This window comes from Lolium rigidum, chromosome 6, assembly GCF_022539505.1.
Source record: "Lolium rigidum isolate FL_2022 chromosome 6, APGP_CSIRO_Lrig_0.1, whole genome shotgun sequence".
In the NCBI taxonomy this organism is placed as follows: domain Eukaryota; kingdom Viridiplantae; phylum Streptophyta; class Magnoliopsida; order Poales; family Poaceae; genus Lolium; species Lolium rigidum.
Genome location: NC_061513.1, coordinates 97,070,675 through 97,214,853, shown reverse-complemented (window position 1 = coordinate 97,214,853; position 144,179 = coordinate 97,070,675). Strand labels below are relative to the sequence as shown.

The window sequence follows — 144,179 nt, the reverse complement described above, 5'->3', positions numbered from 1 at the left end:
AAAGTTATGCCCGTTTTAGTTTTGGTGTTTCTGCAGTTTGCTAGGCCGGATTTTCCGGGCCGGATATTTCCAAAATATCCGGCCCCCTCGAAATCGGCTAAGGACCAGAAGAAAAGCAGCTCTGGATAGGGGCCGGACATTTGGCCGGATTTTTACCAGGTTTTGTCCCTGAGGCCGGATTATCCGGGGGGCGGATTATCCGGCCCCAACTTGGGCCGGAATATCCGGCCCTGGTTTTGCCCAACGGCTCGATTTTCTTGGGGGGTATAAATACCCCCTTCTTCCTCCTTGGGCTGTAGCTTCTCTCACTCTCTCTCCTCCATTGTTGAACTAGAGAAGTTTGCTCTATCTCTCAATCCCTCCATGATTCTTGCCCCCATTTGAGGGAAAAGAGAGAGGAGATCTAGATCTACATTTCTACCAATCAAATCCATCTCTTTGTGAGTGGAACTCTCTAGATCTTGATCTTGGTGTTCTTTGTGAATTCCTTTGTTCTTTCTCTCTTATTCCCCCAATAGCTTTTGTAGCTTTGGTGGAATTTGAGAGAGAAGGACTTGAGCATCTTTGTGGTGTTCTAGCCATTGCATTTGGTGCATCGGTTTGAGTTCTCCACGGTGATTCGTGGCGGTGAAAGCAAGAAGGTTGTTACTCTTGGGTTCTTGGAACCCTAGACGGATTCTAGGCCATTGTGGCGGTTTGTTGGGAGCCTCCAATTAAGTTATGGATGTGTGCCCCAATCTTTGTGTAAGGCCCGGTTTCCGCCTCGAAGGAAATCCCTTAGTGGAACCGTGACCTAGGCCTTTGTGGCGAGGGTCACCGGAGATTTAGGTGAGGCGCCTTCGTGGCGTTCGGTGTGTGGTGTGAGTACCGCATCTTGGGGTGAGGCCTTTGTGGCGTTGGTGTGCATCGAGCAACCACACCTCAAGGTGAGCCTCTTGTGGCGTTCGGGAGCACTAAGCCACCGCACCTCTCCAATGGAGATTAGCACTCGCAAGAGTGTGAACTTCGGGATAAATCATCGTCTCCCGCGTGCCTCGGTTATCTCTATACCCGAGTTCTTTACTTATGCACTTTATCTTGTGATAGCCATCGTGCTTGAAGTTATATATATCTTGCTATCACATACTTGCTTGTATTGCTTAGCATAAGTTGTTGGTGCACATAGGTGAACCTTTGCTTAGAATAAGTTGTTGGTGCACATAGGTGAACCATAGTATATAGGCTTTGGGCTTGACAAAATAAACGCTAGATTTATTCCGTATTTGTTAAGCCCATCTCGTAAAAGTTTTAAACCGCCTATTCACCCCCCCTCTAGGCGACATCCGTATCCTTTCACACACAAATTATTCTTATTGTGTAAAGAATACAAAGCTAGATTAGTTTCACATCACGAATAAATCATAGAAGCATGGCATATATATATGATTATTCTTATTGTGCAAGGAGTAGCAGAAGTAGAAATTAACAAATGAGGAGAAAACTATGGAGCTCACAGGAATGCGTAGCACTGAATCCGGTCCTCTGAACACTCCCGAGGCAGAAATGTTGACCGACGTCCACATAGCAAAAACAACCTACAATTTAGCCAAAGAACCAAACACCAAAAGAGCTGGCGGCTGCTTACCCTCACTCGTCGCTACCGTTGTGTAGAAGAAAGGCGCGGCAGATAACCATGCTACTTCAGCTCAGAGCCCGCGGAGAGGAGAAGACAGAGGGTATCACTAACTTCAGCAGTGGCCCGTCCCCCACCTACTAAGCGCGGCGACAACCTCCATTCTTCCCTAGTTCCCTTTGACCACTTTGAGGAGAACAACATGAGTGTCGGCCCTGCTCCATCTCGACAGCAGCTACAGAAATTAAAAGGGATCAGCTGGTCTAAAGTAGTTACTCCTTCAACCTTCTACCAGTGTGTATACTTTAGCAAGAAGACCAATCAAAATATGATCTGCAACATAAAACAAAAGCTAAAAAAAGGAAGATTGTAATACCTAGGACTGGAGGGTACCAGATAGTAGGCTGTAGAGGTTGTTGATCTATACAAGGTTGGGATGTCACCAACGACCATTGCAATACCGCATCTGTGAGCACCACTATGTGTGCCGCTGCTGACACCAGCGCTTTGATATCCGTATCTAAAGCCCCACATTTTATCTCACAACTATTGCACCTGGAATGTTAAAGAGATAAATCAGAATCCATGGCAATACAAATCAGAAGCATGTTGATCTCCTTCAGATATAGTGCACCTCAATCGAGACACTATCGTGATCCGCTGCCACGGGGTATCCAGAAACATGCAATCCTTCACATTACATAGCAAGCATGAACAAAAGTGCACAGACCCACCTGCCTGCATAAATATATTCAAGAAAATTTATAATTGAAGAAGTGGTGTGACATTGCTGCATAATAAACAAAAAAGCCAACATAAAGATAACATATATCAACTAAAACATATTCCTCTGCAAATCTAACAAAAACCACAATTCATTGTTATAATATATGTACTCTGTTTTCTCATGGACCAATGTTTCAAAAAATGAAACATATAATTTGGAAACCACTAAAGCATCAAAAAGAATCCCTTGATTGTGGTTTGGCTGTACAAAGTACATAATATATTTGTTTTGCCAAGGAGGAAAGTCGCATGGCTGTGCAAAGTACATCATATATTTGTTTTGCCAAGGAAGAAAGTCGCAGGGACAAACATGGAAGGGGTAAGCTAATTTGGAAATAGCATAGGCATTAGGATCAACTACCCAAGGAGGGGCACCAGCAGCACGAACAACAACATCAAAAGAGGAACCTTTCAGCGATAGCACGGTCTGCCTACCGTGTATTAACGAAAAAGTACATATGAGTAATAAGGCTGAAGAGTTGGATACCAAATTATTCTAGAGCCGCACAAAGCAGTTCCTGGGAAATATCTAAGCCTTAAGCTCAGTTCAACCATCAGAAGTATGGAAATTATTTACCTACAACCGACCTATCAACCCACACACATTCAGGAGATATGTTGACAAATAAGAAATAATGACAAATGGGAAATGATTTTTTATGCATTGTTTGCCATAAATGTAAATATAGTTCAGCAAAGCTTAGAAGAAGAAAAAAAATTGAGCAGCAAATAGTTTAAGAAACAACAATGCAAGGTCTATACTTAGAAGAAGAAAAAAATTGAGCACCAGATAGTTTTGTTTTCCCATGAAAGCAAGACTCGTCATCATGCTTGAAATCACAACATGGAAAAAGCTAATTTCATAGAAACCAGAAAATGTACTTTCAATTTGAACATGTAGAAAACAAAGCACATGGAAATATTACGAAGAAGGTAAAAGAATATTCAAACAAAGAAATTCTTTCAAATAGCACCATTGGAACAAATCACAACGATGATTGCCTATATAAATAAATCAGGACGTGCATTCTCCTTCATATAACAATAGACCCGCTTCCAGGTTGTTGTAAATCATCACCGAAATTAAAGCTTCACATCATTTTTGGATTGGGTCATACCAATACCCGGAATACAAGTACAGGCTCATGGCAGAGACCACTTATAAAATCCAATTGGGGCATATTATTGTTTCGCTTTGGCACACCTTTCAGCAGGTGGCATTGAACTAATTTCCATGTAAGCAAGCATGATGCCAAAATGTTAAAAAAAACATGAAACTTTTACCTTGCACAATGCAAGAGTTGAAACACTTCCATCACCTTCACGCATGGCGACCCGCTGGTGTCCATCAGATGAATATGTGGCTGCGTCATGGAGAGATGGAAAAGATAGCACAGTCCTTCTAGCAGAAGAAGAAGGTGCTCTTTTTTCCTCACGGGCCTTGAAGCCATTGAACCTAGCCCCTGCGCCGCATACTGCACCTGTAGCAATATTACCTGAGCGGGACATGGTCAAAGCCGACACACGTTATTTAATTATAAGAAGACAATACACAGTATCATTGCAAAAATCAGAATTTGCTATTCCTCATAACAGCAAATCTAAACCTTTGGAAATTGCAGTCCTCTTGCCACCATCATGTCACTGTCTATAGGCTGTGATCTGGAAAGTTGTAACCTGACAACATGCAGTTTTGACAAATACCAAATATAAATAATTTTCTAAGGAATTGCTACTAAACAAGCCAATGTTCTGAATTCATTTTGCCATACATATTAGAAGGAAAAAACTTATCAAGCATACATATAGTACAATGGTGCATCAGGATTTTCAACATGATATCTTAGCTTTGCATTCAGACTATTAATCTCTTAGACGAGCAGATTGCCGATCACAATTATCATTGTCTTCCAAAATTCAGACTGCTAATGAAAGACCACGATAATCTACTCTCATAGACACACGACATGATCTGATAATTTAGGAGTAGCTAATGTCAGATTACACATCATACCATGGATGTAATAGCCTCTGTTAGGCTTGAAACCATGAGCTTCTCAAGCAAAGCTGTCATTAAAATCTGCACCAAATGATCTAATGTTTACACACACTATATAAATGTTGAAATAAAAAAAATCCAAACAACAACCACAACAGACAAACAAGCATCTCTTACTCTCAGATAAGCAAACCACACCACTCGATCTTCTCGGCCTTTCCACTTTTGACACCCACCACAACAATAAGAAATCTGAGAGATAAATGGTTGGAAATAAGTAGTGTATAAAGAAATTGATAAGAGATTTACCAGAGGTGGAGCCATATGAATGTGATGAAATCAACATCTTCCCACTGAGAAATTTCAAGATAAAGTACCAGGTTTAGATAGGGAGGGGCGGGATAGGGACATAGGGTGAAGTGTGGCCACCATGCCTATATCTATGTATAATAAGAATGGACCTAAATACCTGTTTAAATAAATTTGAGGAGATACTCAATCTGCAAAGGAAAACTGCAGCCACACTCCATCCCCTCCAATGGATAATTAGCCCCTTAACCTGCAAAATGTGCAGGAATCACCAAAGAAACCGAATGATGCTAAAGCTCTAAAAGTGAAACTGAATCTTCACTATTAGGATTTAGAGGTAGAGCACATGGAGAAATTCTTCACCTGGTTGAAGTACAAACTGGGCATCATAAAAGGCTCCAATTTTACGATTTATGCGGACCTTGCTAACATGGAAACTGGTCCACCTATAAAATGTAACACATGACTCATGTAGAGAACTATTTTGGGCTAAAGCGATGTATGTATATATTAAGGTGTGCATCTTAATAGGCTGGAAAATACTATGAAAAACTGTTAACAAAAGCTATGAGAAACTCTGAATAGAAGCTATGAAATGATGTTTTGCTATAACGGACCAGAAGCTTTTTTCATCGCTGCAGCTAAACCACTAAATAAAATTTAGCGAATGACCACTCAAAATGATTGAAGAAACGAGACCTATAAAGCACTCCAACTAAGTTTTCTCTAATTCGCCCAACTGGATAGTCGAAATTGATGATCTGTGAGCCTACATATCTAGAAACGGGAATATAGAAACATGTTTACTTGTTTTTATCGCTGCAGCTAAATCGCTGCACCAAATATAGTGAATGAACACTCAAAACGACCGCACGAACGAGATCTACAAATCACTCCAAGTAAGCATTCTCTAATTCAGCCAACTGGGTAGTCGAAACTGACGATCTGTGAACCTGCATGTGTAGAACGTGAACACAAAAACATGTTTCATCTAATTTCCCCTTGATCTTGCTAATCCCCAGCCATATGCACATAGGAACCACCATTGCAGAACCTAGGAGGATCATAGACGGTGGAGAAACTCACCCTTTGTGCTGGATCAAGAGAAATCGGACTGGAAAAGGTGGGGATCTTCTATTCTTCGTTCTTCCTTCTCCAACTCTTGCTCCTCCTCTTGCCACCGCTTCTTCTTCCTCCCGCACCTAGATCAGAAGCACTTCTTGTTGTGTAGAAGGACGATCTAGGGCATGAGAAAGAGTAAAGGGATAGAGGAAGTGGGGTGCCATGGGCCACGAGCTCCAGGTTGGGGATGGAGGAGAGGGAGCCTGGTTGGCTCCCGCGCGCCCTCCCGCGCGCCCGCGAGACCATTAGCAGCGCCATTCTCGCACGCCTCCACCTGTTGCGCTGCTCCGGGGGCGAGCACTGGGAGAGGAGATCAAGGAGAGAGATGGACGTGTTCATGGAGAGAGAGAACCGGGGAGGAAGACCAGCAGCGGGATGGGGATTGGATAGGGTTTGAGAAGCATGGTTGGGAGTGGGGAGAAGCTCGGTAGGGGATTGGGGGAGATGGACGGAGACCGCGAGCGATTGGAGAGGAGGCGCGAGCGAGGGGATTGGGGAGGACGAGCCCGCTCGAGGATTGGCGGGCCGGCGGCTAGGGTTTCTGCCCGCCTGATGTCTCCTTTTATACCTTTGTTACGTGTTGGTGGCCCGAATGAACGGACGAGATTTCAGCTGAGAGCATCCTATGGCTGAGAAGCAAGAAGCGCTGTGAAGCCCCCTATGGGGGGCATCGTTTATACCTTTAGATTAATTGAATTGTATTGTTTATTTTTTTTGTAAATAGTTAGGCGTCATGGGGAAGCATCAATCCGGTCATAAAAACGCCAAAAGAAAGAAAAGGAAGAAGAGTTAATTCAATCTCAAAGAGGGGCCATGGACAGATTTGTTAAAAGGAAGACAGAAGTATCTTCGGATAATCAGTCGGTTAATTCTTCTAACCTTGCACTTGCTATTGTTCCTTACAATGATCCTATAGAAAGTCAGACTGCTGGAAATAATGTTGAGGTAGAGGATGATCATATTGATATTAACATGAATACTTCACCGGATGCAGATGTTGATGATTCTTTTCAGTCTGATATATTTGATCCAAGATATTGGGATTCTCTTGATTCTAAACAAATTGACATTTTAGCACGGAACGGTCCAAAAAGAGACTCAATTAAGAAGGGTCCCAAAGATCGATACTCCAGAAGGTTTGGCTTGTCTATTCTAAGGACCTCGATAGAGTCTTCTGCTTTGGATGTAAAATATTTACAAAAGGGCGTCGAAAAGGTCAGCTGGCAAATGAGGGTTGTAATGACTGGACACATCTCAGCACTAGACTAAAAGAGCATGAGACAAGTGTGGGTCATGTTTTGAATATGACCAGATGGTACGAGTTGCGTGCTAGATTGGAACACATCAAACTATTGATAAATCTGCTCAGCGACAACTTGAGAAAGAAAAGGACCACTGGAGACAGGTTTTGTTCAGAATTGTTTGTGTTGTGAAATTTCTGGCCAAGCATAATCTAGCCTTTCGTGGTAGTAACGGAAAATTGTATGAAGATAACAATGGTAATTTCTTGGGTTTGATAGAGATGTTGGCTGAATTTGACCCTGTTACTCAGGAGCATGTTCGTCGTATTACAAATGAAGAAACTCATGCACATTATCTTGATCATAAGATTCAGAATGAGTTGCTACACTTGCTTGCTTCCTCTACCAGGTATGAAATCATTAAGAAAATAAAGAGTTCAAAGTATTTCTCTGTCATACTTGATTGTACCCCTGATGCAAGTCACCAAGAGCAAATGTCTTTAATTATAAGATATGTGGATACATCTTCAAAGCATGTTTGCATAGAAGAATCCTTTCTCGGATTTTTAGATGTAAATGATACGACTGGACAAGGATTATTTGATGTGCTAGAGAATGAATTAAAGCTTCTTGATCTTGATATCAATGATGTGCGAGGGCAAGGTTATGATAATGGGTCAAATATGAAAGGAAAAAATCAAGGAGTACAACGGAAACTTTTGAATGTAAATCCTAGAGTTTTCTATTCTGCTTGTGGTTGCCATAGTCTTAACTTGACACTTTGTGATATGGCCAAGACACGTGGTAGAGCTAAAGACTTTTTTGGAATCATCCAACGCATCTACTTCAGGTACATTTTTTTTAATTATCATTTAACATTGTATTTTATTTTGGCTTTGACAACATCCAACTATAACATTTATTTCCATTCTTTTATTTCAGGTTTCCGAAACTGATAATGATCCTAAGACAAGCAGTGAGGCTTTAGGTTTGGCAAAAAATGAACTTGGAAACTATGAATTTATAGTGGCAATTGTTATTTGGTTTGAGGTATTGTCTCGCTGTTAACTTAGTAAGCAAAAGCTTGCAAACTAAGGATATGCTTATTGATGTTGCTATTGAGAAAGTGCAAGGTCCGATGTCTTTTTTCGAGGGGCACAGGAAACTGGTTTCTTAGAGGCCTTGGAGAAAGCTAAAGGAATTGCACTTGAGTTGAATATTGATGCAAAATTTCGTGAAAAGCGGGAAATTAAAAGAAAGAAGCAGTTTGATGAGAACCCGGATGACACAAATATTGCCACACGATCGCGGAAGAATCATTTCGAGTCAACTATTTTATACCTCTTGTTGATCAAGCAATTTCCTCACTCAAAACCAGATTTGAACAATATAAGGGCTACCAGAAAATCTTTGGTTTCTTATTTACCTCTGAAAAGTTACAATCACTGGATGATGATACCTTGAAATCTTCTTGTGAGAATCTTCAGGCTGCTCTTACAAAAGATAAAAAATCTGATATTGATGCCAGTGATCTTTATGTTGAGCTGAAGTTTCTTCGAGAGTTCATTAAAGAAAATATGGGGCCAGCTGAAGTTCTGAATTTTTTGAAGAGGCATGATTGTTTTCCTAACGCAAGTATTGCATATAGAGTTTTATTGGCCATTCCTGTGACCGTTTCATCAGCAGAACGGAGCTATTCTAAGCTGAAGTTATTGAAGTCATATATGCGTACTACGATGACACAACAAAGACTCAATGATTTGGCGACAATATCACTTGAGAGTGAAATGTTGGAGAAGATTTCTTATGAGGATATCATTGAAGATTTCATTTCGAAGAATCCCAAAAGAATGATGTTATTTAAATAAATATTATGCAACCAGGAGTTGACTAGGTATGATTCTTAATATATCTAATTTTTATGTAAAATATTATTAAATATGTATTATATTTGTTGAATATTTTAAATTTAGTAGTATGATAGGGCCCCGTTTTAAATTTGTTGAATATTTTAAATTTTGCCGGCCCGGCCCTGGACACTATGTTAAAATGTGGTTCCTTATTTGATACTGCATTTTTTTCCTTCCCTATATGACACCTGGTTAAATTTTTTATTCCTGATATGACACTCTAGTTCATTTTGAGCATTGACGGTGTTAAGTAGTAGCATGAAAAGACACTTTTGCCCTTGTTGCATTATGCGACCAGATTTTGTACACTCCTAAGTAAAATCATGTTACATAAATGACAATCAAGACAATGGGATGCATATGTATTGCATGCCCTACGTATATTTTGGCCATCTCAATATTGCCCCTAGACTCTCTTTACATGCAAAGAGTTGAGCCTATGCGGCAGTGTGATCGAGTCTGGACATACGCGCCAGCCTTTACATGCGACAAGTTAAGCCTATGCGGCTATGTGATCGAATCTGGCACTCTGACCATACGCCCCAGCTTGGTGGCGTGAAAATCTACCAGACGTCCAATCGTACTAGCTTTCCCTCCCAAGCTAAGTACACTCTCCAGACTAGCAACGGCCCAAGAATCATGTACGTGTACGTGTATATAAGCACCGGCCGTTGCTGCAATTTGAGAGGAGTAGAGGATTAGGTGCAAGTGCTGCTATGTGTAGCAATCACAAATCATTTTCCGGTTTTTCCAGTTACTAGGTTCACGTGAGTGTTTTTTTGCCGTGGGTTCCGATCAAACGAGTAGCCCATATGAGCCAGATTTTCATGTACTACATGAATCCATCTATTGACCAAGATGCTTGCTTTCCACATGTGATGGTAGCAGTATCTATCTAGTACTGTGTTCTCATGAAAACCAACATGGACGGTGCACGCCACACAAAAACATAGGGGAACGTGGCCCTTTACACTTACACAGAGATTCAAGGGTAGTATGGTCTCAGCTGACGAAAAAAACTAACGGAACCAACGGTGATGTCATATAAGGGTAAGAGTTTAGACAAGGTGTCAAATAGGGAAGAAAAAAGTTCAGTGTCAAATAAGAAACCATATTTTAAGATAGTGTCATATAAGGAATTCTCCTATTCATATTCATCGACAGTAGTATGAGAGAACGTAAAAGTAATAATAAAAATTACAAACATGCCACATAACGACGATTACAAGCACCTGAACGAGCCGAAGGCGCGCCGTTGTCCTTGATCCTTCCTCACTGGAGCCGAGCAAAACTTGTCGTAGTATAACCTGTTGAAGTAGAACAACGAGAAGTCGTCGTTCGAAGACACCAAAGGACCAGCACACGAGAGAAGCAACCATCGGCGGTGAAGAGAAGCGTAGATCTGAAGGAACACCGACCAAATCCAGTGAGATTCACTGGAAACACACCTCCACACGCCCTCCGGAGATGCTAGACGCACCACCGGGACGGGGCAAGACAGGGAGGACTTTATTCTATCTTCAGGGAGTCACCGTTGTCACGCCTTCCTGAATAGGACACAAATCCTAAACAGATTGAGGAAAACATCAAAAATCGGAGCCCTCCCACCAGCAAGGACCGAGATCGACCACACATCAATTGCCCTAAGGCCACAAGAGGAGAGGTAGATCGGCGGCGGAAAACGAGAGGCAAGGGCCCTAATCGCTTATGTGCTCTCTCGGCAAGGAAGCAACTTTTTTTTAGTGTGGCGACTTCATGACGAATCCAGCCAGCCCGGACCCTGCAAGTTCCCAGCCTTTGGGCCTGCGACCTTCCCCAGAAAGCGCCCTAGGCGGGCCAACACGCAAAGAGCGGGCCTATCTAATGGGTTGGCCCAAGTACTGCAGCATTATTTTTGTCGGCCTGGACCTAAGTGCAGACTGCAGAGGTTGGCATTTTCCTTTTCTGGGGAACATAGTTTGGCGTTATCGTGGGGATTCTTTGCCTCAACGAGCGAGTAAGGCCATCTAAAAAAAAAAAAAAAAAAAAAAAAACGAGCGAGTAAGGCTTGACTGCTTCAGGAGAGTTCTTTTTTTTGCATAACCAAAAAAAATGGAGAGTTTATAGTTCTCTCCTGAACGATGAGTTTTTTTTTTCTGCGCTGAATGTTCTTTAGTCACGACTCACGAGCTCAGCTGACTACCACAGATCTCCTGTAAGTCACATTTTTTGTTCAGTAATTACGTGCGTTGAACAAAATTTGGACCTTGGTTACCGTGTACAACGCTATTGTTGACCTCCGTGGAGCATAGCTGACTTGCGGCGTTCAGTTGTTTTTTGGGCACACGGTTAATTGGAACCTCGGCTAGTTATTAGGCATGGAGGAACTTTGGTCGAAATCCACCTTTCATATCCATGCAAGCAAGTTTACTCGAAAAAATAAATCCATGTGAGCCTAAACTCACACAGATGCAACATGCTAGCCAGATCACCAAATCAACACAGCAGTTTCTGTACCTTTCCAGGGAAACTACGAGCCGCCGCCTCCCAACCCTAGCCTACCGCCGCCGCCTCCCAACCCTCCCGCCGCCGCCGCCGCCGGCAGCGTCGCCGGGGCAAAGATCTCGGGGCGTGGTGGCGGCGGGGGCCTCCCCTCGTGGCGCGTCGGGAACGGCGGCCAATGGAGCCTCTCACGCGGCGGCGGCCCTTCCGCCTCCCGGGGTGGCGGCGGCCGGATGAGGATGTAGGGACAGCGGCGGCCCTCCCGGGGGTCGATCCAGCTGCGGGCTGCGGCCTCCCCGCCTCCCATCGGCGGCATGCCGGCGGTGGTGGCTGGTGGAGGCGGGCGCCTTTCCCTCCGCCTCTCACCGGTGAGGGGTGATGATCTTGGGCTTCTCCCGCGCTACGAGGACGCCCGGGGCAGCAGCCTTGGGTTCAACGGTGGAGGTGACCCTCTGCTTCGCCGGAGAGGATCGGCCTGCGGTTGGTGGTGGTGGATCTATTGATCTATCACCGCGTTCCGGCGACGAGATGGAGGGGCTTGGAAGCCGGCGATGGCGTCGCCGGTGGAGGGTTGGAGTGGCCAGCCCAGGGTGGTCGCCGACGTGGGGGTCCGACCTGAATAAAGGCGGCGGTCCTAGGGCCTCTCGTGCGTGAAGAGGAGGACCTACCGGAGGCCTGGACTCGTGATCTGGCCGGAGTGTTGAGTTCCGGAAGGCTCCGCCGGCGAATGTAACAGTGCTTTTGCCTGGAGTTTGCTGGATCAGTGGTATTCGGTCGTGCGCACCCATGCTTTTATTCCGACCGATTGGTTCTGGAGGGAGCGACGCGAAGCTCTTTTTCTATGTTGACATCAAGTGACTATGGATCCATGATGAAAGTCGAAAGAAGAGAATTTCATGAAGGCCGGAGGGGGGACTAGCTAAGGAAGGTTCAAGTCTCCGCGCTGTTGAGGGACTTGCTTGGTGTTCCGGGCTTCACAGCAGCGGTATGAAAGTGGGGGCGACAATACAGGTGAAGTTCAGAGTCCTACCTTTCAGGGTGAAAATCCAAGGTCTGGCCTTAACTGGTTGTGCCTGGCAATGACCTTGTTGGAGGCATTGTTTTGAGAGCGGGGACTATCTTCAGGGTGAAAACCTAAGATCTTTGATCGGGCGACGACGATGTTAGAGAACTGTTCCCTTCTTGGAGACGTCGTTTTTGGAGAGTCTGTTTTTCAGATGTTGTCTTGGCGGTGGATGTATTGATGTTGTTAGGCCCGAGATACTGTAGCGGGACTTTTGTTTCTTAGTTTTCTTTTCGTTTTTTAGCTGTGTGCATCCGTAATGCCATTAGGGTGGTGCGTTGTTGCAGAGGCTGGGTGTAATTGGTATCTTTTGATATTAATATATTCCCCGTATCGAAAAAGATCATACTCCTGTGCTATGATTGTTGGTCATTTCTGTACCTGACCGGCAAACCTGTGCTAGAACTGTTGCCAAACCATAATGCAGTCTGCATTGTTTGGTTGACCCAATAAGAAAAGTTTGGTCGATCAGTTGCCACTACAAGATGACCATGGATTGCACTGTTACTCCATGTCAGTAGTGCTGTGAAGTTCTTTTTTTTCTTCTCGCGGGAGTTTGAGGAATTAGAACATCCTTTTAGCACACCTAGAAAAAATATTAGGCCACCAAAATTAGGTTTTAGGGTACGGCGTACTAGCAGATGGCGTAAAATAGGAGACCACACGCATATCAATATATCAGATTCAATTTTGCAAGATCACTGCAAACATATATACAATATTAAAAGTTAATTAAACATGCATGATTTTGAAATGAGGAAATAGAGCTTACTTTTCTGAACATTTTGACATATTATTTACTTTTTCCTTCAAAGTTTAAATATTCTTCTGTCAAATCTAGAAAAGATTAAAATTGAGTTAGGTTAATGGTGACGTCCGCACGACCAAATCCTATCATGACGATGCTAAGCGGTGGCGCACGAAGGTGACCGACGCGGGGACGCTACGGAGCTAGTGGGAAACAAAGGAGAGGCCCGTCATATCCTATCGGAGTAAGCTTGGCAGGAACATCTAAAATATAAAATATATGATATTGGAATCATTATAAAATATATATTTCTATTATATGCATTTGATATTGTGAATGTTGATGAATTTTTTCTATATTCTTGGTCAAACTATACAAACTTTAATTTTAACTAAACCCACAATGCGAGGTAAATAAAAATGGAAGGAGTAGGCTAATAGGTCTAAAATCAAAAATATCGTTGGCTTTGTCTTCTTCGGGATTATGGCAACGTTCACGGATCTTAACCAATGGAGATGCGAGACTCTTAGGATGTAGAAGTTATGGATGGCATATGAATCGGTAAAGTTATCTTAGCACATACAACAATTCACCATTCTTTGGGAAGGCCTCTCCGATGTTCACCTTGCCCAAGACGTCCCCGACAACATTTATGGAAATTTACAAATGATGGGAAGTATTCCACACCCACGGCATACAAAATGCAATTTGAAGGCCTTGTCTCAACAACTTTTAATGCCTTGGTTTGGAAAGATTAGACTCCTCACAAGTGCAATTCTTTTTCTTGGTTGTTTATGCAAAATAGGATTTGGACGGTGGACCATTCACAAACTAGGGGATGGCCAAATTCTAAGATTTTTCCTCTATGCAATCAAGTCCAAGAATCGCTGGCACATCTACAAGTATAGATGCGCTACTAGAATTTGGAAGGAAATCCTTTCGTGGTGTGGCATTGAGAACATCAATCCAATATATTTGGGCTATCGAACCATCTGTTGATGATTGGTGGACTAAAGTTGCTCTTGACAAGGGGAAAGAAAAAAGGCATGGCATCGCTCGCCATGGTTGTCTGTTGGAAGATTTGGAACAAGTGCAATGCACAGGTCTTCCGACACCAAACGTCTCCCGTAGCCATTGTCATCGCCAAAATTAAAGATGAGGCAAAAGCATGGAGCCTATCGGCGGTGCGCTTTCTTTATGAGTTATGTAATTCCGGGAGAGATGTCTTTTGGTCTTAAAGTCCTAGCGCTTGTCCTACGCATTTGTCCGAAACAACTTCTTCTCTATTAATTAATAAAAATGGCGAGTCTCTTGCCTTATTTAAAAAAAAGTATCTTAGAATTGCCAGCACATCCCACATTTCACAGTTTCTGTAAAGAACTTTTATGAATAATTTTGAATACAACATATTTCTGTGTGAAACAATGACAGAACAAACCTGCCTGATACCCTTATCTTCTGTGTATCCTACGTGCCTACATCTTCTCTTTACTCCCTGTGTGTTAAGGAAGGGTAACCCATTTTTTGCAGCCATCTGCAACTACGGGGCCTCCAAAGAAATAAACGAATGTGTCTACGCCTATTCTAGAACGATTACAGATTACAAAGTAACAATTTCATCTTGTCATCTCGTTTGCAATTTCTGACATTGGTCTGTCAGAACTGGGAGTTCTGGAAGAACATGTCCTCCCTTGGCTCCTCCTTGGCGCCCGAGGCATGCATCGCGTCGTTTTGCCTCTGCTGCTGCTGGTGCTGGCTCATGTACGACCCTGTCGGGTTGTCGAACCCGGCCGAGAAACCAAAGTTGCCATTGAAGCCGAACGAGCCCTGGTTCTGGCCGCCGAACCCGTCGGGCCTCGGGGCGTACTGCTGTGTCCCGGCCGCGGCGGCGCCGGCTTGGTATGTCATGGCGGACGGCTGCTGGTTAGCCATGTACTGGTGGCTGGTGCTCATGGCGCTGTCCACCGCCCGTGGCGCGGGGCGGTATAGCGCGGCGCTGCCTCTGGCGGCGGGCACGTCGTGGTTGTGCTTGCCCTCGTAGGTGGTGATCACGGCGCGCAGGTCGTGCGACGCGCGCTCGACGTGCTTCCGCACGGGGCACCCCACCGTGGTGCACTTGTAGTAGCTCCGCGGGTTGGGGTTGCCCTTGACCACCTTCTGCCCGTACTTCCTCCACCGGTAGCCGTCGTCGAGGATGTCGATGTCGCTCATGGTCTGGACCACCACCCTCGGCTCCCGCACCGTGCGGTTGCCGGCGATGTTGTTGATCCCCTCGCTGTCGCCGTCTTTCCTCCTACAGATTTGGGCAAATATATAGCAGGTTAATTCACATGTTCCTAAAGAATGCAAATCATAACATTTCGCGCCAAAATTCGAAAACACGGCACTCACCATTTCTTGGAATCCGGCTCATCGTCGTCGAGATCGTCGGCGCCAGCCCGGGGCGAGCCCGCGCCGACCTCGTCGTCCCCGAAGGACGCCGACGAGTTCTCCGGCGTCGAGACGGGCGCGCCCGACATCGCTCCGAAGGAATGCTCGGACGCGTCGCCGCCGCTCTGCAGCACCTGCGCCGCGGCGCCACCGCCGCCGCCGGATCCTCGGCGCGTGTTGACGGGCTTGGCGTGGTTGTGGGTGCCCTTGTAGACGATCTCGGTGATCTGGCCCTCGATCGACGTCTCCACCTTCTTCTTGGTGGGGCAGTTGGGGAAGGTGCACTTGTAGTAGCTGCGCGGGTTCTCGCTGCCCTTGACCTGCTTCTGCCCGTACTTGCGCCAGTTGTACCCGTCGTCCGACGACCGCCTCTGCGAGTGCGTCTGCTGCCTGTACGCGCCGCCGCCGCTCGGCGCCAGCTCCGACGAGGTCGCCTGGACCGGAGCCGGCGCGCTGAAGCTCGCCGGGTTGGCACCCACCTCCATGCCTCCCGCAGGGTAACCCCAAGGCTGCTGCTGCTGCTGCTGACCTCGGTACGTTTCCTCGCCCTGAAGTATGCAAAGGAGAATATTGGATTAGGGAATCGATCTCGTAGTACGCTGTTTGCGTTTTCGCTAATCAATCGCTGTCACGCGACTAGAAATTCTTTGGGAAATCGAAACGAAAAGATCATGATGTGATGCGACAGCACGACAGATGGCCCATTTGTGGTTGCAGAATGAAGAGAAATGGTATACTAGTACTAATATAGTTTATGTTATGTTTGAGTGTTTGACAAAGTCTAGGAGGACAGCGCACGGTTCGTGATCTCACCTGTGGGGCCGGTGGCTGGAAGGTCGTCGCCGTCGTCGTCGTCGTCGTCGTCGTCTGCGTGGCAGCCTCGTTGTTCGCCGGCGCCGCCGTCTGGAAGGAGAAGTCGGAGTACGGCTGCCTCTGCTCTTCCTTGACGCCCTGCTCGGCGGCGCTCGCCGGCGGTGCCTCCGGCCTCCAGTTGAACTGCTGCGACCCGAACGCTCCCGTCGTGGGCGATGGGAAAATCTGAAAACGATCGAGCGCGCGCATTAGCAAACACGAACGAAACGACATGGTTGCTGATGTATTCAGTCGTTGTGGTTTGCTTGCTTACACTGGAGGTGAGGAGCACGGGCGAGTCGAGGAAGTCGGCGAGGTTCATGCCGGCGGGCATGTTGAAGTAGGACGACGGCGACATCAGCGACGGCGAGAGCGGCAGGGAAGGCGGCGTCAGGGACTTGTACCCGGACGCACCGCCGCCGCCGGCCGCAGTGGCGGAGCTCCCCAGCATGTCCGTGAAGCTCGCATTCGCATTCGAGAAGGAGAAGGAGCCGGGCCTGGAATTGGCCGACGTCTCGACGCTCCCTGACGACGAGGTAGTCATCGGAGGAGCTCAAAATTGCGCGCGCGTGCGTGTTACGGCTTAACGGCGGTCGTGCGTCCGGCGTGTACGTACGGCGAGAGGGAGAGGGAGAAGAGGAAGATGAGGCGATCCTTGGGAGGGATTGCTTGGAAGGACCGGGAGAGGAAGACTATATAGAAGCTTTGAAAACTTTGACCGTGGACTGGTCAAAGCTCGTGGCGTTTGACTGGCGGCGCAGCGGTCTGTGGGAGCGCTGATCGAAGGTACCCACCAATCAGGACGAGCTATGCTTCTGTGTGGGGGTGACGTGGCAGGCGTTCTGTGAAGCTTGTGCGGGTACGGGTATGGTTTCCGGTGAACGGAGGAGTTGGTGGTCGCTAATCGTTTCTTTGACCTTTTCAAACGTCCTGCGTGGATTATAATAATGTCCTGAAATCATCTTGCATTTGTTTTGTCTAACATGAGCCAATTTTATTGTCAAATCAGTATTGGGGCGATTAAAATGGTTGAAGCTGACCCGCAAAAAAAAAAAATTGAGGGAGTTCAGAGAGACTTTGTCCTTCTGTGATCTCTATGATATTGGTTTTGTAGGTACTCCTTGGACTTGGGATAATAAACAAAAAGGAGAGCGCAATGTAAAGGTCGGATCACACTCCTCTTCTTTTATCGGTGGAGCAGGCTGAAAATTGCCGGGTGGATAGACCGATACGTCGGTATGAAGTGGCTTGGGAGCGGGAGCCCTCCCTATCAGCGGCAGTAGAGGAAGCATGGTCGCGCAGAGTGCCTTGTCAAGATCTAGGCGACATAAATAGTTCTCTCAAGGAGGTTATGTCTGGTTTGTACAGGTGGAAGGCTGTCCATTTTAAATCGCTGTCAAAGGAAATCAAACAGAAGAGGGACAAACTTGAAGAGTTGCATGGTCGGAACGACGATAGTAGTAGTATGGAGATTCTAAAACTCACAAAAGAGATGGATGAACTCCTGTACAGGGAGGAGATAGCATGGCTACAACGCTCTCGCATTACTTGGCTGCGGGAAGGGGATCAAAATACAAAGTTTTTTCATCGACAAGCATCAAAGAGACAAAAGAAAAACAAGATTCGAAAGTTGAAAAGATCTGATGGCTCATGGACCATGGATACTCGAGAGATGGAAAATATGACTTCTGCCTTCTTCCAAAACCTGTACACAAAAGATGATTCTGTTATTCCAGATGGGGTCACAAATTTAGTTGAGGCAGTGGTTACCGATGCCATGAATGAGGCTCTATGTGCGAACTATACAGAGAAGGAAATTAGTGATGCGCTTTTTCAGATTGGACCCCTGAAGGCTCCGGGACCGGACGGTTTTCCTGCTAGGTTTCTACAACGGAACTGGGGCTTAATCAAAGAGGAGGTTGTCGCAGCCGTGCAGTTGTTTTTTGAAACTGGAGTTATGCCATCGGAAGTTAATGACACGGCTATCGTCATGATCCCAAAAAAGAATGAACCGAAAGAATTGAAGGATTTCAGGCCTATTAGTTTATGCAACGTAACCTACAAAGTGGTGTCGAAGTGCATTGCAAATCGGCTGCGCCTTATTTTAGATGAGATCATTGCGCCGACTCAAAGTGCTTTCATTCCCGGCAGACTTATTACTGACAATGCTTTGATGGCGTTCGAGTGCATCCATTCTATTCAGACGGGGGGTGCTGCTAGATCTAAATTTTGTGCATATAAGTTGGATATGGCCAAAGCTTATGACCGGGTAGATTGGAGTTTCTTGGAAGGAGTTTTAGCGAAATTGGGCTTTCAAAGCAAATGGATACGGTGGGTGATGGCATGTGTGACCTCCGTACGGTACTCAGTTCGCTTTAACGGACATATGTTGGACTCTTTCTCTCCTTCTCGCGGTCTTCGCCAAGGTGATCCACTTTCGCCATATTTATTTTTGTTTGTGGCTGACGGTTTATCCTGCTTGATCAGAAAAGAGATTGAAAATGGAGCACTCCATGAGCTTCAAATATGCAGACGTGCCCCTGGCATATCTCATTTATTCTTCGCGGATGATAGTCTATTATTCTTTGAAGCCTCTATCCAGCAAGCAACGGTGATCAAGTCAATTCTCGACAAGTATGAAAAGAGTACGGGACAGCTTGTTAGTCTAGGAAAGTGTTCAATAATGTACGGCAATCAATGCACTCCGGAGACGCAACATGCGATCAAAGAGATCCTCAACTATGAGACCTCAAGCTTTGAGGAGAAATATCTTGGATTACCCGTTCCTGAGGGTAAAATGAAGAAGGGCAAATTTAAAACATTGAAGGAAAGCTTCCAAAATAGGGCCGGTGACTGGACAGAGAAGTATTTGTCGACTGCCGCAAAAGAAACACTTGTCAAGGCTGTCCTGCAATCCTTGGCGACATATGCTATGGGGGTCTTCAAATTTCCAGTCGGCCTTACTGAAGATCTATCTCACATTATCCGAGACTTTTGGTGGGGAGATGTAGAAAATAGGAAAAATTGACCCGACCAAAATCACAGGGTGGTATCGGTTTTAGGGATCTCAGAATTTTTAACCAAGCTCTCTTGGCCCGTCAAGCGTGGCGATTAATCCAATTCCCTGACAGCTTATGTGCACGGTTATTGAAAGCAAGATACTTCCCATCAGCGCATCTCCTTGATACAGCGTTCATTCAAAACGTGTCGCCGGCATGGGAAGGGGTAATGCACGGACTGGAGCTGCTAAAGAAAGGGGCTATTTGGAGGATTGGGTCTGGGTCGAGTGTGCGGATTTTCCGTGACAATTGGATTCCTCGCTCAGATGCTCTAAAAGTTATGACTAGGAGAGGGAACTCGAGGCGCCGATGGGTTTCAGAACTCATAAACCCCGATACTAGGACATGGGATGAAGAGAGGGTTCGAGAGTGTTGTATACCTATGGATGTAGAAGCGATCCTGGCAATCCAGATTCCGAGCAGACAATGTGATGATTTCGTGGCATGGTTCCCGGAAAGTAACGGTCTGTTTTCCGTTCGGTCAGCTTACCGTCTTGGTCTCCAACCGTGCCTGTCGAGTCTCAGCGGTGGGCAGTCCAGTTCGGAACCAAATGGAGATAGGAAAATCTGGGAGCTAATCTGGAAGGCCAAGGTCCCCCGTAAACTCCGTGTTTTTGCATGGAAGGTGGCCTCATCGACCCTGACTGTTCGGTCCGCCTTACATCGGCGCATAAACTCGGTCGATCCGATTTGCACCATATGTGGGGCTGAAGGAGAAGATTCACATCATGCTCTCATCAGATGCACGTTGGCAAAAGCTTTGCGACATGAGCTTCGTAGCCACTGGGATTTACCTACTGAGGAGGTCTTTAGATTCAATGGAGATGAGTGGTTCTTCCTTCTTTTGTCCAATGTTTCTGAACAAATGAGAACGAAAATCATCTTCATGCTTTGGAGAGTCTGGCATCATCGAAACAACATCGTCCATGGGGATGGGAAAGCGAGGGTCTCTGCCTCGGTTCCCTACCTGTGTAGCTACATCACATCCTATGCGGCTGCTACCGGAGCTGGTTGGGAGGTGAAAGGCAAAACTCCAGCGGAACCGGAGCGCCTAGCAAACACTGATGGCGCACACACTGTCTCGGGTTGGCTTGTTCCGACAGAAGGTGAGCTGAAGGCGAATGTAGACGCAGCCTGGGATTCAACGACCAGAAGAGGTGGAATTGGCGTTGTGGTTCGTGATCATCAAGGTAAACCAGTTCTCACGGACTGGAGGTTTATACCTGGGTGTGCAGGAGCAGAAGATGCTGAAGCGCTAGCATGCTTGGAGGGTTTAAAACATTTGATTGCTCTTAATGGACGATCATCTGTCCTTGAATCGGATTGCTTGCGGGCTGTTCAAGTTCTTACATGCAATGATATGGACAAATCCAACAGTTGGTGCATCTATAGTGAAAGCAGGGAGCTGCTGAAAGTGTTCTCTAGTATTAGAATTGCTAAAGTGGATCGGGTGTGTAATTCAGTAGCTCATAGTTTAGCACAATTAGGCAAGAGTGGTACCTCGGGTTACCTCCTTGGTTCTGCCCCGACATGTGTGTTGGAGGGTATCAAGAAGGATTGTAATTTGGCTCTGCCTGACTAAAGCAGCAAGTTTTTGACGCACTCTTTTCCTTACCAGGGTACCTAAGGGGACTGGAAGGTTTTTAATGAGGCGGCTTGCTTGCTTAATATATTGTGCTTTACTCTCAAAAAAAAAAAAAATTGGTTGAAGCTAGGCGACAGAACACAAAAGTAGTTTAACTGTGCTTCGGATTAACTATTTGGGGGCACGCTCCCAGTTTGTGTTTGGGGTTTGTCGCGTCCATAAATAGTGCTCGCTTTGCTGCCTCTTGTGGTTGTTCTTCAGTTTAAGATAAGAGTTGCACAGTTTCATTCCTATTGTAATCATCGCCGATCGTTGTACTCTAGACCGTCAACTATATATAGTGTCCGCTTTCGAAAACAAAAGAACTATAGGTAACGTCCCATTTTGCAACACGGGAATTTAGAAACAAAAAAACTTAAAAACTTAATAATATGTAAATGTGATTTAATTAATAATAAAGATCACAGCAGAGTACTGCTGTTTCCCCTAAAAATAAACTCGAATTCCCTCTAGCTCACACATTAGTGGCATTGTAGATCTACTCTTTAGTCAGAATTTTAAAAGTTCATTTATAAATATTGTTGAAGACAATGAGGTAGGAAACTTAAAAATCATGTGTATAGATTTGGCTCGAAAAAACATTTTAAGGATTTTACAATCTTGGAATTTATACATATATATAATTTAAAAGAAGTTGGTTCTGAACTGGAGAGAGTATATGGCATGTTTGTTCTTTATTCAGAAGGTACTATAAAAGTAGATCGTAGCCACACAGAATTTCAAAAAAAAAAAAGCTGATCAACTATTCATTTATTCAAGAAAAAACAATTCAAAAAGTTGTATCCTCTACTATAGTCCTGTGTTGTTTTTTCAATTGGGGCCAAAGCCACCCAACCAATATCTTTCTAGATGCATGGATTAAGTAATTCAACTTGCTGACCTCTTTTCTGATTGATCACTAGCTAGTAGTCTCAACTTTTGCCAAAAAAATAAGTAGCAGTATCAACTAGTTGACACTTGACAGGAATGACTGTTGGAAGCTAAGCAATCATGTATAGTGTCTTACTTGGTCAGTTGGTCTGAACGTAGGACTATGTCTGATGTATATTGGCGACCTATTTTTGTAGTTTTTATATCCCATACAAGGAATAGTATTGTTTATTGTGGTGCCCGAAAAAGCGTGTTCTATAATATGTTCGTCAACAAATTTCCTTTTAGGGCCTCTTTATTTCAAAGAAAATATATAGAAATTTTGGAGGACTCTATTCTACAGGATTTTTTACTGAAAATTGATCGGTTTGTAGCATTGTGAGGATTAGAAACCATAATAATTTTTCTATGATCTACTTCACATGTAGTTCCAAAGAAACTATTTCATCGATTCCCAAACCTTATACAAAATTTCTTTGACAGTTATATCATGCACCAAAATACCAAATCCTCCTCAGGGCCACCCACGGTTGACGGTGACTTCGCAGAGTGGTGGTCGATGGAGGTGCAGACTGTCCCTCGCCAACCACGCAAGGGAATCTCGTCTCTCTCTGATCATGCTCACTGCATGGGGGATAGGGAAGCATAGGAACACTGCAATCTTTGACAATGCGCGACCATCGGTGGCTTCCCTGTTCAACGACATCAGGACTGAGGCGCAACAGTGGGCGGATGCGGGGGGCGGGTTGAGTTGTATGGCGTAATGTTGGTCCTTTCTTGAACTTATACATATAACCTTCTTTTTCAATCAATACATCGAAACGCAAGGTTTTTGCGTTTTCGCGAAAAAATGCACCAAAATACCTAATCCTCCTATTATAAATTCTCGCATTTTCAGTTTGTGTAGAATTCAACACGGCATAACTTACAAATCCTCCTATTATAAATTCTCGCTTTTAGGATCCCACGAGCCATAGAGCCCCTTTGATAGAACATTTAGGGCCCTAAGTATGGGCTAGGTGATATGCCTAAAAGGAAAAAAAAAAGAGGTGGCTTCCAAAAAGTTTATTTTAAATCCTATATTATTTTTGTAGTCTTGTGATGTCATTTTGGGTTATAGGAAAGCTGAAGAATTTAGAGGGCCTGTCGAAGTAGGAAAAAAATGCTCATTGTCCGATCGAATCATCTTGTTGCACCAAAAACCAAAGCTAAATTCTAAAGCAAATTACCATTGAGTCTTAAAGTTCTAGCCAAATCTCTAGATGTGCAATATAAATCAGAGTCTCCGGTGGTACCTCTAAAGCTTTGTCCATGGTAGCTCGACTGTGAATAAAGAGTGTCGGGGCAAATCCTAGAATATTTTGGATGTTACTCCGCGGCCGATTTATTACCGTAATCAGAGTCCTGGTGGTGATGCTTGATACGTCTCAAACGTATCTATAATTTCTTATGTTCCATGCTACTTTTATGATGATACTCACATGTTTTATACACATTATATGTCATTATTATGCATTTTCCGGCACTAACCTATTAACGAGATGCCGAAGAGCCGATTCTTTGTTTCTCGCTGTTTTTGGTTTCAGAAATCCTAGTAAGGAAATATTCTCGGAATTGGACGAAATCAAAGCCCAGGTTCCTATTTTCAGACGAAGCTTCCAGAAGTCCGAGGGAGAGACGAAGTGGGGCCACGAGGTGGCCACACACCAGGGCGGCGCGGCCCAGGCCCTGGCCGCGCCGGCCTGTGGTGTGGGCCCCTCGGGCGGCCCCTTGACCTATCTCCTCCGCCTACTTATAGCCCTCGTCGAGAAACCCCCAGTACCGAGAGCCACGATACGAGAAAACATACTGAGACGCCGCCACCGCCAATCCCATCTCGGGGGATTCTGGAGATCACCTCCGGCACCCTGCCGGAGAGGGGAATCATCTCCCGGAGGACTCTACACCGCCATGGTCGCCTCCGGATTGATGAGTGAGTAGTTCACCCCTGGACTATGAGTCCATAGCAGTAGCTAGATGGTTGTCTTCTCCTCATGTGCTTAATTGTCTGATCTTGTGAGCTGCCTATCATGATCAAGATCATCTATCTGTAATGCTACATGTGTGTTTGTTGGGATCCGATGAATAGAGAATACTATGTTATGTTGATTATCAATCTATCTATGTGTTGTTTATGATCTTGCATGCTCTCCGTTGCTAGTAGAGGCTCTGGCCAAGTCATTGCTTGTAACTCCAAGAGGGAGTATTTATGCTCGATAGTGGGTTCATGCCTCCATTAAATCGGGACAGTGACGACAAGTTCTAAGGTTGTGGATGTCTTGTTGCTACTAGGGATAAAACATTGATGCTATGTTCGAGGATATAGTTATTGATTACATTACGCACCATACTTAATGCAATTGTCTGTTTCTTGCAACTTAATACCGGAAGGGGTTCGGATGATAACCTGAAAGTGGACTTTTTAGGCATAGATGCATGCTGGATAGCGGTCTATGTACTTTGTCGTAATGCCCAATTAAATCTCACAATACTCATCATGTCATGTATGTGCATTGTCATGTCCTCTCTATTTGTCAATTGCCCAACTGTAATTTGTTTACCCAATATGCTATTTCTTATGGGAGAGACACCTCTAGTGAACTGTGGACCCCGGTCCATTCTTTTACATCGAATACAATCTACTGCAATACTTGTTTTACTGTTCTCTGCAAACAATCATCATCCACACTATACATCTAATCCTTTGTTACAGCAAGCCGGTGAGATTGACAACCTCACTGTTTCGTTGGGGCAAAGTACTTTGGTTGTGTTGTGCGGGTTCCACGTTGGCGCCGGAATCCCTGGTGTTGCGCCGCACTACATCTCGCCGCCATCAACCTTCAACGTGCTTCTTGGCTCCTACTGGTTCGATAAACCTTGGTTTCTTACTGAGGGAAAACTTGTTGCTGTACGCATCACACCTTCCTCTTGGGGTTCCCAACGGACGCGTGTTGTACGCGTATCAAGCTCTTTTTCTGGCGCCGTTGCCGGGGAGATCAAGACACGCTGCAAGGGGAGTCTTCACATCGCAATCTCTTTACTTTGTTTTTGCCTTGCTTTATTTAATTTACTACTTTGTTTGCTGCATTATAACAAAACACAAAAAAATTAGTTGCTAGTTTTACTTTATTTACTATCTTGTTTGCTATATCAAAAACACAAAAAAATTAGTTACTTGCATTTACTTTATCTAGTTTGCTTTATTTACTACTGCTAAAATGGGTACTCCTGAAAATACTAAGTTGTGTGACTTCACAACCACAAATAATAATGATTTCTTATGCACACCTATTGCTCCACCTGCTACTACAGCAGAATTCTTTGAAATTAAACCTGCTTTACTAAATCTTGTTATGCGAGAGCAATTTTGCAGTGTTAGTTCGATGATGCTGCTGCCCATCTCAATAATTTTGTTGAACTTTGTGAAATGCAAAAGTATAAAGATGTAGATGGTGACATAATAAAATTAAAATTGTTCCCTTCCTCACTAAGAGGAAGAGCTAAAGATTGGTTGCTATCTCTGCCTAAGAATAGTATTGATTCATGGACTAAATGCAAGGATGCTTTTATTGGTAGATATTATCCCCCTACTAAAATTATATCTTTAAGGAGTAGCATAATGAATTTTAAACAATTGGGTAGTGAGCATGTTGCACAAGCATGGGAAAGAATGAAATCTTTGGTTAAAAATTGCCCAACCCATGGACTGACTACTTGGATGATCATCCAAACCTTTTATGCAGGACTGAATTTTTCTTCGCGGAACCTATTGGATTCAGCTGCTGGAGGTACCTTTATGTCCATCACTCTTGGTGAAGCAACAAAGGTTCTTGATAATATGATGATTAATTACTCTGAATGGCACACGGAAAGAGCTCCACAAGGTAAGAAGGTAAATTCTGTCGAAGAAACCTCTTCCTTGAGTGATAAGATTGATGCTATTATGTCTATGCTTGTGAGTGATAGGACTAATGTTGATCCTAATAATGTTCCGTTAGCTTCATTGGTTGCACAAGAAGAACATGTTGATGTAAACTACATTAAAAATAATAATTTCAACAACAATGCTTACCGGAACAATTCTAGTAACAACTATAGACCATATCCTTATAATAATGGCAACGGCTATGGTAATTCTTATGGGAATTCTTACAACAATAATAGGAATACACCCTCTGGTCTTGAAGCCATGCTTAAAGAATTTATTAGTACACAAACTGCTTTTAATAAATCTGTTGAAGAAAAGCTTGGGAAAATTGATATACTTGCTTCTAAGGTTGATAGTCTTGGTGCTGATGTTGATCTTTTAAAATTGAAAGTTATGCCTAATAGGGATAATGAAAATAATTTTTTTACTACAGCAAATGCCATCCAAGTTAGAATTAATGAGAATATAAGATTAATGGCTGAACTGCATGCTAGGTGGGAAAGAGAAGAAAATGAAAAACTAGCTAAAGAGAATAATATAGCTAAAGTTTGGACTATTACCACCACTAGTAATGCTAATGCTACACATGTTGCTGCACCTCCTACTAATAATGGCAAAATAATTGGTGTAGGCAATGGTTCCACTTCTAATGCAAAGAGCGAAAAACTGCCTGAAACTGCTAAAACTGCTGAAACTGCCTGTGATAAAACTGCTGAAATTTTTTCCAACATTGGGGACAATGATCCCATTGCTTTAGATCATAATGGTTTGGATTTTGATGATTGTCATATCTCTGAAGTTATAAAGTTCTTACAAAAACTTGCTAAGAGTCCTAATGCTAGTGCTATAAACTTGGCTTTCACGAAACATATTACAAATGCTCTCATAAAAGCTAGAGAAGAGAAATTAGAACGTGAAACTTTTATTCCTAGGAAGTTAGAAGATGGTTGGGAGCCCATCATTAAGATGAAGGTCAATGACTTTGGTTGTAATGCTTTATGTGATCTTGGTGCAAGTATTTCTGTTATGCCTAAGAAAATTTATGATATGCTTGACTTGCCACCATTGAAAAATTGTTATTTGGATGTTAATCTTGCTGATAACTCTACAAAGAAACCTTTGGGGAGAGTTGATAATGTTCGCATTACCGTTAACAATAACCTTGTCCCCGTTGATTTTGTTGTCTTGGATATTGAATGCAATGCATCTTGTCCTATTATATTGGGAAGACCTTTTCTTTGAACTGTCGGTGCTACCATTGATATGAAGGAAGGTAATATTAAATATCAATTTCCTCTCAAGAAAGGTATGGAACACTTCCCTAGAAAGAGAATGAAGTTACCTTTTTATTCTATTATTAGAACAAATTATGATGTTGATGTTTCATCTCTCGATAATACTTGATACACACTTTCTGCGCCTAGATGAAAGGCGTTAAAGAAAAGCGCTTATGGGAGACAACCCATGTTTTTACTACAGTAATTTTGTTTTATATTTGAGTCTTGGAAGTTGTTTACTACTGTACCAACCTCTCCTTATCTTAGTTTTATTGCATTGTTGTGCCAAGTAAAGTCTCTAATAGAAGTATGATACTAGATTTGGATTACTGCGCAGAAACAGTTTTCTTTGCTCGTCACGAATCTGGGTCTAATTCTCTGTAGGTAACTCAGAAAATTATGCCAATTTACGTGAGTGATCCTCAGATATGTACGCAACTTTCATTAGTTTTAAGTTTTCTCATCTGAGCAAGTCTGGTGCATGTTAAAAATTCGTCTTTACGAACTGTTCTGTTTTGACAGATTATGTCTTTTATTTTGCATTGCCTGTTTTGTCATGCTTGATGGATTTCTTTGTTCCATTGACTTTCAGTAGCTTTGTGCAATGTCCAGAAGTGTAAAGAATGATTGTGTCACCTCTGAATATGTGAATTTTAATTGTGCACTAACCCTCTAATGAGTTGCTTTGAGTTTGGTGTGGAGGAAGTTTTCAAGGATCAAGAGAGGAGGATGATATACACTATGATCAAGGAGAGTGAAAGCTCTAAGCTTGGGGATGCCCCGGTGGTTCACCCCAGCATATATCAATAAGACTCAAGCATCTAAGCTTGGGGATGCCCAAGGCATCCCCTTCTTCATCGACAACATTATCAGGTTCCTCCCCTGAAACTATATTTTTATTCCATCACATCTTATGTACTTTGCTTGGAGCGTCTGTTTGTTTTTGTTTTTGTTTTGTTTGAATAAAATGGATCCTAGCATTCATTGTATGGGAGAGAGACACGCTCCGCTGTTGCATATGGACAAATATGTCCTTAGCTTTACTCATAGTATTCATGGCGAAAGTTTCTTCTTCGTTAAATTGTTATATGGTTGGAATTGGAAAATGATATATGTGGTAATTGGTATAACATCTTGGATAATGTGATACTTGGCAATTGTTGTGCTCATGTTTAAGCTCTTGCATTATATACTTTGCACCTATTAATGAAGAAATACATAGAGCATGCTAAAATCTGATTTGCATGTTTGGTTTCTCTAAGGTCTAGATAATTTCTAGTATTGAGTTTGAACAACAAGGAAGACGGTATAGAGTCTTATAATGTTTACAATATGTCTTTTATGTGAGTTTTGCTGTACCGGTTCATCCTTGTGTTTGTTCCAAATAACCTTGCTAGCCTAAACCTTGTATCGAGAGGGAATACTTCTCATGCATCCAAAATCCTTGAGCCAACCACTATGCCATTTGTGTCCACCATACCTACCTACCACATGGTATTTCTCCGCCATTCCAAAGTATATTGCTTGAGTGCTACCTTTAAAATTTCTATCCTCTACCTTTACAATATATAGCTCATGGGACAAATAGCTTAAAAACTATCGTGGTATTGAATATGTACTTATGCACTTTATCTCTTATTAAATTGCTTGTTGTGCGATAACCATGTTCCTGGGGACGCCATCAACTATTTCTTTGTTGAATATCATGTGAGTTGCTATGCATGTTCGTCTTGTCCGAAGTAAGGGCGATTTACCACTCATTTAATGGTTAGAGCATGCATATTGTTAGAGAAGAACATTGGGCCGCTAACTAAAGCCATGATCCATGGTGGAAGTTTCAGTTTTGGACATATATCCTCAATCTCATATGAGAACATTAATTGTTGTTACATGCTTATGCATAAAAGAGGAGTCCATTATCTGTTGTCTATGTTGTCCCGATATGGATGTCTAAGTTGAGAATAATCAAAAGCGAGAAATCCAATGCGAGCTTTCTCCTTAGACCTTTGTACAGGCGGCATAGAGGTACCCCTTTGTGACACTTGGTTAAAACATGTGTATTGCAATGATAATCCCGGTAATCCAAGCTAATTAGGACAAGGTGCGGGCACTATTAGTATACTATGCATGAGGCTTGCAACTTGTAAGATATAATTTACATAACTCATATGCTTTATTACTACCGTTGACAAAATTGTTTCTTGTTTTCAAAATAAAAGCTCTAGCACAAATATAGCAATCGATGCTTTCCTCTTTGAAGGACCTTTCTTCTACTTTTATTGTTGAGTCAGTTCACCTATTTCTCTCTACCTCAAGAAGCAAACACTTGTGTGAACTGTGCATTGATTCCCACATACTTGCATATTGCACTTGTTATATTACTTTACATTGACAATATCCATGAGATATACATGTTACAAGTTGAAAGCAACCGCTGAAACTTAATCTTCCTGTGTGTTGTTTCAATGCTTTCTACTTTGAACTTATTGCTTTATGAGTTAACTCTTATGCAAGACTTATTGATGCTTGTCTTTAAGTACTATTCATGAAAAGTCTTTGCTTTATGATTCAGTTGTTTACTCATGTCATTTACCATTGTTTTGATCGCTGCATTCATTACATGTGCTTACAATAGTATGATCAAGATTATGTTGGTAGCATTGTCACTTAAGAAATTATCTTTGTTATCGTTTACCTACTCGGGACGAGTAGGAACTAAGCTTGGGGATGCTTGATACGTCTCAAACGTATCTATAATTTCTTATGTTCCATGCTACTTTTATGATGATACTCACATGTTTTATACACATTATATGTCATTATTATGCATTTTCCGGCACTAACCTATTAACGAGATGCCGAAGAGCCGATTCTTGTTTTCTCGCTGTTTTTGGTTTCAGAAATCCTAGTAAGGAAATATTCTCGGAATTGGACGAAATCAAAGCCCGAGGTTCCTATTTTCGGACGAAGCTTCCGGAAGTCCGAGGGAGAGACGAAGTGGGGCCACGAGGTGGCCACACACCAGGGCGGCGCGGCCCAGGCCCTGGCCGCGCCGGCCTGTGGTGTGGGCCCCTCGGGCGGCCCCTTGACCTATCTCCTCCGCCTACTTATAGCCCTCGTCGAGAAACCCCCAGTACCGAGAGCCACGATACGAGAAAACATACTGAGACGCCGCCGCCAATCCCATCTCGGGGGATTCTGGAGATCACCTCCGGCACCCTGCCGGAGAGGGGAATCATCTCCCGGAGGACTCTACACCGCCATGGTCGCCTCCGGATTGATGAGTGAGTAGTTCACCCCTGGACTATGGGTCCATAGCAGTAGCTAGATGGTTGTCTTCTCATCATGTGCTTCATTGTCTGATCTTGTGAGCTGCCTATCATGATGAAAGGATACGGATGTCGCCTAGAGGGGGGGGGGGTGAATAGGCGATTTAAAACTTTTGCGAGATGGGCTTAACAAATGCGGAATAAAACTAGCGTTTACTTTGTCAAGCCCAAAGCCTATATACTATGGTTCACCTATGTGCACCAACAACTTATGCTAAGCAATACAAGCAAGTATGATAGCAAGATATATATAACTTCAAGCACGATGGCTATCACAAGGTAAAGTGCATAAGTAAAGAGCTCGGGTATAGAGATAACCGAGGCACGCGGGAGACGATGATTTATCCCGGAGTTCACACTCTTGCGAGTGCTAATCTCCGGTGGAGAGGTGCGGTTGCTTAGTGATCCCGAACGCCACAAGAGGCTCACCTTGAGGTGTGGTTGCTCGATGCACACCAACGCCACAAAGGCCTCACCCCAAGATGCGGTACTCACACCACACACCGAACGCCACGAAGGCGCCTCACCTAAATCTCCGGTGACCCTCGCCACAAAGGCCTAGGTCACGGTTCCACTAAGGGATTTCCTTCGAGGCGGAAACCGGGCCTTACACAAAGGTTGGGGCACACATCCACAACTTAATTGGAGGCTCCCAACAAATCACCACAAAGGTCTAGAATCCGTCTAGGGTTCCAAGAACCCAAGAGTAACAATCTTCTTGCTTTCACCACCACGAATCACCGTGGAGAACTCAAACCGATGCACCAAATGCAATGGCAAGAACACCACAAAGATGCTCAAGTCCTTCTCTCTCAAATTCCAACAAAGCTACAAAAGCTATTGGGGGAATAAGAGAGGAAGAACAAAAGAAGAACACAAAGTTCTCCAAGATCTAGATCCCAAAGATTCACTCACAAAGAGATGATTTGGTTTGGTCAAAGTGTGGATCTAGATCCCCTCAATCTTTCTCTCAAATAGATGCAAGAATCATTGGTTGGGGAGAAGAGATCAAGCTCACAAAAAGTCAACAACAATGGTGGTGAGCTTGAGAGAGAGGAGAAGGAAGAAGAAGGAGCAAGAGTTAATAAAACAAGAGAGAGAGGGGGCATAAAAGGAGGCTCCAAATTTATGCCTGTTGGAGGCAGCAGCGCGCGCGGGAGGGGGAGGCCGGAGGTATCGGCCAGGTTGGGCCGGTACTACCGGCCATGGTCGATCAGCGCAGGCCAGGAGAGGCCTGGGGCGCGCGGGCCAGGAGGGGAGGCCGGAGCCTCCGGCCGGGGTACCGGCCGAGGTACCGCCGGGGCTCCAACCCCCGGCTAGTATACCGAGCCGCCTCGCCACCACCGGTACCTTGGGCGGTACCATGGCCGGAGCCTCCGGCCGTGGCCAGGCCGGCGGTACCGCCCAAGCCTCCGGCTTCTCTCTTCTTTTCTTCTTTTCTTTTTCTTTTAAACCCAAATATGGAAATGCAAATATCTAGAGTTTGGAAACTCGGATTAAGCGCTTATGGGAGACAACCCATGTTTTTACTACAGTAATTTTGTTTTATATTTGAGTCTTGGAAGTTGTTTACTACTGTACCAACCTCTCCTTATCTTAGTTTTATTGCATTGTTGTGCCAAGTAAAGTCTCTAATAGAAGTATGATACTAGATTTGGATTACTGCGCAGAAACAGTTTTCTTTGCTGTCACGAATCTGGGTCTAATTCTCTGTAGGTAACTCAGAAAATTATGCCAATTTACGTGAGTGATCCTCAGATATGTACGCAACTTTCATTAGTTTTAAGTTTTCTCATCTGAGCAAGTCTGGTGCATGTTAAAAATTCGTCTTTACGAACTGTTCTGTTTTGACAGATTATGTCTTTTATTTTGCATTGCATGTTTTGTCATGCTTGATGGATTTCTTTGTTCCATTGACTTTCAGTAGCTTTGTGCAATGTCCAGAAGTGTAAAGAATGATTGTGTCACCTCTGAATATGTGAATTTTAATTGTGCACTAACCCTCTAATGAGTTGCTTTGAGTTTGGTGTGGAGGAAGTTTTCAAGGATCAAGAGAGGAGGATGATATACACTATGATCAAGGAGAGTGAAAGCTCTAAGCTTGGGGATGCCCCGGTGGTTCACCCCAGCATATATCAATAAGACTCAAGCATCTAAGCTTGGGGATGCCCAAGGCATCCCCTTCTTCATCGACAACATTATCGAGTTCCTCCCCGAAACTATATTTTTATTCCGTCACATCTTATGTACTTTGCTTGGAGCGTCTGTTTGTTTTTGTTTTTGTTTTGTTTGAATAAAATGGATCCTAGCATTCATTGTATGGGAGAGAGACACGCTCCACTGTTGCATATGGACAAATATGTCCTTAGCTTTACTCATAGTATTCATGGCGAAAGTTTCTTCTTCGTTAAATTGTTATATGGTTGGAATTGGAAAATGATATATGTGGTAATTGGTATAACATCTTGGATAATGTGATACTTGGCAATTGTTGTGCTCATGTTTAAGCTCTTGCATTATATACTTTGCACCTATTAATGAAGAAATACATAGAGCATGCTAAAATCTGATTTGCATGTTTGGTTTCTCTAAGGTCTAGATAATTTCTAGTATTGAGTTTGAACAACAAGGAAGACGGTATAGAGTCTTATAATGTTTACAATATGTCTTTTATGTGAGTTTTGCTGTACCGGTTCATCCTTGTGTTTGTTTCAAATAACCTTGCTAGCCTAAACCTTGTATCGAGAGGGAATACTTCTCATGCATCCAAAATCCTTGAGCCAACCACTATGCCATTTGTGTCCACCATACCTACCTACCACATGGTATTTCTCCGCCATTCCAAAGTATATTGCTTGAGTGCTACCTTTAAAATTTCTATCCTCTACCTTTACAATATATAGCTCATGGGACAAATAGCTTAAAAACTATCGTGGTATTGAATATGTACTTATGCACTTTATCTCTTATTAAATTGCTTGTTGTGCGATAACCATGTTCCTGGGGACGCCATCAACTATTTCTTTGTTGAATATCATGTGAGTTGCTATGCATGTTCGTCTTGTCTCGAAGTAAGGGCGATTTACCACTCATTTAATGGTTAGAGCATGCATATTGTTAGAGAAGAACATTGGGCCGCTAACTAAAGCCATGATCCATGGTGGAAGTTTCAGTTTTGGACATATATCCTCAATCTCATATGAGAACATTAATTGTTGTTACATGCTTATGCATAAAAGAGGAGTCCATTATCTCGTTGTCTATGTTGTCCCGATATGGATGTCTAAGTTGAGAATAATCAAAAGCGAGAAATCCAATGCGAGCTTTCTCCTTAGACCTTTGTACAGGCGGCATAGAGGTACCCCTTTGTGACACTTGGTTAAAACATGTGTATTGCAATGATAATCCCGGTAATCCAAGCTAATTAGGACAAGGTGCGGGCACTATTAGTATACTATGCATGAGGCTTGCAACTTGTAAGATATAATTTACATAACTCATATGCTTTATTACTACCGTTGACAAAATTGTTTCTTGTTTTCAAAATAAAAGCTCTAGCACAAATATAGCAATCGATGCTTTCCTCTTTGAAGGACCTTTCTTCTACTTTTATTGTTGAGTCAGTTCACCTATTTCTCTCTACCTCAAGAAGCAAACACTTGTGTGAACTGTGCATTGATTCCCACATACTTGCATATTGCACTTGTTATATTACTTTACATTGACAATATCCATGAGATATACATGTTACAAGTTGAAAGCAACCGCTGAAACTTAATCTTCCCGTGTGTTGTTTCAATGCTTTCTACTTTGAACTTATTGCTTTATGAGTTAACTCTTATGCAAGACTTATTGATGCTTGTCTTTAAGTACTATTCATGAAAAGTCTTTGCTTTATGATTCAGTTGTTTACTCATGTCATTTACCATTGTTTTGATCGCTGCATTCATTACATGTGCTTACAATAGTATGATCAAGATTATGTTGGTAGCATTGTCACTTAAGAAATTATCTTTGTTATCGTTTACCTACTCGGGACGAGTAGGAACTAAGCTTAGGGATGCTTGATACGTCTCAAACGTATCTATAATTTCTTATGTTCCATGCTACTTTTATGATGATACTCACATGTTTTATACACATTATATGTCATTATTATGCATTTTCCGGCACTAACCTATTAACGAGATGCCGAAGAGCCGATTGTTGTTTTCTGCTGTTTTTGGTTTCAGAAATCCTAGTAAGGAAATATTCTCGGAATTGGACGAAATCAAAGCCCGGGTTCCTATTTTCGGACGAAGCTTCCGGAAGTCCGAGGGAGAGACGAAGTGGGGCCACGAGGTGGCCACACACCGGGCGGCGCGGCCCGGGCCCTGGCCGCGCCGGCCGTGGTGTGGGCCCCTCGGGCGGCCCCTTGACCTATCTCCTCCGCCTACTTATAGCCCTCGTCGAGAAACCCCCGATACCGAGAGCCACGATACGAGAAAACATACCGAGACGCCGCCGCCAATCCCATCTCGGGGATTCTGGAGATCACCTCCGGCACCCTGCCGGAGAGGGGAATCATCTCCCGGAGGACTCTACACCGCCATGGTCGCCTCCGGATTGATGAGTGAGTAGTTCACCCCTGGACTATGGGTCCATAGCAGTAGCTAGATGGTTGTCTTCTCATCATGTGCTTCATTGTCCGATCTTGTGAGCTGCCTATCATGATGAAAGGATACGGATGTCGCCTAGAGGGGGGGGTGAATAGGCGATTTAAAACTTTTGCGAGATGGGCTTAACAAATGCGGAATAAAACTAGCGTTTACTTTGTCAAGCCCAAAGCCTATATACTATGGTTCACCTATGTGCACCAACAACTTATGCTAAGCAATACAAGCAAGTATGATAGCAAGATATATATAACTTCAAGCACGATGGCTATCACAAGGTAAAGTGCATAAGTAAAGAGCTCGGGTATAGAGATAACCGAGGCACGCGGGAGACGATGATTTATCCCGGAGTTCACACTCTTGCGAGTGCTAATCTCCGGTGGAGAGGTGCGGTTGCTTAGTGATCCCGAACGCCACAAGAGGCTCACCTTGAGGTGTGGTTGCTCGATGCACACCAACGCCACAAAGGCCTCACCCCAAGATGCGGTACTCACACCACACACCGAACGCCACGAGGCGGAAACCGGGCCTTACACAAAGGTTGGGGCACACATCCACAACTTAATTGGAGGCTCCCAACAAATCACCACAAAGGTCTAGAATCCGTCTAGGGTTCCAAGAACCCAAGAGTAACAATCTTCTTGCTTTCACCACCACGAATCACCGTGGAGAACTCAAACCGATGCACCAAATGCAATGGCAAGAACACCACAAAGATGCTCAAGTCCTTCTCTCTCAAATTCCAACAAAGCTACAAAAGCTATTGGGGGAATAAGAGAGGAAGAACAAAAGAAGAACACAAAGTTCTCCAAGATCTAGATCCCAAAGATTCACTCACAAAGAGATGATTTGGTTTGGTCAAAGTGTGGATCTAGATCCCCTCAATCTTTCTCTCAAATAGATGCAAGAATCATTGGTTGGGGAGAAGAGATCAAGCTCACAAAAAGTCAACAACAATGGTGGTGAGCTTGAGAGAGAGGAGAAGGAAGAAGAAGGAGCAAGAGTTAATAAAACAAGAGAGAGAGGGGGCATAAAAGGAGGCTCCAAATTTCTGCCTGTTGGAGGCAGCAGCGCGCGCGGGAGGGGGAGGCCGGAGGTACCGGCCAGGTTGGGCCGGTACTACCGGCCATGGTCGATCAGCGCAGGCCAGGAGAGGCCTGGGGCGCGCGGGCCAGGAGGGGAGGCCGGAGCCTCCGGCCGGGGTACCGGCCGAGGTACCGCCGGGGCTCCAACCCCCCTGGCTAGTATACTGAGCCGCCTCGCCACCACCGGTACCTTGGGCGGTACCATGGCCGGAGCCTCCGGCCGTGGCCAGGCCGGCGGTACCGCCCAAGCCTCCGGCTTCTCTCTTCTTTTCTTCTTTTCTTTTTCTTTTAAACCCAAATATGGAAATGCAAATATCTAGAGTTTGGAAACTCGGATTAAGCGCTTATGGGAGACAACCCATGTTTTTACTACAGTAATTTTGTTTTATATTTGAGTCTTGGAAGTTGTTTACTACTGTACCAACCTCTCCTTATCTTAGTTTTATTGCATTGTTGTGCCAAGTAAAGTCTCTAATAGAAGTATGATACTAGATTTGGATTACTGCGCAGAAACAGTTTTCTTTGCTGTCACGAATCTGGGTCTAATTCTCTGTAGGTAACTCAGAAAATTATGCCAATTTACGTGAGTGATCCTCAGATATGTACGCAACTTTCATTAGTTTTAAGTTTTCTCATCTGAGCAAGTCTGGTGCATGTTAAAAATTCGTCTTTACTGAACTGTTCTGTTTTGACAGATTATGTCTTTTATTTTGCATTGCATGTTTTGTCATGCTTGATGGATTTCTTTGTTCCATTGACTTTCAGTAGCTTTGTGCAATGTCCAGAAGTGTAAAGAATGATTGTGTCACCTCTGAATATGTGAATTTTAATTGTGCACTAACCCTCTAATGAGTTGCTTTGAGTTTGGTGTGGAGGAAGTTTTCAAGGATCAAGAGAGGAGGATGATATACACTATGATCAAGGAGAGTGAAAGCTCTAAGCTTGGGGATGCCCCGGTGGTTCACCCCAGCATATATCAATAAGACTCAAGCATCTAAGCTTGGGGATGCCCAAGGCATCCCCTTCTTCATCGACAACATTATCGAGTTCCTCCCTCGAAACTATATTTTTATTCCGTCACATCTTATGTACTTTGCTTGGAGCGTCTGTTTGTTTTTGTTTTTGTTTTGTTTGAATAAAATGGATCCTAGCATTCATTGTATGGGAGAGAGACACGCTCCGCTGTTGCATATGGACAAATATGTCCTTAGCTTTACTCATAGTATTCATGGCGAAAGTTTCTTCTTCGTTAAATTGTTATATGGTTGGAATTGGAAAATGATATATGTGGTAATTGGTATAACATCTTGGATAATGTGATACTTGGCAATTGTTGTGCTCATGTTTAAGCTCTTGCATTATATACTTTGCACCTATTAATGAAGAAATACATAGAGCATGCTAAAATCTGATTTGCATGTTTGGTTTCTCTAAGGTCTAGATAATTTCTAGTATTGAGTTTGAACAACAAGGAAGACGGTATAGAGTCTTATAATGTTTACAATATGTCTTTTATGTGAGTTTTGCTGTACTCGGTTCATCCTTGTGTTTGTTTCAAATAACCTTGCTAGCCTAAACCTTGTATCGAGAGGGAATACTTCTCATGCATCCAAAATCCTTGAGCCAACCACTATGCCATTTGTGTCCACCATACCTACCTACCACATGGTATTTCTCCGCCATTCCAAAGTATATTGCTTGAGTGCTACCTTTAAAATTTCTATCCTCTACCTTTACAATATATAGCTCATGGGACAAATAGCTTAAAAACTATCGTGGTATTGAATATGTACTTATGCACTTTATCTCTTATTAAATTGCTTGTTGTGCGATAACCATGTTCCTGGGGACGCCATCAACTATTTCTTTGTTGAATATCATGTGAGTTGCTATGCATGTTCGTCTTGTCTGAAGTAAGGGCGATTTACCACTCATTTAATGGTTAGAGCATGCATATTGTTAGAGAAGAACATTGGGCCGCTAACTAAAGCCATGATCCATGGTGGAAGTTTCAGTTTTGGACATATATCCTCAATCTCATATGAGAACATTAATTGTTGTTACATGCTTATGCATAAAAGAGGAGTCCATTATCTGTTGTCTATGTTGTCCCGATATGGATGTCTAAGTTGAGAATAATCAAAAGCGAGAAATCCAATGCGAGCTTTCTCCTTAGACCTTTGTACAGGCGGCATAGAGGTACCCCTTTGTGACACTTGGTTAAAACATGTGTATTGCAATGATAATCCCGGTAATCCAAGCTAATTAGGACAAGGTGCGGGCACTATTAGTATACTATGCATGAGGCTTGCAACTTGTAAGATATAATTTACATAACTCATATGCTTTATTACTACCGTTGACAAAATTGTTTCTTGTTTTCAAAATAAAAGCTCTAGCACAAATATAGCAATCGATGCTTTCCTCTTTGAAGGACCTTTCTTCTACTTTTATTGTTGAGTCAGTTCACCTATTTCTCTCTACCTCAAGAAGCAAACACTTGTGTGAACTGTGCATTGATTCCCACATACTTGCATATTGCACTTGTTATATTACTTTACATTGACAATATCCATGAGATATACATGTTACAAGTTGAAAGCAACCGCTGAAACTTAATCTTCCTGTGTGTTGTTTCAATGCTTTCTACTTTGAACTTATTGCTTTATGAGTTAACTCTTATGCAAGACTTATTGATGCTTGTCTTTAAGTACTATTCATGAAAAGTCTTTGCTTTATGATTCAGTTGTTTACTCATGTCATTTACCATTGTTTTGATCGCTGCATTCATTACATGTGCTTACAATAGTATGATCAAGATTATGTTGGTAGCATTGTCACTTAAGAAATTATCTTTGTTATCGTTTACCTACTCGGGACGAGTAGGAACTAAGCTTGGGGATGCTTGATACGTCTCAAACGTATCTATAATTTCTTATGTTCCATGCTACTTTTATGATGATACTCACATGTTTTATACACATTATATGTCATTATTATGCATTTTCCGGCACTAACCTATTAACGAGATGCCGAAGAGCCGGTTCTTGTTTTCTGCTGTTTTTGGTTTCAGAAATCCTAGTAAGGAAATATTCTCGGAATTGGACGAAATCAAAGCCCGAGGTTCCTATTTTCGGACGAAGCTTCCAGAAGTCCGAGGGAGAGACGAAGTGGGGCCACGAGGTGGCCACACACCAGGGCGGCGCGGCCCAGGCCCTGGCCGCGCCGGCCTGTGGTGTGGGCCCCTCGGGCGGCCCCTTGACCTATCTCCTCCGCCTACTTATAGCCCTCGTCGAGAAACCCCGATGCGAGAGCCACGATACGAGAAAACATACCGAGACGCCGCCGCCAATCCCATCTCGGGGATTACGGAGATCACCTCCGGCACCCTGCCGGAGGGGAATCATCTCCCGGAGGACTCTACACCGCCATGGTCGCCTCCGGATTGATGAGTGAGTAGTTCACCCCTGGACTATGGGTCCATAGCAGTAGCTAGATGGTTGTCTTCTCATCATGTGCTTCATTGTCTGATCTTGTGAGCTGCCTATCATGATGAAAGGATACGGATGTCGCCTAGAGGGGGGGGTGAATAGGCGATTTAAAACTTTTGCGAGATGGGCTTAACAAATGCGGAATAAAACTAGCGTTTACTTTGTCAAGCCCAAAGCCTATATACTATGGTTCACCTATGTGCACCAACAACTTATGCTAAGCAATACAAGCAAGTATGATAGCAAGATATATATAACTTCAAGCACGATGGCTATCACAAGGTAAAGTGCATAAGTAAAGAGCTCGGGTATAGAGATAACCGAGGCACGCGGGAGACGATGATTTATCCCGGAGTTCACACTCTTGCGAGTGCTAATCTCCGGTGGAGAGGTGCGGTTGCTTAGTGATCCCGAACGCCACAAGAGGCTCACCTTGAGGTGTGGTTGCTCGATGCACACCAACGCCACAAAGGCCTCACCCCAAGATGCGGTACTCACACCACACACCGAACGCCACGAGGCGGAAACCGGGCCTTACACAAAGGTTGGGGCACACATCCACAACTTAATTGGAGGCTCCCAACAAATCACCACAAAGGTCTAGAATCCGTCTAGGGTTCCAAGAACCCAAGAGTAACAATCTTCTTGCTTTCACCACCACGAATCACCGTGGAGAACTCAAACCGATGCACCAAATGCAATGGCAAGAACACCACAAAGATGCTCAAGTCCTTCTCTCTCAAATTCCAACAAAGCTACAAAAGCTATTGGGGAATAAGAGAGGAAGAACAAAAGAAGAACACAAAGTTCTCCAAGATCTAGATCCCAAAGATTCACTCACAAAGAGATGATTTGGTTTGGTCAAAGTGTGGATCTAGATCCCCTCAATCTTTCTCTCAAATAGATGCAAGAATCATTGGTTGGGGAGAAGAGATCAAGCTCACAAAAAGTCAACAACAATGGTGGTGAGCTTGAGAGAGAGGAGAAGGAAGAAGAAGGAGCAAGAGTTAATAAAACAAGAGAGAGGGGCATAAAGGAGGCTCCAAATTTCTGCACGTTGGAGGCAGCAGCGCGCGCGGAGGGGGAGGCCGGAGGTACCGGCCAGGTTGGGCCGGTACTACCGGCCATGGTCGATCAGCGCAGGCCGGAGAGGCTGGGGCGCGCGGGCCGGGAGGGAGGCCGGAGCCTCCGGCCGGGGTACCGGCCGAGGTACCGCCGGGGCTCCAACCCCCGGCTAGTATACTGAGCCGCCTCGCCACCACCGGTACCTTGGGCGGTACCATGGCCGGAGCCTCCGGCCGTGGCCAGGCCGGCGGTACCGCCCAAGCCTCCGGCTTCTCTCTTCTTTTCTTCTTTTCTTTTTCTTTTAAACCCAAATATGGAAATGCAAATATCTAGAGTTTGGAAACTCGGATTAAGACGAAACCAATTTTGTTGGAAAGAGGACGACAAGAGCTACCCAACAAAAAGTGGAAATATGGAAATCAGTGGGGGGTGATTTTCTATGATTTTTAGAGGTGCAATACCTCAACATGAGAAACCGAGAAAATCACCAAACTCGAAAACGCGACAAGCGATCTATGCAAAATCCGTTTTCGATGAACTAGAGCTTGTCATGAGAGTAAGCACAAGCTCTAAAACATCACATGGATAATATCCAAATAACAACCAAGAAAGATGATGCAAGGATGCAAAGGTTTGAGCTCTCTCCGAACAATACGATCGAGTTACTCACTCGAGAGCCCTCTTGATAGTACGGCAACTAAACTATACACCGGTCTCCAACTACACCATGAGACCGGTGAGAAAGAAACCCTACCAAGAGCAAACCTTAACCTTGCGCATTCCACTTGAGCTCGATGATGACGATCTTGACCACAACAAGATGGAACGCCTTTCTTGCTTGTGCTTGCTTGACGAAGTCTTGTAGATTGTTCCCCCATAAACCACCATGAGAGAGCTTATCCTTCGGCGCAACTCCACATATCCATGATCACCATAAGGATGGCAAGACTCAAGCAAAGGATCTCTTCAAGATGGCTCATCTTGAACTTGCACTTCATTTCTTCATTCTTCATCATGTTGATGTCTTGAGATAACTTGAGGGCTCACTTCATCTTCATCTTCAAGGCAAACTTGACACTTGATATCCTTCATCAATTTCTTCTTATTGCAACCTTGAAGCCAACATATGGTTCAAGAATTGCCTATGGACAACTCCTACACATATAACTCAATGCAAACATTAGTCCATAGGGATTGTCATTAATTACCAAAACCACACATGAGGGCTCCATGCACTTTCACATGATAAAGATCATCTATCTGTAATGCTACATGTGTGTTTGTTGGGATCCAATGAATAGAGAATACTATGTTATGTTGATTATCAATCTATCTATGTGTTGTTTATGATCTTGCATGCTCTCCGTTGCTAGTAGAGGCTCTGGCCAAGTCATTGCTTGTAACTCCAAGAGGGAGTATTTATGCTCGATAGTGGGTTCATGCCTCCATTAAATCTGGGACAGTGACAGAAAGTTCTAAGGTTGTGGATGTGCTGTTGCTACTAGGGATAAAACATTGATGCTATGTTTGAGGATATAGTTATTGATTACATTACGCACCATACTTAATGCAATTGTCTGTTGCTTGCAACTTAATACCGGAAGGGGTTCGGATGATAACCTGAAAGTGGACTTTTTAGGCATAGATGCATGCTTGGATAGCGGTCTATGTACTTTGTCGTAATGCCCAATTAAATCTCACAATACTCATCATGTCATGTATGTGCATTGTCATGCCCTCTCTATTTGTCAATTGCCCAACTGTAATTTGTTTACCCAATATGCTATTTCTTATGGGAGATACACCTCTAGTGAACTGTGAACCCCGGTCCATTCTTTTACATCGAATACAATCTCTGCAATCATCTGTTTCTACTGTTCTCTGCAAACAATGATCATCCACACTATACATCTAATCCTTTGTTACAGCAAGCCGGTGAGATTTACAACCTCACTGTTTCGTTGGGGCAAAGTACTTTGGTTGTGTTGTGCAGGTTCCACGTTGGCGCCGGAATCCCTGGTGTTGCGCCGCACTACATCTCGCCGCCATCAACCTTCAACGTGCTTCTTGGCTCCTACTGGTTCGATAAACCTTGGTTTCTTACTGAGGGAAAACTTGCTGCTGTACGCATCACACCTTCCTCTTGGGGTTCCCAACGGACGCGTGCTGTACGCATATCAATGCCTAGAGTATCCAAGGGGTAGAGTCTCTAGGGCTGAAAACTCGAGTCTTGGGGCTCACCAATAGCTTCCCAGTTGTGGATTTGCATGGCAGTTTGTGAAGGCGAGAGATCCCTTATCGCTTAAAGATCTATCCTTCGTGGTTGTGCTTGAAGTTTGAGGTCAAAGCTCAAGTACAAGAAGGGTGGACCTATATGATCATGGGAGCGGTGTCCAAGTGTGTGCAACTAAGGTTAGTATCCCCCATGAAATTAAACATAGGATAAGTCATCTTCATCTTCGTGCCCCTTTGGTTATTTCTATTATTTGATCTTTAACTTGCTTAGTGTAACCTTGACTTGTTAACCTTACTTGTTGTCATTGTTGCTACGTTGCCACATAGATTGTAGCACATTTGCATATCTATAAATCATAGAATCAAGTAACCGGTTAAAGTTTATAGTTGCTATTCACCACGTGAAGTTGATATCTTGATGTTTCACCCTTAGTATAGAAATCTATATGTTACTAGTTCATATACATCACTATTGTTAAACGGTCATTACTTTGTTGAGTGGCAAAGCATGGCCGTAAAATTTGATGTTTAAGGAAACACATGTTTCTTGTGAGCATGTAACCCTCTATCCTCCAAATGTATATATGTCCCGGCCAACTTATTACATGTGTTTATTAGAATCCTCAAGACTTAAATTAGGTTTAGTCTACCAAATAGACGGTACGTCAAACATTGGAAAACTCTATCTCGTGAGCAACCTATTAGATGAATGCCATCCAAACCACATGATACCTCTATGTTTCCTGATGATATCTTGTGTACATAGATGTTTAATGTGGATCGAATGATTACGCCTTCTAGTTGTAGTTTTTTTGTAGTCATTCCTCCTAGCATCATGTTATGTGGGTGTTGTTGGATTTCTTTGTTGCCGACACCTTCTATTTTCTGTTGGGTTCTTCTAACAAACAACTTGGTGGCCATCAAGTTAATGAAAGTTCTAAAAGGGATATGATATGCACTCTTTTATTGGTATGTGCACATAGTTCAAATGGCAAATTATAAAATCGAAAGATGTATAAATATTTGATATTAAATCTATCAAATACATTCAGAAACTAAGAGTTATGTTGCATTTTTCTATGATGTGCCTTCTAAATATAACTATCTTCAAATATATGATCATGTGATCGATTAAAAGTTTCTTTTTATATACACATCTACCAATGAAAGCAAATTTATACTTGCTATTTCCTATGACTATACTAATTTGTAATAATACATGAAGATAATATACGCGCCCACCACCTCGAACAACTCCCGTAGCTGGTATGGAGCTTCATCTAATTTCATACATGCCATTATTTTGTTAATTTTTTATACTAGACTTTTTTACTTCTTTATATGTATTACTATTCTCTCGACATATATCTTAACCATTGCAGTTTAAAATTATACTTAACCAGTGATATAGCAGATAAAATACTCAATATTCTATTATACAATTTAACATTGACAGTGGAAGATGCTGGCACACTAAAGTTAAATCATATATATTGCGAGGAAGTGATGTTAGATGTCTCATTTCGAGATATTATCTAGTTATTAAATCTTTGGTTAAATCAAAGTCACTCTAGATTATAGAAAAAAATAAAAATAAATCACATATCTTCCGAGAATAATTTGAGCTACTTAGAATAATTGGGGATATAAGTTGGTAATCTTGTATGTATTTTAGTTTTCTTGAATACCATGGCAGAGAGCTCTAAAGCTGATGGTGGTTTCTAGAGGGCATGTGTATCTATAGGAGATGCAAGTAAATAGAAGGGATAACTAAAAATGAAAACTCTGGAATGTAGAAAGTATAATCTGAGGGGTTTGTACTTGAATAATTGGATCTTTGTTTATTTTTGTGGCCAATATTCTTTATGTCACTGAATTCAACATTCAAAATATCATGCACACTTTCAACATGGTATTGAAAGAATCATCTGCGGGGATTCACGCATGCATATCTTCATTCTATGTGCGCAAGTAAACTTTCGCGAAAAGAAATGTAAACTTCGGTGCTCTATGTAAGAAAGGCAAAGAAAAAATGGCTCATGCAAATCCTTCGTTTAGCATCAAATTTTGTCATTTTCGCACAGGCCACCTTAAAAGGTTGGTTTTTCTTGAAACAACTTGGTTTGCACATAGGTTGTGAACATGTCCGCATGGCATATATTTTAATTTTTTTGATATTTCAAAATGAGTTTAAAATACATTTTAAATGAAGGGTGCATATGCACCCCCAAAGCCAACGCTGTTCCCACCAGGTCAAAAAAAAAGTTCACCAAGTCTATAGGAAAATGCGATGATACCTTCAACATCTAATGGGACGAACCTAGTGGAACTAATTTTGGTGCTGGAGAAGTTGATGTATCTCTTGAATATCTGTCAATCATAACGAAGATTGAGTTGGCACAAAGCTAGAACTTCGAATCTTCGATTAATTTTGAACGGCTAGAGCACAATATATATCTAGTAAAAAAACAAAGTAGAAAGATTTTAAAAAGTAGTAACTGCTAATCAGCAAAATGTTTCTCCATAAATCGGCGTTGACCGTCGAGGCGTAAGAGCATCTCCACTCGTTTGGCCTCCCCACGCCGAAATCCGGGGATAATTTCATCCGGATTGGACGAAAAAATGGCGTGGAGAGGGCCAGTTTCCCAGCCGCGATCCCAGTCATAGCCGTTGATTTAATTTTGAAAAACGTAATCTTGAAGAAATACGGCAAAAAACGACTGAATTTAGACTAACTTTAATGATATTTACTATATAGAGGGCGAAGTTCATACATAGAGGCCGAATTCGACTATATTTCGAATTCGGCTAGGGGAATACAACTCTAAATTTTAAAACACGGCGCTCTACATGCCCAAATGGCGGCTTCGAGGTAGCGTCCCTGGGGCGGCGGCGGGATTGGCACGCCGCCCGCACTTAGCCGCCACCCGCCGCCGGGAGGCCTCGTGTCCGGCGGGCAGGGGTACCCCGCCTGGTGGAGGAGGTGCCCCTCCCACGCGTGGAGCGACCGGCGAGGGAAGCCGTTGTTGGCAGCGCCGTCTTCGTCGTTGTAGGCCATGGAACTCGTCGAGGTCGAGGGAAGGAAGAGGAAGAGGAAGAGGAAGAGTGGTGCGACGCGTCGCGGCGAGCGGGGTATTTAGGCGAGCCAGGAGCCGGCGATTTATTGCCACGTGGATGCTACGCGTCCGCGACGAGCTGACAGGCGGCAGCCTTTACTCCGCGCGGAAGACGATGCGTCTGTCGCTGACCGGCCGTGTCCATCTCTCGCGCGGAAGCCGAAGCGAAAGTGCGGGAGAGAAATCTCGGCGTTTCGCGCGCTTTCGCTTCGTCCGGAGTCCCCGAGCGCGCCTCGGGGGACCGGGGATGGCGTGAACTCGCTGGATGTATTTAGACCCAAATCCGGAGAAAAACGAGGAATCGGGGGCGCGACTGGGCCGAAATTCGCCGTCCGGATGAGAAAATCGGCGTCGAAGGCCAAGTCCGGGAGCACTTCTGCTCCGGTGCTCCTCCCCTGAAAAAAATCTGGGGGCATTAAAGTTTCATACGTGTTGGTAAGTAGGGGCAAGATCATAATTTCAGTGTAGGTCCGCCGTCCGTATAGCCCGTATGGTCCTTTTGTTGTACAACTTTTTTTCGTACGTAACTACGGTTTTAAAATAAGGCATACACACGACGTGGGACGGTACTTAGGCGGATGAGATCGTTAACTGGTCATGCGATGTTTTTTCTTCTTCTAAACGCAAAGTACACGTACAATCAGGTATACATGGGCTGGATATGCGTTTTAGCGGGACCCAACAAATGAAAAAAAAACCAATTATAACTCTTCAACTTAATTTAAGGGGAGCACCGGAGTAGCCCTTGTCCGGGAGACGAGCGAGGATGCTCTAAGAACTAGACAATATAGGTCCACGTACTGACGTTCCAGACGGTGCTCAGTTATTAGCATCCTCGCCTCCTTTGTGCGGTCCTGCCTAGCGGTCCTCGGTGAACCATATACACCTCCATGAGATTGCTAGCCGCTACCGGCTTCTCCTTCCGGAAGTCTTTTCCACCCCGGCCGCCTCCTTCCTAGAAGGGAGCATCATCGCCTCCGGTCCCCAGCTTTCTTGGAAGGCGCTCCGATCAACGATAGCAGTATCATGGTTTTGACCGACCGATGTACTCTACATCCTGCCCACATGTTTCTAGCTAATGAATTGTTTCCTCGCTCGCCAGGAACCTGAGCAATGCTTGTCGCAGCCGTTGCTTTCAGTCCACTGTGTACGGGCGTACACGGATGCAGACGCACGCACGAGGCGGTGCCGTGGCAGCCGTGCCATGGCTCCAAACCGCCATGTACGCACACGACGAAGTCCTGACGTGTTCTCTCCTATATGCCAGCGCACGTTCCCTCGGCAGGACGTAATCGCGCGAGGAGCTTTCTCGGCAGAAAGAACAAGGAGAACAGCGGGACGCAACGCAACTGCATCTGAACTCGGCCTGATGCAAAGAGAGAGCTAGCTGGGTACGGACGGACGCGCGTGCATACACCGGTGCAGATTTTTCTCCGCGGTGGCGCCGGTGGTGCGGAGAAAAATCGTTCTGGGGGAAGATACATGCATGATGCAGGGCCCAGGCCGTTGCCTCCACCGGAGAGATAGCAATGCTGCATATGCCGCTGCCAGCCTGCCGAGATGTATCTACGCGGATACACGCTCTGCAGAGAAGAAAATTCAGAGCAAACGAACGGATGAACTCATGGCGTTTTCCTGTGAGAATCGCTGGTTTGAACTCTGAACCACGAACAGGTCTTCGTCGTGGCGTGGATCCACACATCGATCCGTCCATCTCAGGTCGTCTGTTGTCACCTTCACCGCGGTGCACCGGAAGGTGTTTTGGCGCTAATTCATGGCTTCTTGTCTCCGTGCAAGGTGCTCCTGTTACCATATATGTCCTCACCGTACCTGGATCCGACCACTGGTTCCTTTACTAGCCAAAGCAACCAAAAGTTTCAACGGATGAAATTGAAAAATGGCCATACAGGTTAACAGGTTACAAATGGATTTGATCTCCACCAGGCCATGTTCGGGTTATCCACTTTTAAAGTGGATTGGAGTGGTTTGAAAAGTATTAGGAGCAGGAGGGATTTTGGCTTGTATGGGATTTGATTCCCCTCAAAACTCAAACCCGTTCGATCCGCCTTTCTTTGACTCGGATAGCTGGATCGATGTGGGAGGTGCTGGAAGGGCCAACGTTGCTGCTACCATGCAACTTGCTGAATAGATAAGGAGTGGCATGGTTCGAGGCAGCCACCAAAGAGATACTAGTATCAATCAACCAGCAGTATGTATATATTGTAAAGATGAGAACTGAAACAGTCCCAACAAGTGACAGGATAACACAGTCACCCTCGTGTAGCTGTGTCCTGAATCCGGACGACAGATACATCGTACTTCATACCCATTATTAATTTCCCCTCAAAAACGTGCGAAAGCTGGGTTCATGATGTTCCCATCGATTCAACAAGCACTATGGGGCAGCTAACCCATTTCACAGAAACTCACCAAAAATTACTCGATATGGGGTGCGTGTAAGTAGCTTCTGAATCTCATGGTAACACACGAGCTAATACTGTAATACCTAGCTAACTATCATGCGCTCTGCTCTTCACCACCAGCATGTCACCGTCTTCATGTTTTGCAATCGCCTTCACCACTTCCCCTGTGCTCTAGTCTTCACTCTTCACCCCAGTAGGATACCGTCTTCCCGATCTTCTGCAGAGCCTTGACCACTTCCTCTGGGGTAATGTTTCCTGTCACTGTGACCTTGTTCGTCTCCTTCTCGAGTTGGGAACTCTCCATATCTGCACGTAAGCCATAAGCCTCGTTAATTATATATATGCAGGTGTGGAAAGTGACTGTTTGTATCGACTATTGAGTGGATCAAAGGCCTCCCTACCATCGATCGTCTTGATCGCCTTCTTGATCGACTTGATGCATCTGTCGCAGTGCATCCCAACCTTCAACTCCACTACCTGCAGTTGCCATGTGAATACACTTTCAGGCTCAAGCTGTAGAGAAGGATACGGATGATCTGCTTCTAGTTGTACAACAATTCAGAACTTCAGATACAAATATACTGTTGCATGAACAGAAGAACTGAGTAGTAGTAACTTACAGCCATGGCTTCCGAGCGAGTAGAACAGGACCCTACTAGGTACTGTGCAGGTGCAGCCACCACTTCTCAGGCAGCTCTGAAGTAGAGATGGCTATGTCTCTGTATCCTGAAGCTTATATACTACAACTGTACCTTTCACTTTTCTGCAAGCAACGGCAACTTTTGTTCTCCACCGTGAATGATAAAGCACATAGTATTGGTTCACTTTAAAGCTGTCTTCAAAGAGGCAGGCATTTCACACTTGGAAAGGGCCACAGATTGCCGAAGTCTACCAGATACATGAGTAAGAATCTCCTTTTGAACTGGTTCCAGCTAATTCCTTCTGAAGTTACTGGTATACACGGCCTAACCTAGTGCACTATTCTTCAGTCGGAGGCTTAAACACGACACTAGTCAGTTCTTACTTTCTGGCATCAACATGGTGATTTAATATTTCATAATTATCATAGTAAGAGCCTCATAGTAATCATACGAGGCTTTTTTTTCTCTTATAAAAAGGAACACGAAAAGATGAGTAGATGATACCTGTTAGTGTTCCAGTAGCTGACCTGATCAGAAATGGACTAACTAATGACTAACGACCTACAGTCCTAAAAGAGAACATGACAAACCAAGAGCATAAGAATGTCAAATGATGACATCAATCCCAAAAAAGGAAGATCTATTCGTCAGCTTCCGCATACTATACAACATCAGTCACCATCCAACAGCTGTGGGTCAACTTTTTAGCTGGCTGCTACCATTTGCCACAATTTCTTCATCACCAGCTTGCCTCTGCCGTCCACACTCTACCACCGGTTGGACGGGTGGTATCATTTTGCCTTCCATCGCCAGTTTGACAACAACGTGGTTCCCCTCTCGCACTCCAAACGAGACCGGCACTTCTGGCGCAACCATCGATGCCGGTCCACTCTCTGGATCACCACCGTCCACCAGTTTCGCGTAGAAACTACCATCCTCCACGTTGTACAGGTTCGCCGTGCGGACCTCCTGCGCGAGCGCGCATGGCCAGCAGAACAGCCACTGCACATAGTCCGTCAGTGACGCTGAGCCGCAGCACCACCTGCTTCTGGGCAGCCCGAGCTTCTTCCTCATCTGGATCCTCCAGAAACCCCCGTACAGAAGCCCAAAGAAGCACAGGACGATCCCTGCAGCACCGAAGGCGTCGCTGAGCACGTAGTCGTGAATGTTGAGTGCCGTGATGTTGAACACCCAGAACGGCGCGACGCACAGTAGCAGGAACATGACGGTGTGCACGTACATGTTGCCCAGCCCAAGCCGCTCCATGTTCCAGCCGAACACGCAGAATGTGCACAAGAACGATAGGTAGCACGCCGTGGGATCCTCGCTGCAGTCGAGCAGCTCCCCTGCCCACATCGGGTTGCCGACCACTGTTCTTGCTTCGGCATATTCGACTTCTGTTGTGTAAGGATGCTTGGTTTCTTCACAGGAGGCAGCATCGTCGACATCTCTGCCTAGAGGGCTGTACACGGTGTACACTCCCGCAACAACAGGCGCAGCGACTCCGAGGATGAAGAAGAAGTTATCGGCGAACTCGGAACGCGATCTGCTGGGGAAGCCCCAGTACAGGCTACAGTCAACGTACTGAGAGATGCAAGTGATGTGGAGGAGGGCCACCACGAAGGATATGTGTGCTCGCTCATTAGGCCGCTGGGTGCCATTCTTGCAGTAAACCTTTCTAAGGTCGGCGACGTCCTCTGGCCTCCACCGGCAGAGGAGAACCAGGTGGTGGATGAAGCTGGGATGCTGGTATATGCTCATGAGAGTGAAGAGGGCGTTGAGGATTTGGTTGTCGATCTCTATCCAGTGGTCTCTCAAGGCCTTGGAAGGAAATGCCTCGTTCAACAATCCTAGCAGGAGCAGTCCTAACATGGCACCGGCAGCGGCAACACAGAGCAGCCAGATGAGAAGAGCAATGTTCAGAGGATGCTTGAGATGGTTCTTGCAAATGGTGAAGAGTGAGCTCAACTCGATTCTTCTGACGAAGTGAACATGGAGATAGCGGTGGATGCCTATCGATGGTAGCTTAAAATTTTCCAGTGGCGCATAAAGGTTGATTTCCTTTAACCATTGCACTGAAGGAGTTGCTTTGAGGAAATCAAGAAGCCGTCTCTCATGATGATCTTCCCTTTGCATTAGTCCGTCATGTAGAGCAGGAACCGTGATGTGATATTCAGTCAAAATTGGTGAATTTGCATCTGAACATGGTACGTATTCTATATCATCCTTGGTAATATTGTGACTCATTTTGTTATGTGTGACTGAACTTTGTATTTTTGGCTGCCTAAGGACAGAGGATGATGATCTTCAAGCTGTGGCTCAAAGGAATTGCAGCATTCTGCTATCAAATTGAAAACAAAAGAGGGTTACAATTGAATCATGGATTTCAGACTTTAAGTAGGACGAGTGCATACTAGTGGAACCACAAATATGCTTATGAATTTTTTTAGCAAGTATATGCTTATGAATTAGGATATGAAAATTTTGATATAAACGCAATAACATGTATCAAGTTCTCCAAAACTATAGTTGCACCACACAGATTGTTCAGGTGTCACATCTCAAATGTTAACCAGAAGGCATGTACTAGTATGTATATCATCATGTCCACTGGCCACTAGGCTTCTTTCATTTAAGTCAATTAAACCTAGTATGATCGAGAAGTGCGAAAGAAATATCCTGATTATGAGGAAACCATATTCAATTTAATTTGTGTTCTGCAATAATATAGGAAAATAGCCAACATGTATGAGATCACTTGATCAAAACAGATATTTCCTCTTGTGAAACTTGAAGGGCGAGCCTGGTGCAGCGGTAGAGCCTCACCGCCTGTGACCGAGAGGTCCCAGGTTCGAGTCGCGGTCTCCTCACATTGCACTTTGTGATGGTAAGGCTTGCCACTAACACCTTCCCCAGACCCCGCACAGTGCGGGAGCTCTCAGCACTGTGTCAGAACTGAACATACCTCTCAGATGGAGAGGAGACACCAATCGAAGAAAATCTCGAGCCCGCAGGAACTGGACAAAAAACTGCTCACTTGATCAACCGAATTCAGAGCACACCAGGCTCCGACAACCCTGGGTACAATTTAATGAAGGGGGAAACCACTGGCTTCTGAAATTGTGATGAACTACAGAACTAGTGCTGCAGAGGAGATGAAATAGGGGAAAGCGGCAGCCGGCCGGCCGGCAGGCAGGTAGCTAAACAGGACCCCGGATCTTGACGAACGGCACCAACTACCTGGTGTGGTATTTGACTCAAACAACTGGAACAAAATCTTTCCTTGTGAGCGAAGGACTTGGGGTTCGCCGGAACATCGCTGTAACCTTCTACTCGAGCAGTCAGTCTTGACTATTGACACATCACTAGTGCATCACTCCGACAGGACTTGAACAATTGCTTGCTCAATCTCGAAAAGAAAAGTGCTTGTTGCGCCGGCCCGATGGAACAAGTCAGCCGGTCAAGCTTGGGGGCATGGCGTCATGGCGATACATTACATGCCTAGTTAGTGTGGGGTCTAATCCTACGTCATGGATGGAACTTCAAAGTCCCAGGCCGAGTCATCCTCACCGTGCCTGCGCTCCGTGAGAGAGATCGACTGCACTGGGGTTGACGGCGGCACCATAAGAATAAGATTGACTGCCGGGGAAGAGAGCACGCGTCTCCAAGATGAGCAGGGGGGTGGACTTACTAGGGGAAGATCGTGGAGAAGAGCTGGAAGTGGTGGGCTGCACGCGCGCGCACCACCGGGGCTCCGACACTCCGCCGCCGGAATCTTTGCTGACCTCTCCTCCTCGAAGACCGATGTGTCTGTCATGGTCGCGCCTCCATGGTTCCAGGTTGACCGACCGGCGAGACCGAGAACGGTTTTTTTTTTTTCCACAAAGCTCATGGGCAGCCCGGCCCGGCCTGAAAACACCAGCCTTGGGACTGAAATATTGGCCCGACAGCCGGGGCTGGCCTGACCTAGATCTAAAATACTCCGTATCATTTTTTTTTACAATCAATCTCTACTACTTAAAAAGAAGGAACGTGTTCCCCCTTCTCCCCCTACTTTGGTCGTCGGTCGTCACCCCTTTCCAGCGGCGGCCAACATGGGCCGAACCAAAATGGGCCGCGCTCGTTTTCCCCTCCCGCACCATCTCTCTCTCCTATCACGCCGCCCTCGTTCCCAGCCGCTCACCCCGCCCTCCCCTTCCCAGCCGCTCGCGCCGCCCCGAAATCTCACGCGCGTGCCAAGGTCTCCGAGCGCCACCAATGAAGAGACGAAGAGTTATCGCGAACGTCAACGACCAGCGGCGGCGGCGGCACGACTAGCGGTAGCACGCGGAGGGAGGCGACGCGAACAAAATGGCATGGCACAGCGCAACAACAGAAGCTCCCACGCGATGGACCCGCTGCCCGTGATTGGATCAGCCTCTCCTGACGAGATCCACCTTCCATGAGGCAGGTACTCAACTCAATCTTCTATTGGAGCCTCTCTTGAATCGCGTTAGAAACCCTAACCCCCACCGAGCTATCTCTCTCTGTTCATTCTTGCCAAGAACTGGATCGCGGGCCGCCACTGTCGTTGCCTAATCGACGGTACCCCGGAGGAGGGATCCTCACGAGGGGGAGAAGAAGTAGGGGCCATAGGGCGGAGTGCACACGGGACGGTGGTACGCGAGTTACCCGGCCTTCGGAACACCCGCACGATGACAGGGCCTACCGCCGCTTGTCCGGAATTATCCGGGCGCTTTCGCGTTGTTACAATGAGTTGTGGTTGTTCCGAACGTGCACGTGAACGTGAACGTGAACGTGCCTCTAGGGCTCCCGGGATCCGGCTTATAAAGGCGCACGGATCTAGGGTTTACATGGAGAGTCCTAGCCGGATTACGAGTCGCCTAACTACGGTACAAGGCCTTGCCGTGTACGTCAAGGATCCGCCTTCCTCCCTACGTCGTACCTGGATCCGGGTTCCACATGGGCCTCCATGGATCCGGGTTACTCCGGGCCTCCATGGATCCGGGTTACTCCTGGGCCTCCATGGATCCGGGTTACTCCTGGGCCTCCATGGATCCGGGTTCCACATGGACCTTCACGGATCCGACTTCCTCCGATGGTCGGTTGGGATCCGGCTTCCCTATCCTGGGCTGGACTTCATCCTTTAGGATCAACAAGCAATCGGGGTGCCCGGTGGGCCATAAGCCATCACCACCATCTCGTGGGCCACCCGGGCTTGCCGGAATCGGACCATGTCGACGGTATACCTATGAAGTATATCCACAACAAGTAGCTCCCGGAGTTCTCCAAGATTCACCGTTCTTCCATCCAGCTCGGCTTGCGCATGTATCTTCATCCTTTGGCCGGAACGAATAATAGAGAATCTTGAAGGACTCCAAACTTCGTATCTCCAACCAAGTATTGGTCGGAAACTTCATGATCCAATGGTCGGATTCTTCGGAGACACCATCCAACGTAATCTTCGGTATGGATCCGACTAGCCAAATGTAGGTTCGGATCTGACTAGCCAAAATATAGGTGTGGATCCGACTACCCAAAATATAGGTGCGGATCCGACTAACAAAAGATTAGGTGCGGATCCGGCTACCGAAAATTGAGGTGCGGATCCGACTACCAAAAATTAGGTGCGGATCCGGCTACCAAAAAATTGAGGTGCGGATCCGACTACCAAAAATTAGGTGCGGATCCGGCTACCAAAAAATGAGGTGCGGATCCGACTACCAAAAAATAGGTGCGGATCCGACTACCAAAAAATTAGGTGCGGATCCGACTAGTTAGCCAGATTTTCGCCATCTTTGAAATTTTTCTTGACATAACCATATGTATGTAGCCCCCGAGCGTTGAGTCGGCTTGCTCCAAGGAGACTCGATGCTCGAAACTTAGCCCCCAAGCGTCAAGGTGGAAAATTTCCGGCCTGTTGCTCCAAAGAGAACTTCATCGGTGTAGCCCCCGAGCGCCAAGGTGAATTTACGTGAAAATCCGGCTTGGTGCTCTTAGAGTAGCTTTATCTTTATATGTGACTTAGGAATAGCGTAAATCCCAAGCATCTAGGCGGAAATTTCCAGCACTGATACCCGAAAGGAAACATACTTTTCACCTAAGATCAAACCGCAGCCCCCGAGGGTTGGTTCCGGCTAAGCATAGCGGAATCAAGACTCAAGTTGCTTTTCCAGCTGTGCACGCCATGGATCCGCCTAACCTCGGGAGATTGTTGTACGTCCAAGTGTCATGTACCCGATACATAAACATAAAAACATATTTGTATTAAATTGTTTCTTTGATCATGCTCAACGAACAAATGTAAGGCGGAACAAAAACGGCCTTTGAACAAATGTTTTAAAGCTGAAACTATGCAGCAGTTGAACAACATAAAACTCGTCAAGGCGGAAAAAACTCGACTATCTTGAACAGTTAATGTAATTTATATGTTTTAAGCAAGTGCTGGTTTATCCGTTCTTCCGGTTTATATGCTTGACTTTTCGCGAGACGGCAAACTTTAAACACGGAACATCCGTCGAGGCGATAGCGCTTAATAGCGAAACAATCAAGAACCTCGAAACAGAGGCCGGCTTTAAGTACCGAGATGTCACTACTAAGGAATCCACACATAAAACAACAGAAAACGTGTAGGCCGAAAACTCAAGCTAACGCCCGAAGGCGGAAATTTTGCAGCAGTACTTGGAGCCTTAAGCGGCAAAAACAGTACAAAGTTTTTCACGAGCGCGAGGCAAATCGTGGGAAAGATATGACCAACAGTGAAAGCGGTAAAAGACTCAGGATATGAGTGAACCAATCTTAATCTCATGATCATAAAATTTTAAAATATGAAATATAAATAGGGACTTAGCTGTTTGGAGCGGAGTCAACGTCGGTCGTGGCGGTTTTTCTTCGGCGTTCCGACGAGCCGGTGCGAGATTGATTGTCGCAGTGGTCCCGTAGGTGCGGATCCACCTACCAAAATTTAGGTGTGGATCCGACTTCCAAAAATTTAGGTGCGGATCCACCTACAAAAATTTTGGCATGGATCCGGCTACAAAAAATAGGTGCGGATCCACCTACCAAAATTTAGGTGTGGATCCGACTTCCAAAAATTTAGGTGCGGATCCACCTACCAAAATTTTGGCATGGATCCGGCTACAAAAAATAGGTGCGGATCCACCTACCAAAATTTTGGTATGGATCCGGCTACAAAAAATAGGTGCGGATCCGACTACCAAAAACGTAGGCGCGGATCCGACTACCAAAAACGTAGGCGCGAATCCGGCAACCAAAAACATAGGTGCGGATCCGACTACCAAAAACGTAGGCGCGGATCCGGCAACCAAAAACATAGGTGCGGGTCCGACTACCAAAAACGTAGGCGCGGATCCGGCTACCAAAACCAGAATTTGAAATTTCCGGGTCTAAGGCGGATTCTTCTGTGGAAAGCTCCAGCGACTCGGATCGGATCTTTGCAGCTGCGTCCTGCTCGGCGGCGGTCGTAGCTACATTACTTACCAGTGCGTTTCCGTCGAAATCAACGGTTTCGCCGATGAAGATGTGTATGCCGCCAATTGGGACGATGGAGAGCTTGACGGGGTTTGCCCTAGCCGGAATCCAACACTCATCCGGAGGGACGATCGGCAGATTTCCGGCGTAGAGGACGCGCCCCACAGCGATGGTGTCGTCGTAGCTTCCCATGGCGGAACCCTCCCGGTTCCGGCCTCCAGACGCCACAGGCCCCACGGTGGGCGCCAACTGTCGTTGCCTAATCGACGGTACCTCGGAGGAGGGATCCTCACGAGGGGGAGAAGAAGTAGGGGCCATAGGGCGGAGTGCACACGGGACGGTGGTACGCGAGTTACCCGGCTTCGGAACACCCGCACGATGACAGGGGCCTACCGCTGCTTGTCCGGAATTATCCGGGCGCTTTCGCGTTGTTACAATGAGTTGTGGTTGTTCCGAACGTGCACGTGAACGTGAACGTGAACGTGCCTCTAGGGCTCCCAGGATCCGGCTTATAAAGGCGCACGGATCTAGGGTTTACATGGAGAGTCCTAGCCGGATTACAGGTCGCCTAACTACGGTACAAGGCCTTGCCGTGTACGTCAAGGATCTGCCTTCCTCCCTACGTCGTACTGGATCCGGGTTCCACATGGGCCTCCATGGATCCGGGTTACTTCTGGGCCTCCATGGATCCGGGTTACTCCTGGGCCTCCATGGATCCGGGTTACTCCTGGGCCTCCATGGATCCGGGTTCCACATGGACCTTCACGGATCCGACTTCCTCCGATGGTCGGTTGGGATCCGGCTTCCCTATCCTGGGCTGGACTTCATCCTTTAGGATCAACAGCAACTGGGGTGCCCGGTGGGCCATAAGCCATCACCACCATCTGTGGGCCACCCGGGCTTGCCGGAATCGGACCATGTCGACGGTATACCTATGAAGTATATCCACAACAGCCACCGCTCGGATTCGTGCCGCCCCCGTCCTGAATCGCGCCTCCGTCGCCTGCAATCGAGCCTCCGCCGCCTGGACTCACCTCTCCCCATCAGGATTCAGCTCGCCCCGCCCAGATTCACCAGCAAGGTAACTTTTCCCGCCGTTCTTGCTTTTCTGTTTCTCATTTCTGGTTGGTCCCGTTTTGCTTGCTGCTACACTTCTTGGTGCCCTGCCTTTCTGATGGCCTGATGCGGCTGCTGTGTATTCATTGCTACAAACTGAAATCAGCAACATCATATCCAGTAACCTGATTTGTGTCTCTGATATGCAAAGGAGTAGGAAAGTCAATAGACATTTTGATATTTTTTGGGTACATGTGTCGGCTGTCATACATGTACTCATTACTTACATGTACTCATTACTGGCCGTGTGTTTAGTGAATTTTATAGGAAACTCATCAGGTGTGGCTGAAACGGAAATTCATCATACTCTATAAGCTGGTTGTCTGATAGTGTTGGTGTTACTACACTGTGTATACCGCACGGATCCGGCTTCATCACCGCCTCCGCGGATTGGTGGCATCTTTGTCAACAGCTACGACGTCTTTGTCGTGCCCTTTGGTCGCCCCAACGGTGACATCACCATCTACATCGGCGACCAACAAGGGCCAAGCCATGGCCGTCTACGACCGTTGCCGCCGTAGTACCCGAACGGCGCAGACTTGGTGTCGGTCAGCATGTTAGAGGAGCCCCCCTCGCCTTGTATGAGGCCGTGCTGCTGCCGAGTACGGTGGCGTGGCGTGCATCAGGTATTTGTGCTGGCAGCGCTGTTGTATTTCCTCAGAATATAACTTTGCACCAGATATTATTCTAATAACAGATAACATATTTGTTTTGTATAACTTCACACCAGAAGCATAGGAGCATTTGCATCTGATTCTTTGGCTATCATATCAATTTGTCTACACTCGAACTCATGGAGCTCTCACACTCATAGCTGTAGCAAATTTATTCTTACTATAATTCTGTCATCAGGATTAAGGTGAACTGGAGTAGCTGTAGCAAATTTAATCCTTCCTATGAGATTAGGGGTGAATTTAATTATTCTTACTATGATTTTTTACATGTTCTGTAACAGATTATATAAGAAATGTTTATCATGCAAGCACGTTCTATCTACAAATTTAGAGGAGCTCCCCTTGTCTTGTATGAGGTCGTGCTGCTTCCGAGTACGGTGATGTGCATCAGGTATATGTGCTAGGAGCGCTGCTGTATCATGCAAGCATTGTTTTGTTTTGAACGATGTGTTTATAAGTGAAGCATGTAATTTCTTCATTTCTAGATCTTGCTCATTCTTTTGTTATATGAAACATGCTATTTCTTCTTTTCAGATGGGAAAGGGTAATAAATATGTAGGCATCGATGCCTTGACTGCACCGACCCAGGATGTGCTGGACTGCTTGTGACCGAATAGCCATGGCCTTCGGTTTGCCCGAAGAGCTGGCGTGGTGCTTCCGGCGCACAGGTTCGAGCAGCTCGACGTGGCACGGAATATCACCTCCATCATGCTAGCATCCCGCGCCGCGCATCCCACATCGGGCGGCTCAAGGCTGAGGCCGCGGGGATGCACACAACTCTCCTAGAGCACCACCGCTGTTGGGCACCTCCTCAAGCGCGGACCCGCTCACCATTGACCGCCTCAGCCGCGCCGACGACGAGAAAGTAAGTTTCCATTGCAATTGTGAAGTAATTAATACCCTAATGTATACTAACTAATAAGATGCGATGAGGGTGCTTATGTATATTTTTTGCTTAGTTTTTTGAACAGAATTGTTGCTTAATTAGGGGATTTCAACATGAAAATAATGAATACATTGAAAGAAATTAATTTCATGATATGTTTTTGCAAATTTCCTACTAGGTACAATGCACATAGAAATTATGCTTGATTGACTGGTGATAGCAGCATTTCTAATGAACTAATGGTTGGGATTGAATTACTTGAGTTGAAAACTAATTGGTTTCTAGCCATGAATAAAGTATTAGGGAACGGAGGGAGTAGGATTCTTGTTTTTTTTCTACAGTGAGATGGTGATGGTTAGGTTGGGTGGTTAACAAAATAAGAAAATATTCTTTCAGTTTAGGAGAACCCATTGATATTGGCACATTTTTTTTTTGCAAGTGAGGTTCAGGAAGATGATATATCAGGGGAGTGATGTACACAGAGGCGGTATGATAATTTTAGTTTTGTTCAAAGTATTAACTTTCGCAGTAAAAAACCCATCAGAAATAGTGCGTGCAATAGTATTTAGGGGCAGGCTGATGAAGATGAACAATTTACTAAGTAGATTTATGCATCCGCATGCATATAATAACTATACATCACTGATGCTAGATCCGTATTACGCTGTTGTATTTCACAGATAGAGCCATGGATTGCATCAATAAAAAGCTGCTTTTGCCTTACAAACAAGATAATGATATATATATGGGCCCCTCTTAGATGCAGATGCAAGCGGGTACACATTAGAACTAGCTTTACTTACATAATTGTCTCCTAGGTAGAAAGCACACCAACCTTCACTCTTTAGCATCAGCTATCTGCTTTCACAACCATTATATGACAGGGAAGTGGCAGCCAGATGACTCCTCACACATGGCTGACGGCACGGACTATGCATGTTCGCCTCTCCAACACTTTCACAGAGGCTGCCCAATATGATCTGGCAGTCCGGGAGACCAGAACAAAGCAATGTGATCTGAGTGGCCCCATGGTTGACTGTCTAGGGCACGAGGGCTTGTGTTGTGGTTGGCCCATTCGTTGGCGGTGCTGACGTGTGGAGATGTGCATTTGTTGGCTGGCCGCTATGTGCGGCGAGATGATACATGAACATTGTGAGAGAGCCTTTGAGGGGAAGAGAGTGATAAATTTGTGTGTGCCATGTACTTATTTATTGGCAAATGTGACGCTTAATTTTTTTTTTTTTGGAGCTGGACTACTTTTGTGTGACTAATGAGGATGATGGGGAGAGTATATAAATAAATGATGAATATACTGTCAATTATTTTTGCCTTATATTTCATATTTAATTATTGTGTTTTTCTTTACCTGATGAATACGTGTTTTATTTCATTTCATGTAACTTAGTCTGACTTCCAAGGTTGTGGTTGGCACCTAGAAAATTATGTGTACACGATGATATAAACTTGAGGCATTTACTAATGAGATTATACGGAATGAAATAATGAGATTATACGGAATGAAAGCAAGCTTAACACAGTTAAGCAATCATGTGAACACACATAAATTAGGACACATGTTTTAGTTTATCGTCTATAATAAAAAAATTATCCCGTGGCAACGCACGGGCAATTGTCCTAGTCTTTACTATTATATGTGAGTTGGTACGTCGTTAAAAATGTTTGATGTCAAATACTAGAGACATCTTGACCGTCCAATCTTACTAAACGTCTCCCCTTGATATCTAACCATCTGTGCGATCCACCCTCCTCGACATCTCCTTACCGCTGACCACTTTCCAAAATGAATGCCAAGAGTATTAAACTTGTCATGGCATATAAGGAAGTCAACAGGGAGTATTAATCGCCATATCTCCATAATTATGGGATGGACAAGATCAGGAATCACCACAATCAATCTGGACACAATAATTGGATACATAGAAGTATTTTATGAGTACATGGAAATCAATCAGGATATTCCATGGTGGAGGAAGAGCGGGACTAGGCTGGGTGCACGATGGTATGAGCACCAAGATTTCTCCACCCACCATCCATGGTGCAACCTTTGAGAAATACTGCGTAACGTGCCTCGTTACGACTGCCAAGAAACTCACTGCTGCTTCCTCGGTATGAACCGTCGCGCCAGCGTTTGGAGAAGCGAGGGCTGCTTCCTGGCCTACGCCAACGTCAACAATTCCTCCGCACACGAGGACGGCTTCCATGACGTTGTCTTCACCAATGAAGACCCGGGAGAAGGCCCCCACTGCTTCGACCGGCCAAGGCTCTTCGCACTCGTGCAGTCTGTGGCGCGGCACCGTGAAGTCTTGGGGGGCGCTGGTCGTCATGACCGCCGCCTCTTTGGCGAGGGACACCACCAACAAGAACACAGTGCGCATGTTCCCGAACGTCACCAGGGCAGACCACGGTGCTCTTGATGGCGCAGTGTGTGTGGGACTGCGCGGAGGAGTGCGCACGGTGCCTGGGCGACGTGGCGCGACAGGTGCCGCCGTTCTCCTGGGGCCTCGACGGCGCGCATGTGTGCATGGTCGACATTATCGGGTACATCTTCTTCCTGCGAACCTATATGCTGTTTCCACCGCAGTAGACCGTGACGTCATGGCAGAGTATTTCTTATCTTTCTAATTCTGCCCTGCAAGATCATGGCGATTTCTTAGCAGGCATGACCAGTTCTAATTAGTGAGTGCATGGTCAATGCAAACTTGTCGTTTCGAGTTTATTTCCTTCAGGAGTCAATTTGGCATTGGGCGTTTGCTCCTGGCGTGCTCGACGCTTGGTAAGAATTGCTCTCATGTTAGAACTAAGCAAGAAATTTACCGAAGTAGGCCAACTGAGCGTGTGGCTGACACAGACATCTGTGCCACAAATCCTATTCAAATCTCATCAAATAATTTATGGTTGCCGCGTAATCCAATTTATATTTATACAAATTAGGTGGACATGACCGCAATGTCCAGCGAGTTGTTCATTTACATCTTGAGTGGTGGAGGAGGAGCAGGCTGAGGCATCGGCTCATGAGGACATGAGGGCCATGAGGCAGGCATTGTTGACACCCATCCAAGGCAAACCCTGCATGCGGCTGGAGTTTGCTAATGTACTGATGAATTCTATTGCTGATGAATTCTATTGCTGCCAAATGCTCTCATAGGCAACAATGTCATTATATCTGCATTACAGTTTTGTGGTTGTATAATTGCAGCCTTGAATTTTATCCTTTTAAGTCTGCAAGAATACTTATTCATATTTATATACACAATCTACATTTATTTGACTTATTGATGCCTTCTCTGCATGCTGCAGCTAACATTAGTTCCAATTCTTCCTCAAATCCCTTGTGAGGAGATGCTACTTATAGTTGGGAAGTTAGGATGATGCACTGATATAACAACCTTTTACTAACTCTTCTTTGTTATTCACTTGCTGACTATTGTAGCACATTTTTTTTCGGATGCTGAATAATTGTCATATTGCAGGTTTTCCGCTATGGCATCGGACGGTCATACTAGGTCCTGTTTATGGCATTGGTGCAGGTAGAAGTGGACCGGCTCCAGGTGGTGGCGATCATCGGGTAGGATGCCGGGCAGGGGCGCGCTGAGCCAGACCTGGCGGTGCGGTCTCGCTTAGGTGCAACATCAGTTCTTCCATGCGAGTCACACACAAAAACTTCTCTTTAGTAAGTTTCTTATCTGCTATTGAGAAGATATGTGAAGACCTTTGTCTTAGTTTCTAGCTATACGCACAACCAAAAAATCAGCAGCATAAATAATTGTATTTATTTATCTTTTTCTTATCCTGCTCTTCTAGGGAGACTCACTCATTGGCTTGACATGATCAAGGGAAGGGAATCAGGTATATCAGCTTACCCCCATTTGGGAACTTGAAGATGTTCATAAATAAAACGGGTGGATTCACTTGCCTCAACTAGGATGACAAACACAGCAAGGTATATATACCATATGTGTTGCTTTGAGTTTATTATTAAAAACATTTACATCTTGTTTGCCTGATATACTTACTTATTAGCAAGACCGGTTCAGTCTTATTTAAACAGGATGAATGGCAGTGGAAGAAGTAGCTTAGAACCACTCATTGTATATGTAGCTTTTCAAAAGTTGATAATTTACCCATCTATACTTTTAATGGAGGTTCGATGCAGTAAATAGTACACAACCAAAAAGGTTATCATTGAAGCTCTAACACGGTTAATAAATGTGTTTATTATCCTGAAATGTTGCTAAACTGATGTTGTCACCATAAAACTTTTGATCTGTCAAAGGATAAATGTTTGAGTTTTCTTTATGCCTTTCTTCAAAAATCCCGACACTAAGATAAATAAGACTTTATATTGCGTCCATTTACCTTGGTTGTTGTGCCTGTGACAACAAATTCACCTAGAAACATATGAAGCTGCAATTGTCAACCTACTGTTAGGTGTACCTGTAGTTCCGCGTCTTCCAAATAAACGTGTGACTTTATATGTTGTCATTATATGGTTTTATGTTTGTTCTTGCTATTTCACATTCTCACTTGAAAAAAAATATTTTTGTATTATATATGTGAATTTATGAATGGATTTTAGAACAGCACCGCCTACCCTTTTATAGAAGGCATAAAATTGTTTATGAGAATAGTCCCAACGGCATAAAGAGGGGGCCAAAGAAACTCGAAAAAAAAACAAAAAGGAAAAATGATTACTCTCTCGCTATTATCTAAAACTCCAGCTCTCTCTCTTTTAATGCTTCTCAGCCTGTTGTCTCCTCTAGGATCGAGGTCACAAGGGTGATGGGTAGATTGCAGGTGCACGTGTTGAAACATCTTGCATTCACCCTACATGAATTTACCCTATTCAATTCAAACATATACATATGTACGTGCATCAAAAGATATAGTAAGAGCTGGTAATTTCATTTTGGAAACCATACATGTATGATATGATAGATTAACTTTTCTATTGATTTTTTTTCTAAAGGGATATTGTGCTTCTCCACATGGTGTAGTGAAATGATGTATCTGACACCTATATTTACATGCATTGTGCAATATGGCAAGAGAAACTTGTTTCCTCTCATTCGCCGATAAAGTTCAGGCTGGATCTAGAAGCTAGGGTTTTAACGACATAGTGTTAGCAAGAAATATTTACAATTGTATAGATAGAGTTTGAAAATTTTCATTAGTGCTCGAACTTATTGGGTTGGTATTTCATGTTCCACTAAAGCGCAAAAAAGTGAATGGGCAAAGTAGGTGAATCTGAAGTTTACCTTATTTTTCCTGACATTATTGTAAGATCATATAAAATTTTCTTACAACAACAAATTTTACTGCCATACTTTTAATGAACTTTGATATATGTTTCACTTTTGTAGTTCATGGATGCGAGGGAGGTTAATTTTATGGATGTTTTAAAAAATAACCCACCAACATAGGCCACGAGGAAATGTTTTTGGAAGTAACAGAAACTCAATGACTTTAACACATCATACCTTGAGGGGATATCAAAACTCATTGAAAACTCACTAAGTTTTACACAACCAACATTTGGGAGTTGCACAAGAAGTAGAGCTTATAGTTAATAAGAGATTAGTAGTTGGTCCATTGTTTATAAACATATACTTGAAGAAAAGTGGAATCTCAATTTATTTAAAATACAATGTTGCTATCTTTTCTGTGCACATGGGAAAGTTGAGAGACCGTACCAACGCACGGGCATTCAACTAGTATCATATACATTTACAGTAGCAAATAGTACATGATAGAAATACATGAGTCGTTTCTAGCAATTACAAAATAAATTTTAAAATAAACAAGAAAATCTCTAAGTTCTTCGAACTCTTTCTTCTTTTCTAAAGGCAAACGAAGAAAAAATACCAAACCATAAACTTGACATACCAACGAAGGTTCCCCGTAAGTTTAATTTGAGCCACAATGCCAAGGCTATGTGCACACGTGCAACTACTAATGTCAAACAACATCGATAAGAGTACAAACACCAATATGTTATGGAAAAAACTGAACAACCATGTCGAGGATGCAGCTATCGGGACATATATTTTGAAGATGATCCTGCTCGCGACAACTATGAAACAATATTCATAATCGATCAACGAAGCAATAGATAATTTTACTTCCAACTCAATCATTAACATCGGGAAGAAGATCTTGTCATTGAATGAAAGGCCGGAGATTACATATTGTAGAACATGCCATCTCCATTGAGACGGAGTCCACAAAGAAGGCACCTACCAAAACCTTAACCTAATATCTTGAAAACACTGCTTTCATTAGAAAAACTCCTTGCATAAATCAAATCTCCACCTCTCCCTACATTGGCAAGGCCGCCCGGAGGCGGCGCTAGATTCTTAGGAGTCAAGAGATGTCGTGGTTCTTGAACTATCATCTCTTAGTTGAGAAAAAACTAGCATATTTTTCTATTTCTTTGTCTTTTAAATTCGAAACATCATATGTGACAATTCTAAGATAAGATCCCCGTACATGCCCTATAACCCTAACCATTTTTTCTCCATTCCACCTACCCTATACTAATGGCATTCCACCCTAAGCTTGGGCCCTCACCATTTTTTTGCCCAAAGTTACAAAATCCACTAGAAACTCTCGAATGCCTCTAGTCTTGACCACATTGAAATTTCTTGGAGATATTCTCACTTGAATCCCTTCTTTTTAGCAAATAGAATATCTCTGACCTTATATCCACATAAATTGTCTAAACCCGATGGTTTATTCGATGTTTGCATGTATTAGGAATGTTTACATGTAGTATTAGTCTTTTTTTAGGGTTCAAGCAATATTGGAAGTCCTAGTTATAGGGAAAAGAATCAATGTTTGTTTAGTTTAGGGGGGCATGATTCCTAGTTGATTTTATTGAAATATAAGATATAATATGTATATATATGAAGCATAACAGTGAAATGCAAAATTAAGATTTAGTTGGATGATTGTACAATTAGCAAATTAGGTTTTTGTTCTGTTATGTTTCCTTATGTTTGCTAGAGTAGAATGATATGTGAGCATAAATTAAACGCACTGATGAGGTATACCAAAACGACAGAAGTTATGTATTCTAAGTGTATAATGCAAAGATGTTCTAGTGCCACCAAAGATATCTGATGCCTCTATAATTATCCCATAATATGTTGCTCATGCAATCTATTAACCCTGTTATAACATGTAGTTCGTGATAACGTCATAGGGATGTCGTGTGCTATTCGTAGCATATAATATGATGTACATATCCAATTTCAACTATTGGTAATGAGAGAATTGTAGTTGGTATTTTTGTAAGGGATTGATGTGTGGAGAAACAAGATGTGTATTGAGTAACAGTAAAACATAACCAGGAGCCTCCACAGAGTTTAGGGCCGTTTCGCCGCGAAGTTAGAACGAATAGCTGGTCAGCCCATGTTGCTGGGCCGCTACTCCCATGGTTGACCTGGACGCCTTCAGGTGAATCGGGCCAGCATGTACCATGGGCCGTGCCATATTGAAATGTATTTGTTTTAGCGGGCTGCAAGTCTGCAACTGCTGTCTTCCGCGTGTCCCCCGGTCCGGCGGCGGCGCTTTGTTTGCCTCCCCAACCACGAGCAGAAAGAAGGGGCTGACATCCAAAGATCAATTGGCAGGCTACTCGATCCAAAACCACCACGAACAAGAGAGAGCACACATGTGTTATGCCTACATGTGTTAAGGCCGGCAGTCACAATTGGTTTCAGGTGGTGGACAACTTGGTTGAAGACAGAAACATCGATGGAGATGGTGCGCTCATGTGTTATGTCTACATCTACTTCCTTTACCGGCCGATGTATCACTGTTTTTTGAATCATATTTTCCACCTTTTGTTGTAGATCAGGCTCATGCACCAACCCTATTTGCAGGAGATTAAAGACTTCAGCATGGATTCAGTGCTCAAATATGCGCGGCTTACTACTGGTAAGAGAAAATTAGTTATGACTGTTGATTAGAGTACGTACATACCCATGTGAAATCTTTGAATGTGACTTGCCGTGTTAGCAATGATACATCTGCAATAGCAACAGTATGTGACTCAAATTAATTAAGGTTTACACTTGCAGGACTCCCTTGTTGTTCTGAAGAAAAATAACCCGTAGAGATTCATGCTATCGAGACATATGAGCAAACGACATTTATTCAGTTCCGAGCTCATCCTTCATATAGCACTACCCTTCACATGTACCGATTTCCTTAGCCCATACAGATTTACTAATTAATCAGTGATCAAGTTTGTGCCTTAAGACAATGGTTTTTTCATGGAGAAGTGGCCTTTAGTCAGGTACATGGCAACACATGTTGATAAATTTATCTGCACCCACTCTTAATTCATTTCATGTCCGATCAAATGCCATATCAAATGTATAGGTCCTACAAACAAAGGTTTATTGAATGTCTAGACAGTTTTACTTCAAGGCTATGCTCGATTGAACCGCCACCACCAAGTCGGAATTCACCGGCCTGTCTCAAAACAGCTACTCCCTCCGATCCGTATTATTTGTCGTTAATATGGATGTATCTAAAACTAAAATGTGTTTAGATACATCCATATTGGCGACAAGTAATATAAACCGGAGGGGGTACATATTTCTACTCTCTCATACCATAAATTATTGAATGTATAGATAAAAAAAATTATTAGCTCAAAGGTGCTTCATCAATAATTTCGTGGTGAATATTTAAATTGAACTTAACATGATCATGTAGTATAACTAAGCCTTTTTAGATATGATGAATAATCATTAGAGTATGTGATCTATATAATCGAAGTGAAGTTTTTTATGCAGGATGAGGATGCTCTAATGAAACTGTTGACATTTGAAGCCCGAGAGGATTTGGTGAAGAGGAGGGTAGCGAAGAACTCCATGGTGATCGGCCAAGATGTAAGTTTGGATGGTCAATTCAGTTTCAGAGTTGCCTCTTCATTAATTTATAAGCTCGTTGACGAATAGGGATCCCATTGAACTTGGAGGTTGAGTGCCTTCTAAAAGCTTATTCGCACACTCATGCATGAATAATTTTCCTATGCATGATATCTATCGTTCTTGGAATGTTATGTACTCTCTCCGATCCATATTAATTGTAGCTAATATGGATGTATCATGACATCCATAGATGCGACAAGTAATGTAAATCGGAGAGAGCGCATGATTACAAACTCACAGATTGATGCATGAGTAAGGCTTCTATTGATTAATAAATGCTTAAAGTAGGGGAGGGAGGGGTATTGTGTTTGGTTGGGTTGATATTTGGGCATGCTACCTATTTGCTTCATGATACGTTTCTTGAATGATCATCTTGAATCGTAGCCCACCTTTTTGTTTTGTGAATTTGCACTCTCTACATTCATGAGTATTTTCTAACATCCTAAAATTGCGGTATGTTAAGAATATGCATATTCAGGAGACAGATAGTATGCTGCCATTGGTGAAGGCAAGTGAAGATGCATATTCAAGAGACGAATAGTATGCTGCCATTTGGAGGGAAGAAGCAAGAGAGTACACCGTGAAGCAGATAAGTCACCAATGTCCGAACTCTTCCCTTAGGTGTGTAGATTGTAGGATTTGTTATGTTCCTAAGTGAGATAAATTTCGTATCTATATATGGTTTTCCAAAACCGTAATATTTTGGACAAACTCTCCTAGGATTGAGAAACAATTCGTGAATCCACTTTTTATATTCTTCACTTTCCAACATCTTGCAAATATATAATGAATAGATCAGTGGCCTAATGGAGTGGGAATTTTATGTAGATTATTTCAGTAAAATCATCTATTTTCTGAGAGAAGCTATTAGAGGTACCATTATTCAAATGTGTGCGCGTGTCTGTTTTGGTTGCCTCTCAGAGTCTCAGGCTGTAGATAAATATGGCCCGTTGTTTTTAGCATCTTTTAACAGATATGACACACTGGCGATTCTGTATAGCCACGCCTCCTGTTTCTAGCTATTTGTTAACGTTTCAAGAGAAAAATTGTATTCTTTGTTAAAAGCACAATTATATTATATGAACACCAAAGCAGAATAGAGTTTGAGTAGTTTAATATACCATGATCTTGTAATTGCTAGATTACAAATGTTTAGTTTTTGCAAGGTCTTTAGAGGGCATTAGTTAACAGTAAAATGGATCTACCTAGGAGCCACAGCAGCGTTTTGACAATTTTCACCGTCCGATCGTACTTCTGAACGTCCCAGATCGCATCGTTGCGGCCTTTTCACCGTGTCATCCTCCTGTCTCGTCCGACCCACGGTTACAGGGCTTCTACTCCGAAAATTGACCTGGGCGGCCTCTGGCTAACTGGGCCACTGGGCCTGTCGTGTGGGGTTTGCTTCCTGTATGTGCTCGCCTCTTCGTTTGCTTCCTCGTCTGGCCATACGAGGGGGCGGAGATGGGAAGCAGCTCGGCTCCAAATCGTAGCCGCGCTCGAGAGGAGGTGCCGGTGAAGTGCCTCTCCCTCCCTGCAGGTTAGTTCTGCAGTGCCGCTCCATCGGCGTGTCTCTCCCCGCTTTCACTTTCCCGGCAGCAGGCGGCGGTCGATCTTAGGGTTTGGCGGTCACGATGCCGACCTGAAGGCTGCTACGGTGGCTTCAGCAGCGGTGCATGTGATGGGCTTGTGGCCACGGTGATGGGTCAATCATGCGAAATTTCTGCTCCGCCTCTTTGCCGCTCGCGACCACACGTCATCCATGAGTACTCTTCGTATCCTGGCCGTATTTTTGTCGAGTTGGCACTGACGGTCATGGCATTGCCTCCTCCCCCACAGGCTCAATGGATGGGACGGTGAAGGTGATGTATATATTTGAATTTTAATGTTTCTACACTTGCGTATATGGCGTGATTCATGATTTTTTTCTTTCATTGACATGAGTTACCAGCATCTTTACTGGCAATAGAAAACTTTTGCCAACTGTTATCTTTCCTAAATTTATCTTTCTTCCATTTCCATTAGTAGATAGGACATAGAATGTAATTGTGGGTTCCATGGAAAATATTGAAGTTGTTACATACCTATGAGTTATTCACATTGTATTGTTAACTCTACAGCTTAGGCTCACAGGTACTAAGAGCATGTCTAACATGCCCCTTATTTCTCTGCCCCGTATAACGCGAGTTTTTCGCCCCGTATCCCAAAAGTGCGTCTTGCTGAACCATTCCGTCTAGCAGACCCGTATTTCGCCCTGTATTTTTAAAAATTAAAACCCCGGGAAAATTAAACCATAGTTCATCTTCATTGATCATACACTGGATCATACATATACATAGCGATCTACTGCGATCCTAGCTACTCGAGGATGATGAATGGCACGAAAGGCCCCCAGGCGGCAGCCTCCTCCTCCGCCCTGGCGGCAGCCTCCTTCGCCTGGAATTCCGCCACGGCGGCGATGGCCACCGCCTCCTCCTCTGCCTCCGCCCGAGCTTTCTCGGCGGCATCCGCCTCGGATTCGGCCACCGCACGCCGGAAGGCCGCCTCCTCCTCTGCCGCCTCCTCTTCCTCCTCACCGCCTCCGCTTCCTCCGCCGCTAGTGCTGCCGATGGTCGCCGCCCATGCCGCCTTGGACGCGCGGTCGCGGTGCCACTCGGCGAGCCACTTCTCGAAGGCTCCGCCGCTCATCGGCTTGAGCGGCGGGTCTTCTCGGTACCACCGCCCACCGGCGGCGTACTCCCGGAGCGCATCCGGCACGAACAGCGCGCCGGCGTACCGGCACGCCGCGCGGCGGCTCCCGGCGGCGGACCTCTTGCACTTGAGGCGCCAAGCCTCCTCTACGGTGTCCGGCGAGCGGGATCGCTTCGATCCGCTCGCCGGCGACGCGGTACTGCGGCGGCGGGAATCCATGGCGAAGATCGGGTGGAATGCGGCGCGGGGGAGCGAGTAATTTGTCGCCGGAGCAGGAAGGAGGAGGCGGCGGCGCACGGCGGATCTAGGGTTGCGAGTGAGGGGTTAACACCTGCGCCCACTATAAGTACGGGGCGACGGGGCCGATTTCCTGGGCCCCGTATTCCGCCGAAACGGGCCGGCCCGAATACGGGGCCTGCTAGACGCCCAAAATCGCTCCGGCCCCGTATCCCGCCGGAATTTTACGGGGTGGGCGGGTTATACGGGGCCTGTTAGACATGCTCTAACTATATATTGCTTGCTGAAAGTGCTGATACGAAGTAGCAAATGGCTTCTTGTGTTGCTGATAATTTGCAGTGAAGTTTGTATATAAGATAGCCTTGTTTATGAAATTAATGGTAATTACAACTAATGCCATATATATACTAACGTGGTTGTACTACGGTTTGCAGGTTACTCACAAGGCAGTGTCTTTTACCTTTAGCATATTGCCCCCTGATCATGTTAGACATGTAAGTAAGATATTACAGTATGTGACAATCGAGTGGTGAATTATACCAATTAATCATAGTTAAGAGATTTCCTTGATCATATTAGCCTCCCACCATTTTGTCCTTCAATTGCATACGACTTTGTGTGGCATTACAATGTTTTTATGTTCATCTATTTTTCCCATCTGTTCCAGTAAATTATTGCTCCATTGGATTTGACTGTTCTCCTTGTTCATGCAGAGGATAATCTGTTCTTCAATCTTACACAGCATGTCTATTTATCTACAAAATTCAGATTTGTATAAGGTTGAAGTAGTATATAAACTAGGATTCAATTTTTATTTTCGCCAGAATGTACATTATCATGGTTTGTTGGTGGGTTATTACTCATCTCTTAGATCCTGTCATCATGGGGTATTCAGTTTCCAGATTTAGATAGCCAACCTGATTTAGAAAAAACAATGAGGTAAGTTTTTTAAACAGAAGGCCTCATGGCCCGGCTTTATATATAAAGCCCTCATGGCAAGTCATCAATACACATGTCCAGTCTGATACCCAAACTCAACACACACCCAAATGATCATACAGTTCAGAGACCACATAGTCCACAATCCACACCCAATAGACACTAGACGATACACAGAGCAAGACACAGTAGTAGCGGTATAGGCCCCTAGGAGACCGCCGCCTCCTGTCCTTCCCCTCTTGTCCTTGCATGGAGTCGCCTAACCCCATCCCGCACCTCGTCCAGCACCGCTCTGTCCCTCTGTCTGGCCAGAACCCTCCAACTCTGCATATAGATAGACATTTTATACAATGCATCAGCAGGGCTGGAGATCGTCTTCCCTTCCATAGCTAGCTTGTTACGAATGTTCCAAAGCGACCAACATAACGCCGCAAACATGAACCAAGCTATCCTACGCAAGGGAATCGAGAGCCCCTGGGCGATGGTAATGAAGTCACCGACCCCTGTCGGGTTCCAAGAGCATGGTAGGAGTTCCCTAACTCCAGCCCACAAAAAACGAGCTAGATGGCATCTAAAGAAGATATGGTCGCCATCCTCCAGCTCACCACAGAGAGCGCAACTGCCGTCAGTTGGACCATTCCTTCGGGCCACCTGGTCCGCCGAAGGAAGCCTCCCCCTAATCAGCTGCCACAGAAAGATCCTGATCTTTGGGGGAACTCTGGTTTTCCATACTTCCCTAAAGTATGTGACCGAGGCCCCTTGAGACATCCGAAGGTACATCGAGTGGGTCGAGTACACTCCAGAGGGTTCAAGTGCCCAAGTGATCTGGTCCTCATCAGTATGGATCGGGTGGAGATCAAAGATCCTGCAGAGATTCTCCCACTCCACCGTCTCCTCTAGGCCGAACGTCCTACGAAAGCGGATGTGCCATCCCTCGGCCGACCGCACGGCTGCCACCGTGGCAAAGTGGTTGTCGCAGCAGGCAAACAGCTTAGGAAACTGCTGGTGTAAAGGGCCCCTGCCCGTCCACCAGTCCAACCAAAAGTATGTTCGCCTACCATTCCGAACCTTGTGGTGAGCTCCCAGCTTAAAATGCCACTTCAGCTTCTGAATGGAGTTCCAGAACTGAGATCCCTTAGTTTTAACCAAAGGGGAGAAGAGATCATGATCTCCCAGGTACTTAGCTTTGAGGAGGTCCACCCAAAGTCCCTCCTCATTTTGGTACAGCCTCCATATCCACCGGAGCATTAGGGCAATATTCATCGTCTTTGTATTGAGGATCCCCAGACCCCCGACCTCTTTAGGCCTGCACACCGTGGCCCAATCCACCATGTGGTATTTCCTCTTGTTCCCAGTCCCTTCCCAAAAGAACCGGGATCTAGATTTATCCATTTCCCCATGTGTGGAGTCATAGAGAAGATAGAGTCCCATAGCGAACATCGGAAGGCTAGACAAACAAGAATTAGTCAATTCAAGACGTCCCGCCGATGCCAAGAGCAGCCCCTGCCATGGATCCACCCTGTGGCTGACCTTCTCCGTCAGGAAGATCCAATCCGCCACTGAAAGGCGTTTGTCGCTAACTGGCATCCCCAGGTAACGAAAAGGGTAAGCTCCCAGCTTACAGTTCAAAGCGTCTGCAATCCCCTGCTGCTCCTCAGGCGTGACCCCTGTCACGAGTGCCTCACTCTTAGCGAAATTAATCTTTAGGCCAGACATGTTCTCAAAGCACAGCAGGAGAAGTTTAAGATTGGCAACCCCCACCCTAGTGGGCTCGATCAGAATCATCGTGTCGTCGGCGTACTGAAGATGCGTCACTCCCCCTGGAATTAGATGAGGAACCACCCCTTGAATATGGCCCGCCGCATTCGCCCGCGACAAAATCGCCGCCAGCGAATCAACCATAAAATCAAAGAGGATAGGGGAGAGAGGATCCCCTTGTCGCACTCCCCTAGCATTCCGAAAGAAGGGTCCAACCTCCCCATTCACGTTCACCGCAGTGTGTCCCCTGACACCAGCTGCAAAAGGCGGTGTACCACCAGCGCTGAGAATCCCTTTCTCAGCAGGACTTCCCTCAGGAAATCCCAGCTTACATGGTCATAGGCCTTCTCAAAGTCTAGTTTAAGAAGTAGGCCTTGCAGGTTCTTAGTCCTCAACTCGTGCGAAATCTCATGAAGCGCCAGCACACCCTCGTGCAAGCTTCTGCCTTTAATAAAGGCCGTCTGGCTACGGTCTATCGTCCTATTGGCTATCGGAGCTAATCTAATTGCGTAAGCCTTAGCGACGAACTTGAAAATAACATTGATCAGCGCAATCGGTCTGAACTGCTTGATGCTGTCGGCCCCTTTAACTTTCGGAATGAGGGATATGATCCCGAAATTGAGCCTAGCGATGTCAACCCTCCCTAGGGCAAAGTCGTTCAAAATCTGCAGGATTGGCCCTTTCAAAATGTCCCAGAACTTTTTGAAGAACACAACAGGCAGGCCGTCCGGGCCTGGTGCTGAGTCAGGCTTCATAGATTCCAACACCTCATCCAGCTCCTCTGGGGTGAAGGTGATCTCCAGACCTGTGTTCTCTTCAGCAGAAATCCTGGCAGACTCACCCCATAAATCAGGGGCTAGGGAGAAGACCCTCTCCTCCCCTTCAGCACCCATCAAGGCAGAGTAAAACTGGTAGATATGTCCCATCATCTCTTTCTGATCCGTGATCTCCCCTTCATCTCCACACAGACGAGGGATCAGACATTTCCTACGCCTCCCGTTGGCAATGGCGTGGAAGTAAGCGGTGCAGGAGTCCCCTTTGAGCGTCCAATGTACACGGCTACGTTGCCACCAGTACTCCTCCTGCAGCTCATCCAAATGAATGATTTGGTCCTCAAGGTGGTATCGGAGGGCCCATCCCTCTTCATCCAACCCCGCAGCATCAGCGGTAGCATCCAAGGCCGCCACCTATTGCAGCAGCCCTTGTCGAACCTCCCGCCTTTCTTTCCCAAGATTAGCCCCCCAGCCTTTGAGAAATTTGCGAAGGCCCCTCGCCAAACAGAACCACGTGTCAATGTTGCATCGTTGAGGACCACCCCCAAACATGAGTCCCAACATCTTCGGTTTAAGCATGTCCTCAAAGCCCGCCACCCCGAACCACCATGTCTGGAAGAAGAAGCGTGCCTGCCTCTTAATACCCATCGACCCATCATCCAGCAACAAGGGGTTATGGTCGGACCCAATCCTTGTGATCGCCGACAGCGTGCACATGGGGAACATAGCCTCCCAGGATGGCGAAACAAACACCCGATCTAGCACCGAACGAATCGGGTCCAGTTGGTTGTTCGTCCACGTGAAACGTGCCCCTGCACGGTTCAGTTCCCTAAGTGTCATCGCCGCAATCGCATCATTGAATCTACGAATCCTGGGCCAGTTCACCACCTCATTACTCTTGTCCTGCAGCCGTCTAATGAGGTTAAAGTCACCCCCCACCACCACTGGTAGGGGGGTCGAGGTAACCTCCCTCTCGAGCTCCCCCAGGAAATCCTCCGTCCTGGAATGGTCCGCCGGACCATACACCAGAATGAAACACCATTTGCGGTTGACATTCCGCTGGAGAATGTCTGCACTTATGAAGAATTCCCCTTTCCTCCAAGTGCCAACCTCGAAGGCTTCATCCCTGAAGCCGAGGAGCATCCCACCTGAGTGCCCGTTGGCGGGCAGCCAGTTCCACCCGAATTGGCCCCCAAATTCTAAGCTGCGGAGTTCCGCCACCGAGAAGTCTTGTCTAATGGTCTCTTGTAGCCCTAAAACGTCCACACGCTCCTGCCTCATATAATCCTTGAGCTGGGTACGACGCCCTAGTCGCCCAAAGCCCCTCAAGTTATAAATGAGAGTCCTCATTTGGACGAGGTCTTCTTGGTCCGTCCTAAACGGACGTTCAACTGAGGCCTCCGTCCTTTGACGCAATTGCGAATCGGTCTCCCTGAAGGGGGGGAAGTCTCCTCCCCCTCCGCCGTCAAGGCCGTGGCCTGGCCCGAGCGTGGTTCCCCTGAACCGTCCGCCGCCCCCATGGCGTTGGCCGACGCCGGTACCGAGGGAGACCCTCCGGTCGGTACCAACTCGGCAGGCATGGCAGCCTCCCTGGCCGCCACCCGCGCTTCTTCCTCCAACTCGAACCGCCGTCTGGTCGCCGCAAGCGCTTCTTGAACCTTCTCCTTGGCACGGATAAGGGAGATGGCTTCCGAAGGGGCTCCCACCCTCGGATGGAACAGCAAGCAACTATCCCTAACGACAGACGTAATATGCGAATCAGAAAGGATATCCAAAGCCGAAGAGGTGTTACCTTTAGGCTTGGCCTTGTTCGTCTCCAGGTTCTTTTCCGCCGCCAAACGCTGCGCCAACTCCATGATCGGTGTGCCCGCCGCTGCGCCTTGGTTCCTCCCACTCTTGCGTACCGGCGTGGGAACCACCAGCTTCTTCTTCTTCCTTGTAGAGATGGTCACAGCCAGTGAACGCCGGCCTTGCGCCAGCGGCAGGTCCGCCAGGGATGGCTAAGAATTGGCTAAGAATTGGGTTCCCTGTGTTCAGTGATGTTACTCAGCGAAAAATATTACACTGGACTGGCTGAAGAGAGAACTTGAATGGGGCAGGGACCTCCGACCTCCTTCCAAGAGACTCATGCACAGCCAGGAGCAGATTGGAATTCCAATGTGTCTCTTGACCCTTTCATTGATTCTTTGCCCCTACAAACATTCTTCAGGTCTAATGATGCCACACATGTCCAGAGATAGATTTTTTGTTTGGAGAATTTGAGAAGGATGTTGTCCTATGAGTTATCCCTTTCATCCACTATGTGATATACCTGTATATTTCTGGCAATTTTAGTCAACTCACATGAATATTTTTTGTCATGCAATTGGGTCTGTGATGCGTGACTAACAGTGGCTGACCAAATTTTTTTGCTCCAGGACCAATCCTGATGAAATAGTGCACGGGTTGCACATGGGAAAAACTGCTGCTTTGGAAATTGTCTTCTAAGCTGGCAAGTACTATTCCTATCTAAATGACAGCGTGCACCTATGTTTGTTAATTATGCTATCATCACTTGGTTGTTTATACATATGTTATCAATTTTCTGTCAGCAGTTGAGTATCACTACCTTTCATATTCAGTATCTCTTGGTGAAGATATAAATTGGTATTTTTTTCCTTTTCTCTTACAAAAGATGCTCCTGCTCCCTACCATTTACATACCTCATTTGTGACTAAAAATGATTTTTCTACACTTTGAAGGTCACTTGTATTTTGATCTAGAGATCAAGGCCATGAAAGGTCACTTGTACTTTCTTATTCTGGAGTCATCTCCATTGTTGCTTCCAGCATCTTTGGCTTAGCAACAAAATTACAAATTGGCCAAAAGGTAGTACTGTGTACTGTCATGTGATTTCCAGTGCATGCATATACGCCCCCTATCATCAATGAACCACATATTCTTTCTTATTTGCAATGTTCATTTCAATGCATCTGGTATACCAAAATCCACACTTGTAATGATCACTTATGCCTTCCATGAGCTCCTCAGATCTGGTTTACTTTGCTTTGTTAACTAATTGTATCATGGGTTTATTTTGTGTATTTTCAATTTTTCTTTTTGGTTAGAAAACTACGACAAGGTAAGTCTTCATAGTTCTCTTCTTTTGCATTTCACTTATTTACACACTTCCTCGGTACCTAGCAGTCTTATTTTCATATATTGAAAAGATATCCTGAAACATGGTTTGATTTAAAATGTGATTGATTGGTTGGTCAAAAATAAATTTAATATATGATTGTAATAATGTTTAGCTATTCCTGTTATATTAGGAAGCAATAATTTTTATATACTTTCCTTCACACATAAATAAGTGTTGTGGATGTCATTATAGGAGACTTCACTATTTGGACTGATGAAGTTGGGATCTGGTCTTAGTTCATATGTTGTAGTCTTGTGCTACTTATTAGAAATGGTACATTTTCACTAGAGGATTTCACTTCCATTACCAATGCTAACATTTTGTTAGCATGGTCGTAGATAGCTCGTGCTCATGTATTATAGTATGCAATCAGATATGGTTGTCTTCAAATTTAAAGCAATTTTTTTACAACCGAGCCTTCACCCTGCAGACTTCTAATCCGAATGTTTATCACTTTATAAGTAACAAAAGAAAATTACGTACTTTTCCTTGCTCTTGAATCCTGCTCTCAATAACTGCAAGCTATCGCTTATTTACCTTGCTCCGATTTGAATCTATGATCTATTGGACAGATAGGTGTGGTTCCTGATGAAATGAATGGATATCTTTGCTGCTTACTTGTGAATTCGTACATGTAATCTTCTCTTCATAGGGTAGATAGACATACTTCCTGCTAAGGAAAAAATAGATACCAACTTGTCTGTGAGCAACCTTCGGTTTGAGGTCCTTTCTGAACTGAGTTGACGTTGATGCATGAGAGGTGGTGATGATGTGTATCGGACTGCATCATGACGCAAGGCTGCCCGGAGATTCTTGCTGGATCATTTAGTGTTGTGACAAATCAGTCGAGCACACTAATTTGTGTTTTCGTTTCACTAAACCCTGTAGACAATATGGTGTGTATCTCTCTAAACAGATAATATGGTGTGTTATGTAAATGATTTTCTTCAGATTTAGGGAACACTTTTAAGATCCAATCTGTTCACCATCTGAGTGTGTAAGTTTTAAATTGAACAAGTGCGTTATGTATATTAGTTTGTGGTGTTCATTCAAAATGAAAATGGATGGGCGCATTGGAACCATATGTTTACAGAAATTCCTACTGTTTCATAGTCAAAATAGACGGGCGCAGCAACGCGCGTCATCATGATCTAGTATATCTTATAGCATGACTTATGCGGACATGGATTTAGTGCACATGGACACCAGAGCTCCCCTTCACTTTCAGTTTTTTGAAAATTTCAAAACCTAACACTTTTATGTTTTTCAAAAATATGGCGTTAAATATGAAGATAGATATGTACATGAGAAGTGTATGCAAAAAAGTCTGAGTAAAAAGTACTTTAAATTTTGGGAAATACAAAAAAACAAATTTATGACAAAATGATACACTATTATAATACTATTTTACTACCATTTACTATCAGAAATTTGTCTTTTTATATTATTCAAAATACAAAGTATTTTTAACAGGATGTTTTGACATACACCCCACCCGTATATATCCATCTATACATTTAACGCCATAATTTTTTGAGACTTACAAACGTGAGCTTTTAAATTTTCAAAAATCTAAATGTGAAGAGAGCATTTGTGCCCATGTGTCAAAGACACTTTCCGGCCTTATGCCCATAGGTTATTTCTCGAACTATTCATTAATTATTTCTCTCTATCTACAAAACTCAAATCAAATATAAAGAAGTAATGATATAGTTTGATGCCTTTTTCTATTCCTTTCAAGTCTAATTTATTTAGAATATTCTAGATTTTGCGGTTCATTGCATTCCCTAACTATACACAAAAGTAGCTCCTGTTTTTATTGCACTCCCTTTGTTTTTTTGTAAGAATATACTAGATTATACTCGCAAAAGAACATTTTGAACTTATTTAGGAAGAACAAAAGTAGCTCTGAACTAAGTCCCTTCATTCTACCATTCTTTCAAAAAAAGTTGAAAATATCCAAATATCTCTTTGCTTATCTATGATCTTTTCAAATATGGACGGGCGCAACAAAGCGCGCTTTTATGGTCTAGTACATATATATGATTACAGAGTACAAATGTATACATGTGAGAAGTAAAACACATTGTTTCATGTTGTCCGTCTACCTCCATCTCTACATAATATTTAGAAAGTATGCCAAACAACACCCCAAGCGTCTTCACTTGTTTGGTTTGAGCATTGTACAAATGTGACATATCCTTCACTTTATGCTCCCAACACTTTGAGTCTTGGAAGGTTTTCGACGAGGAATTAACGTTTAAATATACCATATTTATATAAAAATACAAGAAGAGGGAGGCTGGAGAAGAAGTGAAAGCGTCGTTTGAAGGAGGAGATAGAGGTTGACAGAAGAGAAGGGAAATGTAACCCAGTAGAATGAAGGAAAAAGCCAAAAGTCTGAGTAAAGAGAATAGCAAGAAACATATGGAGGATAGCAAGATTTGGTTGGTGAAGGCAATAAGGCATATACCCATCATTTCACAATGTTGTATGTTGAGCTCTTAACGTTGTGTTTTTGTGTTTGTGCATGAAATAGGGGTAGATGTGCCAACATGTCCCCAATGTTATTTTGAAGACCTGTGTCGAAGATGTCAATGGTAGATCACAACCATAGACCACCACAAACTGTACTCCATCAGCCTGGATATATACTTTTTGAACAAGGAGGTCTTGAAGGAACCTGAGTTTGTAAAGATCGAAACAAAGTGAAAATACAACTCATACAAGAACTCGTGTTCTCGGTGACGTAGCTTAAGTGACAAGTACTCAAACACACACACCTTTTGCATACAAGTTACGGGAACTCCAAAGTGGGTACACTGAAGAATACAACTAGAACTTGCCAATAGGTCCGACGAGAACTAGGACTTGAATTGCCTAATGTTGGAGTTGTCGCTATGGTGCTGGGTACCAATTTTGGCAATATTTGTGATAAATTTATACTATTATATTAACCAAAGTGCAATTAGTCTTGAACCCACGTGGTATGGTACGAAGATGACCTCATTAAGAAGATCGGGGCAGATCCATCATGCCTGCAATTTTTTGCATTTCTCAAGTGGCTATTGCCATCTCGTTAAACGTGTGACCAACGGCAATACCAACAATCGTGTTGGCAGACACATATGCCGTAGAAGATTGAGCACTAGATCGAGATGACGCCTCAGCGAGCTCGATATTAGTAGATCCTCTTTGCATGAAGACTGGCACTAGACAAGCCTCACCTGTGTTCAGCGAATCAACCCTAGCGACACCAAGATGCATAGTCAGCCTGACCACCAGCTTGCATGGGATGATCCCATGTTTGATAACTAGTCATAAACTTGTGAAGCATACACAAAAATTATGAATACATATTTGGAGGAAAGACACCCGAAAAATTACTGAGAAATCCGCATTCAAACTGCACCGTACTAGCAACCATATCCATCACGATGGCCACCACGAAATATGCCGTCCCCTCACCTGCCCTTCCGCGAACGCCGTCGCTCACGACGCACCGCAAAGTGGGCGTGCGAATATCATCAGTCATCAGATAAGAAAACGTTTATTCCCCGCCCCGATGATACCTGTCCCGTTACCGTCAGCCACCACCACCAACGGGCTCCCAATCCCCGACTGACACGTGGCCCCGAAAACAGAGTAACCGCACGCACGAATCAAGCCGCCACCTATCGGAGCGCAGGTCCAAAAGCCCCCCACACGGACCGCGCAGTCCCCAGACAAGCGAGGAGGAGGACGAAAAGGCGACAGGGGAGCCATGTCCACCGGTGGCGCAGAGGCTGCGGCGGCGGCGGAGGCGATGGCGTCGGAGGCGTACCTGGCGGGCGACGCCGTGAGGGAGGCGCGGGAGCTGGTGGCGGAGCTCTGCCGCCACTTCTACCTGCAGGGCTGGGTCACCGGCACCGGCGGCAGCATCACCGTCAAGGCCAACGACCCTGCCGTGCCCCTCGCGCAGCAGCTCATCGTCATGTCACCGTCAGGTACCTAACTTCTCTTCTGTTCCTTGCTTACGTTAGCCTGGCCTCACGGTGAACGAGCCCAACCTGTTCGATGAATTGTTAAGCTGGGGTGCGAGTTCCCACTCTCCCTGTTCTCCTGTTCTGTTCCTTGATTCAGTTAGCCTGATCTCACAGTAAATAAACCCAAACTGTTCGATTGATGCTGTTGCCTTTGTGTCGAGTTCGCGCTTGCTCGTTCCGCTCAGTGTTTTGCTGGGCGAAGTGCACTTTTATTATGAGTGTGCGGTGGTTCAACTGATGTTCTTTCTTATCGTCACTGACTTGTTTGCACGACTAATACTAGCTTGCACTAACCTCCCCGATAAGTGAAATGCGAATTGAAAACCAATTCTTAGAATTTTCCCCTACCTTGTGTAGTAGGCCTCTGTTTTCTTTTAAAGATGTGTTTGGGGGCACTCGACACTTTTAGACATAGTTGTCTTCAGTATTGTTGCACTCTGAAGAAACTTTGATTATAAGTACCTCTTCAGACTTTCAACATATGCTTCAACACTATATGCTTCATATCACTAACAAAACTTGTCAGCTGATTTTTCTTTAAAATTTCGTCTCTGACACGCTTATAGAGTAGTCGTATAATACAATGGTAATGTTTTTTTTTTGACTTGAGTTGACCATAGGAATGATATGTAGTGTTGTAAGTTCAAAAAAAAAGCATATCAGATACTATTCCTGTTGATGAGCTTAGAAATATAAGTGACGAGCTGACAACATGAGTCTTTATCTGGTTTAGGCGTGCAGAAGGAGAGGATGGTGTTAAAATCGCTAGATCATCTATTGCAGAACTTAGCCGGGTAGGAGAGGAGTGTCGTGGTTATTTACCTTGATGATACTCGTTGAGCCGGCGCTCTGGTGAAGTGCGGCGGTGACAACAAGGAGTGGGCGAGGTGGTGGTGGTGCTTCCCGTCAGCACTGCGCCAAACCTATATCGGTAGGTCGTGTCGGTGGGGTGTCCGGCTCGCGACGAACCTCGTATTGTGCACCGCTGGCCCCCACCTCTTTATGTATCGCAAATGACAGGGGCCCACCAACCACAGATCGGTTGGACGCCCCCGATCAGGGCGTGGTCAAGGGTTACGTCTAGCCGTTGGGCTCGAACGTGTGGAGATCATTCTAACATTCTCCCCCTTGATCTCAACTTTACTTTTAACTTTATACTTTCATTTTATTTGTTTCATTTTGGATCAGTCCATAGGGCATGTTTCATCGTCACAGCTCTATTGCCGATAGAATCGAACGACCACAATACACTTCTCTGTTTTGAAACAAATTCTTTTACTTTTGGGCCTCTTATGATCCAGGATAGGTAAGACTTTCCCTTAAACCCATGCCGGCTACGTGCTCCTTGAGCACGCTGGGTGGTAAGCCTTTCGATAGCGGATCCGCAAGCATATCTTTTGTCCTTATATGCACGAGACTTACAGTTTGATCCTGGACCTTGTGTTTCACAACATAATACTTAACCTCAATCGGTTTCGTAGCTGTACTCGACTTGTTGTTGTGAGCATAAATAACTGCAGGCTCATTGTCGCAGTACATCTTTAGCGGTTTGTCAATACAATCTACCACTTTCAAGTTGGGTATAAATTTTTTTAACCATAATGCCTGCCCCGTGGCTTCATAACATGCTATAAATTCTGCATACATCGTGGATGATGCAACTATCGTCTGTTTGGAGCTTCTCCACGAAATAGCTCCCCCTGCGAGGGTGAATACATATCCGGATGTGGATTTTCTATCATCTTTATCCCCCGCAAAATCTGCATCCGAATACCCTCTTATTTCTAGGGAATCAGATCTTCTGTATGTTAGCATGTAGTTCTTTGTGCCTTTCACATAACGCAATGCCTTTTTTACCATTTTCCAGTGTTCAAAACCTGGATTTTCTTGATATCTACCGAGTACTCTGGTGATAAATGCTAAGTCAGGACGAGTGCACACTTGTGCATACTGTAGGCTTCCAATAGCCGTAGCATATGGAACCGCTTTCATTTGATCGAGCTCGAACTGATTTTGGGGGCTTTGATGTTTCCCAAAACTGTCGCCCTTGACTATAGGGGCAGGTGTGGCACTGCACTTATGCATATTATACTTACTTAGATTCTTTTCTAAATAAGCCTTTTGCGATAATCCTAATACTCCATTGTTCCTATCTCGGTGATTTTTTTTATGCCCAAAACATATGACGCTTCACCAAGATCTTTCATATCAAAATTTGAGGACAAGAACTTCTTTGTCTCTTGCAGTAGACTAACATCACTGCTGGCAAGCAGAATATTATCCACATACAAGATTAGGAAAATATATTTCCCTCTTTTAAACTTTGCATAAACGCAATTGTCCTCAATATTTTCTTTAAATCCAAATCTCTTACTTGTTTCATTAAACTTTAGATACCACTGTCTGGAGGCTTGCTTTAATCCAATTGATGCAACTCTAAATCAAAATGTGCAACTAGTGTCATTATGATTCTGAAGGAAGTATATGAGACTGGAGAAAATGTCTCATTGTAATCTATCCCTTCTCTTTGTGTAAATCCTTTTGCCACAAGTCATGCTTTGTACTTTTCAGGAGGTGGTTGTTGTGCTCCCTTTCATGCTCAATGAATGGTTCATTCGGCTCTTGACGGATAGGTTCCGAATTTTCACTCATCGTTGTCATGGGTGGAGTCACAACAGACGCTTGCACCACAATCGCAGGGATCGTCGGTACAGGTGCACATGGTAGCGCAAAAAATGGCTCCTGAGTCATCGGATTAGGTGCATGCACCCTCTTCTCCTCAAGATCAATTTTCCGAGCTACCATGCTCCCCCTCATCATTTTGTCTTCTAAGAAAACAGCATGTCTCGTTTCCACAAACTTTGTGAATTTTTCTGGACAGTAGAAACGATAACCTTTTGACTTTTCGAGGATAGCCAATAAAATAGCAGTTGATCTGTTTTGGTATCTAACTTTGCGATATTTGGATTGAATACTTTGGCCTCAGCGAGGGCTCCCCCACACTTTCGGGTGGTTTAGAGAAGGCACTCTCCCTGTCCATAGCTCATACGGTGTTTTGGGCACCGATTTGCTTGGTACTCGTTTAGAATGTGAATAGCGGTTTTTAACGCCTCAATCCACAATCCCAATGGCGGGGTGGAATAGCTCATCATACCGCGCACCATATCCATAAGGGTACGGTTGCGCCTTTCAGCTACCCCATTCTGCCGAGGTTCGCCCGACATCGAGTACTGGGCGACTATTACAGTCTCCTGTAAGAACCTTGCAAAAGGTCCAGGGACTTGGCCATATGGAGTATGTCGACCGTAGTACTCCCTCCACGATCGACACGACTATCTTTATTCTTTTATCATGCTGATTTTCAACTTCAGCTTTGAATATTTTGAATTTATCCAATGCTTCTGTTCTTTCTTTTATTGGATAAATATAACCATATCAGGAGTAATCATCCGTGAATGTTATGAACGAATCATAGCCATCCACACTTTTCACAGGAAATGGTCCACATATATCAGTGTGAATTATTTCTAGTGTTGATGTGCATCGATTTGCACCCTTTTTAATTTGCTTTACAATTTTTTCTTTAATGCAATCGATGCGTTGTTCTATGTCTGAGAATTCTAATGGAGGAAGAATATCATTTTTAACGACGAGTCTTTCTATTCCCCCCCTCGAAATATGGCCTAAGCGACAATGCCATAATTTCGATGATTCATCAGTTCTTTTTCTTTTCTTTTGTTCTTTTTCCGACACGGATAACATTCTTTCACTCACATTACACATAGACAACACCCACATAAGCATTATTACAACATATGGCACACTTGCCATGTCCTTCCTGTCCATGTGTACTTTTCTGTCACCAGTTGCTTCAGCAGCTGGGTCGCACATATCTTTGAAGAACAAGTGAACTGACTCTTTATTCTTTCAAGATACTCCCTTACGGAAGCACACTCTGCAATTGAGCTCACAATAGCGTTCTCAATTATATTCTTTATAAATGGCACTTAGCCACATTTTATACTGCCATGCAACATCATTATCCTTGTCATTTCTGACTGGATCTTTTGGTCTGACCGGCTGTGGGGAAAAATCCAGTCCACCTCAGCACAAATCGACCTTCTTTCTTCATTCAGTGTAGTTGTCACCTCTGAGGGTTGGAACATCCTTGATGCAACTTATCAAGTAGTATCCTCCTTTAAAACTACAATGAAATGAGATCATAACAACAATTGCATGCAATAATCCAACGTTGGTCAAAATTAGAACATACAACTGTTTGTGCAATTATATCTATATCACCGTTGGACAGAAATAGAGATAAATGCACCTCTTATTGCAACAAAACATGATCATGTCATTAATAACGTTGGTCCAAAAATAACATAACCATATTTGTCACAATAATCACTTTAATCATCACTTTTGCACATGTTATTAAAACAAAACATGATCATGCCATCAATAACGTTAGTCATAAAATGACATATCATAATTGTTTCAACAATCACTTTTAAGCAACTTTTTAAATTTTAATCATCACTTTTGCATTTTTCCAAATTGAAAATGCATCTTAACTATTTGCAGCGGAAATTTTGAAGTCAAACTTTAAACTTTAAACTTTTCAGAAGCATCTATGTTACTTTTTAATTTTCTAAAACAAATATCTCGTTGGTTCAATTTGCTCAGGAAAAAACTTGACAAAAATGATTCTTTTACTATTTTACTATATGCAACGGAAACTGTGAATTTACCCTTTAAACTTTTAAACTTTTCAGAGGCATATCTTTCACTTTTAATTTCTGAACAAATATCGCGTTGGTTCTATTTATTCATAAAAAACTTGGACAAAATTAGGCCAAAATTGACCCAAAAGTGCCTAAAAAATGCCTCTGTAATAAAGATTAAACAGAAAAACTGTTTGTAACCCGAAATTTGGCCCACGGCCTACTTTCACTCCCGTGCCGAAAACGGCCAGCGGCCTGCTTCTGCGGACGGGCTGTCTCACCCCCGCGCTGCCCACCGGCCTGCTTGCGCGGCCCACGCTCACCCCGGCCTGCGGCCTGCTTCGGCGCGTGAGGAGCGACGCCGGCCGTCCGATGAATCGGACGGTCGAGCGCGCGTCTCGCTGGAACAAAACCAGCAGCGTCCGGCCTCTCTCCCCAAACCCTAAACATTCCCCCCCGTGGGGCTCTCTGTCTCTGCCTCCCCCGACGGCGGCGCGGAGGCTTCACCTCCCGCCTGCGCGCGCGGCCCCGGCGGCTCGCCCGCGACGAGCAGAGCTCGAAGCTCCTCCCCCATCTTTGCCATTTCTTTTCTTTTCACCACCACCTGAACCCGAGAGCCTAGCTCTCTGTCGGCTAGGTAGAAGACGGCGGACGGCGCCGCCCAGCCCTTGGCCGGCGACGAGCACCCCGTCCTCCTCTCTACTTTCGTCCTCAACGTCATGAACCCGGAGATTCACGGCGATGAAGAAATGTGGCGCCCCTCTGACCCTTTTGCCGTCGCGTGCGTGCACCTGAGGGTGGGTGCACCGGCGTCAAACGGCTCAGCGGCGGCGCCCTTTGCCGGCCACCGCGTGGCAGCAGCAGCTGCGGCCGGTCTGTTCCTTTTCCCCACTTCCCCTCTTTCGAATTAGGCTTAGGGTTTCGAATTCGGTGGGGATCTTTGAACGATCTAGGGATAGGGTTTGCAACTTCTGTTCATCTATTCTACACGAAACAAAGATCTACCATCTAGTACTGGTGCTCTGATACCAATATTAAATGCGCTAGATCGATGGGTGTAGGATCTGTGCCGGTAGAGAGATGTACTGTGGGTCTGTGAGCATTTACCTTATCCCTGGAGGACGACGAACCTGTCGAAGTCGACATGGTGGTGATGGCGACGGTGATGGCGTGAGGTCGGGAGAGGAGTGGTGGCGGCGGAGCTTCCCGTCGGCACTGTGCGAACCCTAATCGGTGGGTGTGTTAGTGGGGCGAGTGGCACTCCGGTCAACCTCGTAACGTGTGCCACCGCCCCCACCACTGTATATATAGCACATGTGATGTGACAGGGGCCCACCAACCAGAGATCGGTTGGACGCCCCCAATCAGGGCGTGGTCAAGGGTTACGTCTAGCCATTGGGCTCGAACGTGTGGAGATCATTCTAACAGATGGTGGCAGACGACATGTACGTGATGGCAGCAGATGGCAAGATCATTTCTGCACCGCGAGCAAAGCCATGGCCACACAAGCACCCGAAGTGTTCAGACTGCGCACCTCTGTTGTTCATGAAGGTCGTCAGGATTTCCTTTGTTTTATTCGTTCTGCTGTTTCAGATCCCCTTTGCATGTTGTATGATTTCCTTTATGTTCTGCAGTCTTATCTAATGCGAGGAGCCGGGGCTGTGATTCATAGCCATGGCATGGAGACTTGCATGGCAACAATGCTCGTTCCTGGCGCAAAGGAGTTCAGGGTGAGTCCTCCTAGTCTTTATTACGTTTCCCATGAAATTCAGCTAATGCACAAAATCTGCTTTGTGTTTCCATGAAATTTACCTAATAGTGCTTACTAAGAATGGCAATGGCAAAACCTAGACACATCATGTCTGTGGTACTTAAGATCAGGACTTATTTATCCTTAGGCAATGCAATGCTTATAATAGAAGTGAAATTGTGCGTTGTTACAATGAGTTGTGGTTGTGCCTCTATGGCTCCCGGGATCCGGCTTATAAAGACGCACGGATCTAGGGTTTACATGGAGAGTCCTAGCCGGAATAGAAGTTGCCTAACTACGGTACATTACATTGCCGTGCACGTCAAGGATCCGCCTTTCCTTATATGTCGTATTGGATCCGGCTACCCCTGATGGGCTAGGCCGGATCTGACTACTTGAGTTGGTCGGTGGATCCGGCTTCTTGATCCTGGGATGGACTTCATCCTTCTTGATCTACAGCAACTGGGCTACCCGATGGGCCATACGCCACCATCACCGTCTGTGGGCCACCCGGGCTTGCCGGATCCAGGCACTGTCGATGGCACACCTATGAAGTATACCCACACCAATCTAGAACAAGCTCAAGATGCCAGGACCAAACGGTACCATTACCGTCCGTGGCAACTTGAAGGCGGCTCGGGTGAAGAGGGTAAAAATACGCCTTCACTGTATCTGTCCTCTACGGAGAAGAGCTGAAGGAGATCACGAGCAAGACCGATCCAGCTAAGATTTCTCCGACCAAGGGCAAGGTTTCCGCCTCAGTTCCTACCTTCAAAGATGCAGATGTTGTGGACCGAGATTCCTCCAAAACAGTAGTCATTGGAGCAAAACTCGATCGTAAATAGGAAAGCGCGCTCGTCGAGTTAGTCCGCAAAAAAATAAAGATATCTTCACGTGAAAACCTTTCGACATGACCGGAGTACCAAGGAAACTCGTCGAGCACCCACTCAACATCAACCCCGGTGTGAAGCCAATGAAACAACCTCTATGACAACTTTGAAGAGGAGAAGCACCACACCATTGGAAAGGAACTAGCTAAGTTACTAGAAAAAGGGCTTTGTAAAAGAAGTGATTCATAATGTCTGGGTGGCTAACCTAGTACATGTACAAAAAAAACACCAAAGTATTAAGACTGTGAATTGAACGATTTTAAAAAGATTCAGATTTTACAGTGGAAAAAGAGGCTCATACTTACAAAATGTTCACGAAATAAGTTTGTGTTTAAAAAAATGTTCACTAGGAAAAATGGTTAAGATTTAAGAAAATATTCATGATAAATGTTCCATTTTTTAAAATTGTTAATGATTTTAAAAAGATTTGGATTTAAAGAATTTTCAATGGGGAAAAGGTTCAGATCTGAAAAAAGATGTTCGCTGGGAAAAAGTTTTAGATTGAAGAAATTGTTCATAATTTAAAAATATATCCAGTTTAAAAAACTATGATTTTAAAAAAGGTTCAAATTTAAATAACCTTCATGATTGAAGAAATGTTCGGTGGTTCATACTCATATATCCCTGTACTACCCCAAAATAAAAGCGGAAACTAAAAATAGATACAAATAGAAATATGAAATTAAAATAAAATGAAAAAATGAAATAGTAACAGAAAACGAGAGAAGAAGCCGAAGAAAAAGTAAAGAGTGAAAATGAAACAGAAAAGACGTGAAAGAGCCTCCGTGAATTTGTAAGTGCTACACGGCCCGTCGGGCCCGTTAGGTTTACATAGTATCGTTCTCCAAGTATATACTACGCCAATTGCTTTGGATCTAGAAGAGGAAAAACAAGGAGCGCTGATTTCCCAAACGGGAAAGAACCGAGCAACCAAAACCTAGAAAGTGCAATGGCGCCTCGGCTAAGCCTAATGGTGCGTGTCGTCGTGCCCCAGTACGCGAGCGAGGCCGGATCAAGGAGATCCTCCACTTCGACATCAACGGGTATCCTCATTCCTCGCCGCACATGGGTAATTGGAGCTGGAGGAAGTGGAGTGGTCGGGGCAAGAGGAATCGGAGTGATCGGCGCGAGCTGAAGCGGAGTGATCGGGCCTAAAGTAAGCGGAGTGTTTGTTCCGGAAGTACTCGAACCAGCAGCCAACTCCCCCATCGGCATGAACTCCATGTACATCTTCTCTCCCCCTCCCCCGCCCTATCATGCTCTTCCGACCTCGTGAGGTAGACGAAGATGTACCGGGCATGGATGTTCACGCAAAGGAGCCATCTTGGACCTTCATATGCGTCATCTAATTTCATATGGCATTGTTTTATTATTATTTTATACTAGAATTTTTTACTTCTTTGTATTCATTTCTATTCTCTCGACATATATCTTAACCATTGCACTTTAAAATTATACTTAACAAAAAGAACCAGTAATATAGAAGATAAATATTCAATGTTTTTATTGTACAATTAGCATTGACTGTGGAAGATGCACGCGCACTAAACTTAAATCATATATTGCGAGGAAGTGATTTTTGATGTCTCATTTTCAATTAAATATCTGGCTAAACCAGTTCGTTCTAGATTGTAGAATAACCAAAAGAATATATCATATCTTCATAGAATATAATTCGAACTACTTAGTGTACTTGGGGATACAAGTTTGATCTCGTATGTACTTTCGTTTTCTTATATGCCATGGCCGGGAGCTCTAAAGCTGACCGTGGTTTCGAGAGGGCATGTGTATCTAAATAGAAGGGATAACTAAAAAAACATGAAAACTGTAGAATATAGAAAGTAACATCGAAGGGGTTTGTACTTGAATCGTTGGATCTTAATTTGTTTATTTTTCATGGCCAAATATATCTTTTTTGTTCCTGAGTGCAACATTCAGAAGATTATGCACCCTTCCAACGTACTAGTATTTAAATAATCATTTGGGGGTGTGTGTGTGTGTGGGGGGGGGGGGGGGGGGGGTGATTACATACGTGTATTCTATGTGCTCTGTGGAAGAAAGACAAAATGGTATGTCTCATGGGAACCCTTATTGTAGCACCAAGTTTTATACTCCCTCCATCCCACCAAGAATGTCGGGACTTTGTCCAAATTCGGACGTATCTACACACTATTTAGTAACTAGATATATTCAAATTTAGACAAACATCTGACGTGTTTCATGAGATGGAGGGAGTATTTTTACACATGCCACACAAAAGGTTGGTTTTCTTGAAACAATTTGGTGCACACACAGGTTGTGAACATGTCCCTGCGACATTTTATACAGAATTTTTTGAGATTTTAAAATACATTTTAAATATACTTAAAATAAAATCCAAAATTCTGCTCCCACTAAATCAAGTTTTTTAAGTTTGACCGAGTTTATAAAAAAAATGTCTTCAGCGTCTAACATATTATGAGATGAATCTAATGAAACTAGTTTAGTGCTGGAGAAGTCTCTTTTTAAGACACAATGTAAAGATTTTAAAACTAATTGCTAATCACCCAAATATCTCTTCATAATTCGGCATCGATCCTCGTCAAGACATAGGAATCAGACACAACAGGTCCACGGGCTCACGCTACCAGACAGTGTTGGTCAGCATCCATGCTCTGTGAATGCGTCGTTTTTTGAGAAGATGGATTTCTGCCGATGAGTATTTCTTACCGTGCTACAAGAAATTGATCACTATGAAGGGAATTTTATTTTTTGCAAGTATATTTTCTTTTTATAAACTGTGCGCATCCGTATTGCCATAGGATATTGCGTTGTTCCAGAAATTAGGTGTAATTAGTATCTCCGCGATACTAATATATTCTCATTGTCGAAAAAATATGCTCCTCCTTTGTGCGGTCCTGCCTAGCGGTCCTCCGTAAGGCATATACACTTCCATGAGATGAGATTGCAAGCCTCTAGCGGCTTCTCCTTCATGAAGTCTTTTCCACCCCGTGCGCCTCCTTCCTAGAAGTGAGCAACGTCGTCTACGATCTTCAGCCCCAGCTTTCTTGGAAGGCGATGCGATCAATGATAGTAGTCTATCATAGTTTTGACCAACCGATGTGCAAATCTTAACCTTGCACATTTCACTTGAGTTAGATGATGTGATCGCAAGATGGAACACCTTTCATGATTGTCCTTGCTTGATAAAGTATTGCGGATTGCTCCACCATAATCCGCTATGGGAGAGTTTCTTCTTCAGTACATCTTCACATATCTACGATCACCATATGGATGGCAACAATCTTCAAAAGTAAGATCTCTTGGAGATTGCTCATCTTGAAATTGCACAATATTTTTTCTTTCTTCGTCTTATTGATGTCTTGAAGACATATATGAGAGATCACTTACTGGAAAACGATTCTAATCCGCCCACCGATTGAATCGCTAGTAATCGGTCGTGTCCTCTCGCGCCGCGCGTCCCCATACGTGGCATACATAAGAGGGCCCACTACCTTACTCGTCAAGCCTTATCTCCTCCTCCACTAGTCCGTCTCCCCGTTCCCCATCGCACTCACGAGCGCCCCACCGCGATGTGCCTCCGCTGCCGCTCAACCATGCACGCCGCCGCCGCTGGCTAGGCATACGCTGCCACCGCCTGCCCATGAGAGATATAGCTCCACCACTCCGGTTCCTCTTCTTGTTCGCCGCCGGCGTTGCAAGGCTACATTAGATCCCTGGGTACCACTGCTGTCGACACCGCTGCTGTCGCCGGCAAGGAAGGGTACTGGTGGAATTGGCAAGGATGTGTGAGGCGTGGATGGGTACCGCTCCATCCGTCTCCACTCGCAGGTCCAGGTCCCCACACACCGACGCAGAGGAGGAGCGCGAGGATCACATCAAGGTGGAGCGCCGCCTCGACCACGATCTCGGTGGCTTCGAGATGGTGCAGCACTGCAGCTCCCCCTTCCGGCGCCGCCTCCCCACCAAATGTAAGTTTTGCAATGTGAATTTTTTGTTGAAAATGTAGGTGATTTTTGTGAGAAACATCTATGCATTATGTTGTAAAGGGATTCTCCATATGAAATTTTATGTGATTTATGTTGTCTTTGTTTATTTTTTGATTGGAAACCCTGGAAAATTTTGTTGTAAATTAGTCTCTAATATTGTTGTAAAGAGATATGTCAGATGTGATTAAAGTTGTCTTTATTACTATTTTTGTTTGAAACCGTGGGATATTTTGTTGTAAATTAATCTCTAATATTTTTGTAAAGAGATTTTTCAAATGTGATTAAAATTGTCTAAGCCGTGGAATTTTTTGTTGTAAATCCATCTCTAATATTGTTGTAAAGAGATTTCTCAGAGATGATTAATGTTGTCTTTGTTACTATTTTTTGTTGGAAATTGTGGAAATTTTTGTTGTAAATCAATCTCTAATATTGTTGTAAAGATCAGATGTGAGTTTTCTCTTCCATCCACAAAAAAATCTATATGGAGGAGACCGAACCTGTTTGACATTTGCAAAGCAACGCCTAGCAGGAAAAGGAGGAGGGAACGTGGGTGACGTCTGTAAAAAAAAGCGACATCTCTAGGTTGGGTAGGTACAACGGAAAGCGACGTTTTCCCTACAAAAGCATCGAACGGTCACACGGGTCTCATCCGATGGCCCATGCACGACCGATCCCCCCCCCCCAAATCGGTCAGCCGAGGCCTAGCGTTCGCCTTAATCTTATTCTTCAAGACATACTTGGCGCTGGATCTTCTTCATTTTTTCTTCTTGCAACCTTGAAGTCAGCATGTGGTTCAAGCATTGCCTATGGACAAATTCTATAAATATAAATCAACACAAATATTAGTTCATAGGGATTGTCATTAATTATCAAAACTATACATGGAGGCTCCATGCACTTTCAGAGATGATTTGGCCCTCTTAATATTGTGATGTCAAAGTAATATGCGACATCATGAATATACAGCAAACGAGAAAAGGAGCATTAATATAGGATGGAGGTTAACAAGTATTTTGACCTGCTTCCTTCCGATGGTCGATGTGCTTCATTCAAATGGTGGTAGTGTTTCCTTCAGACGCCACCGGATGATTATGCACGCTTCCTTCGGATGGCCACTATGCTTCATTCAAACTGTCATAGTGCTTCAATCAGATGGTGGTCATGTTTGATTCCGCTGCTCCATGATGCAGGGGATTGGAGCGGCATGGGCGATGTTATGAAGCATCATGGATGCATCACTAGCCGAAGATCTGGTTGATAGTGAAGTAGGCCTGTCCAAGAGGTGAATTGTAAAGGATTACGCAGGTTTTAAACCTGAAAGTAAAAAAAAAATATGAGCAGTTGGAACCTAGGTCACTTGCAATGCACAAAAAATTAGCTGACCCTGACAGTACATGGAAGCAAGGAAAAAGTAGCTTGCCGCAAACACGTGGATGCATAATTTTGTAACGAAGAAAGCATCATCAACAATACTTAGTATGTTACCTCACAAAGATCTAAAACACAAATAGAGAGAAGATGTGATCACAAGTTACCTAGGCCCAGCCCTTCATTAAGTCGCGTGTACAATTGATATCACAACTGCACATACAAAGGACTATTTGGATCTAAATGTCCGAAAAAATGCAGGAAAAATACACAATGCACACATTTGGACCAATTCAGTTTCGTATTACCTTATTTCCTGAATCATGTTTTCATAAGAGAGATATGAGAGTGATCCTGTGAGCGCTGGAAGCAGACAATGACCAACTACTTCGGCCGGATTGAAGGCTTGACGGCCTGGTCTACGGATGCTTCCGCCGCGGCGACATCTTTTTGTCACCGATACCTACTGCCGCCAACCACCAATTAGTTATGCCCTGGTGACGTCTCTACGTGGCGGAGCGTCATGCGTGCCAGCATACGAGATGTTGAGGTGGAGGGCTGGACTCGGGAGAGTAGAGTCTGGGGGTGGCGAGGAATCAGATCGAGGGGAGCGGAGATGGGAGGGGTGCGCTGCGGGGAGGGGAGAGATGAGCGGAATTGACGTTTATAATTAATGTAGAGGGGTGGGGTAGGGGCACAGACGGACATTCATTTTGAGATAAGATCGACGGTATCGGGAAGGTTCGAGCATTCGTTTCCAATCGGACCCCGATTGTTAGTGTTTACCAATAATTAAAGTCTCATATTGGGTTATCAACATATCGTGAAGCAAATGGTTTAACATATGTATCAAGATGAAAGGCCGTATCATAATAGCTTCGAGTATGCAAAGGAACCATCAAGTCCAGCTCCCAACTTTGGTTATTGATCCAATGGTTAATGGTACCGTGATTGCGCATTACCGAACATGTCTACTAAGTTGCAGTAATATACACTGACTTCCGCATTAGAAGAAATTGTTCGCACCAACCATGTCGACCAACTACGGTTGGTTGCGTGAAGCTTCATCTAATTTCATATGCCATTGTTTTGTTAATTTTTTATACCATACTTTTTTACTTCTTCATATTCATTACTATTCTCTCGACATATATCTTAACCATCGCTGTTTAAAATTATACTTAACAAAAAGAACCAGTAATATAGCAGATAAATATTCGATGTTTTATTATACAATTAACATTGACTGTGGAAGACGCACACGCACTAAACTTAATTCATATATTGCGAAGTGATGTTAGATGTCTCATTTTCGAGATATTACCCCGTAATTAAATACTTGGCTAACCCAATTCGTTCTAAATACTTGGCAACCCAATTCGTTCTAGATTGTGAAAAAACTAAAAGAATATCTCATATCTTAATAGAATAATTTGAACTGGGTATAGAAGTTCGCGATCTCTCGTATATATTTTAATTTTCATAAATACCATGGCCGGGAGCTCTAAAGCTGGCCGTTGTTTCCAGACAGCATGTGTATGTATATCTGTTCAAAGTAAATAGAAGGGATAACTAAAAATAATAATGAAAACTCTAGAATATAGAAAGTAACATCGAAGGGGTTTGTACTTGAATCATTGGATCTTTGTTTATTTTTCATGGTCAAATATATCTTTTATGTTCCTGAGTGCAACATTTAGAAGATTATGCACACTTTCAACAAGGTATTGAGAGAACAATTCGGGGCGATTCGCCCATACATATATGCATTCTATGTGCGCACCTAAACTTTCGAGAAAAAATGACAACTTTGGTGCTCTGTGGAAGAAAGACAAAAAAAGGTCTCGTGCAAACCCTTATTGTAGCATCAAATTTTGTATTTTTTACACTTGGTGCGCACATAGGTTGTGAACATGTCCGCGCACGACAATTTCTATAGAATTTTTTAACATTAAAATGCATTTTAAATATATTTAAAATAAATGAAGCATATGCACCCCGGATCTGAGACGCTGCTTCCACCAAATCAAACTTTTTAAGTTTGACCAAGTCTAAAAAATACATATTATGCCACGAATCTAATGAAGCTAGTTTGGTGTTGGAGAAGTTTTTCTTTAAGACCCGGTGCAAAGATTTAAATTACGGTACAAACCCTGTTCACACGAGAATTTACAAGTAATTGCTAATTAGCCAAACATTTTTCCACAAAATCAGCCTCGGTCGTGAAGACACAACAGGTCCACGGGCTCACGTTCCAGACGGTGTTTGGTTAGCATCAATGCGCTCCTCTTTTGTTTGGTATGTTGTTTCCTTTTTTGAGATGTCATTTTTGGGAAGATTAATTCCTGGTGCTGTCTTGGGTTGTTTGGTACACTGCTATAAAGAATTGATCACTATAGCGAGGTGTTTTCTTTTTTGCAATTCTTTTTTATGTGCATCTGCTTGATATGAATGATATATTCGTGATATTAATATATTCCTATTGTAAAAAAAATGATCCTCCGTTGTGCGGTGCTGCCTAGCGGTCTTGGGTGAGCCATATACACCTCCATGACCATGAGATTGCGAGCCGCTACCGGCTTCTCCTTCCTGAAGTCTTTTCCACCCCGGCCGCCTCCTTCCTAGAAGGGAGCATCATCGTCTCCGGTCCCCAGCTTTCTTGGAAGGCGCTCCGATCAACGATAGTAGTATCATGGTTTTGACCGACCGATGTACTCTACATCCTGCCCACATGTTTCTAGCTAATGAATTGTTTCCTCGCTCGCCAGGAACCTGAGCAATGCTTGTCGCAGCCGTTGCTTTCAGTCCACTGTGTAGGGGCATACACGGATGCAGACGCACGCACGATCGAGGCGGTGCCGTGGCAGCCGTGCCATGGCTCCAAACCGCCATGTACGCACACGACGAAGTCCTGACGTGTTCTCTCCTATATGCCAGCGCACGTTCCCTCGGCAGGACGTAATCGCGCGAGGAGCTTTCTCGGCAGAAAGAACAAGGAGAACAGCGGGACGCAACGCAACTGCATCTGAACTCGGCGCGATACACCGGTGCAGATTTTTCTCCGCGGTGGCGCCGGTGGAGCGGAGAAAAATCGTCTTTCCTGGGGGAAGATGCATGCATGATGCACGGCCCAGGCCGTTGCCTCCACCGGAGAGACAGCAATGCTGCATATGCCGCTGCCAGCCTGCCGAGATGTATCTACGCGGATACACGCTCTGCAGAGAAGAAAATTCAGAGCAAACGAACGGATGAACTCATGGCGTTTTCCTGTGAGAATCGCTGGTTTGAACTCTGAACCACGAACAGGTCTTCGTCGTGGCGTGAATCCACACATCGATCCGTCCATCTCAGGTCGTCTGTTGTCACCTTCATCGCGGTGCACCGGAAGGTGTTTTGGCGCTAATTCATGGCTTCTTGTCTCCGTGCAAGGTGTTCCTGTTACCATATATGTCCTCACCGTACCTGGATCCGACCACTGGTTCCTTTACTAGCCAAAGCAACCAAAAGTTTCAACGGATGAAATTGAAAAATGGCCATACAGGTTAACAGGTTACAAATGGATTTGATCTCCACCAGGCCATGTTCGGTTTATCCACTTTTAAAGTGGATTGGAGTGGTTTGAAAAGTATTAGGAGCAGGAGGGATTTTGGCTTGTATGGGATTTGATTCCCCTCAAAACTCAAACCCGTTCGATCCGCCTTTCTTTGACTCGGATAGCTGGATCGATGTCGGAGGTGCTGGAAGGGCCAACGTTGCTGCTACCATGCAACTTGCTGAATAGATAAGGAGTGGCATGGTTCGAGGCAGCCACCAAAGAGATACTAGTATCAATCAACCAGCAGTATGTATATATTGTAAAGATGAGAACTAAAACAGTCCCAACAAGTGACAGGATAACACAGTCACCCTCGTGTAGCTGTGTCCTGAATCCGGACGACAGATACATCGTACTTTGATCAACTGTATATACAGGGTAAATATTCGCCCACAGACAGTGGATGTCGTTCTTTCCACAGGGACTAGGCGACGACTAAGATGCTCGGCTACAGCTAGGTCACAGGAATGAGATGAATTTTGCAAGGGAATTGAATCTAAACCTACTCGATCACTTGCTTTGCAAATAAAAGCAAGAGACAATATTTTTGGGTTTTTCCTTTAAGTAAAACAAGTATACTGCAGGTTTACTAAAATAAAGATTAGCAACACCACAAGCAAAAATTAAGATTGAGGACAGAAGCAACTTCAGATACAGGGACAAAATATTTGCACGCCACAAACATGTAATAGTAAATTACTTCACTAGCAAACAATTAAGATTGGGATAGAAGCAATTTTGGAAAGGGACAGAGCACAAAACGATCAATACATCACATGAATGGAAAATGAGCACGTTTCTTCACCAAATGAAGCACACTAGGGACAGACTAGTACGTACACACAAGGACAATGTTACAGGCCACATTATAACCAACAACACAGGTTTCTGAACTGCAAAACTTGACGAGCAAAAACACACACAAGTAGATTGTTACATGCCACGTTCCAGTCTTACAGATCAACAGATCAATTGCCAAACTAACATAGGTGAATACACTGAAACAAATCACAGCACTAGGCAACAGTAATTAAGAGAAAATTTCAGGGAATAAAGAGAGGCTGAGGGAGAGCGATTGGGGTCAACCCAGATGCATCTTGAGGTTGGTGAAGAGGATGTTGGTGCCGGAGTTGGTGAAGACCTTATAGTTGCAGCAGGAGATTAGGACTTCAGAGCAGCATGAGATTAGAGGAAGGAAACGGTCATCGTCATCCCTGGTTCGTCGGTGAAGAGCAGCAGCAGCATCAAGGGATCATGAGGAAGAAGAGCTTCAGGTCGCTGTCGCCTTCATCGCGGTCGATGGAGATGCGTTGCAGGGCAAGGGATGGATCCCTGTGTGGTGATGGAGGGCTGGTACTTGCTGGACGTCGAGGTTCACCGCCGCCGCGGCCGGCTGGAGGTGGAGCAAGGTGAGGGTTAGGGAAAGATGCCAGGCACGCCCAATTTGGGGCTCCAACTAGGGATTTTACTCCCGATTCCCCTTGACACTTTGCAATCTGGCCCTTCACTCTTCATTCTTTCTTTCCAAGATGGCCCTTTTCTCTTCATATTAATCCTTGTAATCTTGTCCTTCACGTTTAGGCCCTTCGATATATTGGTGCATAGATAGCTTGTCCAAAACAGAGAAGAAAATGTGCCTTTTCGCACCGATCTGCAAAATATTTTTGGAGCATGTAAACTTGTACAATTGGACATATTAACCATTATAGCATCCATAATTGGCAGTGTATTGTTACCAAAATTCAAGCAAATGTCCCAGAAGTAATAGGAAAAAGGCTATATAAATGATGCTTATCATACCCCCACACTTGAATCTTTGCTTGTCCTCAAGTAAAGGTAAAAGGTAAATGAAAACTGAGTATGCAAACCCTTGAGAGAGTAAACTAGATTCAGAATGACACTAGCAAAACTGATATGACTACCAAGCAAGCTTTGCTGTTTACTGAAAATGGGATTCAAAACATTACTGAATGTAAGATATGAATAAGGCAGAATTTATTGTCGGGCAGGAACTGAAATTACCACTTTACTAGAAAACCCAGCAATCAACATGCAAAAACTTTTAGTTAGAGGTTAAAGAATGAAAATGAGTCAAATCTGGCAAAATGAAATGATCACTCAAAAACAATTTCCATTGCTCCTTTTATTAGTGAACACACTCAAATTTGGCACTGATTTTCTTCTTTTTGCTCTTATCAGGTAACAAGCATTTTCCCAGCACCAAACAAAACAAATAGGTATCAACAGTTATTTGCAGGGTCACAAGCATGGGTTAGTCCTCATTCCAATAGTCCAGGCATCCGATCCAGGGATCACATGGACCCAGCTAAGTTCAGAGGTGTTAGAAAGTTGTTCTCCACCTCTCAGTCCAAGTGCTCTGTCCAGGGACACAACACCCAGCTGAACACAGGAGTTGAGTTAGCGCAAACAATATTAGTTAGAAGAAAACATGTTAGAATCCTTAGCCAAAGTCAGACATCCAATCCAGAGATCACATGGGCCCAATTTGGTTCAGGATTAGTTAGTTAATTTCTAGCAGAATGATAGCTACCAACCCATTCCCACAGTCCAAATATAATATCCAGGGATAACATATTCAGCTGGGTTCAGTGTTGGTTGGCTCTCAAGCAAAGAAGAAAATTTCAAAATCCTCTCAACAAGTTTCATTCTGGAACATTCAAATTTACCAGAAAGTAATGTTATGAATCCAATTAGCAGTAAACAACATAACTTGCTTGACATGCATATAAGTGTTGAAATGTCATGGAATATAGGTTACAATTCAGATTTCAGACTCAATTCACAAAATATGATTTTTTTTTTGCGAAATAAGAATTTTTTATAAGTAACTACGGTGGACATGAGAGAAGTAGAAAATGTGGCAAGGAATAACAATGAAAGGAATTAGCACAGCTCACCGGGCTCATATGTACAGCACCTCACATCCTTCTACAACCTACTTCTTTTCTTCCCGCTATCTTCACTCTTCTCCTCATGCCTCTTCAACTTTGCTCCTCATCACCATGCCATACATCCACCAGGATCCCATGGGATGTCGACTCGAACCATGCTTGGTCTCGATGAGTGGTGCACAAGTAAAATCCTGAAAGTACACTCACACAAAGAACAACTGGCACAAGTGATAGGGCTCACACCCACTAAATCATCAATTGAGTAACCAATGATATAATTATAGCAGTAAAGCACATGGTAGGAATTATGAGTGACAGCAAGCATAGTGTCATAAGAAGGGTAGCAATTATCATTATGGGACAAGTGAGCATTATCTAAGCATGCATCTCTAAGCAGAACTCTATCATGAGGAATATATGTATCATGACAAGCATCAATAGCAGTTTCATTATCAAGATATGCATGATCACAATGCAACATGCCAATAGTCAATTCTTTCTTCAGTGATGGTATGATGTAGTGCAAAGCAATAGCAGAGAAATCAGAGAGAAACGAGTCATTAAGAGGAATGGTTAAACCTGCATAAGCACTCTCTTGCATGACAAGTTGCAACTCAACTTGACTCTCAGATTCTTGACTCGCCACCCTAGCGGATGAGTCTTCTGTATTCATATCCACCACATCTTCAGGAGTAATAGGTATTGGGCCTTCAACAAGGTCGCTTGTGAATTCCAATTGCGACTCTCGTTCCTCTAAAGTTTGGGATCTCTCTTCTTCAATCTCAGCAACTCTTTCTTCTTCAAGTGTGGCAGCTTCAGTTGTACTCTGGCTGGTTTGCTCAGGTACATGTGAAGGTGTAGGAACTTCACATGTATCAAGGGAAACTTCTGGTGCACTCAACTCCAGCTCAAGCTGTGAGGAGATAATGTTACTGAGCTTCATTTTCTTCTCAATCTTCTTCATTTCTTCCACAAGATCTCTCCCATCCTTGATCTTCTTCATCTCCTTGATAATGACTGGCCTCATGGGATCATTTTCAGTGCTCCAGTTGAACTCAAGAGACAACAAACTAAGTTTCTCTTCATCATCAAATTCTCTTGTGGGTGCTTGCACTTGAGGTGTTGATGGCTGACCAAACAGAGGACCATTTAACACTGCTGGAAGCATCTCCTCGTGCTGAGGTACATGAATAGAGGCTGGATAAAATTGTTGTGGTGAACAATTGCTCTCCTCTTCGTACCTAAACCCCTGCATTGGATAACTAGGAGGAAATGATGAGATAGGTGGGTTGTTGTTCCTATATGCCATAGTTGGGTTCTCAGGCCATCCAGCAGAATAATTGTTGTGGTATGAACCCTGGTGTTGAGCAAAGTTCATACCTACACAATTTTGAGTGGGAGGATAACCACGCTGACAATCAGCGGGTGTATGGCCCTGAAATCCACAAATATGGCATGTAGGAACAACATAGGGATGGCCTTGAGAATAAGGATCATAACAGCCAGGCCCATCCTCTAAAACTATACCTCGCTGCAAAGCTAATTGATGCAAATTTTGAGATAGCTTACTTATCTGTTCTTGAAGACTTTCTATATTGTTCACTGAAGTGCTCACTTGTCCGTGATAATAAGCCATATCCACGAATGAGATTGATTCTACTAGAACCTGCACAAAAGAAAGAGAAGCACAGGAAAATAACTAGAACAAGGGTTAGATGTTAATAATATTCACAAAAGAAAAACGAAGACCTGGTCTATAGCCTAACTCAACTGTTCGACGCTAGTCCCCGGCAACGGCGCCAATTTTGATCAACTGTATATACAGGGTAAATATTCGCCCACAGACAGTGGATGTCGTTCTTTCCACAGGGACTAGGCGACGACTAAGATGCTCGGCTACAGCTAGGTCACAGGAATGAGATGAATTTTGCAAGGGAATTGAATCTAAACCTACTCGATCACTTGCTTTGCAAATAAAAGCAAGAGACAATATTTTTGGGTTTTTCCTTTAAGTAAAACAAGTATACTGCAGGTTTACTAAAATAAAGATTAGCAACACCACAAGCAAAAATTAAGATTGAGGACAGAAGCAACTTCAGATACAGGGACAAAATATTTGCACGCCACAAACATGTAATAGTAAATTACTTCACTAGCAAACAATTAAGATTGGGATAGAAGCAATTTTGGAAAGGGACAGAGCACAAAACGATCAATACATCACATGAATGGAAAATGAGCACGTTTCTTCACCAAATGAAGCACACTAGGGACAGACTAGTACGTACACACAAGGACAATGTTACAGGCCACATTATAACCAACAACACAGGTTTCTGAACTGCAAAACTTGACGAGCAAAAACACACACAAGTAGATTGTTACATGCCACGTTCCAGTCTTACAGATCAACAGATCAATTGCCAAACTAACACAGGTGAATACACTGAAACAAATCACAGCACTAGGCAACAGTAATTAAGAGAAAATTTCAGGGAATAAAGAGAGGCTGAGGGAGAGCGATTGGGGTCAACCCAGATGCATCTTGAGGTTGGTGAAGAGGATGTTGGTGCCGGAGTTGGTGAAGACCTTATAGTTGCAGCAGGAGATTAGGACTTCAGAGCAGCATGAGATTAGAGGAAGGAAACGGTCATCGTCATCCCTGGTTCGTCGGTGAAGAGCAGCAGCATCAAGGGATCATGAGGAAGAAGAGCTTCAGGTCGCTGTCGCCTTCATCGCGGTCGATGGAGATGCGTTGCAGGGCAAGGGATGGATCCCTGTGTGGTGATGGAGGGCTGGTACTTGCTGGACGTCGAGGTTCACCGCCGCCGCGGCCGGCTGGAGGTGGAGCAAGGTGAGGGTTAGGGAAAGATGCCAGGCACGCCCAATTTGGGGCTCCAACTAGGGATTTTACTCCCGATTCCCCTTGACACTTTGCAATCTGGCCCTTCACTCTTCATTCTTTCTTTCCAAGATGGCCCTTTTCTCTTCATATTAATCCTTGTAATCTTGTCCTTCACGTTTAGGCCCTTCGATATATTGGTGCATAGATAGCTTGTCCAAAACAGAGAAGAAAATGTGCCTTTTCGCACCGATCTGCAAAATATTTTTGGAGCATGTAAACTTGTACAATTGGACATATTAACCATTATAGCATCCATAATTGGCAGTGTATTGTTACCAAAATTCAAGCAAATGTCCCAGAAGTAATAGGAAAAAGGCTATATAAATGATGCTTATCATACTTCATACCCATTATTAATTTCCCGTCAAAAACGTGCGAAAGCTGGGTTCATCCTCTAAGAAGATTTTTTTTTTTTCCTCTAAGAAGATGTTCCCATCGATTCAACAAGCACTATGGGGCAGCTAACCCATTTCACAGAAACTCACCAAAAATTACTCGATATGGGGTGCGTGTAAGTAGCTTCTGAATCTCATGGTAACACACGAGCTAATACTGTAATACCTAGCTAACTATCATGCGCTCTGCTCTTCACCACCAGCATGTCACCGTCTTCATGTTTTGCAATCGCCTTCACCACTTCCCCTGTGCTCTAGTCTTCACTCTTCACCCCAGTAGGATACCGTCTTCCCGATCTTCTGCAGAGCCTTGACCACTTCCTCTGGGGTAATGTTTCCTGTCACTGTGACCTTGTTCGTCTCCTTCTCGAGTTGGTAACTCTCCATATCTGCACGTAAGCCATAAGCCTCGTTAATTATATATATGCAGGTGTGGAAAGTGACTGTTTGTATCGACTATTGAGTGGATAAAAGGCCTCCCTACCATCGATCGTCTTGATCGCCTTCTTGATCGACTTGATGCACCTGTCGCAGTGCATCCCAACCTTCAACTCCACTACCTGCAGTTGCCATGTGAATACACTTTCAGGCTCAAGCTGTAGAGAAGGATACGGATGTTCTACTTCTAGTTGCACAATAATTCAGAACTTCAGATACAAATATACTGTTGCATGAACAGAAGAACTGAGTAGTAGTAACTTACAGCCATGGCTTCCGAGCGAGTAGAACAGGACCCTACTAGGTACTGTGCAGGTGCAGCCACGACTTCTCAGGCAGCTCTGAAGTAGAGATGGCTATGTCTCTGTATCCTGAAGCTTATATACTACAACTGTACCTCTCACTTTTCTGCAAGCAACGGCAACTTTTGTTCTCCACCGTGAATGATAAAGCACATAGTATCGGTTCACTTTAAAGCTGTCTTCAAAGAGGCAGGCATTTCACACTTGGAAAGGGCACAGATTGCCGAAGTCTACCAGATACATGAGTAAGAATCTCCTTTTGAACTGGTTCCAGCTAATTCCTTCTGAAGTTACTGGTATACACGGCCTAACCTAGTGCACTATTCGTCAGTCGGAGGCTTAAACACGACACTAGTCAGTTCTTACTTTCTGGCATCAACATGGTGATTTAATATTTCATAATTATCATAGTAAGAGCCTCATAGTAATCATATGAGGTTTTTTTCTCTTATAAAAAGGAACACGAAAAGATGAGTAGATGACACCTGTTACAGTGTTCCAGTAGCTGACCTGATCAGAAATGGACTAACTAATGACTAACGACCTAAAGTCCTAAAAGAGAACATGACAAACCAAGAGCATAAGAATGTCAAATGATGACATCAATCCCAAAAAGGAAGATCTATTCGTCAGCTTCCGCATACTATACAACATCAGTCACCATCCAACAGCTGTGGGTCAACTTTTTAGCTGGCTGCTACCATTTGCCACAATTTCTTCATCACCAGCTTGCCTCTGCCGTCCAGACTCTACCACCGGTTGGACGGGTTGTATCATTTCGCCTTCCATCGCCAGTTTGACAACAACGTGGTTCCCCTCTCGCACTCCAAACGAGACCGGCACTTCTGGCGCAACCATCGATGCCGGTCCACTCTCTGGATCACCACCGTCCACCAGTTTCCCGTAGAAACTACCATCCTCCACGTTGTACAGGTTCGCCGTGCGGACCTCCTGCGCAAGCGCGCATGGCCAGCAGAACAGCCACTGCACGTAGTCCGTCAGTGACGCTGAGCCGCAGCACCACCTGCTTCTGGGCAGCCCGAGCTTCTTCCTCATCTGGATCCTCCAGAAACCCCCGTACAGAAGCCCAAAGAAGCACAGGACGATCCCTGCAGCACCGAAGGCGTCGCTGAGCACGTAGTCGTGAATGTTGAGTGCCGTGATGTTGAACACCCAGAACGGCGCGACGCACAGTAGCAGGAACATGACGGTGTGCACGTACATGTTGCCCAACCCGAGCCGCTCCATGTTCCAGCCGAACACGCAGAATGTGCACAGGAACGATAGGTAGCACGCCGTGGGATCCTCGCTGCAGTCGATCAGCTCCCCTGCCCACATCGGGTTGCCGACCACTGTTATTGCTTCGGCCGATTCGACTTCTGTTGTGTAAGGATGCTTGGTTTCTTCACAGGAGGCAGCATCATCGACGTCTCTGCCTAGAGGGCTGTATACGGTGTACACTCCCGCAACAACAGGCGCAGTGACTCCGAGGATGAAGAAGAAGTTATCGGCGAACTCGGAACGTGATCTGCTGGGGAAGCCCCAGTACAGGCTACAGTCAACGTACTGAGAGATGCAAGTGATGTGGAGGAGGGCCACCACGAAGGATATGTGTGCTCGCTCATTAGGCCGCTGGGTGCCATTCTTGCAGTAAACCTTTCTAAGGTCGGCGACGTCCTCTGGCCTCCACCGGCAGAGGAGAACAAGGTGGTGGATGAAGCTGGGATGCTGGTATATGCTCATGAGAGTGAAAAGGGCGTTGAGGATTTGGTTGTCGATCTCTATCCAGTGGTCTCTCAAGGCCTTGGAAGGAAATGCCTCGTTCAACAATCCTAGCAGGAGCAGTCCTAACATGGCACCAGCAGCGGCAACACAGAGCAGCCAGATGAGAAGAGCAATGTTCAGAGGATGCTTGAGAAGGTTCTTGCAAATGGTGAAGAGTGTGCTCCACTCGATTCTTCTGACGAAGTGGACATGGAGATAGCGGTGGATGCCGATCGATGGTAGCTTAAAACTTCCCAGTGGTGCACAAAGGTTTATTTCCTTTAGCCATTGCACAGAAGGAGTTGCTTTGAGGAAATCCAGAAGCCGTCTTTCATGATGATCTTCCTTTTGCATTAGTCCGTCATGTAGAGCAGGAACCGTGATGTGATATTCAGTCAAAATTGGTGAATTTGCATCTGAACGTGGTACGTCTTCTATATCATCCTCGGTAATATTGTGACTCATTTTGTTATGTGTGGCTGAACTTTGTACTTTTGGCTGTCTAAGGACAGAGGATGATGATCTTCAAGCTGTGGCTCAAAGGAATTGCAGCTGCTATCAAATTGAAAACAAAAGAGGGTTACAATTGAATCGTGGATTTCAGACTTTAAGTAGGACGAGTGCATACTAGTGGAACCACAAATATGCTATGAATTATGATATGAAGCTTTTGATATAAACGCAATAACATGTATCAAGTTCTCCAAAACTGTAGTCGCACCACACAGATTGTTCAGGTGTCATATCTCAAATGTTAATCAGAAGGCATGTACTAGTATGTATATGAGCATGTCCACTGGCCACTAGGCTTCTTTCATTTAAGTCAATTCAACCTTGTATGATCGAGATGTGTGAAAGAAATACCAAAAATATTCATTTTAACTTTTTAACTTATGTGCTGCAAAAATCTAGGGGAAAACACCAACATGTATGAGATCCATTGATCATAACAGATATTGGCTCTTGTGAAGTTCAAAAGCATAGATCCCCACCAAATTCGTATTCTTATAGAATAATCTTCCATTTCTTGAATCAAAGAGCACAGTACGCATGAACTGAAAAAAAAAAGCAGAGCCATGTCAAAACTGAACATACCTCTCAGATGGAGAGGAGACACCAATCAAAGCAAATATCCAGCCCGCAGGAACTGGACGAAAATCTGCTCACTTGATCAACCGAATTCAGAACACACCAGGCTCCGAGAATCCTAGGTGGAGTACAATTGAATAAAGGGGGGAACCAAGGGATTCTGAAGTTGTGATGAGCTACAGAAGTAGTGCTGCAGAGGAGCTGAAATAGGGGAAAGCGGTAGCCGGCCGGCAAGCAGGTAGCTAAACTGGGACGCGGATCTTGACGAACGACACCTGGGGTGGTATTTGACTCAAACAACCGGAACAAAATCTTTCCTTGTGAGCGAAGGACTTCGGGTTCGCCGGAACATCGCTGTAACCTTCTACTCGAGCAGTCAGTCTTGACTATTGAAACATCACAAGTGCATCACTTCGACGGGACTTGAAACAAGTGGTTGTTCAATCTCGAAAAAAAAGTGCTTGTTGCGCCGGCCCGATGGAACAAGTCAGCCGGTCAAGCTTGGGGGCATGGCGATACAGTACAAGCCTAGTTAGTGTGGAGTCTAATCCTACGTCATGGATGGAACTTCAAAGTCCCAGGCCGAGTCATCCTCGCCGTGCCTGCGCTGCGCGAGAGAGATCGAGCACACTGGGGTTGATGCCGTCTGCCGGGGAAGAGAGCACGCGTCTCCAAGATGAGCAGGGGGTGTGGACTTACTAGGGGAAGATCCTGGAGAAGAGCTGGAGGGGTGGGCTGCACGCGCGCGCACCACCGGGGCTCCGACACTCCGCGCCGCCGGAATCTTTGCTGACCTCTCCTCCTCGAAGACCGATGTGTCTGACATGGTCGCGCCTCCATGGTTCCAGGTTGACCGACCGGCCAAGAGACCGAGAACGGTTTTTTTTTTCCCACAAAGCTCACTTTTTTCTTGACGACTTCAGAATTGAGACCGTCTAAAATATCATTTCTTTTTACAATCAATACCATTTATATTTACAGTAGTAAATAGTACATAGTAGAAATACATGGGTCGCTTCTAGCAATTACAAAATAAATTTTAAAATAAACAAGCAAATCTTTGAGTTTTTCGAACTCTTTCTTCTTTCATGACATAATTTTGAACTTTCGTAAAGACAAACGAAGAAAAATACCAAACCATAGACTTTACCAACGAAGGTTTCGCGTAAGTTTAATTTGAGCCGCAATAACAAAGCTATATACACGCGTGCAACTATTAATATAGTGAACCAACATCTACAAAAGTACAAACACTAGTATGCTATGGGAAAACTGAACAACCATGTCGAGGACGTAACTATTGGACATATAGTTGAGGGTAATCCTCCTGACGGCAACTATGAAAAAAGATTCATAATCGATCAGCAAAGCACTACATAATTTTAGACTTCCAACACAATCATTGACATCGGGAAGAAGATCTTGTCGTCGAATGAAAGACCAAAGATCAACTAATGTAGAACATGCCATCTCCATTGAGACGGAGTCCACAAAGAAGGCACCTACCAAAACCTTAACCTAATATCTCAAAAACTTTTCATTAGAAAAACTCCTTGCATATATCGAATCTCCACCTCTCCCAACATAGGTGAGGCCGGCCAGAGGAGGAGGCGGAGGTGGAGGCGGCACTAGATTCTTAGGAGTCGACATATGTCGTGGTTCTTAAACTATCATCTCTTTGTATTTTAAATTCAAAAAATCATACGTAACACTTCTAAGATAAGATCACCGTCACCCTAGCCATTTTTTTCTCCGTTCCACCTACCCTATTCCACTGGCATTCCACCCATTTTTTGCCCAAAGTTAGAATGCCTCTAGTCTTGACCACATTGAAATTTCTTGGAGATAATCTCACTTGCACGCAACTGAAAGGATCATATGCCGCACCTAGAGCGGGGGTGAATAGGTGCTAACCAATTTTTAGTTCTTTTTCAATTTAGGCTTGACACAAAGGTAAATTCTCTAGATATGCAACTAAGTGAATTTACCTATATGACAAGACTAACAACTAAGCACGATATAGCTACGCAATATATAGGAGATAGAATAGGATAGAGGTAACCGAGAGTGGAGCACGCGATGACACGGAGATGATTCCCGTAGTTCCCTTCCTTTGCAAGAAGGTACGTCTACGTTTGGAGGAGTGTGGTTGCTACGAAAGCCAAACCAACAGCCACGAAGGCTTCACTCAGATCTCCTATGAGCAACGCCACGAAGGCCTAGCCCACTTCCACTAAGGTATTTCCTCGAGGTGGAAACCGGGCCTTTACAAGGTTCTTGGGGCACACATCCACAACCGAATTGGAGGCTCCCAAATCTGTAACAACACAACAATCAACAACAATACATTAACAACAATCAATTAGGGATCCAAAGAGGAACACTAGCAAGAGGGCCCTCAAGCATATGAGGGTGAAATGTAAATCGCTTCGGTGAGAATGTAGATCGGTGTCTTCTCCTTCGAATCTCCAAAGATCAAGAGCTTTGGTTGGGGGAGGGAGGAGATCTTGCAAATCTTGTGTTCTTGAGGTGAGGTGAGACTTGGAAGATTTTTCTTCAATGATTGAGCAAGGAGGAAGGAAGAAGGGGGTATAAATACCCCCTCTCAAAATCCAGCCGTTGGAAGCTTTCGAGGGCTGGATAATCCGGCCTAAGTTGGGGCCGGATAATCCGCGCCCCCCCCCCAAAAAAAATCCGGCCTTCTGGAATTTCCGGTCAAATGTCCGGGGAAAAATCCGGCCTCATGCCAGGGGAGTACTGAGCCGCGTCGCCTCTGGTCCTTAGCCAAAATCTGGGGGCCGGATATTTTGCAAACTAGTTGGTACCCCGCGCGTTGCTACGGAACTTTAAAGATAACTTGAAGATGATTTTAGAAAATAATTTTAAGAATATAAGAAAGTAATAACATATGTATCAGTTTTATACGATGAGGTGAAACATCTAAGGCACATGCACACACGGCCTTAATTATTTTAAAAAATACTACATATGTGCCATCAAAGAGAAAAAACCTTCAGCCACGCGCACATGAGTGTTTCTCACTGCAGTAGACTGACTCTTTTAACACAAATGACGGTACAAATAGAAATACATCTGGTATGGACCCGCCAGTATATATAATATGTCCATATAATATATATAGAGAGAGAGGGAAAAAAAACTCCGGCAGCTTTCCCCATATCCCGTTTTAACCCAGCGAATCAGCATTGCGTCCTGTCCCGCGAGACCTTCTCTGCGGCGGACGGGCCGCGCGACATTCTCAACTTCGTAAGGATTTGCCTGCGTTCTGGAGTTCTGGCAGTACCTGGATTAGTTGCGTAGAGAAATTCAATCTGGCCGGGGGGAAATCTTCCTCGATATGTGGTCACGCAGTGGACGCTCATCGTGCTTGCCGGCGCACCCGGCCGGGTGGGCACGATGCGCGCAGGCGCTAATGGCAAGGAGCTACTCCGCTTTGGCCCAAGTGTCGCTCGTTTGAACGCTCGGCTCGACTGCTATCTCTTTCTGATCCTGCTCCGACCCAAGCGACAACACGGTGGAGGCATGCGGCGTGTGCGCTTGCGATCCTGCAGTGTCAAGCTCGAGGTGTAATGCAAGGCTCTCTATGCCAGGTAAGGGATTAAATACTACCAAGAAGCGGAGGAGCATGGTGGGTTAAGAAGTGGAGCGGTCATCAGCTGTTAGCACTCCAGCATTACTGCTAAGAAGAGGAACAGAATTCGTAAGTGGAGCCTTAATCGGGAAAAGTTAATGGGATGCTTTTATTTGCTGATCAGAAGGTTGCGTCCTTTTATTTGCTGATCAGAAGGATGCTGTGGCGCAGTGAAACAAATGTTCGCCATGTGACATATTGTAAGAAAATCTGGTGCATATAAATTTGATCAAACAACTCTGATAATTTTAGATGACGTGGCTAACTGTGGAAGCAGTTTGCAAACATTAAATGCACATAGTGGGGATCAACTTTATAGATATTATAGATATCCGGCCCGGATAATCCGGTGCAAAAATCCGGCCTTGGGGAATTTCCGGTCAAAAATCCGGCCAAAAGTCTGGGGCAGTACTGAGCAGTCAAGTCTTGAGTCCTTAGACAAATTTTGGGGGGCGGATATTTTGCAAATATCCGGCCCGGATTATCCGGCCTGGTGAAACTGTTTCAGCTTCCTTTTGACTTGTGTTTCCACACAAGACACTCACAAACATGTATCTATGTAATCTCTGCACCACTTCATCAAACATTAGTGTATCTCATATATTGACATCAAACACTCCAAAACATAATACGTGAGAGATGTTCTTTCAATCTCCCCCTTTTTGGTGTTTGATGACAATATACGGATTTGCAAGAAAGAACATTATAGAGAACACTCATGTTGGCAAAACATAGAGGCACTCCCCCTACATGTGTGCATACAAGTAATTTGCATTTGAATACAAATGCACAACATATAAGTGTGAAGTGCCTCAACACAAGAGATATCCAACATGAGTTTAAGCATGAGACATGTGCAAGTATATAGAAGAGACAAGGTGAAAAAGATCATACCCATATGGAGATATATAATACCGGAAAAGTAAATATCACACCATAACATAAACCTTGGTCTCAACATATAGAATTCCGAAAACCCAACATAATGTCTCACAAACCACACACATATCACATAGTTTTGAACGAACCATAACCAAGCCAAAGAGTTCAAATGAATGACATAAAAGAGAACACAAGCGATAAAAGAATGGTAAACGCATATGCTTGTGCCCGACCCTAGCAAATCCCGTAAAGAAGTCCTAGTAGAACACTTCTCCCCCTTTGGCATCGAGACGCCAAAAAGGGGAAAAGCGCGATGCTACACGCCCCATAAAGATCACTTGGAGTCCTCAGAGTCGCGATCTTCATCGCTATCAGCGTCGGGAGGAGAATCGCGAGCAATGCTAGCCCTCAGAATGCTCTGCTCAAGATCAGCCCACGGAACCTGGGAGGAGTGCCACCCACTGTAAGCTGGGTGAACTGGCAGCTGAGGCGGAGGTCCTTGCTCACCACTGAGCTTGTGAAGGATGACGGCCTGTGTGTGCTGAATCTCAGAACGCCGACGACTGGCCTCAAAGTTCTCCTTGTGTATCTCAATGTTCATGCACAGAACATTGCGCTGGAACCAAGTGAGCTTCTTCACATTCCTCTGAGTCACTGGAGAAGCAACAGAGTGACCGGGTGCATAGCCACTAGAGCGGGCATCTCCCATGAAAGAACCAGCAGCAGGTGCAGCACTGGGGACATACTTCTTCTTGTAAGCTTTCTTGACTGTGTGGCTCTCAGTAGGGAAGCGACTAAGATCAACAGTGAGGTTGGCAGTATTGTTGATGAGGAGCTAAATATATGGAGCATAGGGAATAGAAGTCCGAGACACCATAGCATCATGAATCTCATGAAAGATAAAATCCATGATATCAAGAGTGAAGCCATGTTCCTCATCACCATCTTGGGCACACTGAAAGGATAGATGCATAAGATCCACAAGAGCTCCACGGATAGCATCATTGTTTCCACCACTTGGAGAGATGGTGGCTCTAAAGAAACGGAGCAGCTGGCCATATATAGGAAGGAGCCCCTTGGTAGAACCAACAGCACCAGTTGCATCATAAAGCTCATAGAGCACAATCTTATCCGTCTTCTGAGGGACATGAAGGCGATGACCACCTCCCGAGGGAAGACCAAGTATTGAAGCAAACCGGGCCAAAGATGCCTCACAACGGGTAGAGCCAGTCATCCACTGCAAGGTCCGTGCTTCATCTTTCTTGATAGCAAGGGTAGCAAAGAATTGCTTGATCAACTCCGGACTGTAGTCACATTGAATCTTCATAAGATCCTGCAGGCCCATTCTTCCTGTGACCCAAATAGCATCTGAAAAATGATCATTCACTGCCAGAAACTCCACATTGATTGCTTGCATAGGTCTAACTTTCTTCATCGGTTCATATATATCTTTGAAGATGTACTCTTGTTCCAAGCACCAGAAACGCGAGTCCTCAATCTCTTGATCCCTCTCAACGTCTTCATACCAGTTCTTTTGACGGATCGCAAGCATAAGAGATGATGTCCATGGTCTTGTAGTTTTCCCTGGAAGCCTTGCCTTTCCGCCTAAGAGTAGCTGACTCGCGAGGAGCATTAGGAGCAAACTCATCGCTCGATTTTGAAGTTCTAGCGCGCCTCCGAGTACCACTACCTGTGAAGAGCAAAGACAGATATCAAAGAGAAGATAATGCTCATAAGTCATGCATTGATACAGTAATGTACTCTAGAAACATTGATGAGGTCTAAGACCCCGTGTGTGGCCCAATCTCGCGGATTGACTTCGAAACCAAGGGGAGAGATGGGAGAACGCGAGGAACACGAAGAACACGACGAACACGAGGAACTCCGAGACTCACGCACGCACACCAACCCGATACACCCGATGCTTACCTCCGTGGCTCGATGGACCACGCCAATAGAATCTCCGAGGAAGAGGCCGTGGCAGAATTCCCGGAGAGAGATTGGGGTTGGAGAGGAAGAGCTTGGTGAGGGAGAGAGAGTAACTTGTACTAGAATCTCACTCAACAAGATCAAAGTCAACAACCAAGGTGCCTTGATTACAGAGGGATGATACCCAAGGGAGACTAAGCTCAAAGGTAGGTTTGAGTTCAAAACAAGTCTAAGGGGTAAGGAAGGGGTCCAGGCTACTTATATAGGCATACATGGCCAGCAAGGGCGAAAAGGTACGCGAAAGGATAACTTAGGCAGTTTGGTGGGTCATTCCCATCAGATCCGGTCTGACCGGGCCTGTGACCGGGCTGTCCGGTCCTGGGTCCGGTCGACCGGGCGCAAACCGGGTTTCTCCGAAGTTTCCGGTCTTCGTCCGGTACGAGGGAGCTGCGCCGGTTGGCGCCCGGTTGACCGGGCCTATGACCGGGGCGCCCGGTTGTGGGTCCGGTCTGACCGGGTCCTGGACCGGCCAGCGTCCGTCTCTTCCTTGGAGCGCTTCGAGCGACGTCGGCTTCGGCTTCATGATCCTCTCCATGTCCAGCTGCTCTTCTCCTTCCCTTGACCTTGCACCGTGGGAGTTCCTTCTCTCTTGGTCCTTGTCGATGTCGGCACCTATGGACACCATGATGATAGGCATGACGTAGCATACCATTCAAGTTGGTGTTGAGGTCAACCCTAGAGAGGAAAGAGTTCACCTTGACATATATGGCGGGGGTTTGTGTTGTTGGTCCACTTGGGGGACTCCTTGGCCATGGTGTAGCGTCGACGATAGGCGGGGCTGCACTTGACGGTCTTGAGGTGGAGGTGTCCGAAGGCCACCCCACATCATCTCCCCCCCCCCCTTGGGAAAGAGTCGTCCTCGACTCTTGCATTTCCTCATCGACGGTGTAGTCCATGACGGTTGTCCCATGTTGTGGTAGAGGGATAAAGTGGCGGTCGAAGAAGAGCGTGGGGAAAAACAACTTGCAAATGGAAAACTTGTGGATGCCAATTTTGTGATCGGCGAACAAGAGGTTCTCAAGCAAATACGAAGCATCAAGTCGTTTCTCCAAGAGGCATTTGACAAAAATGGGAACCAAAAGAGTGTCGGTGTATTCAAAATTTGGTGGGGCAAAAGTTTGTGCATGTAAAAGTTTGGTTTGTAAAGTGTCAAAAATGTGATGTGTAGCATTGTCCCACACAAATGGAACAATCAAAAGGCAAGTGTCGGCGGCAAAATTTTGGGCAAAATTGTTATGTGCAATGGCAAAGAGATGGAAACGTCTAGCTTGGGAAAGTATGGTTGGCGTGAGCCAAGTATGGGTATCCTCAAGCGTCAAAGAATCCATTTCAATTGCCAAAGATGAAAGGAGAAATCCAAAGAAGAGCAACTTTATGAGTGACATGTGGCACAAGATGCATAAGGTGTCTCTCACATGTATGACATGGTCCTTGAGATTCTCGGAGTGTATGATGATAATATCAAGACATATAACACCCATTGTGCCAACAAGATGTGTCAAGATATGTTGCATAAGAGGCAAAAGAGGTGACGAGGCATTGGTCCAAACCGGAAGTTCGACAAGACAAGCCGGAAACACACGAGGGCGAAGGCGTTTGGGAACATACCCTTTGGCGTGAATCCCATGGGTTGGATCATGTATCTCGTCCTTGTTGGGGTAGCTCTCAATTGCGCGTTTCGTGAGCTCATGCTCCGTAGCGGTGGAAGTTGTCATTCGGGTACCTATACACACAATAGAGAGAACAAAAAGCGTGTGTGCATGGTAGAGGAACACATCATCCATCATGATGTTCCATGTCTTGTGCACATCACCATTAGTGTCAATCAAGATAGTATGAAATGCATGGCGATGGTGCATATGGCAAGAAGGTGCATTCATGGCATGTGGTAACTCATGATCATCAAAAATAGAGAAGGCTATGGGGGCCATCTCGTGGACAATGAAATAAGCATTCTTGCATACCAAACATAAGAAAGAACAATTGTTTACAATTTTGGATGCAAGGATCATGGAATGGTGTAAACATTTGGGGCAAAGCATGCGGAACATGTTATTATTGTTGTCGACAACCCTATGGGAAGAGCAAGTGTTCATCAAGGGTGTGACAACACAAGCATTATCATAATCATTATCATGGCAAGCAAGCGGGGAAAACGTGAAACTCTCGTAGCATGGCATGTTCATGGTATCACAAGCACGCAATTTCACATGATCAACAATGTTATCAAGCAAAGCATCACATGGGAAAGTGAAAGTGGCATGTGACGTAGCAAATGTATCATCAAGATCATGCATGCACTCATAAGTCATCATGTCCACTAGTGGGATCATGGCATCATCAACACCTATCTTGTTACCTTTGTAGGCCGACTCATTTGAGGTAGGTGTTGTGGAAGTAGGAGGATCCATGTGGTCGACATGTCCGTCTTGAAGCAAGCATGGTGAGATATCATCATCTTCATGCACCATGTACATCGTCTCCATGAGCGGAAACTCGTCCTCCGTTGAACCTAGTGCAACATAAGAAGACACAAACGAGGGAGAGGTTAATGTGTTAGCAAATGCGATGTCCTCCATGGACCTATCATCTACCTCTCTCAACTCACTTTGTGTATCACTCATGTCCTCCAAACGGAAGCACTCAAACTCACATATGGGGTGGAAGTCACTCAACTCACTGTCACTCTCACTCAAGTGGGCTAAGTGGCTCTCATGCTCACATGGGATTGGTACCAACTCATCAATGAAGCATAGGGGAGTGGGCTCGACTTTCTCATCTCCATGCGCCTCCTTGGTTGAAGGGAAATTCCCATGCTCAACCATCTCAACTCCATCGCCTCCCAAGTCGTCCTCCATGGGTGGCGCCGTAGTGACATGGAGAGCTAGGCTCGGATCCACATCATCCTTGCGATGGCCTTGGAGGTTTTCATCTTGAAGTGTGGGCGACGTAGGCTTCTTGGTGGCTTGGGCTTGTAGCTCGTCGAAGTAGAGCATCTTGGCGCTTGGCTTTGTGCATTGCCATGCCTCGTGACCCTTGGCCTTGCACACCTCACATAGGAGATTGGGACATTCCCGTGGAGGGTGGCCTTGTTGCTTGCACTTGTAGCATCGGAGTCCATAGGCACGTGACGAGGTAGAGGCCATTGTGGTGGTGGGACAAGAGGTGGAAGTCGCCTTATGAGGAAGGTATGCTCGATGTGCACTTGCCATCCTTGGAGTGGTAGGCACCCTATCATGGTGTTTGTCGCCTTCATATCGAGGCTCTCGTCTTCGTGCATCATCACCATGGCTTGAGTGGTGTCGTCGAAGACTCGTGGAAGATGTTGGTCGATGGCGATCATGAAGTGGCTTGTGGTGGCGAAGCTCATGTGTTGACGTATGTCGATGACGGTCCTTGCCATGCCTAGATGATGGCTCATGCGACTTGGCATGTTGCTTGCGGCGCCTTGTGGAGCTTGGCGAAGAGTGTCGATGACGCTCATGATGGGGACGCTCTTGATGCTCCATATGGTGTACTTGAAGTCGACGATCTTGTGCATAAGCACTCTCATGGTGGCGCATTGTGGAGCTCGGAGACGAGTGTCGATGACGATCATGATGAGGACGCTCTTGATGATCCATATGATGGTGCCATCGTGGAGGTCCTCAATCTTCATATGTAGCTCCATTGGCCAAGTAGGCGTTGCTCATGGTGGAGTCGAAGTGAGGCTCCACCATGGTGTCGATGTCGTAGGCGTGGCGTTGCTCCACCATGTCGTCGATGTCGAAGGCGTGGCGTTGCTCCACCATGTCGTCGATGTCGTACTCGTGGTGTTGCTCCACCATGTCGTCCATGCTTGGTGAGCCATTGTCGATGTAGAGCTCGTCGAAGGCGTCCTCAAGGTGGTGCTCCACCATGTCGTCCATGCTTGAGGAGCCATTGTCGATGTAGAGCTCCTCGATGTTGGTCATGTCGGTGATGCTCGCGGAGCCATAGTCGGTGTCGAGCTCCACATGTTCCTCCACATCCGCGGTGCTTGAAGAGGAATCCTCCTCGAAGTGCTCCGTGTACTCCTCCGTATCTTCTTCGTCGCTATACATGTTAGCATGACAAGATCTATATGGTGTATGTTAGTGAAAGAACACTACCTCGCACTCTTACCAAGGTAAGATAGTATTGAGGTAATCAACCAAGCCAAAAGCAAGATCAAGTGTATCGGGTACATACGCAAAAACCACACGCAAAAGCTAGCAAATATGGTGTTAGGTGAGTATGGTGGAAAGCCAAAAGACAAAATCCAAGATCGAGTATGTTGTTAAAAGTGGGTGAGGTCCAAAAAACTCAAATGTCAAAGCGATGATCACTATAAACACGAAAAAGATATGGAACGCACACACGAGATGAACGGGGTTAGTGCGACCAAGGAATGAGCGGAAAAGTGTAAGAAGCCCTTAAGCAAGGGTGCTCGGTGTCACACTAACACAAGAAGAGATCAAAGCTTTGGTTGCAAACGAAGAGACAACAAGATTCACACGCGGCCTCTCTTCTCTTATCTCTCTTTTGCTTAAAAGCTTTTTCTCTTTTGTTTATGGTGGCACTTGCACTCTTTTGTATCTATATGTATGACGGCTTTTTCTCGCACTATGTTAGCGTTAACTCGCTTTTGCTATCTTGCCACACGAGTTTTGCTTAGAAGCTTGACTCCACACTACACACACACCTCACAATCGGGGCCACGTGCAATGTCTCGCAACACTCAATAAGCAATGCTCGATAGGATAGATCGCAAAAGAAGAGGGGTTACAAGGGGAATGCAAGTTATACCTAAGATGTTAGGCGGTGATGAACACACAACTTGCGATGAAGGTGGTGGTGTCAAGAGTACGGTTGCAAGTCCGGGGTGCCGAGGATGTCGTCGCTTGCTTCGTAGCTGCGGATTAGTTGTACAAACAAGGCACTCAAACCGGAACAAGCAAACACAAGTTAGCGGAAGAAAAGGGTCAAAGTAGCTTGGCGGTGGTGGCGGTGGTAAGCCGGTGGTGGTGGTGTCGATGCTCTTGCGGTTGCGGCGGAGGTTATGGCGCCGCGGTGATGTTTCCCGGTGGTTTGGGGAGGGTGGCGGTGCCTGCCGGCGGCGGAGAGTGTGGCGGTGGTTGGCGGAGGTGGTGGTGGAGGTGGCGCCCGGTTGGCGCCCGGTTGACCAGGCCCTGGACCGGCCTGCCCGGTCTACAGCCCGGTTGACCGGGTTCTGGCCCGGTTGGCGCCCGGTTGGCGCCCGGTCTGGCGCCCGGTTGACCGGCCCTGGCGCCAGGCTGTCCGGTCACTGGCCCGGTTTGCGCCCGGTCGACCGGATTTCGCGGGCACAGTTTTTCTCTCTCCTGTTCTTGAGCGAAATCAAGCCAAATCGACCAAAACGAAGGGAAATGATGGAATTGGGGGCTAAAAGTTGGGGAGATAGTAGATCAAGCACTCCAACACCAAATCCATGGACCAAAACCACTCAAAACGCAACCAAATCGCAGATCGGTCAAGAGGCAAATTAGGGCTATTTTTGGGGATTTTTGGGGAAAATTTTTAGAGACGAAATTGGATGGGTGGGGGGTCAAATCCGCGGAAACCAAAGGCTGCTGATACCATATGATGAGGTCTAAGACCCCGTGTGTGGCCCAATCTCGCGGATTGACTTCGAAACCAAGGGGAGAGATGGGAGAACGCGAGGAACACGAAGAACACGACGAACACGAGGAACTCCGAGACTCACGCACGCACACCAACCCGATACACCCGATGCTTACCTCCGTGGCTCGATGGACCACGCCAATAGAATCTCCGAGGAAGAGGCCGTGGCAGAATTCCCGGAGAGAGATTGGGGTTGGAGAGGAAGAGCTTGGTGAGGGAGAGAGAGTAACTTGTACTAGAATCTCACTCAACAAGATCAAAGTCAACAACCAAGGTGCCTTGATTACAGAGGGATGATACCCAAGGGAGACTAAGCTCAAAGGTAGGTTTGAGTTCAAAACAAGTCTAAGGGGTAAGGAAGGGGTCCAGGCTACTTATATAGGCATACATGGCCAGCAAGGGCGAAAAGGTACGCGAAAGGATAACTTAGGCAGTTTGGTGGGTCATTCCCGTCAGATCCGGTTTGGATCCGGTCTGACCGGGCCTGTGACCGGGCTGTCCGGTCCTGGGTCCGGTCGACCGGGCGCAAACCGGGTTTCTCCGAAGTTTCCGGTCTTCGTCCGGTACGAGGGAGCTGCGCCGGTTGGCGCCCGGTTGACCGGGCCTATGACCGGGGCGCCCGGTTGTGGGTCCGGTCTGACCGGGTCCTGGACCGGCCAGCGTCCTTCTCTTCCTTGGAGCGCTTCGAGCGACGTCGGGTTCGGCTTCGTGATCATCTCCATGTCCAGCTGCTCTTCTCCTTCCCTTGACCTTGCACCGTGGGAGTTCCTTCTCTCTTGGTCCTTGTCGATGTCGGGACCTATGGACACCATGATGATAGGCATGAGGTAGCATACCATTCAAGTTGGTGTTGAGGTCAACCATAGAGAGGAAAGAGTTCACCTTGACATATATGGCGGGGGTTTGTATTGTTGGTCCACTTGGGGGACTCCTTGGCCATGGTGTAGCGTCGACGATAGGCGGGGCTGCACTTGACGGTCTTGAGGTGGAGGTGTCCGAAGGCCACCCCACATCAAACATACTATGAGTCGATAAAAGTTTAGACATGAAAGATTGAGACAAAACTACAACAGCAACATAGCTCCAGGCCGGATAATCCGGGGTCCCCGAGGGGCGGATAATCCGGCGGGCGCGGGGACCGGATAATCCGGCCCCTGCGATTTTGCAGAGATCTTAAGCAAAACTTGTCTACACACCAGATCGGCCTCATAGCATGCAAGAGGAGTATACTACACACGATTTGGAACACCTAAACACCATCTCAACCAAGAAAATAGCACATACAAATCACAACACCTAGGGTTAGGGATTGTGAGTCATACCCTCTTCCATTGGAGGAGCCGCTTGGAGGAGATGAGAGCTAGGGAGGAGGGGCACCCGATCCACCCAAAAACTCCGAGAGGGAGCGGACAGGGCGGCTCCGGCGAGGAGGAGGAGCTCCGGCGATCTTGAGGGGAGAGAGAGGAGAGAGAGGCGCGTGGGGGCTGGTTGTGAACCGTTTGCCCCCGCGGCCTCGTCCTCAACCCCTTCAAGACCTGCCCAGGCTGGATAATCCGGCCCTAGGTTAGGGCGGATAATCCGGCCGGGCCGGATTTTCCGGGGTGCCCTGGGGCCGGCTTATCCGGTTTTCTGGAAAATTCCAGAACACCGGAAATCCTGCCTACCTTTTGTTGGTTATTTGCATAGACCCATATGTGATGCAATAATGTATCACGTCACATATAAGATGCATATTTACCAATAAGATGGGGCAACCTAGATCATCCGACCGAAAATCCTCAAACTCCAGGTTTTTACCAAAACATGACATATGAGCAAGATGGAAATGGCTTATAGATGAGTGAAGGCTTGGGTTTAGAAAGCTCAAACTGTTAATGGTACATGATCACTCAAGTTTGCAAGATACGAGCGAATAAGACCAAACTAGAGTGATTTCCCATAAGAACAAGGAGAGGTCAAATAAAATCATTAAAATCCAAATAACTCCAACTCTTCACAAAGAAGAGTGTGGTGGCCTAGGCCACCATATATGAGTGTTGTGGCATGGCACCGCGAAGATATATCTTGGGCCCAAACCACTACTCATCATTGAAGCTCACATATCAACATATGATATAAAGAGAATGATTTCTTAATGTTGGCATTATGGTGGGAGGGATAGCTCAATAATTTAAACCGCACTCCCCCTATTTCCATGCCCACATCTAAACCAAATAAAGTTTTGAGATAAAAGTGTGTTTGCAAGATGGTCAAGCTATACTCCTTGAATCAATGATATTTAGCTCATTCCTCAAAAAGCAAAACCTTGCTTCATCAAGAGGCTTCGTGAATATATCGGCAAGTTGATCTTTGGTAGGAACATAGATAAGCTCAATATCACCACGGGAAACATGATCCCTAATGAAATGATTCCGGATCTCAATATGCTTCGTTCTTGAATGTTGCACCGGATTATAGGCAATCTTGATGACACTTTCATTGTCACATAATAGAGGCACTTTGTCACAAATGACACCGTATTCCTTTAAAGTTTGCCTCATCCATAAAAATTGAGTGCATCCACTTGCGGCGGCAACATATTCGGCTTCGACGGTGGAGAGAGATATACAATTTTGCTTCTTAGAAGACCAACACACCAAGGACCTACCAACACTCCTTGTCTCCTGCCCAATCCGCATCGGTGTATCCATTGAGAATAAAACTTGAGCCTTTAGGGTACCAAATACCATATCTTGGGGTATCAACCAAATATCGAAAGATTCTTTTGAGAGCCATCATGTGGCTCTCCTTAGGAGAATCTTGATACCTTGCACACACACCAACACTCAACACTATGTCCGGTCTAGATGCACAAAGGTAAAGCAAGGATCCAATCATGGAGCGATATACCTTTTGATTCACCTCTTTACCATTGGGATCAAGTGCAAGATGACATTTAGTAACCATAGGAGTGGCTACACCCTTTAACTCGGTCATCTTGAACCTCTTGAGCATGTCTTGGAGATATTTTGCTTGATTGATGAAGGTTCCTTCCCTCAATTGCTTGATCTCAAAACCAAGGAAGAACTTCATCTCTCCCATCATAGACATCTCAAACCTATCGGTCATAAGCTTTGAGAATTCATCATTGAAAGCTTTGTTAGTAGAGCCAAAGATAATATCATAAACATATAGTTGGCAAATGAAAAGCTCCCCATTGACCCTCTTAGTAAAAAGAGTGGGATCGATTAGCCCAACATCAAACCCACGGTCTACCAACAATTCTTTAAGGTGCTCGTACCAAGCTCTAGGAGCTTGTTTGAGACCATAAAGTGCTTTATCAAGCTTATAGACATGGTTAGGGAAGTTGAGATCCTCAAACCCCGGGGTTGCTTAACATAAACCTCTTCATGCAAAGGACCATTAAGAAATGCACTTTTCACATCCATTTGTTGTAACTTAAAGTTATGATGCGATGCATAAGCAAGAAGGATACGGATGGACTCAAGGCGAGCCACGGGAGCATAGGTTTCTCCAAAGTCAATTCCCTCAACTTGAGAGAACCCTTGAGCCACCAATCTAGCCTTGTTCCTCACAACATTTCCAAACTCATCTTGCTTGTTCTTGAAAATCCATTTAGTGCCTATAACATTGCGGCACCCCTTTGGCTTCTCTACTAAGGTCCACACTTTGTTGCGCTTGAAGTTGTTGAGTTCCTCGTGCTTAGATTCCAACCAATCCGAATCTTCAAGGGCTTCAAATACTTTCTTGGGTTCCACTAAGGAGATATAATCATGATGATTGCTAAAATTAGCCAATTGCCTTCTTGTGGAAACACTTGCCCTCACATCACCAAGGACCTTGTCATGTGTGTGTTCACGAATTTCAAGGTTCCTTTCTCTTCTTGCTAGACGACGGGCCTCGATCTCCTCCTTGGTCCTTCTTGGCCTTGGAGGTATCACTTGATCAACTTGATCATTTGGGTCCCCGTCTTGACCTTCAACTTGAGCTTCCTCAATTTCTTGAGAGTGCTCAACATCACATGTGCTTGAACTTGGCCATTAGGAGGTGAATGAAACAAATTGAATGGATCCTCATTGGAGCCATCATGAATGCTTGGTTGATCTTGTCCATGATCTTGCACACAAGAGGGAGGGTCTGATACGCGTACAGCACGCGTCCGTTGGGAACCCCAAGAGGAAGGTGTGATGTGTACAGCGGCAAGTTTTCCCTCAGTAAGAAACCAAGGTTTATCGAACCAGTAGGAGCCAAGAAGCACGTTGAAGGTTGATGGCGGCGAGATGTAGTGCGGCGCAACACCAGGGATTCCGGCGCCAACGTGGAACCTGCGCAACACAACCAAAGTACTTTGCCCCAACGAAACAGTGAGGTTGTCAATCTCACCAGCTTGCTGTAACAAAGGATTAGATGTATAGTGTGGATGATGATTGTTTGCAGATACAGTAGAACAAGTATTGCAGTAGATTGTATTCGATTAAAAGAATGGACCGGGGTCCACAGTTCACTAGTGGTGTCTCTCCCATAAGATAAATAGCATGTTGGGTGAACAAATTACAGTTGGGCAATTGACAAATAGAGAGGGCATGACAATGCACATACATGATATGATGAGTATTGTGAGATTTAATTGGGCATTACGACAAAGTACATAGACCGCTATCCAGCATGCATCTATGCCTAAAAAGTCCACCTTCAGGTTATCATCCGAACCCCTTCCAGTATTAAGTTGCAAACAACAGACAATTGCATTAAGTATGGTGCGTAATGTAATCAATAACTACATCCTCGGACATAGCATCAATGTTTTATCCCTAGTGGCAACAGCACATCCACAACCTTAGGGGTTTCTGTCACTCCCCCAGATTCAATAGAGGCATGAACCCACTATCGAGCATAAATACTCCCTCTTGGAGTTACAAGCATCAACTTGGCCAAAGCATCTACTAGTAACGGAGAGCATGCAAGATCATAAACAACACAAAGATAGATTGATAATCAACATAACATAGTATTCTCTATCCATCGGATCCCAACAAACACAACATATAGTATTACAGATAGATGATCTTGATCATGTTAGGCGGCTCACAAGATCCGACAATGAAACATAATGAGGAGAAGACAACCATCTAGCTACTGCTATGGACCCATAGTCCAGGGGTGAACTACTCACTCATCACTCCGGAGGCGACCATGGCGGTGTAGAGTCCTCCGGGAGATGATTCCCCTCTCCGGTAGGGTGCCGGAGGCGATCTCCTGAATCCCCCGAGATGGGATTGTCGGCGGCGGCGTCTCTGGAAGGTTTTCCGTATCGTGGCTCTCGGTACTGGGGGTTTCGCGACGAAGACTATATGTAGGCGGAAGGGCAGGTCAGGGGCCACACGGGGGCCCCACACGCTAAGGCCGTGCGGGCCCCCCTTGGGCCGCGCCGCCCTAGTGTGGCGGCGCCCCGTGGCCCCACTTCGTCTTCCCTTCGGTCTTCTGGAAGTTTCGTGGCAAAATAGGCCCCTGGGCGTTGATTTCGTCCAATTCCGAGAATATTTCCTTACTAGGATTTCTGAAACCAAAAACAGCAGAAAAGAGCAACTGGCTCTTCGGCATCTCGTTAATAGGTTAGTGTCGGAAAATGCATAAACATGACATAAAGTATGCATAAAACATGTAGATATCATCAATAATGTGGCATGGAACATAAGAAATTATCGATACGTCGGAGACGTATCAGCATCCCCAAGCTTAGTTTCTGCTCGTCCCGAGCAGGTAAACGATAACAAAGATAATTTCTGGAGTGACATGCCATCATAACCTTGATCATACTATTGTAAGCATATATAATGAATGCAGCGATCAAAACAATGTAAATGACATGAGTAAACAAATGAATCATATAGCAAAGACTTTTCATGAATAGTACTTCAAGACAAGCATCAATAAGTCTTGCATAAGAGTTAACTCATAAAGCAATATTTCAAAGTAAAGACATTGAAGCAACACAAAGGAAGATTAAGTTTCAGCGGTTGCTTTCAACTTATAACATGTATATCTCATGGATAGTTGTCAACATAGAGTAATATAGCAAATGCAATATGCAAGTATGTAGGAATCAATGCACAGCTCACACAAGTGTTTGCTTCTTAAGATGGAGAGAAATAGGTGAACTGACTCAACATAAAAGTAAAAGAATGGCCCTTCGCAGAGGGAAGCATCGATTGCTATATTTGTGCTAGAGCTTTGATTTTGAAAACAAGAAACAATTTTGTCAACGGTAGTAATAAAGCATATGTGTTATGTAAATTATATCCTACAGGTTGCAAGCCTCATGCATAGTATACTAATAGTGCCCGCACCTTGTCCTAATTAGCTCGGATTACCTGGATTATCATCGCAATGCATATGTTTTAACCAAGTGTCACAAAGGGGTACCTCTATGCCGCCTGTACAAAGGTCTAAGGACAAAGCTCGCATCGGATTTCTCGCTATTGATTATTCTCAACTTAGACATCCATACCGGGACAACATAGACAACAGATAATGGACTCCTCTTTTATGCATAAGCATGTAGCAACAATTATTAATATTCTCATATGAGATTGAGGATATTTGTCCAAAACTGAAACTTCCACCATGGATCATGGCTTTAGTTAGCGGCCCAGTGTTCTTCTCTAACATTATGCATGCTCTAACCATTTTAGTGGTAAATCTCCCTTACTTCAGACAAGACGGACATGCATAGCAACTCACATGATATTCAACAAAGAGTAGTTGATGGCGTCCCCGGGAACATGGTTATCGCACAACAAGCAACTTAATAAGAGATAAAGTGCATAAGTACATATTCAATACCACAATAGTTTTTAGGCTATTTGTCCCATGAGCTATATATTGTAAAGGTAGAGGATAGAAATTTTAAAGGTAGCACTCAAGCAATTTACTTTGGAATGGCGGAGAAATACCATGTAGTAGGTAGGTATGGTGGACACAAATGGCATAGTGGTTGGCTCAAGGATTTTGGATGCATGAGAAGTATTCCCTCTCGATACAAGGTTTAGGCTAGCAAGGTTTATTTGAAACAAACACAAGGATAAACCGGTGCAGCAAAACTCACATAAAAGACATATTGTAAACATTATAAGACTCTACACCGTCTTCCTTGTTGTTCAAACTCAATACTAGAAATTATCTAGACCTTAGAGAGACCAATTATGCAAACCAAATTTTAGCAAGCTCTATGTATTTCTTCATTAATGGGTGCAAAGTATATGATTCAAGAGCTTAAACATGAGCACAACAATTGCCAAGTATCACATTATCCAAGACATTATAGCAATTACTACATGTATCATTTTCCAATTCCAACCATATAACAATTTAACGAAGAAGAAACTTTCGCCATGAATACTATGAGTAAAGCATAAGGACATACTTGTCCATATGCAACAGCGGAGCGTGTCTCTCTCCCACACAATGAATGCTAGGATCCATTTATTCAAACAAAAACAAAAACAAAAACAAACCGACGCTCCAAGCAAAGTGCATAAGATGTGATTGAATAAAAATATAGTTTCACTAGAGGAACCTGATAATGTTGTCGATGAAGAAGGGGATGCCTTGGGCATCCCCAAGTTTAGACGCTTGAGTCTCCTTGAAATATGCAGGGGTGAACCACCGGGGCATCCCCAAGCTTAGAGCTTTCACTCTTCTTGATCATATTGTATCATCTCCCTCTCTTGATCCTTGAAAACTTCCTCCACACCAAACTCAAAACAACTCATTAGAGGGTTAGTGCACAATTAAAATTCACATGTTCAGAGGTGACATGATCATTCTTAACACTTCTGGACATTGCACAAAGCTACTGAAAGTTAATGGAATCGAAAAATCCATCAAGCATAGCAAAACAGGCAATGCGAAATAAAAGGCAGAATCTGTCAAAACGAACGAGTTCGTAAAGACGAATTTTATTGAGGCACCAGACTTGCTCAAATGAAAATGCTCAAATTGAATGAAAGTTGCGTACATATCCGAGGATCACTCAGTAAATTGGCATAATTTTCTGAGTTACCTACGAGAATTAGGCCCGGATTCGTGACAACGAAAGAAATGCATTTCTGCGCAGTAATCCAAATCTAGTATGAACCTTACTATCAACGACTTTACTTGGCACAACAATGCACAAAACTAAGATAAGAAGAGGTTGCTACAGTAGTAACAACTTCCAAGATTCAAATATAAAACCAAGTACTGTAGTAAAAATATGGGTTGTCTCCCATAAGCGCTTTTTTTTAACGCCTTTCAGCTAGGCGCAGAAAGTGTATATCAAGTATCACTACAACACGACTAGGCGTAAAGCAACAGATAGCTTGCAACGATGGCAAGATGTGTATCTACGGTCAATGCCCCCCACGTCCCCACGTCTAATTTTTTTTTTTCCTCTTGACATCTACCATGTCCTTTTACTCGTCCCCACATCCCCGGCCTATCCATCTCAACTACCGATTCAATTCTCCCAAGTCCACCATAACCCTAGCCGCAATGCACCACGGACGAGATCGGTTCACAAATCAGGCCGTCGAACACCCATCGATCTCCAATCCTCTCCAGCTACCCCATGCCTCGACCCTCCTGACATTCTATTGGTGTCGCTGCTCGACGACCATACTAGGCAGCGGCCACGGGCTGGAGGCGGCGGCGGGGGAGGGATGGGACAAGGAGAAGCGGCCGGGCAACAAAGCAAAGCACAGGGGAAAGGCGGACCAAGGGAAATCCAGGTACGAGTTGTGTTTTACCCTTTTAGATTGATGTCTCCAAGTTCATCTTCTGCAACCGCGCGGCAAATACAGGTTAAATTTGTCCTGCACGCCAAGCTGTTCAGCCATCAGGCTGCTCTTAGCCTCTCTCACCAGTCTCGTAGATCGCATGTAAGTAACGCCCTCTCCCTGTCTCTTGTTTCCGGTCAGATCGGATGCTAGTTTTGATCTGAAAAGATGAAATAATGTGTACATATCGCAACCACGAACGATTTATCTTGTGACCGCTGGTTGTTACTTGGAGCAATTGTCTTTCAGTGTTGGATAGTGTTTTTCGCTGCAGTTCTAGTATTTTAGTTGGATTTAATAACAGAGTATTACTTGCTTTCATTGGTAGCAGATTAATCTTGAAGCCCACTGTTAACAAGGATCTTCTCCGTGCCCCATCACAATAATATTTCGCACTTTGAAACTGAAAACAATCATTCAGTAAGTGTTGTCCATTGGTTAGTTCTGTGGCAACCACTTCTTACATTTGTACTGGTGATTGCACTCTTTATTCTTCACGGGTTAACATACTCTACTTTGTATTGAGCTACCTGCAGTGGTAACTAGTAAGGTCCTATGTTTTCTAATTCGCTGATCAGCACATCTGCAGAAGTAAAGGGGAGCTTTCCTAATCTCTGTTTTTATTTTGTTGATTTACAATATAACATCAACACATCATGGTGCATGCAACTGGTACTTCGCACTTACAAAGGGCAACTTAGTTATTGATACTGCATGTCCACTCGGATGGTCAGTTTGACAATATATATGACTTGTACTGAGTGATAATATCTATGTTCAAACTTTAGAACTCTAATGATTTTTTAAAATGATGTTACTTCTGTCATGAGCATGATTTTCAAAACAAGAACTCAAAAGTGGCTAAACCATGCCTTCTTTCTAATGTAAACAGACATGCCTTCTTAATATGTTGTTTCTGATATTTACTTGCATTGGACACTAGCGTTCAAAATTTTATCTTTTGTAGGAAGAACAAAGTGGTTACTAAGTTGGTTGAGTGCCGGCTCACTAGCAAGTAAGAGTGCTCAAATTTCTTCTGTACATGATTACAAGTACATAAATTTTGTTATATCAATAATTTGCTCAGTTTCATCCTTTTATTAGCTTCACTTGATGTGAATGATATTAATGTCTTTGACATTAATTTAATTCTGATTACATTTTTCTTAAAACTAATCTATTTTTATTCTAGTTTTGTTTTCGGATGATGGGCATGAGCAAACCAATCCTTACCTTTTGTTTTTCTAACAGACATGCACTAAAGTATTCTTGAAGAGCCTATCAAACAGAGACAAGGACGTTGCTCTTGCTACAATTTTAAGCTGTGGTCCAAAACATAAACTTGGTGCTGAAATTACAAACCGGGTATGGCTGTACATGTCAATGCCACACTTGTCAAAATTGAAGATTTGGTACCAAAACGAAATTTTTTACTGAAGGAACAAAAATTCCATGGCTTTCAACCTTTGTACGTGACTATTTTACCATCTCGCTATTTGCATCGTCTGATGTTTCTTCCACTGATGTGTTAAAAAATTGGCCTTTTTTCCTTGTAGATTCAAAAGATAAATGGATGATCATATGGGTGACAACAAGTTGAATGGAAGGAGAACAATGTTGTTGTTGTTGGATAATCTACTCTGGATCTCTACATCTTTAGTTATCTCGTAGGGGGGAATTGATGTTGTAAACATAATTTCTCGCGGATGACGTTCCTCTTGTAATGCTACTATTTTAATTCAATGTATAATATGTTTCTATTATCTATAAATAGTGATATTGAGTTTCTTACTTCACGTATGCCTTGAAAGCACAACATGGACCCAATTCAAATAATTTCGGAATTTTTTATTATTATGGATGGCATATGTGAGTCACTGCTTTCAGATATTTAATGCAGATATTTAATTGATAAAATTAATATTATGCGCATCATGAATTCAATCGGGTACTAGAAGCACCAACGTATTTAAGTGTTGCACACCCTTAGTTCTAAATGTTGCTGCCTAGCAACGCCCACGTTACCAACGGACGTATATGCGTTGCATTGTACCCTTGCAACACCCAAAAACGCAACGCATCATTATCCGTTGGTAGAGGCACTAGCAACGCCTATATTGGTATTTAGATACAGATATTTACGTTGCAGTAGGAGGGGTCTTCTTGTAGTGTATTATCAAGAGACGAAGTGTCAACATCATAATTTGTTCTAATAATAGAATCAAAAGGTAACTTCATTCTCTTTCTAGGGAAGTGTTCCATACCTTTCTTGAGAGAAAATTGATATTTAATATTACCTTCCTTCATATCAATGATAGCACCAACGAGTTCGAAGAAAAGGTCTTCCCAATATAATGGGACAAGATGCATTGCATTCAATATCCAAGACAACAAAATCAACGGGGACAAGGTTATTGTTAACGGTAATGCGAACATTATCAACTCTCCCCAAAGGTTTCTTTGTAGAATTATCAGCAAGATTAACATCCAAATAACAATTTTTCAATGGTGGCAAGTCAAGCATATTATAGATTTTCTTAGGCATAACGGAAATACTTGCATCAAGATCACATAAAGCATTACAATCAAAGTCATTGACCTTCATCTTAATGATGGGCTCCCAACCATCCTCTAGCTTTCTAGGAATAGAAGTTTCGCGTTCTAGTTTCTCTTCTCTAGCTTTTATGAGAGCATTTGTAATATGTTTCGTGAAAGCCAAATTTATAGCACTAGCATTAGGACTCTTAGCAAGTTTTTGTAAGAACTTTATAACTTCAGAGATGTGGCAATCATCAAAATCTAAACCATTATAATCTAAAGCAATGGGATCATCATCCCCAATGTTGGAAAAAATTTCAGCGAGCTTTATCACGAGCGGTTTCAGCAGTTTTAGCAGTTTCAGGCAGTTTTTCGCGCTTTGCATTAGAAGTGGATACATTGCCAACACCAATTATTTTACCATTATTAGTAGGAGGTGCAGCAACATGTGTAGCATTAGCATTGCTAGTGGTGGTAATAGTTCAAACTTTAGCTATATTATCTTCTTTCTCATTTTCTTCTTTCTCCCACCTAGCACGCAATTCGGCCATCAATCTTATATTCTCATTAATTCTAACTTGGATGGCATTTGCTGTAGTAACAATCTTATTATTATGATTTTCATGAGGCATAACTTTCAACTTCAAAAGATCAACATCAGCAGCAAGACTATCGACTTTAGAAGCAATTATATCAATTTTTCCAAGCTTTTCTTCAACAGATTTGTTAAAAGCAGTTTGTGTACTAATAAATTCTTTAAGCATAGCTTCAAGTCCAGGGGGTGTGTTCCTATTATTGTTGTAAGAATTCCCATAAGAATTACCATAACCGTTGCCATTATTATAAGGATATGGCCTATAGTTGTTACTAGAATTGTTCCGATAAGCATTGTTGTTGAAATTATTATTTTTAATGTAGTTTACATCAACATGTTCTTCTTGAGCAACTAATGAAGCTAACGGAATATTATTAGGATCAACATTTGTCCTACCATTCACAAGCATAGACATAATAGCATCAATCTTATCACTCAAGGAAGAGGTTTCTTCGACAGAATTTACCTTCTTACCTTGTGGAGCTCTTTCCGTGTGCCATTCAGAGTAATTAATCATCATATTATCAAGAAGCTTTGTTGCTTCACCAAGAGTGATGGACATAAAGGTACCTCCAGCAGCTGAATCCAATAGGTTCCGCGAAGAAAAATTCAGTCCTGCATAAAAGGTTTGGATGATCATCCAAGTAGTCAGTCCATGGGTTGGGCAATTTTTAACCAAAGATTTCATTCTTTCCCATGCTTGTGCAACATGCTCAGTATCCAATTGTTTAAAATTCATTATGCTACTCCTTAAAGATATAATTTTAGTAGGGGGATAATATCTACCAATAAAAGCATCCTTGCATTTAGTCCATGAATCAATACTATTCTTAGGCGAGAGATAGCAACCAATCTTTAGCTCTTCCTCTTAGTGAGAAAGGGAACAATTTTAATTTTATAATGTCACCATCTACATCCTTATACTTTTGCATTTCACATAATTCAACAAAATTATTGAGATGGGCAGCAGCATCATCAGAACTAACACCAGAAAATTGTTCTCTCAAAACAAGATTCAGTAAAGCAGGTTTAATTTCAAAGAATTCCGCTGTAGTAGAAGGTGGAGCAATAGGTGTGCATAAGAAATCATTATTATTTGTGGTTGTGAAGTCACACAACTTAGTATTTTCAGGAGTACCCATTTTAGAAATAGTAAATAAAGCAAACTAGATAAAGTAAATGCAAGTAACTAATTTTTTTGTGTTTTTGATATAGCAAACAAGATAGCAAATAAAGTAAAACTAGCAACTAATTTTTTTTATATTTTGATTTAGTGCAGCAAACAAAGTAGTAAATAAAATAAAGCAAGACAAAAACAAAGTAAAGAGATTGAGATGTGGAGACTCCCCTTGCAGCGTGTCTTGATCTCCCCGGCAACGGCGCCAGAAAAAGACCTTGATACGCGTACAACACGCGTCCGTTGGGAACCCCAAGAGGAAGGTATGATGCGTACAGCGGCAAGTTTTCCCTCAGTAAGAAACCAAGGTTTATTGAACCAGTAGGAGCCAAGAAGCACGTTGAAGGTTGATGGCGGCGAGATGTAGTGCGGCGCAACACCAGGGATTTCGGCGCCAACGTGGAACCTGCACAACACAACCAAAGTACTTTGCCCCAATGAAACAGTGAGGTTGTCAATCTCACCGGCTTGTCTGTAACAAAGGATTAGATGTATAGTGTGGATGATGATTGTTTGCGAGAAAACAGTAGAGCAAGTATTGCGATAGATTGTATTCGATTAAAAGAATGGACCGGGGTCCACAGTTCACTAGTGGTGTCTCTCCCATAAGATAAATAGCATGTTGGGTGAACAAATTACAGTTGGGCAATTGACAAATAGAGAGGGCATGGCAATGCACATACATGATATGATGAGTATTGTGAGATTTAATTGGGCATTACGACAAAGTACATAGACCGCTATCCAGCATGCATCTATGCCTAAAAAGTCCACCTTCGAGGTTATCATCCGAACCCCTTCCGGTATTAAGTTGCAAACAACAGACAATTGCATTAAGTATGGTGCGTAATGTAATCAATAACTACATCCTCGGACATAGCATCAATGTTTTATCCCTAGTGGCAACAGCACATCCACAACCTTAGGGGTTTCTGTCACTCCCCAGATTCAATAGAGGCATGAACCCACTATCGAGCATAAATACTCCCTCTTGGAGTTACAAGCATCAACTTGGCCAAAGCATCTACTAGTAACGGAGAGCATGCAAGATCATAAACAACACAAAGATAGATTGATAATCAACATAACATAGTATTCTCTATCCATCGGATCCCAACAAACACAACATATAGTATTACAGATAGATGATCTTGATCATGTTAGGCAGCTCACAAGATCCGACAATGAAGCATAATGAGGAGAAGACAACCATCTAGCTACTGCTATGGACCCATAGTCCAGGGGTGAACTACTCACTCATCACTCCGGAGGCGACCATGGCGGTGTAGAGTCCTCCGGGAGATGATTCCCCTCCCCGGCAGGGTGCCGGAGGCGATCTCCTGAATCCCCCGAGATGGGATTGGCGGCGTCTCTGGAAGGTTTTCCGTATCGTGGCTCTCGGTACTGGGGGTTTCGCGACGAAGACTATATGTAGGCGGAAGGGCAGGTCAGGGGGCCACACGGGGGCCCCACACGCTAGGGCCGCGCGGGCCCCCCTTGGGCCACGCCGCCCTAGTGTGGCGGCGCCCCGTGGCCCCACTTCGTCTTCCCTTCGGTCTTCTGGAAGCTTCGTGGCAAAATAGGCCCCTGGGCGTTGATTTAGTCCAATTCCGAGAATATTTCCTTACTAGGATTTCGAAACCAAAAACAGCAGAAAACGACAATCGGCTCTTCGGCATCTCGTTAATAGGTTAGTGCCGGAAAATGCATAAACATGACATAAAGTATGCATAAAACATGTAGATATCATCAATAATGTGGCATGGAACATAATAAATTATCGATACGTCGGAGACGTATCAGGGTCTTGTTCTTGTTCTTGGGTTGGTGCATCAATTGCTTCACTAGATGGGGTTTCTTGATGTTGAGAAGATGAGGGCTCCACCGTGGTATAGCTTAGTCCTTCCCGAGACGCCACACCGCATCCCTCAACGGGGCGGAAAAATCCCACACCCATTCTTACTATGGCATCTTGAGGTATTTCATCACCTGCACAAACATCAACTTGCCCCACTTGGGAGCCATCATTTTCTTCAAATTTCACACTACAAGATTCAATGATAATCCCAGAGGATACATCAAAGAATCTATAAGTGTGAGATTCGGCATCGTAACCAACAAATATACCCTCCAAAGCTTTAGGAGCAAATTTAGATAAACGAACTCCTTTGATTTTGTAGAAACACTTACACCCGAACACCTTGAAGTATGAGATATTAGGCTTGTTCCCGGTGAGTATTTCATATGGAGTCTTGTTCAAGCCCTTGCGGAGATAGAGCCGGTTAGAAGAGTGGCAAGCGGTGGAGATGGCTTCGGCCCAAAAGTTATAGCGGGATTTATACTCCGCCATCATAGATCTTGCCATATCCATAAGAGTCCGGTTCTTCCTCTCCGCAACACCATTTTGTTGAGGGGTGTAAGCAACGGAATATTGATGTCGAATCCCCTCATCACTAAGAAAATCATTGAGTGTATAGTTCTTGAACTCGGAGCCGTTGTCACTTCTTATTGCCATAATGAGGAGGTTGTGTTGGCGTTGCACCTCGGTAGCAAAGTCAATGAATATTTGTTGAGTCTCATCTTTCGTCTTGAGAAAGTAGACCCAAGTATATCTTGAGTAGTCATCAACAATCACCAAGCAATGTTTCTTCGCACCAAGACTTGCATGAGAAACGGGACCAAAGAGATCCACATGAAGGAGCTCCAAGATCCTCTTGGAAGAGATGATAGTATTGCTTGGATGCGGAGAGTCATGCATTTTGCCTTCAACACAAGCCCTACAAACACGATCTTTAGCAAAGGACACATTTTCCATTAGTCCCACAATATGGTTCCCCTTGTGAAGACTTTGCAAAGTTCTCATGTTGACATGGGCTAAGCGGCGATGCCACAACCAACCCACATCCGCCTTTCCGAATAGGCACATCACACTTGTCGTGGTGGTCCCCAAAAAGTACACCACATACAAGTTGTGTTCGCGATACCCAACGAAAGCGACTTTTAGAGTCTTGCTCCACAAGAGGACCACAATATCATTATCAATAAAGACGGCGAAACCCATCTTGCCAAGGGAGGAAACGGAAAGTAAATTGTAAACAAGGGTTTTGACAAGCATGACATCCACAAGAGTAATGTTGTGTGCAACCACAACCTTGCCAAAACCCAATACCTCGGATGTAGAATTATCGCCAAAGGAGACGGTGATATTATTTATATTGGGCCTCAACTCCTTGACGAGGTTCTTGCCGCCGGTCATATGACTTGTACATCCACTATCAAGTACCCATTTTGAACCTCCGGCGGCATAGTCATACATGAGATCAATTCTTGGATTTAGATACCCATTTCTCAATGGGTCCTCTTTTGTTAGCAACAAGTGTCTTTGGGACCCAAATAGACCAAGCAACATAACCATCATATGGACCAACAAATTTTGCATAAACATCACCATAATAATCTTTAAATAAAACATAGTGAGGATTATCAATTCCCGCATTATCATTATTAATGATATTGGCCTTAGGGGCTTCATCATTAGTGATAACCTTCTTTTGTGCGGGCTTGGCATTTGGCTTGTTTGCCTTTTTTAGCCTTGGTATTAAAACCAAGTCCCTCATTCCCATTGTTTGACCTTTGCTTACTCAAAAGATCATCCAAGGAAAGTTTACTTTGGGGAGAGGAGGCCTTAGCAAGTTCATCCTTCAACCTAGCATTTTCCTCAATAATATTTGCATGATCACATGAAGGAGTAGAGGTACTAGGTATGTCATATGAAGCAAGTGATACGCATACATCACGCGACCGTTGGGAACCCCAAGAGGAAGGTGTGATGCGTACAGCGGCAAGTTTTCCCTCAGTATGAAACCAAGGTTTAATCGAACCAGTAGGAGCCAAGAAGCACGTTGAAGGTTGATGGTGGCGAGATGTAGTGCGGCGCAACACCAGGGATTCCGGCGCCAACGTGGAACCTGCACAACACAAACCAAGTACTTTGCCCCAACGAAACAAAGTGAGGTTGTCAATCTCACCGGCTTGCTGTAACAAAGGATTAGATGTATAGTGTGGATGATGATTGTTTGCAGAGAACAAGTAGAACAATTGCAGTAGATTGTATTTCAAGTATAAAGAATTGGACCGGGGTTCACAGCTCACTAGAGGTGTCTCTCCCATAAGATAAATAGCATGTTGGGTGAACAAATTACAGCTGGGCATTTGACAAATAGAGAGGGCATGACCATGCACATACATATTATGATGAGTATTGTGAGATTTAATTGGGCATTACGACAAAGTACATAGACCGCTATCCAACATGCATCTATGCCTAAAAAGTCCACCTTCAGAGTTATCATCCGAACCCCTCCAAGTATTAAGTTGCTAACAACATGACAATTGCATTAAGTATTGCGCGTAATGTAATCAATAACTACATCCTCTGACATAGCATCAATGTTTTATCCCTAGTGGCAACAAAGACATCCATAACCTTAGAGGTTTCTCGTCACTCCCTGCATTCACTGGAGACATGAACCCACTATCGAGCATAAATACTCCCTCTTGGAGTTAAGAGTAAAAACTTGGCCGGAGCCTCTACTAATAACGGAGAGCATGCAAGATCATAAACAACACATAGATATAAATTGATAATCAACATAACATAGTATTCTCTATTCATCGGATCCCAACAAACACAACATATAGCATTACAGATAGATGATCTTGATCATGTTAGGCAGCTCACAAGATCCGACAATGAAGCATAATGAGGAGAAGACAACCATCTAGCTACTGCTATGGACCCATAGTCCAGGGTGAACTACTCACTCATCACTCCGGAGGCGACCATGGCGGCGTAGAGTCCTCCGGGAGATGATTCCCTCTCCGGCAGGGTGCCGGAGGCGATCTCCCGAATCCCCCGAGATGGGATTGGCGGCGGCGGCGTCTCCGGAAGGTTTTCCGTATCGTGGCTCTCTGCACCGGGGGTTTCGCGACGAAGGCTATTTGTAGGCGGAAGGGCAGGTCAGGGGGCGTCACGAGGGGCCTAGGAGACAGGCCGGCGCGGCCAAGGGCTGGGCCGCGCCGCCCTACCTCCTGGCCACCTCGTGGCCCCACTTCGTTGACTCTTCGGTCTTCCGGAAGCTTCGTGTGAAAATAGGCCCCCGGGCGTTGATTTCGTCCAATTCCGAGAATATTTCCTTACTAGGATTTCTGAAACCAAAAACAGTAGAAAACAACGAATGGCTCTTCGGCATCTTGTTAATAGGTTACTTCCAGAAAATGCATAATTATGATGTAGAGTATGCATAAAACATGTAGATATCATCAATAATGTGGCATGGAACATAAGAAATTATCGATACGTCGGAGACGTATCAGCATCCCCAAGCTTAGTTTCTGCTAGTCCCGAGCAGGTAAACGATAAAAAAGATAATTTCTGGAGTGACATGCCATCATAACCTTGATCATACTATTGTAAAGCATATGAGCTGAGATCAAATCATTCAAAGCAAGTATCTATATTGATATAAGAGATGATAATGCAAGAGTTAGACAAGCTAGAAGTTTTCATGAACTATTGCTTTAAAGACATGAAACCGTACAAAGTTCATTAAAGATGTATTAAGTATTCAGCATAGAAGTTCTATCCTTCATTCCAAACATCAAGTAAATTTTCACAACATAAGAAGGATTCAGTCAAGTAAACATAAACATGAACGTCATGAATCAACTCGTTTCAAGTCTACTCAACCTAGTGAGCGCAAGCATTTGGTATTAGCACCAGGATGTTATGGCATAAAGAACGTTAATGGGGGTTTGGAAGGCCAAATGGAAGAAAGGCTTGCAAAGCTGTAAATGACCATTAGACAAGAGGAAGCCTTATGATCGAAGCTATGCAAGGAGTAGTGATTGCCATGCAACAGATGCACATAGAGCTATATGTGTATGAAAGCTCTCCAATGGAACTAGTGGGGGTGCATCCAACTTGGTTGCTCACGAAGATCTAGAGCACTTTTGAGGAGGCTCATCATTGGAATATACAACCCAAGTTTTATAGTGTAAATTCCCCACATAGTTATACTAGTAAAACATGAAAACTCTCTCATATGAATGTAGGTGCTAAACATGAGCACAAATGATGACTATGAATAATGCGGGTGCTAAAACATGAGCACAAGTGTGGATAAAAGATAGTAATGCTGCCCCCTTTTTCTTTATTCTTTATTTCTTTTTTTCTTTCTTTTCATTTTTTTTTCTTTCTTATTTTTTTTTTCTTTTTGATGGCCTCCACGGCTCTTTTCATTTTTAGGGGCAACATCCTAATTATGACAACACACTTTTTGGTACAAATAACTCATAATGAATGAAACATGATGTATGAAACTCGTATGCCTCTCGCCAGGTAGCAGATGTGCAATGATCTAGCGTAACATGGGTAACCACACATCAGTCAGTATATGATCATGCAAAGCAATATATAAATAATAAATGACAACATGGCATGTAATGTAAAATGGATGTTGCATGGCAATATATCTCGAACAGCTATGGAAATGCTGTGGTAGGTAGGTATGGTGGCTGTTTTGAGGAGATGTATGGGTTTATGTGTAGGAGAACAAGAGAAAGTTCTCCCACGGGTTTGGATGTACCGGCGAAGTATGCACAATTCTCAATGTGAGCAAAAGGCAATGCACAGTACCGAAGAGGCTAGCAAATTTAGATGGTGGAAGTGCCAAAAACCGTAGCTTAACATTAATCAAAAAGAACTCACAAGCTTATTGCAAACAACTAGCAGGTTCATCATTAAGAGCATGATTAAAATTTACTCCAAGGAGGGCCGTTCACGGTGGCACAAGTACCCCGCTAGCTCCCTCGACCTTCAGCACAACTTAGTTATTACGATGAACTCTCAGACATGGAAAGCTATCAAGTCCATTTACGCCTTCAACTATTTAAATAGAGTTTGTAGTACGGCACAAGCTTAAAGACAACAATCCACTACTAATTTTAACTTATTTATCCAGCAAGCCTTACCATCCAAATACCTCAAAACATTTGCAAAGAATCAAGTTATCAAAGCTCAATGTTCTACAAGTATTTTATTATGCACTACCACATGCAATATTTCCCGTTTCCAACCATACAACAATTTAACGAAGAAGAAACTTCGCCATGAATATTATGAGTAAAGCCTAAGGACATATTTGTCCATATGCAACAGCGGAGCGTGTCTCTCTCCCACACAAAGAATGCTAGGATCCATTTTATTCAAACAAAACAAAAACAAAAACAAACAGACGCTCCAAGCAAAGCACATAAGATGTGATGGAATAAAAATATAGTTTCAGGGGAGGAACCTGATAATGTTGTCGATGAAGAAGGGGATGCCTTGGGCATCCCCAAGCTTAGACGCTTGAGTCTTCTTGATATATGCAGGGGTGAACCACGGGGCATCCCCAAGCTTAGAGCTTTCACTCTCCTTGATCATGTTGTATCATCTCCCTCTCTTGATCCTTGAAAACTTCCTCCACACCAAACTCAAAACAACTCATTAGAGAGTTAGTGCACAATCAAAATTTACATGTTCAGAGGTGACATAATCATTCTTAACACTTCTGGACATTGCACAAAGCTACTGAAAGTCAATGGAATCGAAAAATCCATCGAACATATCAAAACAGGCAATGCGAAATAAAAGGCAGAATCTGTCAAAACAGAACAGTTCGTAAAGACGAATTTTATTGAGGCACCAGACTTGCTCAAATGAAAATGCACAAATTGAATGAAAGTTGCGTACATATCTGGGGATCACTCACGTAAATTGGCATAATTTTCGGAGTTACCTACAGAGAATTTTGCCCAGATTCGTGACAGCAAAGAAATCTGTTTCTGCGCAGTAATCCAAATCTAGTATGAACCTTACTATCAACGACTTTACTTGGCACAACAATGCACAAAACTAAGATAAGGAGAGGTTGCTACAGTAGTAAACAACTTCCAAGACACAAATATAAAACAAAGTACTGTAGTAAAAACATGTGTTGTCTCCCATAAGCGCTTTTCTTTAACGCCTTTCAGCTAGGCGCAGAAAATGTATATCAAGTATTATCGAAGGATGGTGCATCTACAGCGGGGTGTGGAGTTTTCTCAACCATGCATAGTATATTGGATACATAAGTTTTAGCGGCCCCTTTTCATTAGTCTTGGGCTTGCTACTCTCATCAAACAAATTTTCAGGAACAAGCCAAGCATAGTTATTTTCTAGTGCGTCATTCATCGCTAGGAGCTTACATGGTATTGGTGCTTTGATCTCCCCACCATCATTAATATTATTAGTGTACCTTACTCTCTCCATGTCCATTTTTTCAAGGAGACTAACAAAATTGGTATAAGAACCAAGCATCTTATATTTAATAAAGACCTTTCTAGCCTCTCTTGCTATACCACCAAATTCTCTAAGAAGGGTTTCTAAAACAAAATCTTTCTTTTCCCCTTCTTCCATATCACCGAGTGTAAGAAACATGTGTTGGATTATAGGATTGAGATTAACAAATTTAGTTTCCATCATGTGAACTAAAGCAGCAGCAGCAATTTCATAAGTAGGAGCAAGTTCTACCAAGTGTCTATCTTCAAAATCTTCAACGGTACTAACATGATTGAAAAATTCTTCTATATTATTTCTCCCAATTATAGACCCACGTCCTACCGGCATGTCTTTTACGGTAAAATTAAAAGGAAACATGTTGAAATAAGTAAAGTAAATGCAAGTAACTAATTTTTTTGTGTTTTTTTTAATATAGCAAACAAGATAGCAAGTAAAGTAAAACTAGCAACTATTTTTTGTGTGTTTTGATTTAGTGCAGCAAACAAAGTAATAAATAAAATAAAGCAAGACAAAAAACAAAGTAAAGAGATTGCGATGTGGAGACTCCCCTTGCAGCATGTCTTGATCTCCCCGGCAACGGCGCCAGAAAACAGTCTTGATACGCGTACAAGCACGCGACCGTTGGGAACCCCAAGAGGAAGGTGTGATGCGTACATCGGCAAGTTTTCCCTCGGTATGAAACCAAGGTTTAATCGAACCAGTAGGAGCCAAGAAGCACGTTGAAGGTTGATGGCGGCGAGATGTAGTGCGGCGCAACACCGTGGATTCCGGCGCCAACGTGGAACCCGCACAACACAAACCAAGTACTTTGCCCCAACGAAACAGTGAGGTTGTCAATCTCACCGGCTTGCTGTAACAAAGGATTAGATGTATAGTGTGGATGATGATTGTTTGCAGAGAATAGTAGAACAATTGCAGTAGATTGTATTTCAGTATAAAGAATTGGACCGGGGTCCACAGTTCACTAGAGGTGTCTCTCCCATAAGATAAATAGCATGTTGGGTGAACAAATTACGCTTGGGCAATTGACAAATAGAGAGGGCATGACCATGCACATACATATTATGATGAGTATTGTGAGATTTAATTGGGCATTACGACAAAGTACATAGACCGCTATCCAGACATGCATCTATGCCTAAAAGTCCACCTTCGAGTTATCATCCGAACCCCCTCCAATATTAAGTTGCTAACAACAGACAATTGCATTAAGTATTGCGCGTAATGTAATCAATAACTACATCCTCGGACATAGCATCAATGTTTTATCCCTAGTGTCAACAGCACATCCATAACCTTAGAGGTTTCTGGTCACTCCCGCATTCACGGAGACATGAACCCACTATCGAGCATAAATACTCCCTCTTGGAGTTAAGAGTAAAAACTTGGCCAGAGCCTCTACTAATAACGGAGAGCATGCAAGATCATAAACAACACATAGATATAAATTGATAATCAACATAACATAGTATTCTCTATTCATCGGATCCCATCAAACACAACATATAGCATTACGTATAGATGATCTTGATCATGTTAGGCAGCTCACAAGATCCGACAATGAAGCATAATGAGGAGAAGACAACCATCTAGCTACCGCTATGGACCCATAGTCCAGGGGTGAACTACTCACTCATCACTCCGGAGGCGACCATGGCGGCGTAGAGTCCTCCGGGAGATGATTCCCCTCTCCGAGCAGGTGCCGGAGGCGATCTCCCGAATCCCCCGAGATGGGATTGGCGGCGGCGGCGTCTCCGGAAGGTTTTCCGTATCGTGGCTCTCGCATCGGGGGTTTCGCGACGAAGGCTATTTGTAGGCGGAAGGGCAGGTCAAGGGCGTCACGAGGGCCCAGAGACAGGCCGGCGCGGCCAAGGGCCGGGCCGCGCCGCCCTACCTCCCGGCCACCTCGTGGCCCCACTTCGTTGACTCTTCGGTCTTCCGGAAGCTTCGTGTGAAAATAGGCCCCCGGGCGTTGATTTCGTCCAATTCCGAGAATATTTCCTTACTAGGATTTCTGAAACCAAAAACAATAGAAAACAAGAATCGGCTCTTCGGCATCTTGTTAATAGGTTAGTTCCAGAAAATGCATAAATATGATGTAGAGTATGCATAAAACATGTAGATATCATCAATAATGTGGCATGGAACATAAGAAATTATCGATACGTCGGAGACGTATCAGCAAGCCTAATTTGAAGTTGCTCATTCGACTTGGAGAGG

At 44.3% G+C, this 144,179-nt stretch overlaps 4 protein-coding genes and 1 pseudogene across 8 annotated transcripts; 1 reads left to right on the top strand and 4 right to left on the bottom strand.

Moving 5' to 3' along the window:
• Positions 1-6,641: 6,641 nt before the first annotated feature.
• Positions 6,642-8,937, top strand: LOC124662999 (annotated as a pseudogene).
• Positions 8,938-14,630: 5,693 nt separating this feature from the next.
• On the bottom strand, positions 14,631-17,203 carry LOC124665739 (WRKY transcription factor WRKY24-like). Its single transcript, XM_047203124.1, has 4 exons — positions 16,828-17,203; positions 16,515-16,739; positions 15,663-16,249; positions 14,631-15,564 (listed from the first exon to the last, which is right to left on the bottom strand). Exons 1-4 carry the CDS (start codon positions 17,095-17,097, stop codon positions 14,928-14,930), a joined length of 1,719 nt encoding a protein of 572 aa, XP_047059080.1. The 5' UTR covers positions 17,098-17,203; the 3' UTR covers positions 14,631-14,927.
• A 32,190-nt stretch (positions 17,204-49,393) lies between these two features.
• On the bottom strand, positions 49,394-108,379 carry LOC124666798. Of its 4 annotated transcripts, none has more exons than XM_047204124.1 (2): positions 108,273-108,379; positions 49,394-51,749 (listed from the first exon to the last, which is right to left on the bottom strand). In XM_047204124.1, exon 2 carries the CDS (start codon positions 51,656-51,658, stop codon positions 50,108-50,110), a length of 1,551 nt encoding a protein of 516 aa, XP_047060080.1. In that variant the 5' UTR covers positions 51,659-51,749; positions 108,273-108,379; the 3' UTR covers positions 49,394-50,107. The 4 variants fall into 4 exon arrangements, with proteins under 4 accessions (XP_047060080.1, XP_047060082.1, XP_047060083.1 ...); XM_047204126.1 differs by lacking the exon at positions 108,273-108,379 and adding an exon at positions 53,103-53,170; XM_047204127.1 differs by lacking the exon at positions 108,273-108,379 and adding an exon at positions 53,103-53,153 and having other exon boundaries at positions 49,394-51,752.
• Positions 104,581-105,712, bottom strand: LOC124666800 (copper transport protein CCH). Its single transcript, XM_047204130.1, has 3 exons — positions 105,377-105,712; positions 105,158-105,233; positions 104,581-105,062 (listed from the first exon to the last, which is right to left on the bottom strand). Exons 1-3 carry the CDS (start codon positions 105,380-105,382, stop codon positions 104,935-104,937), a joined length of 210 nt encoding a protein of 69 aa, XP_047060086.1. The 5' UTR covers positions 105,383-105,712; the 3' UTR covers positions 104,581-104,934.
• On the bottom strand, positions 105,822-108,385 carry LOC124666799. 2 transcript variants are annotated; one of them, XM_047204128.1, is made up of 2 exons: positions 108,273-108,385; positions 105,822-107,729 (listed from the first exon to the last, which is right to left on the bottom strand). In XM_047204128.1, exon 2 carries the CDS (start codon positions 107,640-107,642, stop codon positions 106,092-106,094), a length of 1,551 nt encoding a protein of 516 aa, XP_047060084.1. In that variant the 5' UTR covers positions 107,643-107,729; positions 108,273-108,385; the 3' UTR covers positions 105,822-106,091. The 2 variants fall into 2 exon arrangements, with proteins under 2 accessions (XP_047060084.1, XP_047060085.1); XM_047204129.1 differs by having other exon boundaries at positions 105,822-107,732; positions 108,273-108,381.
• Positions 108,386-144,179: the final 35,794 nt, after the last annotated feature.

Bases quoted from the DNA above. Each gene is read 5' to 3' on its own strand.
- LOC124666799 (XM_047204128.1), bottom strand. From the start codon at position 107,642: ATGAGTCACAATATTACCGAGGATGATATAGAAGACGTACCACGTTCA.
- LOC124665739 (XM_047203124.1), bottom strand. From the start codon at position 17,097: ATGACTACCTCGTCGTCAGGGAGCGTCGAGACGTCGGCCAATTCCAGG. The intron at 16,740-16,827 runs GTAAGCAAGCAA...GATCGTTTTCAG, and splicing joins CCGTGCTCCTCACCTCCAGT to ATTTTCCCATCGCCCACGAC. The intron at 16,250-16,514 runs GTGAGATCACGA...TGCATACTTCAG, and splicing joins TCCAGCCACCGGCCCCACAG to GGCGAGGAAACGTACCGAGG.
- LOC124666798 (XM_047204124.1), bottom strand. From the start codon at position 51,658: ATGAGTCACAATATTACCAAGGATGATATAGAATACGTACCATGTTCA.
- LOC124666800 (XM_047204130.1), bottom strand. The intron at 105,063-105,157 runs GTAGGGAGGCCT...GCTTACGTGCAG, and splicing joins GGCGATCAAGACGATCGATG to ATATGGAGAGTTACCAACTC.